Source organism: Macaca mulatta, chromosome 17 (assembly GCF_049350105.2).
Source record: "Macaca mulatta isolate MMU2019108-1 chromosome 17, T2T-MMU8v2.0, whole genome shotgun sequence".
Classification (NCBI taxonomy): Eukaryota; Metazoa; Chordata; class Mammalia; order Primates; family Cercopithecidae; genus Macaca; species Macaca mulatta.
The window spans coordinates 30,286,443-30,430,621 of NC_133422.1; the positions used below are offsets into that span (position 1 = coordinate 30,286,443).

Consider the following 144,179-nt stretch of genomic DNA (forward strand, 5'->3'; position numbering starts at 1 on the left):
ATATTCACTATATTTTTAGAATTTCCCACAGATATTCTCATATGATCTTTTGGAGGCTGAGTCCTCCAGGTGAAATGCTCTGACCAGATTGATTTCTAAGGGCCCTTCTGGCACTGAGGGGCTGTGGTTTCAGGAAGCTAGATGAACCAGCAAACACGTTTGTGGTCAGGAATGGCACAGAAGTGGGGAGACAGGCAACATTTTTGGATCAAAGTTAAAAATAAAAACTCTCTGCTTTCAGCTACTTTTTCACTAGACTTTATTTAAGGGGAAAAGTAGATAACATGGAGGGACAGGGGCTTTCAGTCTTGAAGAAGGGGTAAGAAACTTGGTGAGTCAATTGGATGGACAAGGGATAGCAGAAAAGGGAATGAATGAATTCTGACTTTTTCTGGCTCAATTCATTTTGCAATATACTGGGCTTGAAGGAATGCTTCTCAGGATGTTACCATGTTAACACCTTTTTTTTTTTTTTTTTTTGAGATGGAGTCTCACACTGTCGCCCAGGCTAGAGTGCAATGGAGCAATCTCGGCTCACTGCACCCTCCACCTCCCAGGTTCAGGTGATTCTCTGGCCTCGGCCTCCCAAATAGCCGGCATTACAGGCATCTGCCACCATACCCGGCTAATTTCTTTGTATTTTTAATAGAGATGGTGTTTCTCTATGTTGGCCAGGCCGGTCTCGAACTCCTGTCCTCATGACCCGCCCGCCCCTGCTTCCCAAAGTGCTGGGATTACAGGTATGAACCACTGTGCCCGACCAGCATTTCCTATTTAGGAAGAACAAAAATCCCAAGGATTCATAATCAGGGATCCTTGAATTTTTTTAGATTGTAGAGCTCTTAGAGATTCTGATGAAAACTATGAACACTCTCCCCAAAAAATACATGTAGTCATATGTACACAACATTTTAATAGATGATTTTGAAGGGTTCTCAGACCTTCCCAAGCCTATCCACGAACCTCTGGTTAAGAACCCATGACACAGAGAGAAGCCATGTAATCCCACCCACCTCTCTCCTAAATGGGTTGGTTTGGGCTTGGTAGTCAGTCATCCATCCACCTCTCATTCATTTATTCATCTTCCATTCATACACACATGAATCATCCAACCATTCATTCCTTTTTCATGTATTTATTTATACAGAGGAGAATATATGTCAGTCCTGATGGCTCTACCCATTACCTCTTCTTTGAGACCCCACCCTCCAAAGTCCCCACCCTCCAAAGTCCATCTGAAGGGGATACATATGGACTCCAGACCAAAGACCACCAAAGCCTCTTTCTCAGGCATCTGCAATTGAGGCACTGAGAAACTGAGCCAGTCTGATGATGGTGATCTCTTGAATCCAAAGGGCATATAGAAAAGCTTGGAAGAAATAGAAATTGAGTCCAGTCATGGTGGTATATACCTGTAATCCCAGCACTTTGAGAGGCTGAGGTGAGAGGATCACTTAAAGTCAGGAATTTGAGACCAACCTGGGCAACAAAGCAAAAGCCTGTCTCACCAAAAAATAAAATAAAATAACCAGGCACAGTGCCATGTGCCTCTTATCCTAGCTACTCAGGAAGCTGAGGCAGGAGGATCACTTGAACCCAGGATTTGAGGCTGCATTGACCTATGAACACGCCACTGAACTCCAGCCTGGGTGACAGGCTTAAAGATGCATTTCCAAAAAATAATAATAAAAAAAAAGGAACAGAAATTAAAGCTGTGCAGCTTTGGGTAAATTGCCTAACCTCTCTGAGCCCAATCTGCTCATGAGCGAAAGTGGAAATAATACCATTTGCTCTGTTGGAGGATGGTTGTTGGGGTTATAGAGGAACGTCCTTTCTGGAGTCAGACCATGAGGGCTCGTTGCTGACCCCAAGTCTTATTTGCTGTTTGACTCAGGCCAGATCTTACTCGCCTTCAGTTGTCTCATCTGGAAAATGGGGATGAGAATGGTCCCTTCCTCACAGGGTTTTAGTAAGGATTAAATGAGGTAATATGTGTGAGGTACTTAGCACATAGTAAGCGCTCAGGAAACTGTAGCCTCGTAGATAACAGGCATTTTGAACAATAGGTGCTCAACAAATGGAAGCAGAGGGAAAATCAGGGCCGAGGGTGCTGAGAGCTGCTCACCATGTTCCTGCCGCAGCTGCTCCTGGGGCCCCAGGGATTGAGATGCAGCGCCAAGTGCCCGCCCTTCCTGCCAGCCCCTAGTCGCTCAGGAGAGAATCCGCAGCGTCTCCAGAAGCCTGACTTGTAGAGGTCTGAGCAGTCCACAGGGAAATTAGGAGCTCATCACCAGTCTCCAAGCAAGGAGCACGCTGTTGGGTCCTCAGTCATCTGGGGGGTAAAGCGTAAGGCCACCCCCTCTGGTGAGCGAGTGGGACCTGCTGCCTGGCACCCCAAGTCGTGCACACTCTGGATGCTAAGCTCTCAGGAGTTCAGACAGAAACCTGAAGCTTCTCCCCAAGGTGCCAGCAGCACAGAACGCCTTTCTGCCAGCACAGAAAGGCATACACCCCTAAGCTCCTGTGGGAAGACTGCCTTGTAGATGAGGCTGGCTGTTGAGTGGTCTTTTTAGTCTATCTTTAATTAAACCACTTTGGATGCCATCCAAGAACGTCCTGCCTTGACCAACACTTGGCCCTACAGTGTCATAATGGGAAGTCCCCTGGTGCCTCGAGCCTTATCCTCCATCCTCATCACTGTTCCATTTCAGGCTCTGGCGGGCTGTTTGCCAGAGGTCTATTTCCTGAGTATTACTTGTGGTCAGAGGTGAGAAATCCAGCCACTAACCAGGTCCAACAAATGTTGCCTGTAGCTGTTCCAACACACATGCTAGCTTTGGTGTAAAAACAGAGAACAAATAAATAAATTCGGTAAAATCAAAGGCTGGGGTAAGCCCTCCAGGCTGCAGTGTGGAGGTGTGGGGCACTAGATGGATGTGACTCATGGTTAAGACAGCCTATCGGGAACCTAACAACGCCATAGACCAGGGCCATCTGCTGAAATGAATGTCCAGGCATCACACGCCCTCCTGAAAGACTTCAGCATCTTTCCCTTGGCATCCGAAGTGTGCTGGAAGATTCTTCCCTTCTCAGTAGGCACTCCTTCACTCTCCCCTGTCGGCGTCCCTCTCCCATCCTGCCTGCCCTTCTTTCTGTCACTCTCCTTAGAAAGACTTCCTGGTCCTCCTTCCACTCAGCCTTTCTGGCTGCCTCGCCTTTACCCTCCTGGCTTGACTCACGCCAGCTCCTCCATAGAAGGACTTGACACCCGGAGAGACTGGTTTCAGCTCCCCCTTCTTTCTGAAGTGGGGACTTCACTTATTCTCAAAAGCTGGACTCTATGTGCTGCTCCTCTGTGGCAGAACATGTGGTCAGGAGGAGAAAAAAAAAAGGCTCAGGAATAGATGATTTCCATAATTATGCTTCGCAAGCCCTTGCCTCCATTCAGCTGACACTCTTTCTTTCTGCCCTGCCAAGTGGGCTTGCTCTGGCGCTCTCTCACAAACCCCCTCCCCGCCCCCAACCCGCTTTTTCAAACACATACACCAGCACCCTCACATTTCACAATAAGTAAATGGTTTAAAAAAAAAAAAAAAAACTCCATTTTCTTTTTCATGCGGCAGATGGCAGTTCTCAGGAACTTAGTGGAAATTAGGCTTTCTGATTTTCTAATAAATTTCAACATCTCACACAAAAAGCACAAGCTCATTTTGATTCTGATGTTAAGTACCATATGGCATATCATCCATGGAACGTGGCAGCTTCATACCCAGGGTAACAAGGAGGGGAGGGGCTTTCCTGTAACAACGAGGCTGAGTGGGAACGAACCAATTGGATTCCTGGGTGAATACCATTTGATAATAATATTGTATATGACAGTGGAGTAATTATCCCTCTTTTATGGTATGTGTTAATTTTCACTGCCAGTTTCCCTAATTACAACTGCCACCCAACGGACTACTTTTTGTAAATACTCTGTAAACATTTGAAAAGACATAGACAGTGCTTGTACCAAAAAAAAAAAAAAAAAAAAAAAAAGTCCCTAGTTTTTGAAACTGTCTGGAAAATTGGCTGACGTTTTATATGTTTTTCAATTGCATAGACAGTCAGGGAGGAAATTTCACTATATGGAAATTCCCCTTCTCTCTTCCATGACATGATGGACCTCCTTGCCCATACTGTGATTGTTGTTTTGAGGGATATTTTTCACTGTTACCTTTTTCTATATTAAGTGAGCAGTTTCATGACCTTTGACAAATGTATACTATTGTGTAGCTCACACCCTAATGAAGATATAGAACATCTCTGTGGTCATAGAAAGTTCCCCCGTACCCCTTCTTAATCAACCCTACCACCCCCAGCTGCCCCTGTTCAGATTACTATCATATTATTGCCACAGACTAGTTTTGCTTGCTCTTGAACTTCATGTGAATACAGTATGTTCTCTGCGGTGCCTGGCTTAACTTGCTAACTCACGTTTGGTGCATTGAAGGGTTCAAACATCATTCCCCAAATTAGACACATGGATGTAAACACAGCCTCGCTTGATGCGTGTCCTGTGATACATGATGAGATCCAATAAACCACATCTCATCTCCTGTGTGCAATGAGAAACACACATCTTTTCTTTTTCATGGACTTGTGGGGAGGGCGGGATACCATTGAGAGGTCACTGGAGTAAACCTCTATCATTTAAGGAAAGAAACTAGAGGGAGAATACAAGGTAAGAGTGTCTGAGAAGAAAACAGAACGCTGATCTGGTTTTCGGTGTTTTGTTTGTGCATTTCTGGGAACGCAGCTGCCTCATTCCTGGTAGCAAGCCTTTCCTGTGGTTGATTTGTTGCCCCCAGTCTACCTCAGACTTCCTGGCTTCTGAGCCACTGCTGGCTTTCTTTCCAGGGTCTACATCAGCAGAGGAAAGTGTCCCCGGACACAAGACAGGGTGTGGCTGAAGCTGGGCTCCCAGAGGCCCGTCTGTTAAAAAATACACCCCCCAGCCCCACCCCCCAGACCTGCCAGGTCTCTGAAATTCTCATTCCTTTTAGCTATAACTTGGGAAACTTCTGACAGAATAAAAATACTATCCCTTTGGCCAAACAGATTAGCTAGTATTCACCTAAGAAGGAAAAGGACATAGAAGAGGTCAACTTTGATGTGTGTGCCTCAGAGGGACTGAGAGGATCAATTTCTACATCAGTCCAAGGCATAGAGCGCTCTCTGAGAGGCCGGCTCTGCAGAGGGAGGTCTCCATCACCTAGGGACCGTGCAGGCACAGAATGAAAGAGTTCAGCTTTCCTCGTGTGGCAGGTGGTACTGGGTTGGCCTTGAGTTTTCTCCCTTGGTGGGTTTAATATCTCACTGAAAGATGTCTTGAGGCTGGAATAACCTGGCTAAAGGTAGAGCTATGATAAACGGTCAGATTTCTTTCCACGTATTTGTGTATTATAAACTTTAGTATGCAGGAACAACTGAGTCATCGATCAGTAAGAATCTTCAGGAAAAAAATATCCAGAAGACAGGGCGGTTTGTTTTCTTAAATGTTCATAGTAAGTGCTTGTACTCTTTTCATGCCAGCTGTGATAATAATCACTCACTTTTACCAAGCCTCACCATATGCCTGGCACAAAGCACTTTCCATGTTTTAGAATGAGCCACATGAAATTGCCATTTTTTACAGGTCAAAGACTTTAGAATTGAACCAATTGAACCACTTTCATTTGGTTCTAGTTAATATTAATTCAGTCTTACCACAATCCTATCGTGTAGGTCGTATTATCGTGAACACGCTTGACTGATGGGAGCATTGAGGTGCAGAGGCATGAAGTAGCTTCCCTGAGGCTCCAAAACTAGTTATTGTCGGAGCCAGTATTCACGCCCAGGCCTGTGTCCTATATCACCTTCAAGAGAAGAATAAAACCAGCTGCCATTAACCCCTCTCTTTTTTCCGGAAGAGGTTTAGGCCTGTCTTGGAGTCAGGCAATATCTTAAGAAAAAATCTCTTTTTCCAGGAAAATCAAAACTCTGGCGTATGTGGGCCCATTTTATTTCATCTACCACACTGGAAAGTGAGGTTTGATTCACACATGTGGTCGAGTACAATGTTGTGAAAAACACCTGAAAATGGGCTCTGAATGTGGAATTCTGAATCCTTTGATTTCAAACAAGAGGTCCTTTGATTTCCCCTTAGGACGGATGAAACCAGCAAGAACTGAGGCATTTCCTACAGGGTGGTAACCAGCTAGTGAACCCAGTTCACCTCCTTCGTTGCTAACAGCCCCATACTCGTTGACAATACTATCTGTGTATTCTAAGAAGAACTAGAAGGCAGGGCTCTTTCCTTTTCAATTTGATTTTCAAATCTTCAATGGTGCGTAAGCGGACCAGCGGGATTGCTGGGCATAAAGCGCCACCGTGTGGCCAAAGCCCCACATGCCAACCGGCCGCTGTGTAAGTCATTCCCGAGGGAAGGGAGGCAGGAGGTGTGTGGCTCTGACCAGGTGGAGGATGGTGGCTCAGAGGAGTGGGCTCAAGTCAGTCTTCACCCTGGAACTGGTACTTGAGGTCTGGATTAATCATGAAAAAGTCCTCTGTCTTCCCCAAGTGATAGTGTCCCTCGGTGTAAAATAAGGCTACAACCTTCTCCAGGTGCAGTGGTCTCAGAACTGCAAAGTGAATATACATCTGACTTTGCACATTATGCGCAGAACCCAGGCAAGAAGGGAGGTGAGGTCTCACTACACTGGCACTCGAGGTAAGGGCTCCTTAAGACCAAAATCAACAATCTTCAAATCTAACCTAATCTATACTTCCATTTGATAAAGGAAAAGTTGCAAATAAACCAGGTGATCTGGGGACCATATATAAGGAGGCATGACAAAAAAAGGATGGTCACATTGTAACCAACTGAATGTAACTTGCAGATTTATGTATTTTGAGAACCCTGATAATAATAATAATAAATATTAACTGAATATTTATTGTACTTACTCTGCCGCCACAGGGCCAAGGGCTTTACGTGCATTATGCTATCGGGTGCTCATGAGGGTCCCATGAAGTAGGCACTTGACCCTTGTTCATTTTACAGTTAGGAAGCTGGGGCTGGGAGCAGGTGAGTAGCACATTCAAGGACATCCAACTGGTGGGTGGAGGAACCAAGATTCAAGCCAGACCTCCTGCCTACAGAGCCCAATCTTAGGCAGTGCTGTCTTCTTCAAAACAGCTTTCTCAGGAGACTATACTTCCTCCAATGGAAACATTTTGAGAATTTCTGTTTTACAGCTCTTTTCAGAGTGTGTGGCACAATTTTTGAATATCCTAAGTGATAGCAAATCAACATTCTTTCATTATGACAATAGTTAACACTATCTACCAGGCACTTTAACGGGTGTAAATTCATTTAACCGTCACCATGACACTGTGTTAAGAAATGTTATTATCGTGCCCAATTCCCATTTGAGAAAAAATAAGGCCTAGAGAGCCTAAATCATCTGCCCACTTTTACACAGCCAGGGCCTCAGGCCTGCGGCTTGGATGAGACCGTGTGAGATGGGGTGAGGTTGCGTAGTTTGTTCTTTGCATGAGGGGGTGCTCGGGACCCAGAGTCCATCCGCACTCCCACCCGGTGCAGGCCACCCAGTGAAAGGAGCACCTAAGTCATGACTGACACTTCAGCTGCCCATGGGCTCCTGCTACAGGCAATTGTCTCTCAGCAGGGCCTGAGTTTTAGAAACAGTCAGAAGTAGTGCAGACCGGGTCTCATGAGACAGGTTAGTGAGCTCTCTGGGCTGTGGATAGTTTGATTTTGAATTAAAATTGAGACTGCTTATCTCAGCTGGCTGTGGAGCCTGCTCCACCAACCTGGCTGGCCTCCCAAGCCACTTCCCTGTCGCCCTCTGGGCTCAGTCCACACCCTTTGAGCACTTCCTCCTCATTGGTCCACTCTTCCTCAAACCTTGCTTGCCCCTCCTCTGCTTACCTTCTGCAAGCTGGGGTACTCCAGGCCTCAGGTGTCCGCTTCCTCCCTCTTACATCTCCGCTCCGCACCTAGGTGACCTCACCTCCCTGTGGCTTCAAATTCCATCTCTGCAAGGATGGCCCCGGGATCACACCCTAGACCAAGCCACTCCCCTGAGCTCTACACAAAGGTATCTAATTTCCCGTTTTACGTCTCTACTTGGAGGTCTACAGAAAGCTCTAAGTGAACACACCTAAAATAGATCTCTTGATTTCCCTCGCCACCAAACACCCCTGCCCATCAACCCATCCTTCATTCAACTCAATAAAGCGAACCTCTATCACTGCCCTGTGTCTCCATATTGAATTCACGGCAAACCTAAATACTGGAAGGTTCTCCTTCAGAGTTGATCTGAAATCCAATCGTCTTTTACTTCCCTATCCCCACCCTGATCAAGCTACTCCATCTGGACCCCACAGAGCTGCTCAACAGCTGTCCCCACCCCGCCCCCATCCCCAGTCAAAACCTCACCCAACAGCCAGAATCATCTTTTAAAAACGTGATCAGATTGTGTTATTCGCTTGCTGAGAACCCTCGAGCACTCCTGGGCACCTTCCTTTCTTCTCCTCAAGATCCCTTGATGCTGTTCCACGTGGAGCCTTCCTTTGCCTGGGCAGTTCTCCTTCTGGTCTCCATTAATCCCCTATTTCCTTCCATTCAAGTGTCACCATCTCTGAGAGGCCTCCACTGACTGAACACCCCACCTTCTGCCTCTCTGTGCTCTGTGCCTTTCTCCACCAGTCTTCACAGCATTTCACCCTTGGCCCTTTGTTCTACATAAATATATATTCCTGTCAGAGATGACTGCTTATTGCCTGTACACCTCTGCCCCCAAATTTGAAAGCTCTGAAGGAAGGGATCTGGTCCTATTCTGCCTTCAGGGCCTAGAATAATGCTTGACAAATACGGGTGCTCAGTAATGCACTGCAGATCAATAAGGGACATCTTGGAGCAGCCTCACATGAGCCATACTCCCTCCAGCACAGATATTGCCATGGTATTCCCTCAGCCCGAGTCTCTCTCCATGGCCTATGGTCCTTGACATTTTTTTTTATTGTACTTTAAGTTCTAGGGTACATGTGCACAACGTGCAGGTTTGTTACATAGGTATACATGTGCCATGGTGGTTTGCTGTACCCATCAACTCATCATTTACATTAGGAATTTCTCATAACGCTATCCCTCCCCAAGCCTCCCACCCCTCAACAGACCCTGGTGTGTGGTGGTCCCCCTCCCTGACCATGTGTTCTCATTGTTCAACTCCCACTTATGAGTGAGAACATGCAGTGTTTGGTTTTCTGTCCTTGTGATATTTTGCTGAGAATGATGGTTTCCAGCTTCATCCATGTCCCTGCAAAGGACATGAACTCATCCTTTTTTATGACTGCATAGTATTCCATGGTGTATATGTGCCACATTTTCTTTATCCAGTCTATTATTGATGGACATTTGGGTTGGTTCCAAGTCTTTGCTATTTTGAGTAGTGCTGCAATAAACATACGTGTGCATGTGTCTCTATAGCAGCATGATTTATAATCCCTTGGGTATATACCCAGTAATGGGATTGCTGGGTCAAATGGTATTTCTAGTTCTAGATCCTTGAGGAATCACCACACTGTCTTCCACAATGGGTGAACTAATTTACACTCCCACCAACAGTGTAAAAGCTTTCCTATTTCTCCACATCCTCTCCAACATCTGTTGTTTGCTGACTTTTTAATGATTGCCATTCTAACTTGCATGAGATGGTATCTCATTATGGTTTTGATTTGCATTTCTCTAGTGACCAGTGATGATGAGCATTTTTTCATATGTCTGTTGGCTGCATAAATGTCTTCTTTTGAGAAGCACCTGTTCATACACTTTGCCCACTTTTTCATGAGGTTGTTTGATTTTTTCTTGTAAATTTGTTTAAGTTCTTTGTAGATTCTGGATATTAACCAGTTGTCAGATGGATAGATTGCAAAAATTTTCTCCCATTCTATAGGTTGCCTGTTCACTCTGATGATAGTTTCTTTTGCTGTGCAGAAGCTCTTTAGTTTAATTAGATCCCATTTGTCAATTTTGGCTTTTGTTGCCGTTGCTTTTGGTGTTTTAGTCATGAAGTCTTTGCCCACGCCTATGTCCTGAATGGTATGGCCTAGTTTTCTTCTAGGGTTTTTATGGTTTTAGGTCTTAAATTTAAGTCTTTAATCCATCTTGAGTTAATTTTGTATAAGGTGTAAGGAAGGGATCCAGTTTCAGCTTTCTACATATGGCTAGCCAGTTTTCCCAGCATCATTTATTAAATAAGGAATCCTTTCCCCATTGCTTGTTTTTGTCAGGTTTGTCAAAGATCAGATGGTTGTAGATGTGTAGTGTTATTTCTGAGGCCTCTGTTCTGTTCCATTGGTCTACGTATGTTTTGGTACCAGTACCATACTATTTTGGTAACTGTAGACTTGTAGTATAGTTTGAAGTCAGGTAGTGTGATGCCTCCAGCTTTGTTCTTTTTGCTTAGGATTATCTTGGCTATGAGGGCTCTTTTTGGGTTCCATATGAAATTTAATGTAGTTTCTTCCAATTCTGCGAAGAAAGTCAGTGGTAGCTTGATGGGTATAACATTGAATCTATAAATTACCTTGAGCAGTAGGGTCATTTTCACAATACTGATTCTTCCTATCCATGAGCATGGAATGTTCTTCCATTTGTTTGTGTCCTCTTTTATTTTGTTGAGGAGTGGTTTGTAGTTCTCCTTGAAGAGGTCCTTCACATCCCTTGTAAGTTGGATTCCTAGGTATTTTATTCTCTTTGTAGTAATTGCGAATGGGAGTTCACTCATGATTTGGCTCTCTGTCTGTTCTTGGTGTATAGGAATGCTTGTGATTTTTGCACACTGATTTTGTATCCAGAGACTTTGCTGAAGTTGCTTCTCCATTTAAGGAGATTTTGGGCTGAGATGATGGGGTTTTCTAAATATGTAATCATGTCATCTGCAAACAGAGACAATTTGACTTCCTCTTTTCCTAACTGGATACCCTTTATTTCTTTCTCTTGTCTGATTGCCCTGGCCAGAACTTCCAATACTGTGTTGAAGAGGAGTGGTGAGAGATGGCATCCTTGTCTTCTGCCAGTTTTCAAAGGGAATGCTTCCAGTTTTTGCCCATTCAGTATAATATTGGCTGTGCGTTTGCCATAAATAGCTCTTATTATTTTGAAATATGTTCCATCAATACCTAGTTCACTGAGAGTTTTTAGCATGAAAGGCTGTTGAATTTTGTTCAAGGCTTTTTCTGCATCTATTGAGATAATCATGTGGTTTTTATCATTGGTTCTGTTTATGTGATGGATTATGTTTATTGATTTGTGTATGTTGAACCAGCCTTACATCCAGGGATGAAGCCAACTTGATTGTGGTGGATAAGCTTTTTGATGTGCTGCTGGATTTGGTTTGCCAGTATTTTATTGAGGATTTTCACGTCAATGTTCATCAGGGATATTGGCCTAAAATTCTCTTTTTTTGTTGTTGTGTCTTTGCCAGGCTTTGGTATCAGGATGATGCTGGTCTCATAAAATGAGTTAGGGAAGATTCCCTCTTTTTCTATTGATTGGAATAGTTTCAGAAGGAATGGTACCAGCTGCTCTTTGTACCTCTGGTAGAATTCGACTGTGAATCCATCTGGTCCTGGACTTTTTTTGGTTGGTAGGCTATTAATTATTGTCTTTATTTCAGAACCTGTTATTGGTCTATTCAGAGATTTTACTTCTTCCTGGTTTATTCTTGGGAGGATGTATGTGTCCAGGAATTTATCCATTTCTTCTAGGTTTTCTAGTTTATTTGTGTAGAGGTGTTTATAGTATGCTCTGATGGTAGTTTGTTTTCCTTTAGGATCAGTGGTGATATCCCCTTTATCATTTTCTATTGCATTTATTTGATTCTTCTCTCTTTTCTTCTTTATTAGTCTTGCTAGAAGTTTATCTATTTCGTTGATCTTTTCAAAAAACCAGCTGCTGGATTCACTGATTTTTTTGAAGGGTTTTTTGTGTCTCTATCTCTTTCACTTCTGCTCTGATCTTAGTTATTTCTTTTCTTCTGCTAGCTTTTGAATTTGTTTGCTCTTGCTTCTCTAGTTCTTTTAATTGTGATGTTAGGGTGTCAGTTTTAGATCTTTCCTGCTTTCTCTTGTGGGCATTTAGTGCTATAAATTTCCCTCTACACACTGCTTTAAATGTGTCCCAGATATTCTGGTATGTTGTGTCTTTGTTCTCATTGGTTTCAAAGAACATCTTTATTTCTGCCTTCATTTCGTTATTTACCCAGTAATCATTCAGGAGCAAGTTGTTCAGTTTCCATGCAGTTGTGTGGTTTTGAGTGAGTTTCTTAATCCTGAGTTCTAATTTGATTGCACTATGGTTTGAGAGACAGTTTGTTGTGATTTCTGTTCTTTTACATTTGCTGAGGAGTTTTTACTTCCAATTATGTGGTGAATTTTAGAATAAGTGTGATGTGGTGCTGAGAATAATGTATATTCTATTGATTTGGGGTGGAGTGTTCTGTCTGTAGATGTCTATTAGGTCTGCTTAGTCCAGAGCTGAGTTCAAGTCCCAGATATGCTTGTTAATTTTCTGTCTTGTTGATCTGTCTAATATTGACAGTGGGTTGCTAAAGTATCCCATTATTGTTGTGTGGGAGTCCAAGTCTCTTTTAGGTCTCTAAGAACTTGCTTTATGAATGTGGGTGCTCCTGTATTGGGTTCATATATATTTAGGATAGTTAGCTCTTCTTGTTGAATTCATCCCTTTACCATTATGTAATGGCCTTCTTTGTCTCTTTTGGTCTTTGTTGGTTTGAAGTCTGTCTTATCAGAGACTAGAATTGCAACCCCTGTTTTGTTTTCTTTTGTTTTTTTGTTTTTTTGTTTTTTTGGGTTTTTTGGGTTTTTTTTTTTTTTTTTTTTTTTGCTTTCCTTTTGCTTTCCATTTGCTTGGTAGATCTTCCTCCATCCTTTCATTTTGAGCCTATGTGTGTCTCTGCATGTGAGATGGGTCTCCTGAATACAACACACTGATGGGTCTTGATTCTTTATCCAATTTGCCAGTCTGTGTCTTTTAATTGGGGCATTTAGCCCATTTACATTTAAGGCTAATGTTGTCATGTGCAAATTTGATCCTGTCATTATGATGTTAGCTGATTATTTTGCCCATTAGTTGACACAGTTTCTTCCTAGCATCGATGGTCTTTACAATTTTGCATGTTTTTGCAGTGGCTGGTACCGGTTGTTCCTTTCCATGTTTAGTGCTTCCTTCAGGAGCTCTTGTAAGGCAGGCCTGATGGTGGCAAAATCTCTCAGCATTTGCTTGTCTATAAAGGATTTTATTTCTCCTTCACTTATGAAGCTTAGTTTGGCTGGATATGAAATTCTGGGTTGAAAATTATTTTCTTTAAGAATTTTGAATATTGACCCCCACTCTCTTCTGGCTTGTAGAGTTTCTGCCAAGAGATCCGCTGTTAGTCTGATGGGCTTCCCTTTGTAAGTAATCTGACCTTTCTCTCTGGTTGCCCTTAACATTTTTTCCTTCATTCAATCTTGGTGAATCTGACAATTATTTGTCTTGGAGTTGCTCTTCTCGAGGAGTATCTTTTTGGCGTTCTCTGTATTTCCTGAATTTGAATGTTGGCCTGCCTTGCTAGGTTGGGGACGTTCTCCTGGAGAATATCCTGAAGAGTGTTTTCTATTTGGTTCCATTCTCCCCGTCACTTTCAGGAACACCAATCAGACATAAATTTGGTCTTTTCACATAGTCTCATATTTCTTGGAGGCCTTGTTCATTTCTTTTCACTCTTTTTTCTTTAATCTTGTCTTCTAGCTTTATTTCATTACTTTGATATTCAATCACTGATATCCTTTCTTCTGCTTGATCAAATCAGCTACTGAAGCTTGTATATGCTTTATGAAGTTCTCATACTGTGGTTTTCAGCTCCATCAGGTCACTTAAGCTCTTCTCAAGACTAGTTATTCTAGTTAGCCATTAGTCTAACCTTTTTTCAAGGTTTTTAGTTTGTTTGCAATGGGTTAGAATATGCTCCTTTAGCTCAGAGAAGTTTGTTATTACCGACCTTCTGAAGCCTACTTGTGTCAACTGGTCAAACTCATTCTCCATCCAGTTTTGTTCCCTTGCTGGCAAGGAGTTGTGTTCCTTTGGAGGAGAAGAGGCATTCTGGTGTCTGGAATTTTCAGCCTTTCTGCTCTGGTTTCTCCCCATCTTTGTGGTTTTATCTACCTTTGGTCTTTGATATTGGTGACCTACAGGTGGGGTTTTGTTGTAGATGACTTTTTTGTTGATGTTGATGCTATTCCTTTCTGTTTGTTAGTTTTACTTCTAACAGACAGGCTTCTCAGCTGCAGGTCTGTTGGAGTTTGCTGGAGGTCCGCTCCAGACCCTTTTTGCCTGGATATCACCAGCAGAGGCTGCGGAACAGCAAATATTGCTGCCTGATCCTTCCTCTGGAGGCTTCGTCCCAGAAGGGCACTCACCTGTATGAGGTGTCTGTCGGCCCCTACTGGGAGGTGTCTCCCAGTCAGGCTCCACAGGGGCCAGGGACCCTCTTGAGGAGGCAGTCTGTCCATTATCAGAGCTCAAACGCCATGCTGGGAGAACCACTGCTCTCTTCAGAGTTGACAGGCAGGGATGTTTAAGTCTGCAGAAGTTGTCTGCTGCCTTTTGCCCTGCCCCCAGAGGTGGAATCTAGAGAGGTGGTAGGCCTTGCTGAGTTGCAGTGGGCTCCACTCAGTTTAAGCTTCCCTGCCTCTTTGTTTATACTGTGAGCATAGAACTGCCTACTCAAGCCTCAACAATGGTGGATGCCCCTCCCCCCACCAAGCTCCAGTGTCCTAGGTTGATCTCAGACTGCTGCGTTAGCAGTGAGCAAGGCTCAATGGGTGTGGGACCTGCCATGCCAGGCACAGTAGGGAATCTCCTGGTCTGCTGGTTGCGAAGACCATGGGAAAAGCACAGTATTTGGGCAGGAGTGTACTGTTCCTCCAGGTACAGTCACTCATGGCTTCCCTTGGCTAGGAAAGGGAAATCCCCCAACCCCTTGTACTTCCTGGGTGAGGCAATGCCCTGCCCTGCTTCGCCTCACCCTCCATGGGCTGCACCCACTGTTTGACCAGTCCCAGTGAGATGAACCAGGTATCTCAGTTGGAAATGCAGAAATCACCCTTCTTCTGCGTCGATCTCACTGGGAACTGTAGACCAGAGCTGTTCCTATTTGGCCATCTTGGAAGTGACCTCCAGCCCTTGACATTTTGATGCTTCATGGTCTCCTGCCGGTCTCATCTCATGGTCATTTCATTCATTTACTCAATCTGTCAATCATTCAGTCAACACAGAGTTGGTGTAGTTCTAAGTCCCGGGGATACAGTGAGCAGAGCAGACTAAGCCCTTGCCCACATGGGGCTCACAGTCTAATGGGGACATAGACATGGGTGCATGCGTGTGTGTGTATGTGCACGTGCATTAGATCATGGTAAACACAACAAATAAAACTTCAGCATTGTAGGGATGAAGCAGTGATGCTTGAGATCCAGTGGATAGGAGAGGCCTCTCTGAGGAGGCAACTATTGAGTGCTGGAGCCTAAAAAATGAAACCATGTGGGATCTAGAATGTTCTCCCCAAGGCACCCTGCCCTGACTAGCTCAGATTTATCTGTTACACCTTTTTGGAGACACCCTGGGCCTCTGGCAGAGCACATACTACAATTCTGATTCATGTGTGTTGGTGCAATCCTTTGATTAACGTCTGTCTCTTCTGTGAGACTAGAAGCTCTGTGAGAGGCTCTGTTTATGATATATCCCCAGACACAGGGCTGGGACATAGCACATGCTCAATAGTATTTGTCAAATGACAGATGAAAGGATAAACAAACATAGGCAATTCTCCCAAGAGAATGTCCAGTAGGCTTTGGCATTCTCTGTGGCCTGTGAGATCATCCAAAATGGCTATGAATGACTATGTGAATTGATTTACAAAGTGTGCCTGCCCAAACCTCTACTCATCTCACCACACTCCCCCTCCTCCTTGCAAGGAGACCTGCATAGAACCAGGGTGTTGATGAAGAACTGGGGGGTGCTGAGCACCCAGTGTTTGATCAGGGATGCTGGAACGACTGGAGGAAGGCAGTCCCTGAGGATGCAGGCGAATGACATGGGACCATGGGTAAGATCTGCCATAAGAGTCTGATCCGGCCAGATCTGGGGAGTTTAGGGGCAAACACCACATCCTGGGGAGGAAAGAAGTCAAAGAGGATGGAGAAATCAAGGGAGGCAGGGGACAGTCAGGAGTGGGACAAGGGCTGGAGAGTCTCTCTTGCTGGGGACACGGGCAGCTTGGATTGGTTTAAGCCTGCAATGTTTCAGGGGACAGCCTTGGGGATCCTACTCCTCCCCCTAACTATACTGGGTTCTACTTCACCTCTCCACTCTCCAACTTGAGATGCAATAATGGTGCAATTCTTTATCCCTGTCTGCCCAACTCTGTGCCCCTCATTTGACTTCCTCCAACCTTTTCAGTCTGATTTTCCATGGCTGCTCAATAGAAACCCTGCCCTTCAGTCAAGGGCGCTTCTTTACTGTCCCCTACCCTTTCCATTACTGTTTCCATAGCTGTGCTTTTGCACGCTGTTCCCACCAGCAGTCTTCTGTTAAAGTCCAAATCCATCTTTCAAGGCTTCACCCCAGCCATGACATTCTCCCCTAACACCTCAAGCTCTGTGGGCTCTCTCCCTTCCCAGAGCTCCTTTTGTAGGTAGACAGTGACACTCAGTGAAGCAGAAGGAGCTCAGCACAGATTCTCTGTGTTCATCCTGTTTTCTCCCTTTGGATCACCAACTGCTGAAGGGCAGAAAGCAGATAAAGTGTTCTTTTGCTTGGCACATAGCAGTTGCTTAATAAAGACGTGATGGACTCATTGAAGGAAAACATCACTCTTGACCAGTAGCAATGTTTATCTAGAACCATTGCCCATTCCTCATCCTTATAGGGTTGAAATGACATGTTTTTTCCACTTGGGAATTCTGTATAATTGAAAAGTCTTTCTGAAATTGAAACCTGTCAGACAAGACAGAATTTCATCTTAACCAAATTACAAGGGAAGAGCTGGAACCAAAGGAGTTTGTAAATGAGAGAATGTAAATGTAAAGTCAGAATTAGTCACAGATATTGGGCTTTTATAATGAACCTTAAAAGGGAATTGGGCTGGGTCTGTAAGAAGGACTAGAACATCTTGTAATGCTGTATGGTTGGCTAAATAATGGCCTCCCAAAGATGTTTCCATCCGAATCCCCTGTGAATGTCGTTTTATATAGCAAAAGATATTTTGCAGAATTGATTAAAGTAAGGATTTGGAGATGGAGTGACTACCCTAGATTGCTCGGGTGAGAGTGATGTAATCACAAAGATCCTTATAAATGGGCTGGGCATGGGGGCTCACACCTGTAATCCCAGCACTTTGGGAGGCCAAGGCAGGCAGATCACCTGAGGTTGAGAGTTTGTGACCAGCCTGACCAACATGGAGAAACCCTGTCTCTACTAAAAATACAAAATTAGCTGGGTGTGGTGGCACATGCCTGTAATCACAGCTGCTCAGGAGGCTGAGGCAAGAGAGCCGCTTGAACCTGGGAGGTGGGGGTTGCAGTGAGCCGAGATTGAGCCCACTGCACTCCAGCCTGGGCAACAAGACCAAAACTCTGTCTCAAAAAAGAAAAAAAATCCCTTATAAATGGGAAGCAGGAACACAGACTGAGCAGGTGGAGAGGTGATGATGGAATCAACGGGTTGGAGTGGCGCAAGGATGGGGTCACCAGCCAAGGAATGTAGGAAGCCCCTGGAAACTGAAAAAGGCAAGGAAATGGATTCTCCTCTAAAGCTGCCAGAAGAAACATAGCCCTGCCAACACCTTGACCTAATCTGGTGAAACTGGTTTTGGTTCTTCTGACTTCCAGACTGTAAGAGCATACATATATATTGTTTTAAGCGTTAAAATCTGTGGTCATTTATTACAGCAGCAACAGGAAACACATCCTCTATGCAAAGGCGATCAATGGTAAGAGGAACACAGTGTCCTGTTAGACACACTTTGGGCTCTGTGTCTGAGAATCGGCACCAGGAAGGTCAGTCTTAGCAGCATGCTCTCAGTTGCATGGCACGTGGCTGGGTACACATGATACAAATTGAACTAGCAGCTCCATGCATCTTGCCCCATGAGGCAGAAGACAGTCTGTAGCAGGAGCTAGAAACCAGGGGCTACTAAAAAACAAGCCAGATGCCAGGGATGCACATCCTCTCTTTTTGACATTCTGTCTAGGGATAGGTAGATTTTCATGTATCAAAACAGAATCCTGGGAAAGCCAGAGATGCTAACATAGTCCCAGTGACCAGCTTGATTCCATTGAATAACTGGCCAATCCAAGAAAGAAAAGAATCCGTCGACTCAGCTGGGTTTTCTGAATTGACTTTTATTGTTTCAGATTTGATTTATCTCAAACCCCACCGGACACCATCTCAAGATTCCCCAGGCAGAGCCCAGATCCTTGGGTTTATCACCAACTTCAAACACCTAAAAATTATCCCCAAAGACGAGACAACCTTCTGTTTCCCGATCATGGAATGTTTTCAGGTTGTCTGTGTATAGTCTAGTTAAAAACAAAAACATACAAAACAAAGCAAAATAAGATGGCACAGCTTCATGTCCCATAAGCAATAAATGCTTTAAAAAAAAAAAAAAAAAAAAAACCAGGACTCCAAATATCCTCTCAGCCATGTTTATTTTTTCTTATCTTTGAAAACAAAATGTACACAGTATCTTCATTACATAATTTCAGGGTAGATCTGTGACAAACTGTAGTTTGATAAGAGGCAGAGTAAAGACACCTTTATCCTGAGTTTATCCCCAACAATGAACTTTTATAGATGAGGTTTCAAACAAGGCCACATTTAGAGAAAAGAAAAGATCCGTGGTGATAAATGGCAGTGCTTTAATGCAGTTTATAAAACAAATCTCCTAAACATTTATTTTCCAGACAAGCTTCTGGCTATAGTTGGGTCAGTACAAGCAACAAAATGAAAGAATCCTTCCAAACATTGACATTGGCACTCGAAAAATAATAAAGAGAAGTATTAAAACATTTCCAGTATGGTTTCATTCTGAAAACATGTTGAGATGAAATTTCTAAGAATGCAATATAATTACTAGCTGTCTTTTATTTGTAAGAGTTACATATTCTTAGATGCATATGATCAGGTTCACATAAACAAAAGGTTCTTCCTAAAAAATGGAACAATAAGAATATCATCCCACAGTCATGGCAGAAAGGAAGCTTCTGTTCAGTTCTTAGCCTGACCTTAGCCTAGAACATCCTTGGCTTAATTTAAGTGATTGTTTTTTATTTTTGTTTTTGTGTTTGTTTTTTAGTCTCTCTCCCTTCCTTCTGCCCAAAGGCCCTTATACATGCACAGACTGGTTTACAAGAAAATGCCAAAAAAAGAAGTGAGAATGGATAAAGTTCAGTATATTCTCCAAACCAGTGGTTCTCAAGCTTGAATGGGCACAACTATTGCAAAAATGCAAAAAGTATTTAGAAATACAAAGAATATATTTTAAATGTAATTCTGATTCAGATACTTCCTAAAATACAGAAATCCTTTCTATACCAAAAGAACATAATGATTCTGATTGTTCTCTTAACTGGGGAAAGGGAAAGGCATGGCCTGTCATAAACTGATTCCATGGATATTTAAAGAGATTTTTCTGGGTAAGAATTAGAAGAAAAAGAAAAAGAATCACCCCATCTTCCTTCTTCTCTAGTCAATTGCCTACGGGAAGGGGGGCTAAGTTTTTGGGCCTGAGGAAACAGTGTGGCCCCCAGGCAGGCCCCTGACATACCCCTTCCCTCACCCCATTGCCAGGGCATTAGCCTCATCTTAGCCTAATGCAGCAGGAGTTTCTGGAAAACTCTGAAAAGAGAGCAAAGGGAGCTGCTTTCTCAACTGCATTCTGCACACAAGAAGACAACCCCTGTGCAGATCCAGCGGGTCTCTGAGCCTCATAGAAAGAGGAGCTACCTCTCTGAAGCTTTGGCCCAGAAATCTACGGGTGAGTTCATCTCTGGTACTGAGCACATCGCTAGCAGCCACCTGGACAGACACGTGGAGAATGAGAAACAGGCCGGGTGAGGTCAGGGGAGTGAGCCCAGACACTCCACTCAACACCTTCCATTCCTTCAGCTCTTGAAGACCAGCCAGGCTGTAAGTCTCTGCTCATCAGCCCATGCAGAGAAACTCAAGCTCTGAGGGTGTCCTGAGACCCGTCCCCTGGGAAGCCACAGGTCTGTTTGGCACTAGCACAGCACCAGCAGGCAGTGTGCCCAGGGGGTTGACTGTGTTACAATTTGCATTTTCAACTCTACCAAACACCTCATGCTGCTCTGAAAGTGGACAGCTTCTCAGGGACCCAGCCTGAGACACATCAAGGAATCCAGATGGGGTCAGGGCACTGTCCGTTCCCAAAGTCTTTCTCGAAGCAGCCACTGTCCTTTGGGGTTCTCTGTCTCATAGTAGTCCTCCCCAGGAGACATCTGGGGCTCCAACGCAAAGAGCTCTGCATCCCACTCCATGTCTTCTCCTGAGAAGTTGAAAAGGATCTGTCTGGAGCTCCCCAGGCTAGAAGGAAGGAATGAGGCAGGAGGTTAAGTTCGGCTTGGCTGGCCACACAGAGGGAAGGGATGCTCAATTACCACCATTCTCATGGAGACCCTCAGATTGCTGCCCTAGTCCTGGGTCTTGGGGAGGACCAAATGGTGTCACCATGGGGGCCATGGGTAGACATCAGCTGGACCTTGGCCTGGCCTTGAAGGCGAAGGATGGGTGGTGAGGGCTGGGTTGTGATTTTAATATGTCCAGTGCGTGGTCTTACTGTGGGAGGAAAATGCTATCTAGAAAACCCCTAAATCCAACAGGGTTTAGTGGCTTTTGTAGAAGCAAAGAAAGACAGCTGGTGAGGCTTGACAGGCCCTTCCATTGTGACAGGCAAAGCCCTGCAGCATGGCCTGGGTTGCCCAAACCCAGAAAGAACTTACCTCTCTGAGTGGGTAGATAACAGGAATTTGATGGTTAGTAATGGTAACTAGGCCTGAAGGAAGAGGATCTAAAAGGAAAGAGGCCAGAGGAGATGGTGGTAAGATGGTCCAAGAGGGGCCTGGCCAGCAAGAAGTTCTACATCTCGGAGCCTGCCCGGTGCCTTTTAGAGAGGGGCATCTGATTCATTTGATGTTGGTTTCCTTTTGGTGCTATGCTCTGTTCAACCTCAAACTCATTATAAGTCTGTAGCACGCAATGTGTCAATGGCACTGGAGGGAATCTATGAAGGTGGATGGCACAGTGCATGGGCTAAGTGGGCCAGAAACAAAGGGAGGCAGACCCAGGAAGAAGCAAGTTAGGAGCAGGCAACAGCAGTGCACCAGGCTAGAGTGCAGACTACCAAAAAAAATGTTGAAACTAAGACCTCCCCAACACTATATACATACATATATATATAAAAATAATATTTGGCATGTAAGATGGGGCTCGACGCACCTTAAGGATCACCCCAAGCATCTGGAGGCCATGAGAACATCTTGGTCATGCTATTTAGCCCAAGCACTTACTCTTTTTTGCAGGCTTTGGGCTTAAATTTCCAGGTGTTGAAGGCCCCTTCCACAGCCTTGGGCAAATAAATGGGGTGCCTCTCAAGTCTCCTCTGAGTGCCCACGGTCCTGCGCTCAGTGCTCCTTCGAAACTGGCCGTCCACAGTATGCACAGTGTGAGCAGCGATATCCTCAGAGTGTCTGCGCGGCGCCCGCAGGATCCAGTTAGAATGCAAGCTGTGCTCCCGGGAGCTGGTGGCCACTGGAAGAGAAAAGCATGTGACCCGGGAAGGAAGGACTTGCCATTGGGAGGCATATAAGGCAAAGGAGAGGGCGGATTGGACTGAACACTCACAGGAAATGGGTATAGGCAACCATGATCCTAATAGCGAATTCTTAGAAAGGCCTGATAGCCAAGCAAAGCAGATTTGACTCTGCAGTTGCGGTGCAGGAGGAATGCAATGGAATATATGTCCATTAAAACTGAGGACATAGGCCGGGTGCGGGGGCTCACGCCTGTAATCCCAGCACTCTGGGAGTCTGAAGCAGGCAGATCACCTGAGGCCATGAGTTGAGACCAGCCTGGCCAACATGGAGAAACCCCATCTCTATTAAAAACACAAAAATTAACCGGGGGCGTGGTGGCAGGTGCTTATAATCACAGCCACCCGAGAGGCAGAGGTAGCAGTGAGCCGAGACCACATCACTGCACTCCAGCCTGGATGACAGAGCGAGACTCCATCTCAAAAAAAAGCAGAAAAAAAAAAAAAAACCATGAAGACACAGATCTATATTTATTGACTTGGAAAGTAGCCCAAGATGTATTGTAAATTGTTAAATGAAAGGAGATCCTAGTTTTATTTCAAAAAAATTAAAATGAGTCTGTGAGATTGTGTGTGTGTGAGTGTGTGTGTGTGTGTTAAAACCACACTCAGAAGGACATATCCCCAAATGTTAACGGCGATGATGATCTCTGGGTGGTTGTTTTACAGGTCATATTTTTTGCTCTCTTCTTTATGCTTTGGTATGTTTTTTGTTATCAGAGGAGAAAAGTGGCCATTTCATGAACTGAATAAAAATGACTTGGTCACACTCATTTTTATTAAAAATCATAACTCTGAAAATGACCCTTGCATCCTTAGTGGATTTTGTCATCCCTTCACCGATATCGTGAATTTCCAAGGCCTCCTCACTCCCGGGGCAGGGCTGCTGTCTGTCAGGGACTGGAGGGGCTGCGTGGGAGAGGAGGAGGATAAGAATAAGCTTGGGGAGCAGGGTTAACCTTCTGTGAAACTGCAAAGAACCCAATTTGAAACCCCAAATCCCACAGACATACATCTATCAAGGCCAGAACAACAACAATAAATCACAAGCTTCTTTCAAGCATTAGAGAAAATACTCATGAATTATTTAATATTGGTACCAAAAGCTTTGACCTTAGTATAAGGGGCCAGTGAGCCCCCTGAATAAAACCATCATTAATTTACACCATGGGGGGCAAGTCAAAGATTAAACAAACTGTCTGACAGTCGCATGACGGAATATAAAGGGGGCTCAGCTGATGTGTTTGGATTTTTTGCTCTCCATCAGGAGGGATGCCCCAGGACACGCCTCAGTGAGGAGGGAAGCATGGCCTCAGGCCTCACCGCACTCCAGCTCTAGCAGTCCAGGCTGGGTCTGGGCAGCCACGGTGGGCCTCTCCTGCCCTACATCACCCTACTACCTAACCTAGGTATGGTCGGAAGCTGGATTCTCAAATACAGTTTGTCCATTCCCTTTCTTTTTTTTCTTAAGTTGTGGTGAAGCGTACAGAACACAAAATTTACCATCATCACCATTTTTTCAGTGTGCCGTTTAGTAGCGTTCAGTATATTCACATTGTGCAAGCGATCTCTGGAACTCTTTCATCTCAAAAAACTGAAACTGTACCCTTTAAATGACACACCTCATTGATTCTCCTTCCTTCATCATTTCCCTATTGCTGTCCTTCTTGGAGTCTTAGGAAAGTCTCAACTTTCTCAGCCATGGTAAGTGGACCGCAGAGAAAACATTGTCCAAACATGGCGCCAGAGTGTTGGAGGGACAGGCTGGAGCAGTGGCCGCAGAGACAACGGAAGTAAGAGATCCCCACAGAGGATGGGCTCAGGGCCTGGCTCCAGCTTGGAGGTGCAGGGTTTCCCTTCAATCAGGGAGGTGGGATTCCTGGTGGCCTATCCTATAAGTCCATCGCAGAGCCCCCAGCCCGTCCTCACAGCATCGCAGCCCCACCCGCCTTCAGACACCATCTTCCCACTGCCTTCCTGGAACTCACCATCAAAGTCCACGTCTTCATTTGGTGGGGTGGCCTCGGCAGCCCGGGGCCGTCTCTCTGTATCCAGCTCTGCAATGATGGAGTCAAAGAAGGCAATGGCCTCGGCCACATCGGCACTGAACTGCGAGTATTTCTTTGGGGTTGCTTTCTGCTAGAGGTGAAGGGGAGGAGAGAGAGTTGCCTGAGGCAGTAAGCCAGAGACTCAGAAAAGGGTGAAATGTTGTTAAAACGAAATGCGCATGGCGTTAGGGATTTGCGAGGTTTCAAAGGTAACTATGAATAAGTGCCCTGTGAAAGGAGGGTAGATACTCCAGGTCCACAATTGCTGTAGGTCAATGGATTTCTAATTATCTCAAGAAGGGAGAGTGAAAGGACAACAAGATCTACTTCTTTCTGGGTCACAAATTTGCTGTCAGACATTAGGCAAAATAATTAGTCTTTTTTTAGCCTTGTTCCTTGCTGATAAACACCCAATTAGGAGATTGTACAGTTCCTTAGGTAGGTGGTGAGATGCTCACAGCAGAAAAGAAATGATAGATCTCCAGATATGTTGAAAATGCTCTAAGAGTTGTCAGTTTCTATAATAACTCAATTGTACCATTTAAAATAACTAAAGGAGTATAATTGGATTTTTTGAAACACAAAGGACAAATGCTTGAGGGGATGGATATCGCGTTTTCCATGATGTGATTATTTCACATTGCATGCCTGTCTCAAAACACCTCATGTACCCTGTAAATATATACCCCATAAATATATACCTACCATGTACCCACAAAAATCAAAAATAAACTTTTTTTAAAAATAAAGATGTTTTCAGTTTCTAAAGGAACCAAATTTACACTCAAATCATGGAATAAATTAAAATTAGTATGGTTGTTTGAAAAGTACAAGGAATAATAAAATAGAGAGTTTCAAGAATCTGTTCAGTAGCTAACCAGGTTCCAGGCTTTTACCTGACCGTTCCCTTCATGATCTTCACAACAGTCCTGTCATGAGTGACTGACATCATGGAAGTTCACGATCCAAGATGGGTTTCAGTGGAGAACTCATGGTCTCTAGAACTGACCAAATCAATATGTGTACTAATAAAAAACTCTCTGAGGAATTTAGGAAATAAGAGGACTTGGGGAGAGATGTGTTAACATGGGCACTTTTGATCCAATGTAGAGTTATTTTAATATGGGCATTTTGAGAATAGGATGGTATTAAAAGTGAATATGATTTAGTTATAGACAGGTGTGTCAGGAAAGAAAACAACAGCATCTCTATGTGTACAAGATGTTTTTTAAGTGTATGCATTTTGTACTACTAAAAATTTTTAAATAGAGAGGTTTTTTCCTTTTATACTTGCAAAATATCAAAGGAAAGCTCTAAGAGCTTTCTTAGAGGAAGATGTTGAAGGACCACAATATATACCTTGATATGATTTGGCTCCGTGTCCCTACCCAAATTTCATCCTGAATTGTAATCCCCACATGTCGAGGGAGAGACCTGGTGGGAGGTGATTGGATCATGGGGGCAGTTTCCTCCTTACTGTTCTAGTGATAGTGAGTGAGTTCTCTTGAGATCTGATGGTTTAAAAGTGTGGCACCTCGCCTTTGCTCACCCTCTCTTTCCTGCTGCCTTGTGAAGAAGTTACCTACTCTCCCTTCACCTTCCACTATAATTGTAAGTTTCCTGAGGCCTCCCCAGCCATGTGGAACTGTGAGTCAATTAAACCTCTTTTATTTACAAAGTACCCAGTCTTGGGGTAGGATCTTTATAGCCGTGTCTCCTGGTCCTTCTGCTCCATCACACTGGCCAGCTCTCCACCTGCTTTCTGGTTGGCAGAAGCTTTTGGAAATCTCTCTTCCACAGATGGCCTTTCTCTTTTAAAATGAAACTGAGGAGAAGAAAAGTAGAAACTTCAAGAATATAGAGAACAAGAGAAAGGCCATCCATGGAAGAGAAATTTCCAAAAGCTTCTGCCAGTCAGAAAGCAGGTGGAGAGGTGACCAATGTGATGGAGCAGAAGGACCAGGTCCCAGAACATCATGGGTGGGGTGGCAGCTGAGAAGAGGGACAATTCAACCTTCAGGAAGTGGAGACGCTCTAGACTGGGTGACACCAGGCGCAACAAGGGCTGGGCATGGGATGAGACTAAAAAACCAGGAGGCCCAGTCTCTGAGTGCAGCAGGCCCAGCTGCCAGGCATCCTTCTTACAGGCAAGTGACAGAAGGCTCATGCCTGGAGGTAGGTCCACACTTGTTCATTCTCCCTGCATTTTCTCTTGCTGCTTCCTTTGCCTTGGATATTCTCATTGGCTGACTTCCAATTCATCCACTGAATCTTGGCTGAGACTGCTCCTTCTCCAGGAAGCCTACCCCTCTCCTGGGCTAAGTTTCCATCCTCTAGGTTCCCATGGGCTTCAGTACCTAACCTAAGTCTATGATGATGGATATCATTTTAGAGATTTTGGCAAAGTGGAGAAGAGAGAAACAAAGAGTGGATAAAGTCATTCTTTGGCTGACCCCTGAGGAAGGATGAATATTATTTAATAGTAATGCAATGCAAGGTCCATGGTGGTTTTGCACCTCAAAACCTCCACATGGAGGGGACATCTCCAAGGCTTCAGAAGGCAACTGTCATCAGTGTTTAGCTTAATGCAAAGGTCTCAGTCTTGTTTGTGTCCATCATATTGTTTTATCTGGGTTACCCTGTTATTCAATTTAAGTGATTCAGTCCTAAGTGTCTCTGGAGGGAGGGTTTGACTAGCAGCTCAAAGCAGCGTGAGTCAGTTGCTGTCAATTGTTAAAGAGTTAGGAAAAGAGTCAATGTTGGTGTCTTAGCTATTAAAGGCTAAGAAAGCATCCTACCATTGGCTAGCTTAACATGAATGTTGTCTTGTTGTGAATCTCCTGAATCTCCTCAAGTATTATCCTCTGAGGATAACATTTATAAACTAGAAAAAGAAAACACTAGCATAGAAATCACCATCTCAGCCGCTGAACTCTCTGTCATCCAAGCTAGTAGACAATAGCCCTTTAAGCTTCACCTTTGCTGGAAGTGAGATTCCAAATATTCAAACACATCACCTATTTCAAAAACTTCAGCTTTAGGATTCAAGACTTGGGTCAGTTTCCCACACCTTGTCATTTCTGCTTAAGCTCAGCAGCAATCACCATCCCAGGATCACTCAGAAACACTGACAAGTGAGCTCCTTGGGCGACACTGAAGAGCCTGTTCTTCCAGGTCCCACTTCTCGGGCTCTGCTGGCACAGTCAATCCACAGTCATTATAAACTGGTTTCTGTTGAAAGAGCTTTTGGATCCTGCTGTGGCTGGGGAGTGAGTCAGTGGTGGCACACTGGTGACATTATTTGTGACTGACCCATATGTGCTTGTGTGACTAACTCTCGTCACACAAGAGGGCTTTCCTCCACTTGTCTGATTATCTTCATTAGTCTCCCTACTGCCTTGCCCCAAATCCTTTATGGGATAAGGCAGGGGCATAAACACATGTAAGTGAATAAACAAATTGTTTTATTCTCCTACTTAGCCCCTGCCTGGCTTCCCTGCCTGCTTTCCCTGTCCCTTGACTCAGTCTGAGATCCCAGTCCTGAGAGTGATAATGCTATCCCCCATCAGTGTCAGGGTGACTCTGTAACAGTGGTACCTAATCCCAGTGGTTGTTAGACTCTCCTGGGGTGCTTTTAAAGAATATCTATGCTTGCCCTTTTCCTAAAGCAATGAATTTAGACAATTAAGTGATTCTAATACACATCACTCTACAGGGACCTGAACATAGGGGAAACAGCAAAGGGGCCCACGATCTCCACCTCAATGTCTGGTTTACAGTGGAAAAACCTCAAATCTTGGTTCTACTCCCTGGGTTTGCAAGAGCAGACAGGAGTGTCTCCTCGATGACAAGAACACAAGGGACATGACCCAAGGGGACAGGATACAGGTCATTGAGGGATGAGAACAAAACTCTGGGTTAAGAGGCCCAGACTCTTCATGTCTTTGTGTCCTTCCTATGGCTTAGCACACAGAGAGGCCTGGGTAATGGGACTCCATCCATCCCCTGCTGCTCTCTCCTATTGGCCCGAACTATGAGAACATCTCACCCATAGGGGCGCACTTTCCCATTCCCAAACTTTACCTAAGCCACCTCCTGGGCAGATATTTCCTCTGCTTATATTCATGCAGTTTTGTTTGCTTCCTGAATTTAATGTTTGGCATTCATCCCTGCCAGACTTCATTCTGGCTAGAAACAACTGCTGCTCTAATGAGTTACAAACGGCTTGGGATTCTGATCCTATCTCTTATTGTCCAGGGGACCAAACATCCTGGTGTGCTCAGGAATCATCCCAGTTTATGCCTGTTATCTCAGTGGGATTATGCATAGTACCTCTTTTCACTCTTCCAACATGTCCCTAGTTGGGGGATAAATCACCTGGTCCTTTATCATGTAAACCACAAGTTGTGCCGCCTCCTCACTCCCCCAAGTCTGTTACCACCTGCAATAAGCTGCATTTTATTATCAAGTTACTGTAAATATGCATAACATTTTCCTAAATTCTTCACTTTAATCCATGTTTTTTGATCACCAATCTTTTGAATAGGATTTATTCATTTGAATTATTCATTTGTTTTCACCTAAATCTTATCCACAATATCTCATCTAAAATTTCCGGATTTGGTTTATTTAAAGTGATCTAGGCACCTGAGAAAAAAACTTGAGTGTAAAATCCTAGCTCTTTATAATTTATATATTTTTTTCAAGTCTGTCACATTTGCTTTGTCCAAACCTCACTTTGTTGCTTTTTAAAAAGCAACTCTCTATTAGTGAATCTTTCTAAAACACTCAACTTAGTTTCCATAAAAGAAATTAGATTTTATCGTTCATATTTTATAATATTTAATTAAAATAAATGATTATAAATTATAATAAGTCCAAATTATATAAACCAGTTTGGGAACAAATATAACTTAATTTTAATAAGCACGTCATTCAACTTGTGAAGCTGAGAAGTACATAGACATATCCTAGTTTTAAAAATGTTTTATTACCAACAATTTTTCAATACAAAAACTGTAGAAAATAGAACCATGAACCCCATATACTCATCATCAGCAACAACCATCACCTTTCTGCCATTCTTGTTCATCTATCAACCTCTCACTTTTTTTTCTGGAAGCTAATCCTAAAGACAATTTTACTCATAAATACTTCAAAATGTATCTTTAACAGATAAGAGTTTTTGGCAACATTATCCACAATATTATTATACTCAACAAAACTGATAATTTCTTAATATCAGCAAGCACTTAATATCAGCAAGCACCTAGTTCTATTTTTCTTGACTGACTCAAAAATGTCTCGTGCAAGTTGGTTTGTTCAAGTTAGGATCCAGACAAGGTCCACATTTAGTTGCTACCTGTTTAAGTCTCTTTAATGATTTATGCAGGTCATTTAATTGAAGAATCTGCGTCTTTTGTTCTACAGACTTTCTCACATTCTAGATTTGACAGACTCCTTCTTCTGGGTATTGGTTCACATGTTTCTCTATTCCTCAAATTCCCTATATCTGGTACTCAGATCTGGAGCAGGGCTGTCCAGTAGTACTTTCTGTAGTGCTGGGAATGTTCTACATCTGCACTGTCCAACATGGTAGCCACTAGCCACGTGTGGCTATTGAGTACTTGAAAAGTGGCTACCGTGATTGAGGAACTGAACTTTTAATTCTTAAATTTAAATTTAAATAGCCATATGTGACTGGTGGCTACTGAATTGCAAAGTTCAGATTTAAAGGTTAATTCAATTCAGACTTAATTTTTTAATAATAAGGTTAGTGGTTTTGTGTATCACACACCAGGAGGCACACGGCACATGTTTTCCTGTTTTATGCAATGTTGACATTGATTGGGGGTTTATGTGATGTTGCTTGGATCCATCTACTAGAAAATTTGCTATCTACCTTTTACTTAATGCTTTTAGCAATCATTGTCTAGATTCATTATTTTACTACCAGTTGCAAAATATTGCTTTTCCAGTTCTTCAACCTTCCCGCATTTATTAACTGTGCTTTTGGTATGAAGAACTTTCCCGCATCAACCACATGGTCTGTTTAGGAATGGCAGAATACTTGCTCTTTTCCTCTCATATAATAAATTGATACCCTAGAAAGTTTTCGAGGTAACCAATAAGGTTCACTTGCTTGTTTGGTTGGAGGGGGGTATTATTTAAAATTCACATATTTTTAACATATTTGATGTCTTTTCATCAGTTGTAATTATCCTTTTTGATGCTCACACTGTCCTGTATTTTGACAGCAAGAACTCTTTCAAGGTGGATCCTGAGTCTCTTTGACACAATCCTAGTATCTTTGAGAACCTCCGAACTTTTAGACATAAATGCCCAATATTCATCTTGTACGTTTTCCACTGCAGACCTAGATTCTGTTACTTCTCCAAAAAAACCTTAATTTTTAGTTGGAAGTGGTATTTAGACAGCACAGCATACATGTTAGGGATTTTATTGCTACAGGGTTGTCATTACTTCTGGCCTTTTCAGTGCAAAAAATGAGGAAATACTAGTTTTTTAGAAATAAAAAATCTTGAGTTCATACGGATATTTGCAACTCAAATTAAAATAGTGTGTTCACGGTTCCTCTTCCCACACTTTGTATTATTGCTACAATACATTTCACTTTTAATTATGCTGTAAATACACAATATATTGCTACTCGCTTTAGACAATTTGTTATAATTTAGAGAATTTTAAAATGTTTTAAACCCACAAATTGTATTTTTACCTTTTTCCAGTCCTCCTCACCTCTTTGTGTGGATCTAAGCTTCTATCTGGTACCACATTTACTCTTCAAAAAAATATCCTTACTATTTATTGTACTACAGGTCTGCTGAAAAATGAATTCTCACAGTTTTTGCTTGTCTAAGAAATATTTCTTTTGCTTTCATGTTTTAAAAGATATTTCCACTGAGTATAGAACTCTGTTGACAAGTATTTTTTTTCTTCCTCTCAGCACTTTAAAGATACCACTTTGAATATGGTTAGGCTGTGTCCCCACCCAAACCTCATCTTGAATTGTAGCTCCCATAATTCCCATGTGTCACGGGAGGGACGCTGTGGGAAATAATGGAATCATGGGGGTGGGTCTTTCCTGTGCTGTTCTCATGATAGTGATTCTCTTGAGATCTGATGGTTTTATAAAGGAGAGTTCCCATGAAAAGCCCTCTTGACTGCTGTCATGTAAGATGTGCCTTTGTTTCTCCTTTGCCTTCCACCATGATTGTGAGGCCTCCCCAGCCAGGTGGAACTGTGAGTCCATTAATCCTCTTTCTTTTATAAATTACCCAGTCTTGGGTATGTCTTTATTAGCAGTGTGAGAACAGACTAATACAACTCTATTGTTTCCTGGCTTGCATCATCTCTGATGAGAAATTTGTTGTAATTTTTATCTTAGTTATACTGTGTAATGTGTCTTTTTTCTCTTTGTCTTTTCAGTAATTTTATTATGATATATGTCGGTTTTATCATTGTTGTTGCTGTTGTTGTTGTTATTGATCCTGTTTGGTGTTTTTTCTTAACTTCTTAGATCTGTGGTTCAAAGTATGTCATTAATTTGGGGGAAATTGTCAGCCATTGTTCCCTCAAATATTTCTTATACCCCCTTCTCTCTTTCTTCTTCTCTGGGATTCTAACTACACTTATATTAGACTCCCTGATGTCATCCCATAGTTCTTGGATGCTCTGTTCTTCTTTTTTTTTTTTTTTAACTATGTCTTCTTTTTGTGTTAGTTTTGCTCATCTCTTTGGACCCATATTCAAGTCTACTGATGTTTTCCATAGCTGTGTCAAATCTATTGATAAGCTCAGCAAAAGCATTCTTCATCTCTGTTCTGTGCTGCTCATTTCTACTCTTTTCATTTGGTTCTTTCTTATGGTTTCCATCTTTCTGCTGAAATTATCCATCTGATCTTGTGTGTTTTCCACCTGTTCCATTAGGACTTTTAACATATTATAGTTTTTAAAAATTTTCCTGTCTGATGGTTCCAATGTTCATGTCATGTCTGAGTCTGGTTCTATCAGTTGCTTTGTAGCTTGCCACTGCATTGTTCTTTTCTTGCTTTTTCATATAATTCATAATTTTTTGTTGAAAGCCAGGCATTTTATGTAGGTCAGTAGACACTGAAGTTTTTATGTCTGCAAATGGTCTTTCCTTTGGCTAGGCCTTTAGTTTGGCTTTGAGTCAATCTAGATAGGATTTTAGCTGAGACTGGGCCTGTTGTTGCTATGGTTACTCCAAGTACATCACAGACTTTAAGTCTCTCCAGAAATACCTTGTGTTTAAAGTACAGGCTAATTTTCCAGAGAGTTGGTCCTCAATGTCTGCTGCATCCTCAGCTTTAGGTCTTTCCTTTGTGCTTTCCTAAAGAAAGGGTCTCCCTCCACACCTTTGCCCCTCTGTTAGCAGTATTCTACTGTCAGTTTCTACCTGATGCTTGTTAGGATGGTGGTGAGAGGCAGGAGGGCATTCACTGTTTTCTGATAAAGCCCCGGCCTCAGGCAGGTGCTGTGTCCCTGGGGATGCGGCCTTCTCCATGGCCTTGAAAGGCTGAGAGTGATATTCTTTCCCATTGTACACATCCTGAGCAGAAACTGACAGTCTCTCTAATTCAAATTGAATAGTGGAGATTTCATATTTAACTTATTTAATTCATATTTGTATCTCTATTAAACTGAATATCTTGGTTCCATGCAACATTCATGATATTATTTATTTGTTTTACCCTACTATATATAATCATTTCAAAATAGTTACACCAACATTACCAATAGTAAGCCCACTGAATGCAGTCTAAGATGTGTGTGTGCATCTGTGTGCGTGTGTGTGTGTTATGTGTTTTGTATTTGAACTGAAAAACGAAAATTCTGTTTTAAAGTCTCTTGAAATAACGTCTTGCTGTGTAATTATGCTTTTGACTTGGTAATTTGTTAGATTCCTATGCTTCAGTTGGGTTTCATGTTTTAAGGGTTGCTTTTTCTTTTTGCTTTAATATTTTAAAACTATGTAAATAATATGCATGGCTCCAAAACCAAACTATAACTAACACTCAAGAGAGGGCTTGCTTTCATGTCAGTCCCTTCTCTTCATTTCCTCTATCTTTGCTTTAGTATTTTGTTTATCTTTCTATCATTTCTTCAAAAATATAAGCAAGCAAGTAAATTTGTATTTACTGCTTTTAAAAAAACAAAAAGGAGCATACCATGTATACCTGTGAATACTGCTTTCTTCACTCAATGTATCCTGAGGATCACTCTAGCAGTAAATAGAAATCCTCCTCATCCCTCTTAATAGCTGCATAGTTCTCCATTGTACAGACAGGCATAGATACAAACAACAGTCCCCTATTGATACATCTTTGGGTAGTTTGCAATCTTTTGCTATTACTGCAGCAATGAAAAGTCTTGTCATATGTCATTTTGTACTTTGCCTGTAATACTATAGTTAGAGACAGGCTTCCATTTATAAATACCCAGCTTGCTCTGGATGTCTTAACTAGAGAATGGTGAGCATCAAGTAATCTGGCAAGTTAATTAAGTATGGCTTATTAATAGAGCTTCTATTGTCCTTTTATAAATTACACTTTTAAAGGTCATCAAATGGATTCTATGATGATTTTCTAAGTACCAAGTCTAAACTACAAGTCAGGGCTGAGCCTTTTCTATTCCTGGATTGAACTCAGGCTGAGCTCAGCTTTTTCTGCCTTCTCACAATTTCCATGGGGCTTTCTAACCTACACTATGACATTCCCGCAGCGATTCCTTCAGGGCTCAGGCTATTGTCACAGGAAAATCTACTTTACAAAGAGGTGGTTGTACAAAATGAGACTTCAGTCATCAACACCCCTAGATGAAACTCAAAATAGTCTTCCCTCCCTGAACTCACAACTCCAAGCAAAAGTGGATTGCTTCCCTCCCAATCTTGATTTTTTTTTTTTTCCTAGCCCAGACCTTTTGGTCTTTGGAAATGCCAAATGCAATGCAAGATGTTTCCTGCTGCAGCCTTCCTTGAGTTTCACAGGGTCCACCTTTGCCATCAGCCCTGAAGTAGCCCAGGGAGAAGCTTTCTCTAAGAGCATCCGTATCACATTGCCAGCTCCACTCCAGTTTGCCTTTCACATTTAACCCTCCATGGCCTTAGGGTTATCATTTTCCATGTCTTCCCTGCTCCATCTCCCCACCCCAGGCCTGGGCCTCAGATTACTTTTCTCAGATGGAATCCTTTGCATTTTCCAAACAAAACTCGTTTGTATTTCTCATTTCAATTTCTAATTCCTTGAGGGCAGTTTCTAATTTTTTATATATATATTTTTTTGCATTTCATATCAGTTTGCCATCCTGTTTGGCTTCACCACCCTCTGGGTACCTGGGCTGCCCGCTTCTTCAGTCTATTCATTTTCTTCTGGGCTCTGTCAGTATTTTTGTGCAAGAGATCTAAATTCTACAAAATAAACTTCCAGTTGTAAACAGCAACATTCTGTCAGAAAGGAGAACTCAGCCAATGCCAAGGAGACCACCGCTAAGCATCCAGCCCCCTCTCACCTCTTCTACTTGGCAATTCCCCTCATCTCCTCAGAAGTCAGCTCATGTGTCATCTCCTCCCTGAAGCTTTCACCAATTGCCGCAGACAGACCTGGGCACATCTTTTCTATGCTCATTTTCTATATCATTGGATAGATCCACATTGCACACTGTATTAATTCACACTGGACCAATGATCCTCAACCTCTTCTGTGAGATGACTTTAGCAAACAACACTCACGAATATGACATACCCCTACTGATAAATGTACACTGCCAGCTGCAAACATGAGACAGGTTGTAGGATATTCACAACTCCCAGTGGTCTGGTTGTAATTCTACCTGTTTCTCATCCAAGGCACCTCAACACACCAGTGTGGCTCAAATAATGACACTGGGAGTTGCTTCCTCAGGCTATGGGCTGCATTAGGGCAAATATATTGTCTTTATATATGAACATCGAGCATCTATTTCAGTGCCTGATGTGGAGTAATAACTATTTGTTGAGTGAAGGAATATACACCATTATATACATGCCATTACCTAATTATATTTTCAAACCAGTTAATATGTTGCTAATTTATACTTTGGGACTTAATTTGGCAAATTTTTAGGAACTCTATACTTCTGATTTCTATAAAGTACTAATAATACTTCCTTGGGATAATCATACCTAGGAATCTGAATGTCAATATTGGTGATGAAATTTCCAGGGTCAAATGTAGAATTGATCCTGATTGAGAAGGTCATTTTACACTTGGATCATTCAGCTGGGTGAAATTAAATGCAAAACAAGTCAAATTTACCCACAAGCAATTTAATATTGCCAAATAAGGTTTTTCTGGTTTTAAACCTTAAAAGTTCCATCTAGTGCATCTTTTTTGCCTCTTGCTATCCTTGGGATGGAGATACAGGACCAAGTCAAAAGTGATACTTATCCATTCCTTTTATACTACAGCACCCAAGGAAATGTATGCTCATAATTGAATAGGGTTTTACGGAAAAAGAGTGGGAGTTTATGAAACAAGAACTGTAAACTGAGAAGAAAAAATCTTAGAAAAAAGTATCATCACTGAAATTTAAATACATAAGCACACATAGCCACATACAAATTTTCAATAGATGAGCTAAACAGTCAACTTGCCAGGACTGAAGAAAAAATCAGTGAAATAGACAACTGAGCTGAGAAAATTATCACAAAGAGATAAAAATAAGAAGTTTGTCAGAAACTCTAGTATAACTGAACTATGGTATTATCTATTATAGCTAAACATTAAAACAGTTTTGGGAGACCAGCTGCATATCTTTTGTTTCTGGTAATAGAGGTTGTAGACTCACTGGATCCAACCGACAGTTTTAGGCTTACTTTTTCCCCAGCTTTGTAATATTTGTTTTTGTTTGTTTAGAGGAAGACTATCTCTCTGTCACTCAGTCTAGAGTGCAGTGCTGTGACCATCGCTCACAGCAGCCTCGAACTCCTGGCCTCAAGCAATCCTCCTACCTCAGTTTCCCAAAGTGCTGGGATTATACAGATGAGCCATCTCACCTGGCCCAGCTTTATAATCTTAAAGCCATTACTTATTTTGCCAGCCCCTTGTAACTCCTGGCCTTATATGTCATCTAAATGATCATTTGGCTTTAACAAAACACTAAGTTAATAAAATGTTGCTCATATATATCAAACTGTTAGAAGCCTAACTGATAGAATGAATTAGTAGACTTAAAGCATAGTGTAAAATCTTCACAGACAGTAAGTGAAATGTCACAATCCATTAAGAGAAGGAATGTACACCACCCTTGTATACATGCCAGTTGTCAATAAATAGTGTTGGAAAACTGCTATTTGGGAAAAATTCAAGTTGTGTTCTCAGTTCCTACTATATATCCAAATAAATTGCTGATAGACAAAGCGATTGGTTTAAAAAAAAAGAAAAAAGGAAAACAGAACCATTATAAAAAGGATAATATGGCAAATATGCACTTGACCTTGAAACATGGAAGGACATTCTTAGCATGAAAGCAATGTAAGAAATCACAGATGAAAATTGACGACAAAAAAATAAGTAGCATCTGCACATCAGAAAATGTCAAATAAATGAAAAGATGCATAATAACTTGCAGAAAATATTTTAACACACATGGAAGACAATGCACTAATATCCTTAAAAATCCCTGTAAATAACAAAACATAAGAAGAGTCCCTATAAATGAATAACAAAACTTTAATACAGCCAAAAGAAAATGTATAAAGACAGGAATGAACAATCCACTAAATAAGAAGTATGCATTTTTATAACGATAAAAAAGGTCATTCTTCAATGACCCTTTGCAAAGGTAATTATGCAAGCAGTAATAAAAGTACCTTAAGATACTGTAATTTATCTATCAAATTGGCAAACTTTTAAAATTAACGACAGTACTTGATGCTGATAAAATGCAGTAAGAAGAGTTTATTAGAAACCTACTGTTGATGAAAAGCATAAATTGGTAAAATGTTTCTGGAAAGTAATATGTAAAAGAATCCCTAAAAAATAATGACCTTTGGCCTTCAATCCATTAATCACACTTTAGGAATCTCTGCTAAATGCCTTATAGACATAGAGTAAAATGTGTTTATTTATAATGTTTAGCAATTGTTTAAAGAAGGCAAGCTGTTAAATTTGCCTTTTAAGCTTTTGTTTACAAAAAGTAGTTAATGAGATGGAAAAGAACCCATAATATATAACATTAACTGAGAAGAGAATACAAAGATGTATATATGTTATGAACCAAATTTAGTACATTTATACATATATGGACATTAGGTTTGCCAGGTTTAACAAATGAAAATAAAGCTTGGCAGTTGAAGGACTAATTTCAGGTAAACAATGAATAATTTTTCATATAAATACATGCCAAATATTACATGGGACATCCTTATACTAAAAAATTCAATTTTTGCTAGATACTCATTTTATCTTACAACCTCAATGCACATATGTGCAAATACACAGAAAAAAAATGACTATAAGAAAATACACCTAAAAATTATATAGTAAATATCTCTATCTAGATGGTAGGATTCTAAGATATTTTTATTTTCTTCCCTATACTTTTCTGTGTGTTATGAATTTCATCTTATAAGCAAATATAACTTTATTATCAGAAAAAATGTATATCATGTGTTTTTGATGGTGGGCTCTAATCAATTACATAGTGGCTATTTTAATTATCAGGATATGATTCCACACGAATATACTCAAACTATATTCTATTCCACTAAAAAAAAGAAAAGGCAAACCTCTACTCATCAAAACCATACATCTATGACTTTTCCAGATCTTCCATCAAAGTTTATAACAGTTTCCTTCCTAAATTACAATTTACCTGGAGTTTCTCAGGTAATTGGTTTACTGAGCATCTGCCATGTGCCTAAAACCATGCTAGAGGTTGGAGTTAAAAAGATAAATAAGATGCAATGCCTCTGCTCAATGAGCTCACAGTTGGTGGCACAGATAAGCAAAAGAACAGACAATTACAGTGTGCTGAGTGCTAAAACAAGGCTCAGACATAGGGAGGAGGGAAATCCATTGTGTTGAATTGTGGATGTGAGAAAAGGCTTCCCAGGAAGTACTGTCTCTGCTGTCCCAAAGGACAAGAAGTTAGCCAGGTGAACAAGGTGGTGTAGGGGGGAGAAAAAAGGGAGGAGGAAGTATTGTTTCTAGGCAGAGCAAACAGCTTGTGCTCAGAGGATAGATTAGGAATATAATTACATGTCTTGCAGCTTGACTGAGAGGGACTGCAGGAATCATATGCACGGTTATCAATCATTATTATACTATCTGCCATCTTGCAGAGAGCTCTGCCAAGCATAATAGGAAATTTTTTGCAATTCATATTGAATTTTTACTGCCTTTCAACTATGTAAACCAGACACTGGCCAAGTGATAGAGACAGCTCCCCAGCCTCCGCCAGTAACTGATGCTCACAGAAAACCTGCATTTTAATATCACTGTGTTTGCAGAAATTCTCAACAGATCTGAAAAATAATTCTCAATGGTGTAAAACAGATCCAGAACCTGCTTCCTATCGCATATGCAATTAATATACGGACGACTTGGAGTCTTTTTAGATGAACTGGATTCAGACCCTCCTGCCATAGAGGAGAAAGAGCTTCTACAGGCTGTTGATATGGTCTCATTCTATGAACCAAGCTGAGTGGCCTTAATAGAAAATTAATTCTGAAAGCTAACTATTTTCAGAATAAAACTATTTTCACTAAAAATCAATCACTTTTGACAGGTATTCTTCAGAATTCAACAGGCTCTTTTTAAACCATTCTTATAACAGGTGAGTTTCATTAGTTGAGGGTCAGGGAGGGGTGTATATTTTGCAACTAGTTCATCCAGGCAGACATATCAGAAATCCAAGCTACTCAGGGATCCATGAGAGAATTAATGAGGTTTCTTCTGACTGTGGTGGGTGACCAGCATATTAGTCCGTGTTCACACTGCTATAAAGAAATACCTGAGACTGGGTAATTTATCAAGGAAAGAGGTTTAATTGACTCACAGTTCCGCATGGCTGGGGAAGCCTCAGGAAACTTACAATCATGGCAGAAGGTGAAGGAGAAGCAAGTACCTTCTTCATAAGGCATCAGGAAAGAGAAGACCAAGCAAGAGAGGAAGTGCCACACTTTTAAAACCACCTGATCCCATGAGAACTCCCTTGCTATCATGAGAACAGCCTGGGGTAAACTGCCCCCGTGATCCAGTCACCTCCCTCCCTTGACACGTGGGAATTACAATTTGAGATGAGATTTGGGTGGAGACACAGAGCCAAGCCATGTCAACAAGTAACCCCCGCCTGAGAAAATGTCCAATGTGAACCATCTGGACTGTGTGAGAGCCATGGGGTTCCATAGGACTCTGCTGCCAACCCCAGAACAGCAGCCTGGCTCTGTCGCCAGCCTCCCGAGCCTCTTCTCTGTGATCTAGCCAGGCCTGGGTTCACTTAGGTGGTCCATTTCTCAAAGTGGCCTGTGGTTGTTGCTGTTTCTCTGGCCCTAAAAGTGTGGGGAGCTGTCCTCAGGGAGGACCCCAAATACCAGCAAGCACGCTGGCCAGATGCAGAGCACAGGCTTCAACTTTTCCTCTTCACCTCCCATTGAAACCAAGACTGATCAGTCATAGAAAGAAAGGAAGTTCTGGGCCGAGCGCAGTGGCTCACACCTGTAATCCCAGCACTATGGGAGGCCGAGGTGGGTGGATCATGAGGCCAGGAGTTAGAGACCAACCTGGCCACCGTAGTGAAACCCCGTCTCTACTAAAAATACAAAAATTAGTCGGGCGTGGTGGCACGTGCCTGTAGTCTCAGCTACTCAGGAGGCTGAGGCAGGAGAATCACTTGAACCCGGGACCCAGAGGTTGCAGCGAGCCAAGATCGCGCCACTGCATACCAGCCTGGGCCACAGTGCAAGACTCCATCTCAAAAAAAAAAAAGAAAGAAAGAAAGAAAGAATGGAAGGAAGCTCTGACACATGCGACCACATAGACAAGCCTTGAAGACGTTGTGCTAAGTGCCATAAGCCAGACACAGAAGAACGAGTATGATTCCGTTTATGTCGGGTGCTAAAATGGGCAAATTCACAGAGACAGAAAGTAGAACAGAGACCACCATGGACTGGGGAAAGGGGGAAATGAGGAGTTCGTGTTTGATGGGTGTAGTTTCTGTTTGGAATGAAAAAGTTGTGGAGATGGATGGTAGTGATCACTACACAACATCGTGAATGTACTAAGTGCCACTGCATTGTACCTTTTAAAATAGTTAAAATGGTAGTTTAAAAATAGTTTACTTTAAAAGGCTGTTTCATATTTAAAGAAATAATTGTCAAACCTTTTATAAAAACAGTCTCCTGATTTCTAAATGAGGTACTTTGAGAGGGTCCACGATCTTTTAAGGAATTCATTTTCTAGGGTACTACTAACAATACTTTCATAAAGTGTTCTAAAAATACGTTAATTAGGGCTTAATAGTCCTTTGGATGAATTACTATGCATTTATATAAATGACAATTTGGAAAAGCTCATGGGAGACTAGTGTGAAAGACCCTGATTATTGTCTGGCTATTAACATTTTGAAAGATATCTAGTAGTATGCACTTTTGCTTTTTAAAAAATTGATACAAAGTCATTCAAAGAAAAGCATTTAGTATGTGGGGCGCAGTGGCTCACACCTGTAATCCCAGCACTCTGGGAGGCTGAGGTGGGCGGATTGCCTGAGTCCAGGAGTTTGAGAAAAGTATTTAATTTCTTAAGAATTTGTTAACTGTAATAGACTTCATTACCCATAATCTGAGGACACTAAAAAGCACTCATTTCAGGAACCATGAAGTGCTGTGTGAAAATGGTAAAAGTTATTTACATTTGTTGTACCACACCAAAATAAAGCTTAAATTTGTAATGAAAATGTTTTCAAGTTAGATGGTGGTGAAGATTACACAATACTGAATAGACTAAAAACCACTGACTTGTACACTCCGAAAGAGTGAGTTTTAGGTATGTGAATTAAAGCTATTATTAAAAAAAAAAAAAAAAAAAGCCAAGCTAAGAAAAGTGATGTTCATGAGTAGGTGAGAAAAGAGAGAAGTAAAATAACCCAGGGCTCGTCATAGCAGGAGAAGGCTGCAGCTTGAAGAAATGAACAAGAACAAGAAAGTGAGGACAGGCACACACACAGGCTGAAGCCAGTCACATCCCATACGTAACCCTGGAACAAACTGCGCAGGGAGCAATCGGCTGTCTAACATGCTAGGATGCAGGGTGGAGTGGGAAGAGCAAAAATCATGCAGGACAACTTGTTACTTTTCACAGACATTTTTCTCTCCTGGGGTGGACCAATTCTTCGAAGGATTTTGACAAAGGCCATTGGAAGGGTGTGTGATCTATCCATACCTCTGGCATTAGAATTCTTCCCTGGGCTCAGAAGGAACTGGCAGAAGCTCCTGAGCTCAGCTAAGCTGCCAATCCATAGTCTCCCACTAAGATGCAGTTCAGGACAACATCCTGTGTTGTTACAGCTGGGGCTCTGAGAAATCACCGTAGGAACTCTGGTCTTGCTGTCTGACAAGACTGACTCCCGCCATGAGGACAGGGACTTTGTCTTCTTCACCAGCATCTAGAACAGCTCCTGACATATAGTATGTGCTCAATAAATATATGTTAAGGGACAAGTGAGTGATATATTAATAAACTGTTACTAAAATATTATTAAGGGCATCACTAACCACATCACACAAGACTCCCTTAGTCAAGTGCCACATGAGATATTTTGAAATTCAAAGCCAGAAGAAAAATCTCACTCCCCTAAGCAATGGGTATGGTTCTTCTCAGATCATCAGAATTTTGAAACAAGTCCAGCTCTTTTTATCTTAGCTTCCAGCAAGGACAGAGCCAAATCTAAGGCTCATCTATGGCAGCTGAATTAGCTTCTATGATCTGCATATTATTTTGAGTGGTCTTGATTTTCTATGATTTTTTTCTCTCCCGATTTTCCAATTTCTGTTGCTACTTAACAATTCTGTATGCTCTTGAATCTTGTATGTTATACAAGATCAAAATATGTTTTCCAGTCAAAAGATGCTGTAGATATATTGATAGTGTGAGTTCTGATATGATACAGAAGCTAATTCAACTACGCAGAAGCTAATCCAACTGCCATAGATACTTCATATCAGATACTTTAGGATCTGATGAGCTGAGAGATATGAAAGTATTTTGTTGAAAAATGATTTCAGGACATAATCCCTACCCATCATGAAGTTCTGATTGTAGCTGTGCTTGCACTGTTTCCTCAGCTCTTTTCCTAGTGTGTATTGAGAAGTGCAAAAGTAGATGATATACAAACTCAGTATTTCAGTGCTATGGAGACCTAGAGTAAAACTGGAATCATGTAGCCATGTGAAGAGAAGTCAAGATGGAGATAAATTTCATCCATGGATTGTGGAAAGAAAACAATTTAAAGCGTACCTTCTGGCCACTCCCTTTCAGCCAGGTTTCTCTTGAACAAAAGAAGCCCAGTCTCTCCCACTTTGGGAGGGCTTCATTCTACACAGAATCCATGTGCAGTGTGACGCAGCTGCCTCCCTAATGACTCTCCCTGGACCAGGTGTGCAGGATAAAGCAGCCTCTGCACTGCATCCTAAGGTGCACACTCTTGCATCTTGTATGTTATACAAGATCAAAACATGTTTTCCAGTCAAAAGATGCTGTGGATACATTGACTAGAGTGTGAGTTCTGACACGATACAGATTGGGATCAAATCCTGGCTTTCTCTTCATCAACTGCATAGCCTTACACGAATCTCTTAATGCCCCCAGGCCCCAGTTTTCTCCTTTGTAGAATGGGGCTAATAGCCAACGTGTCAGGTTTGGAGGGTGATTAGAAGTCATGAATAACAGCTGATTGTTCCTGACTGTGCCTGGGCTATGGCACGGGAGCAGGGGAAGTGGGTGTAGAGGAGAACATCACTGCTCCTCCTCACTGGCAAGAAACACCCAAGGTGCCCAGAGCAGGAGGAGGCTTGTCCTGTTGGTTCAGCGACTACATTCCTTGACAAGACACACTTCAACCATGCCATCCTTCCGCCACACACATTATGCCCTGAGTTGGAAGTTCTAACCTTTTCGCACCCAAACAATGAGTCCCAAACTGCAGCTCATTCCCAACACTGACACAAAATCCTCAGATATGGATTTTTGTTGTTGTTTTGATTTTTAAATGTTGCAAAAAGTGTATTTCATTCATTTTTATAATGACCTATTGTGAGGGAGGAGTACATTGCCAGAGGGCCTGGTAGAGACCCCCACCATGCAGGGTCCCAGGAGGAGCTCCCAGACCCACCCGAGGCTCACCTCGCTTCTAGCGTGTCCTGACTTCCTCCTCCCATCGACCCACATGGGTGGTCTTCCAGGCTCTGGGTATCTCCAGGGGGCTGGGATAACAGACCATTTGGTACCCTGGACTTGGATGCCATTCACATGTCAATGGGACCTGTTAGACAGCCCCACTGCAGAGTATGAAAGCCATTTTTCTTGATCCAGTAATGGCTTGTGAAATCAAGTTATTGTGTCATGACAATGCTTTTAAAAAAAAAAAAAATTAGAATAGCATAGAATGCTTTAGAAACCATCAGAGTGCTAAGCAAGGAACAGGAGTAAGTCTATTTCATAAAACTTTTGTTTTGTTTGTGTGTTTGGGTAAACTGGGTCAATATCCAAAATATGTTTCTTACTGCAATGGATCCTAATCACAATAGTTTAAAAGCCACTATCTTACCACAAAAGAGGGACAGACAAGGGAACTTAGGTCCTGTGGCCAGGCCAGGGGCTTGCATCTGGATGGAGGGAGGGCAGAAGAGAGGCCCTGGCATGGTGCCCTGGAGCCACAGAGAACACTGCTCCCTCCCTATATGGAGGCCGGCTCTCCCCTCTGTATGGCACAAAAGACATCAGACTTTTAAAGGCTATAAAGCATCTACAAATAACTGATAGTATTCACTCCTATGCTCTGGAGATAGAAAAATGAGCCAGATACTGTTTCAGCTTCAAGCTCACCAAGTTCACTGCAGTCCACCAGGGGAGACACACATTTTAACAGACCGCAGTAGAACATGATGAAAGCTAAAATAGAGGTGCGATCAGACCAATGCTGGAGAAGAGAAGAGGCTAATTCTATAGAGGGGTATATTCACTTCTTAGGGCCACTGTAACAAAGCACCACAGGCTGGGTGGCTTCTGTAGCTTAGAGCTACAGATCTCACAGTTCTGGAGGCCTGAAGGTGTCCGCAAGCACGGCCATGCTCCCTCTGAAGGTGCTGGTGAAGGGTCTGTTCCAGGCCTTTCTCCTGGCTTCTGGTAGGTCCTTGGCTTTTGTCCGTGGCATTCTCCCTGCATCTCTGTGTCCTCACGTGGCCATCTTCTCATGCAAACACCAGTCCTATGAGATTAGGGGCCCACCCTACTCCAGCATGACCTCATCTTAACTAATTGCATCTGCAATCACCTAGTTTCTAACTGAGGTCGCCTTCTGTGGTACTGGGGGTTAGCACTTCCACATACACATTTTGAGGGGATACAGTTCAACTCACAGTAGGTAGTCAGGGGAAAGAATGGTGTTTTCCCTAAATCTGGAATGTCAGCAGAGCTTTCTCCCAAAGCATGGGGTAACGGCATTCCAGGGTGAAGGAGTCCTCCTGGTCCCCTGTCCTGGCAATGCACAGAGACCCAGGCAGCCATGGGCCACCCCTCCAGCCATGAAGCCGGAACCCATCATTTCACAGGCAGGCCCAGCATACAGCTGTTTCTGTCAGAGCCATGGGGAAAGAGAGCAGTTGAAAAGACTGCTAAGAGCCTCCTGTACCCAACATTTCAGGGTCAGTAAACACTGGAGTAAGTGCCTGGTATATGCTAGGAAAAATTACGTGCAGGAGCCTACTCCTCACATTATCATTTCCATTACTACCCGACAGAAAAACAGACCCAGAGAGGTGAACTTCCCTTAACAAAGGCACACAGCTGGTAAATAGCAGAACTAAAATTCAAATCTTGGTCTGATTGACTTCAGTGTCCTTTCAAAACTCTTTCCTGATTGCGTTGTGGTGAGAGGCATCTCTGAAGGAGATCCCTACATTATAGCAGGCCCATGTGCCTCTGCACAGCCATTCAAAGGGCTAGAGCTGGTCATTCTGCTTCTATTCCCTCCCTCTATCTTTGGATAGCTCAACAAGGAAGGGAGGCAGGTCCTATAAGAGAGAGCTCCATTTGCAGGGAAATGTAGTACCTAGAGGAAATCTAGCCAGTGCCTAGAACCCCAGAATATCCAAGCTGGAAAAGAATTCAGAAACCACTGCAACCCCCTCTGTCATCAGAGGCGGCTGGCCCACAAATCTACAGCTCACCAGCCACAGAGTCAGCACCAGGACCCACGATTAGGACCCTTTTGTATGGGCCTCCAACACTGACATACTCTTAGAGTTAAAATGATGATTTAAACTGCTCCCACCTGGTATAACATGCAGACAGTTGAAACCAATTGGGTTAGGCCAAGCCCTAGAGATTTGATAGTGGGCCAATCAGTCATTCAACATTAATGGAGCTTGCACGGCCTACAAGACACTCTGGGGAGAAAGCAAGGAAGCGGGAGACAGGCCTGCTGCTTCAGACATCTCATCCAGTCATCAAGAAAATGACTGATGGAAGCATACAACAAAACAGCCTCAACCTACGGGCATTAGAAATTAATAAAAGCAGGCTGAGTTTGGCGTCCCACACCTGTAACCCCAGCACTTTGGGAGACCAAGGTGGGAGGACTGCTTGAGGTCAGGAGTTTGAGACCAGCCTGAGCAACAAAGCAAGACTGCCGTCTCTACAAAAATTTTTTTTAAATTGTGGTGGCAGGTGCCTGTAGCCCCAGCTACTCGAGAAGCTGAGGTGGGAGGATCACTTGAATCCAGGAGGTTGAAGTTGCAGTAAGCTATGATCATGCCACTGCACTCCAGCCTGAGCAACAGAGGAGACTCTGTAAATACAGACAAGTCTGAGGAAATGAAGGAAAGAGTAACGGAATGAAATGCTGGCTCATAATTAAAATGAGGTGACCTAGCATGTAGAGGTGGGTCACCGAGCCTCAGTTTGCCCTTCTGTGATACTGAAGGAGTTCCTCCCCACCTAAGGTACTGGCTTTATTGGGATGCTCAAGAAAAGATGATATATACAAAACACTGCAATAAGCATAAACAAAGAGATAAATGCAAATTATTTCTTTCACTCATTTCATGCTTGTGACTGTCTGGAGACCTCCAGTGCCCAAAGCCATCCCAGAATCTCCCAAGAGACACAGACTCTCTCTGTGGCTATACCTGAGCCACCACATGCCTGCGTCTGAGGTACAGATGGAGGAATCGTCCAGTTGTTTGGCTTGCATGGGGCTAAGCACCTCAATATTTGAAAACATCTAGTCATATGATGATTTTACTTTTCACCAGGATTTTTAGATGTGACAACAATAATTTTTTAAAAACCAATAATTTGTTGAAAAACGATTTGCTGTCATACAAATGCCATGCAAGCATTATCTCGCCTATAACACTGGGCAGTAAATGACAGATGTGCAACACAAATACGGTGCCGCCTGACACCAAAACCCGTGTCTTCCCCACCGAGCTGCTCTGTGGACACTGTTACCTGCTCCTTCTTGCTTCTTGGGTATTAAAAATAAACATGGATCAAGAAACTACCAATCAGGCACTATGCTTATTACCTGGGTGACAAAATAATCTGTACACCAAAACCTTGTGACACATAATTTACCTATATCGCAAACCTGCATGCGTACCCCTGAACCTAAAATAAAGTTAATAATAAATAAATGAGTAATAAACATGAGCTTAGCCACCCTTCCCCAGGCTGGGGAGATGGCCACATAAAGCATCTGAGGACTATTGCACCGTGGCTCAGAATGTGTCAGATTAATTTAGCCATGCAGAGGTGGGAAGAAGCTTTCAAACAGTTGTCCAAGGCTCTTGGAAGAACCCTCATCTAAATTGTACTGCTCAGCAGCACTTACCTTTATTTCTTTGGGAGTAGACCCGACAGGGGTCTTTTTCCCTCCCTTGGAGGATTTGGAGGAGGTTGAGGAAATGCCCTGGGTGCGGTGGGGCTTCAGATCACTGAAGCTGCTGAGATATTTTTTGCGCAAGGCCAGCAGCTCCTGCAGGTACTGCAGGCAGTCCTGGGTGCGCGAATACATCCACGCCCGGTCCTCCTCCTGCCGCAGGTAGTACAGGCTGGTGTCCATGCTACTGGTGCTTTTGTACTTCTTTAAGGACTCGCTGAATTTCTCCCCGTGGTCCCCGACCACATACATGGAGCTGCTTCGAATCAGCTTCACTGCGGGGCTGGCTCCTTCGTAGAAGGGGCTCTCGGCCGCCGTCTTTCTCTGCGGGCTGGAGTTAAAGATGGAGTGGATCTTTCTGAACATAGCGTTCGATTTCTTTCTGTGGGTACCTTCCAGCTGCCTGTGCTGCCGCCACTTGATCTAGATGCGGGGAGAGAAGCCGACATCCAGGCCTCGCACCATCTGCCTTCCAGGAGGCCTCTGATCTCTGGGATCCCAGGGAGCACCGGCTTGATCAGGTGGGTGACCTGCACATCTCCAATGGGGGATGTTTACATCCTATGACCAAGATGCCATAAACAACCCGAAGATAGAAGGTAGTGCACTGTGAGCTTAAAAACGAGTGCCCTGGCTGGCTTTATGAAGCATTTGGTGCAAATACCTTCTATGCTCTCCCGTGGAAGGCCCCAGCTGGATGGAGAAAGTGGGACAGAGCTTTGCCTGCTCAGTTATTTTCTTTCCTTTTCACTTTCCATCGCTGGCCATGGTTTCACTCAGTTTGAGTTCATCTTGGTGTGGATTTTTACATTTCCACCTGGGCTGAGCTGGCTCCAGTTCTGAATTCTCTGAATCCAAAATGAAATCCTACTTAGCAGGGAGAGCCCTTACCCAAAAATCATGTGTTGCTCAGGGTAAAATCTAGTCCCCCGAGATAGGGTGGACACACCAGGGCGTTGGCAGGAGCTCGCAGATCCCCCGATAAGCCGGGCTCTGAGCAGGCATCTGAGCGTCCTGGAGGAGCCTCACCCTGCGGTAATGGGACCTCGCAGCCGTTACCGGATAGCAGCCCATTGTGGAGGCAGGAGGAGGATTCAGATATCCGGACCACGACTTTTTGCACAAAAGCATCAGTGAGCTGAAGGGTGGTCACATTTGTGGGGTAGACCCTTTCTTTAGCCTGAGCACGTTTTTAACTTCGACTAGTTAAGATCAGACATAAACTATTTTTTCAAGGGGGTTGTATGAATCTATTAGAATTCCAGAGATGTTCTCTGCAGCATTTTTCTCGGGCAGGTGCTAAACATTGTTATTTTTGTTCATTCTTCTATGCAGTCTGTTTCTCTCCTAGACTACAGTCAGAGAGTGGAAGCCTGCACCAGTCTCTAGGTCAGGCATTTTTTTAAGCTATGAGCTAAGAGAAACTATGAGCCCCCAGAAATTGTACGTAAAGCATTACTGAATGAATGTATTAGCATGGTTTATTTTTGCTGTTTGCTCTGTGTGTGGGGTGTGTGTGTGTTTTAAGAGAATGAAAAGATTCATGGTTTTTTCAGATATTCAGAGGTCTGTGATGCAAATAAAAACATTTTTAAATGTTTCTATCCTGCATCAGAACAATAACTATACTTTATATGACTGTAAAATATCATTATAAATGTTCTCCTGTTGAGGGCATCCTCTGCCTGTGGCATTCTTCTAAGCACTGGAGTGGCACAGCCCCTCACATGTGGAGCATTTCAGCTTTACAGTTGCAGGATGCTTTAGCGGTGATAATGCAGTCCCACACATATTAACTTATTGAATATTTGTAGCTTCCTTGGCAGAGAAGCATTATTCCCATTACCATCTTTAGTAGTCATCAATTCACAGATGAAGAAGGGGTGCCCTGGAGAGGTTATGAGACTTGTCTGTGGTCTCAATCAGGCGACTGCAGAACCATTCCCCAGACCCAACTGTCCGGCTTCCAACCTATTATGCTGGTCCCAATGCCCCCTCACTGCAATGAACTCATAAAGTCACCGAGTTCCCAGGTATCCAGGGGTAATCTCTCTCCGACCCACTTCTCTACCTGGACTCATGCATAGTATCAAAGCACCCGGGATGGATAAGTGCTGACTGAACTTCTTCTCAGAGGTATCCACAGGCTATGACTACACATTCTTTCTCAGTAGCTCGTGCCAGTGGGTTTATGATTACGCTTATTCTACATGGATTTAGAGAGTTTAAATCAATAAAGATGAAGTCTCCCTCCATATCCAGAATGCCACAAGCGACCTAACCTCTTGATCACAAAGGGAATAAAACTGTCTTCCTCTACATTCTCCTTTCTTCACTCCTACCTCCTGCTGGATTCTTCCCAAGGGTCAGACCCAGAAAGAAAATTGAGAGAAAATTCTACTGACATCAACCCTGCAGAACATTTCGTGAACACGAAATGGACAGGACATTAAGCAGCAGCCATGGCCCAGCAGCTGACTCCCGTCAGTCACCTCTGATGCCAGTCCTGTCCTGAAGCCGCCTCCCTCCTGGGGCTCCTACTGAGTCAGGTGACGGGAAAGAATGCTTTCTCCCTACAAAATACTCATCACCTCTGCTGGTGGAGGAAATTCATCCAGAATAGTGACTGCCTCTAACGTATTTTCCTTAGATTTTCTCATGGCCTTAGCTGTAAAAAATGAGTGTGAAATCACCTTGTGGCTTTTCAAAGTGTATTTTGTGTGTGTGTGTATGTGTGTGTGTATACATGTGTGTGTGTGTTTTAAGTAGAGATAGGGTCTTGCTATGTTGCCCAGGCTAGTCTTGAACTCCTGGCCTCAGCAATCCTCCTGACTTGGCCTCCCAAAGTGCCTGGATTATAGGAGTGAGCAACCATACCTTGCCACAAAGTGTATCACAAGGAAACTACAAATGCCCATCAAACCCCAAATCAGGCCCCCCAGGCTTGACTCTTTTTATACATCGTGGAATGTGGACAAACATGTAAGCAGGGAGAGAGAAGAGCCTGCATCCTCTCTCCCAGCCTAGCCCCTCCACATCAGCCCCACTGCCTATGTGCTCCTCACTGGGCTCAGACCAGACTTCCTCTTCCTGATGGTGTCAGAACCTTGAGGCTTGGCCAGAGAATCTGCATAAAGTGGCTTGTGTAACAAAACTTGCTTTATTCCAGAATTTCTTAAATGTAAAGTACAGAACCCCAGCGTGACGGCTGAGCAGTCCAGAGGATTTGCTGTATAGCAGTGCTGGGCGGGGTCAGCTATAGGCAGCAGGTGTAGAAGAGCTGACTGAGCCTCTGCCTGCTCCTAGATGAGCCTGGTCTCGTGGTGTTGCTCATGACTGGAAGGGCAGGCCAGGGTAGCAAGACAGAATGAGAGTATAGGCCTTATTCAGAGTTCGAATCATAGCTCGACTACCTACCAGCTTAAGAAAGTTATTTAAAACCTCTGAATTCTGGATCTATCACCACCAAAACTAGATACCACCTTTTTCATAGAGCTGGTGTAATGATTAAATGAGATACTGTATCCTTTGACCTACATCTTCTCCTTCCTCCCCGCACCCCCACCCTGCCTCTGGTAAATACCATTTTATTCTCTATCGGTGTGTATTTGACTTTTTTTTAAGATTCCACATACAGTGAGATCATACAGAATATTTATTTCTGGGTCTGGCTTATTTCACTTATAATGTCCACCAGGTTCACCCGTGTTGTGGTGAGTGGCAGAATCTTCTTTTTTAAAGCTAAATAAGATTCCACTACAGATAGATGATTGATAGACAGACAGATAGATAGATAGATAGATAGATAGATAGATAGATAGACAGACAGACAGATAGATACACAGCTTCTTTATCTATTCATCCATCAGCGAACACTTTGGTTGTTTCCGTATCTTGGCTATTGTGAATAACGCTGCAATGTGCAGATATGTAGCATGAACAAGTCTAGGACTCTAACGTACAACATGAGGAGTACATCGAATAATAATGTGTTGTATTTGAGATTTCTGCCAAAAGAATAGGTTTTAGGTGTTCTTGTCAAAAAAGGAGGGAGATGGATAACCCGGTGGGATGACAGATACGTTAAGTTGCTTCACTGTAGTACCCATATCACTTTGTATATCAAAAGATCATGTCATCTACCTTAAATATATACAACTAAAAAACAACGAAAATAAATGAGATAATAGAGAACACTTAATAGGCATATTTGCTCAATCATAGTAATTTTTACTTATAGGAATATGAAAATATAATTTCTACTTCACAGTTCCCAGCATATAGTTGCCAAGCTATTATTCCAGGCAAATATTTGGAATCCAATTATAATTCAAAGGGCCTTTCATTCTGCAATATTTGTAGAGATCACAGGCTCAAATGGGCCTTAATAACAATCAGCTAGAAACTGCTAGTTTCACCCGCTATTCTGAATAGTGCTAAGTTTCCCTAAGATGTTCATTGGTTCCCCCTATCGTGAACAGTACACCTGCTTACAGGGCATTTGACCAGGCACCCTGTCCCTTTCTGGCATGGATTCAGGTGAGCACCTCATCATTTTCCTCCCTATAGTTGGGGACGTTGCCTCGTATCATGGTGTAACCGGGGATAGTCTCTGGCACACACCTCTCAAGATCATGGCTCCTTTAATCCCACTAGCCTGCAACTGTGCTTCATCTAGAGTTCCGAGTCAAAGGAAACAATCAATACCTTGGTCCCTAATGCACATCTAGAAATCCCCTCAACCACTCCCCTGACAGGAAGGTGACTCTGAGTCAGCCCTTCCCAGAGGCAGGGAGGTGGGGGTGGGGGGAATGAAGGAAGAGTGCAGAAGAAGAAGGGGACGCTGAGAAAAGGAAGAGATCAAATAAATGTGTTGAATATTGAATGAAGGGTAAGATTACAAAGTTCGACAACGTGTATCCCATGTCACGAAGTCCATTTGCACAGTGTATTGGAACATTTAGCTTTCTGGTTGCACTATGAATTCTGAGGAAAGAATTTTCCCTGGAGACCAGTTTCCCTGGCTCAGACAGCGAAGCCCTGTCTGTGCTTTAGAGCTTTGACAGATGAAGCACAGTTCTCCGGGGAAAGAGCAGCTCCAAAGCCCTCCACATATGAAGACCAAAAGCAGAATAACACATTGCTACACCATCCCCTCTTAATTTAACGTGTTTGGAAACCTCTAAAAAAAAAAAAAAAGTACCTGTAAGCCATTAGATCCTCTGAGGTTTACAAGACTGAAAATGTCCTGGTGCCTGAGTACACAAAGGGCTGGTGGTGGAACTATATCCTCCTTTAGAACGCATGGCCCTAATTTGGGAGGATCGTGTACCTTGCTGCCTGTCAGGCAGAATGGGCACATCTGACAGTGGGGGGTAGAGTAACCCAGCTAAGCCAAGCTTGGAGATGAGTAATGAGAGGCTGGATTGGAGAAAGTTGGAAGGGAAGGGCAAAGGTGGCAGCAGGCAGTTAAAGGAGGGTCTTAAAGGCCAGTTCAACAACTTTGGATTCAATTCTACACAGTGCCTGTTATCAGACTTCTGGGAGCCATAAAACATTTCCTTCAATTTAGAAAAAGTGCCCTCTCCAGGTGAAGGCTAGCTAAGCAGTCCCCACTGGCTCCCTTGGCAGGTGCCCTGGTACAGTGTACAATCCACACAACAGTATATGGCGACCCTGGCTGGTTAAAAACTTAGAACAGAAGATGATGTGGCAAATGGAATTGTGAGAAAATTCCATTTAGGAAACTTAAGTAGGAGCTCCATATGATTCAAGAAAGGCTAATGATTTGTTTATCTATTACTATGTACAAACCATCCCAAGACTTTCCTGGCTTGAAACAACGATCATTATATTTGCTTACAAATCTGCAGTTTAGCTGGGCTTCTGTTGGGTGTGCCAGTGGCACTTGTGTGACTGCAATCAGTAGTGGGTTGTCTGGGTCTAGGCGCAAATGGGGAGCCTCTTCCTCTCCACATGGTCTCTCCAGTGAAGTGGCTGGAATACTTAAATGGCTACTCAGGGCATCCAACAGTTCAAAGGTGGACACGGCCAAGCCTTCAGGCTGAAACTGGGAACTAGCGCCCTAGTTTTCCTACCCAATTCTATTGATTTAGTCAAATCACAGGACTAGCTCAGATTAAGGGGAGGGGACTACACAAGGGTGTGAGAATGGCTTATTGGGGCCACAGGTATAGTAGACTGCCACAGTTCCTTAGGAAGCTAAGATGGCCATCCAGGTGGAAGTGGGGAGGACTTCACTGGAGAGCAGCCACTGAACAGATTTGTCTAAGAATAAGCTCCAAATTATTTGTAGTTGACTTTGAGAATACTATATATCCTAGTCAGTTTATTTTTCTAAATGTATTCAGCAAAGATTAATAGCAAAATAGATTATAGTACCCAAAATCGAGTTTCATAAATCATTGTAGGAATAGGTCTCATTTTCTGAAAATGTAAAAGGAAAGTGAATAATTATGAGTGGATTATATAATACTTTGGAAAGACAAATTCAGGGACTCAGCCTTATCCTCAATCATTTTAAAGTGATATACTGCAGCATTTTATTGGAACTTGTAGAAAAAAGATATAGTCTTCTCATGAATGCTTATGCTTCTTTATCAAACATTTACATGACAATCAACAGAAAAATTGAGTGTGATTTTCCAAACCCAAGGTAGAAGGCTGAGACTGACGGTACTTTTGGGGTTGGAATAAATGAAATATCTGCTGTCCGGTATTTTTTTCACCTCCTGCACCTACCTCCTACCTACCTCTCTTCCCAGACCTTCCTCTCTCCTCCTATTTTTTTTCTTTTTTCTCTAATTTAAGGCTATTATATTAGAATATCAGTTTGGCTTCCATAACTCAGATAAGAATATACATATTTATTTTTCTCTTGTGTAACAGTGCAGAGGAAGCTAATCCAGGGGAGATGTCTCTGCTCCACGTGAACACTCAGGGACCCAGGCTCCTTCCATGTCATTGCTTCCTCACTCCCTAAGTATGTTGCTCTTGCCTACATGGTCAAAAGTGGCTCAGAAGGAAGTATCCTTGTTTCAGCCAACAGAAAAATGGGAAAGAAAAGGCTTTGCACATTCCTTTCACTTGTAATCACCTCCCATTGACCAGAATCTACTCACAAGGTACCCAGAGCTGCATGGGGAGCTAAGACATATGGTCTTTTGTGGGATGATCTTGTGTCCAGTTCCAACTTCTGTTGCTATAGCAGCTCTGGGGTTGAGGGGAGGCAACCAGCAATCTCTGATAGATCGTTCAGTTTCATTTGTGGAGTTAAGAAAGAGAAGGGAAAGAAGATGAAGAAGACATTTTCTTCATCTGGACCTCGAGTAGTGACATCGAGGGAAAAACAACTTTTTAACTTTTCACAAGATCAAAGTCTTCCTATTTATCCCCTGACAGGGAACTGGTCTGGCTGCCTCCTCCACAACAGTCCTCCAGAAGACACCTGGAGAGGGGCACGGAAGGCCTCCTACCTCACTTCCTCACGTCTTCACCTTCTCAATTGATGGAGGGACCCTGATTGCTTTGTGGGGCTCCAAGTGTTGGGCCACCAGGCATTTGCTGATGGATTAGCCTTAGTGAGTCTTCCCTAGAATCAGGTGTGAGCAACACTGGGGCAGAGAGTGAAGCTGCCCGGATGGGGGCATTCAAGGTGGTGATTTTTTACACAGGCAGCCTTGGCTATCTGCTTTCATCGATGAGAAATGGTGACTCTTCTTCAGGCAGCAGCAAGAACTCAAAACATATTTAGGTGAAACAATCCCTGCACATAGAGTGACCATATATCCAGTTTGTCTACTACTTGTCTATGGCATAATTAGGAATAGCACCCCAAAGAGATGATCTTGTAACCTAGGGTACTAGTGACACAGCCAGCCTGGCCTTATTTGTGTACTTGGGCATACAGTATGCCCAGGGGTATAGTATGCCCAAGCATACAGCATGCCCAGGTGTACGGCATGCCCAAGGGTACAGTATGCCCAGGTGTACAGTGTGCCCAGGCACATGGCATGCCCTGGTTATGGTGTGCCCAGGTGTACGGCATGCCTAGGTGTACAGTATCCCCAGGTGTATGGCGGGCCCAGATGTATGGCATGTCCAGGCATATGATAGGCCCAGGTGTATGAAATGCCCATGTGTATGGAACGACTAGGTGTATGGCATGCCCTGTAGCTGCAAGCATGGAGTGAGCTGCAGATCCTCAAGTCATCAAGAGGAAGCGAGAGGTCTCAGAACTGGGTCAATAGCACCGGGGTACACTGGGAAAGGAGTGTTTGTTCGGAATTTAGTAACCTTCACTAAACCTGGTGAATTCACAGGTGACATCAGTGGGTGCGAAATGCTCAAAAAGAGTCCTCATTTGTCTGATGAGCTTGTCTCTAGCAGAGCCAGAAAAGCATTGAATGCTTTCCTGCTGCCATGGTGTATAGAGTGAGATGGGAAATCACCAAGAGGTGGAAGCAACCCAAATGCCCACCAACAGATGCATAGATAACCAAATGCGGTCTATACATGCCATGGAATAGCATCCAGCCTTAAAAGGGAAGGAAATTCTGACACACCCTACAACATGGATGAGCCTTGAAGAAATGATGCGAAGTGAAATAAGACAGACACGAAAAGAGAAATACTGTATGATTCCACTTATATGAGGTGCCCAGAGTAATGAAATTCATGGAGACAGAAAGAATGGTGGTTGCCAAGGGCTGAGGGGAGGGGAAAGTGGGAAGTTAGTGTTTGATGTGGAGAGAGTTTCAGTTTGGGAAGATGAAAAGAGTTCTGGAGGCGGATGGTGGTGACTGCACCGTGTGACTGTACTTAATGCCACGGAATTGTACACTTAAAAATGGCTAAAATGATAAATTTAAAAACAAATAGATTCCCAAGGCCCTCTAGAGGAACTCCCAACTCTAGGAGATTGGAGAAGCTGGGAATTTTTCCTTTAAAAAAAAAAAAAAAAGTATCTCAGAGGATTATTACCATCAAGGAAGTTTAGGAAAGTATTGAAGTCCACGCTGATTTATAGGCACTCAATAAATGGTCGCTCAATAATAGTTGCCATTGTTATGAATAATGTAAATGGTTTCGTCCGTAGAGGTTCCACTTGAGAATTACAGTAGTAATCATGGTTAATATTTGCAAGCACTGACTACATAAGCTGGGCTTTTACATGTGTCATCTCACTTAATCCTATAACTTGACCTGTCAGGTATGATTACTGTCCCCACCACAAAGATGGGGACATTTAGAAGCAGACATTTTTAAGTAACGTGCCCAGCATCCTATATCTATTGTGTGATAGAGCCGAGGTGTGAACGCAGAAGCTGTGTCACTGGAAGCGGGTATCCTTGCCGCATTATGAGAAGCTCCACCAGGGCAGGAATTGTGGGTGCTCTTGCTCCCTGCTGTATCCACATTGCCTTTCTAGATATGTAGTAGGAGCTTTATAAACATGTGTTAAATGAGATTCAACCTTTTTGTGGTCATAGAAAATTGTTATCTGAATATTTGTCAAAGGAGAAATGCCTTGAGACTGTTTTCACCACTTCCCAGCTTCTTTCATTTGTCTCTAACTTCAGAGGTCCTGAAAAGGCACCAGATGTGGAGTTAGAAGACCTGCGTTCTATTATCGGATCTGGCAATTATTGCTGTGTGACTTTGGCAAAGCCTTTGGTTTCTTCTTCAGTAAAATGCCCGTCATAGGCGAAGTGGCTCACACCTGTAATCCCAGCACTTTGGGAGGCTGAGGCAGGCACATCACTTGAGGTCAGGAGTTCAAGACCAGCCTGACCAACATGGTGAAACCCTGTCTCTACTAAAAATACAAAAATTAGCCAGGCGTGGTGACACAGGCCTGTAATCCCAGCTACTCTAGAGGCTGAGGCAGGAGAATCTCTTGAACCTAGGAGGCAGAGGTTGCAGTGAGCTGAGATTGCACCACTGCACTCCAGTCTGAGCGACCGAGCGAGACTCCATCTCAATAAACAAATAAATGCTCATCATAATAAACCCTGCCCTCTTCTGCCCCCTGTTGGTTGGGTTTTAAGGATTCTCGAGCCACACAAGCTATAGTGGTTGGTAGCTGAGCCCAGGGTTGAGAGCGGGATGGAGTTGCCCTCCTGCACTCAGAAGGGCCGGGAGCTGTCCTGAGGAACACTGTGAAGGATTCACCAAGCAGATCAGGGCCCAGAGACCTAGAACAGTGCCACGGGAAGTGTGGAATGATTCCAAACTGCATACCTCACTGGCGACCAAAGACATTTAAATTAAAATAAAACAACATTTAATACTGGTTAGACCAGACTTTGAGAAAAATGATACCCGGGGTTGCAAGGGTGGGGAAAGTTTCAGGGGAAAGTTAATATGCTGCTAGTGAAGTGACAGCATCTATTGGAATAACTTTTGTTTGGGGTATTTTGGAAATACATATCAAAATCCTTAAAATTGTGCATTCACTTTGATTTGGCTATTCCAATTTTAGTAATCTGGCCTGAAAAAAAATTTTTTTTTTTTTTTTTTTTGAGACAGAGTCTCACTCTGTTGCCCAGGCTGGAGTACAGTGGTGCAGTCTCGGCTCACTGCAGCCTCCACCTTCTGGGTTCAAGCAATTCTCCTGCCTCAGGCTCCCGAGTAGATGGATTACATGCATGTGCCACCATGCCAGGCTAATTTTTTGTATTTTTAGTAGAGACTGGGTTTCACTATGTTGGCCAGGCTAGTCTCAAACTCCTGACCTCGTGAGCCACCTGCTTCGGCATCGCAAAGTGCTGTAATTACAGGCCTGAACCACCACATCTGGCCTCATAAATTTTCTACAACTGAGAATTAGCTAAATAAATTACACTCATATAATGGAACACATCATTTACTAAAAATGATGTCTTGGAGCAATAATTAATAATGTAAAAAGATATTCACAATGTAATAAGTGGAAAAAGTTCAATGTAAAACAGTATATACAATACATTCCCTTTTATGTGTCTGTATAATAAATATTTCATGTATTGTTTTTAAGTAGACAAATGTGTTGTTTTGAAGTCATGTAGAAAAAGAATATTTAAATACACAAATTTTAGTATATTAAGAGAAAAAGGAAAGTTGAAAAATATATAAATAGTAATTACAGTATAATGTAAATGCTGAAAATATTATTTACATATATAAAGAATATATATCAGAAATATATATGACCAGAATATATGATTAGAAAATAAAACATTGGGCTGGGCACAGAGGCTCATGCCTGTAATCCCAGCACTTTGGGAGGCCGAGGCAGGTGGATCACTTGAGGTCAGGAGTTTGAGACCACCCTGGCCAACATGGTGAAACCCAGTCTCTACCAAAAATACAAAAACTAGCCAGGCATCATGGTGCACACCTGCAATCCCAGCTACTCAGGAGGCTGAAGCAGGAGAATTGCTTGAACCCAGGAGGCAGAGGTTGCAGTGAACCAAGATTGCGCCACTGCACTCCAGCCTGGGCAACAGAGCAAGAACTGTTCCAAAAAGAAAAAGAAAAATAAAAAAAGAAAAGAAAAAGAAAAGAAAGCATGTATAAGCTTAAAAAACTTTTTTTTAAACCATCATCTTGTTATAAAGTGCTAGCTCAGCTGTTTTGTGCTTGAATTCCTGCCCACTACAAGTAGGTTTGACTGATACACCAAGCTAGAGCCTTATCAATTCCCCTGAAATAACCTGTGACCAGTCTAAAAATTGGATAGTAAATCCTTAGGGCCTTGTGGATCTCTATTCTGATCATTTCTTTTCTTCAGTTCTGTTCTTGTTTCTGATTATCATGTTAGAAACAATTTTTAAAACACCCACCCACTGTTATTCTATCCTCACCAATCTTGTGGTGATCAGTTCACCGTCATCTAAAGTTAAACTAAGAGGCGGGGGCAGTGCATGCTGAAAACAATGGCGGGGAAAGGAGATGTTCTGATAGCATTAGAAAGATGGATTGATACTTGTGGTCTGTTTTGCCCACTGCTGTATCTCCCTAGCTTATCTGTTTTCTTTGATCTTCTCCAGAGAGCAAGCTAAGCCAAAGCCACACGTGGTGAATGATTAACCAGTGTACAAGGCAATCTGGAAACAGTTCCTCCCCTCCCCCAGGGACCCCAGCACTGCACATTGTTCTCACTCTTGTTATAGGTCAGTCAGGATGGGCTACTTTTGCTATGACAACAAATAACTCCAAACTCTTATTGGCTTGTTACACAGATTTCTTTCCCAATCATATTGCATATCTATCGCAGGTCAGCTGGGGGCTCTGCTTATCCTCTTGGGACTAAGGCTGACCCAAGCTTCATCTCAACAGATTGATCATGGCAGGGGGAAGATAGCATGGTGAATCATGGATCATTCCTAAACCTTCCAAATGTAAATTACACATATCACTTCTGCCCACACTTTGTGGACCAAAGCAAGTCATATGGTCTCTTCGAATTTCAAAGTAGGTGGGGAAGTACAATCTTAGCATGTGCCTGGAGGAGAGCCAGAATATTTGTGAACAGCCCTAAAAATGCCTGCCATCATCACGGTTTGTGTATTCAAACCATTTCCCCCTTTCAGTTCAATGTCAGCTCACATTGGGGAGGAATAAAGTCTTCTACACAGTTAAATCTGCCCGTATCACCTAACCCAATTCCTGACACACCGCAAGTACTATTTATTGAGTGCATGAAGGAATAATGTGTCCCACATAATTGAAACTGCCTTTGCAAAATTATAACTGAGAAAATTATGACAGTGAAAGATATCAGACTTAACTGACCCCATCTTGCTTCTAACCTCTAAACAGTCTTTGTTCATTCCTGGGCGTAGTCTCAACTAGCCTTGGGAAGGAATTTAGTTTATAGTTTAAAGCTAAACTGTCCCTGTAAAACAAATGAAAAGCTACCAGCCACCAAGTTAGAACAAGAGGGGCTGGAATTCTAAATATTACCAGCCATTATTCTGGAGGTTATAAGATTTGCAACTTCCCAACTTACTCTTGAAGGTGACATCACTATTGTGAACCTAGGATCTGCCTTTTGAGATGTCTTTTCCAGTTTTTCATTTCTAACAACTGAATGGCCCCACCTGGACCTGCCAACCAGTTCTGTGGCCCCACCCAGGAACTGACTCAGCATAAGAGAATAGCTTTGACCTCCCTACAGTTTCATCCCTGGGCCAACCAATCAGCACTCCGGATTCACTGGCCTACCCACCAAATTATCCTTAAAAACCCTGATCCCCAAGTTTCTGGGGAGACTGATTTGAGTAATAATAAAACTCAGGTCTCCTGCACAGTCAGCTCTGTGTGAATTACTATTTCTCTATTACAATTCCCCTGTCTTGATAAATCAGCTCTGTCTAGGTTGCGGACAAGGTGAACCCATTGGGCGGTTACATAATGAGGAGGCAAATGTAGGAATTTAGGTGCTTTGAGGTTGTGCTATGTTGTTAGTTGTCAGCTTTGCATCACTTTCATCTCCTTCTCACTGGATCTTCCTTTCCTAGAATCTCCTGCCTTTTACAGGTTGAGTCCAATTTTCCAATGAGAGAAACTTGCCTGAGCTTGGGAAGAGAGTGGAGAGAGGCAATTCTCCTCAGGTCATGGGGGCCACAGCATACAGAAGGTTCACAGTGGCTTCTAGGCTTCTTGTCAAGCGCCAGGTTTGGTAGGAGTTTTTCCAGAGTTTCTTGAAAATTGAAAATTGCAGCAGTTTCCTGGCAAATGTTAGAGAACCACCCGCTTAGGTGTTCAATCTGACCTTCCAGCTGTTTCCATGACCTTCCAGCTGGTTTCACTCCCCCAGCTCTTGTTCCTTCATATAAACCCTAATTCTTATATTAAACCTCGTTGTCCCCATAACACACAGAGTGGCTTTAATGCAGGGTCTTCCTTTATTTTTTGAGAGTTAAACGAAATTTTTTTCCTTTTGGTCACACTCCAAAGAAATTTGTTACATTTACTCTGTAGGCAAGCCCTCTATGTAAGGTTTACTAGTGTGTTTCTTCTCAAGTCTTAACTGGAAAAAGGGCCTAAAGATTGTTTCAGAGCTCTAAAGGTGCAGTACCTGCTAGCAGCCTGCCTTGCTTCTCCATTCATTAACAGCCTCTCTGCTGGGCAAAGGTGCCAGTCTTATTTGTGACAAGTAAATTAGGAACAGGTATATCTAGAGGTCGTAAATCTTTCAAGCTTTGCAGGAAGATTGGCAAACGTGTCTATCCTGACCTATAATTGCATTATCTTCCCACTAAATTCTCAGCTCCCTGGTTTGCCCCTTTCAGCAAAGCATGTTATTTTCTTCATCTTGGAAGGAACCTGAGTGAAACTGCTACTTCGCATCAAATATTGATGCCTAGTTCAATCGAGGTTTTTAGGGCATAGATTGTGCTTGTCGAGAATGTATATTTTATCCCTACACTTTTCAACTCCCTTCGAGTGGAAAATGGCTGGCCCTTTCAATGCTGTAACTCAAAAAGCTGATGGAGAGAAGCCACACACCTCTCTAACAGTGCTGGGTGGATTAATCCATTACTGAAAGTGAATATTTAAAAAATTCAAGACTCAGCAGGATTCTCGGTGTTTGTGAAGAATCACTCAGTTCACTGTGTATGCCAGCACCAAGCTCCACCCCCCAGTGTCTGTGAAACAACATCTACAGCACCTAAGCTTATCCTTTTCATCAATCGGCAAATATTTGCTGGGAGCTACTCTGTGCTCATCACTGCCCTAGGCTCTGTGAGGGTTTTCCTCGGGCTGTTCCTTCTCCGTCTCCTTCATAGTTTTCTTTTCATCTATCAGGTCATTAAATAAATGCAATGACGACAGCTAACTGAGCTCTTAACATGGTGACTGTTTTCTTTCATTTGGCTGACCATGCAAGTCTTCTTATTTCCACTAGGGGGCAGCACGTCCGCAGGATCAGCCCTGGTCCTGCTCCGTGTGAACAGCAAAGCAAGGACCATCCAGGCCATTACAATAACGTGTGCACCTAGATGGAGAGGAAGCCTGTCAGAATTAGCGAATGTGTGCAAATTTTATGTGCCTGTGTACCTACGTGTGTGGCCGGGTGGATGTATATTCACATCTTAAAAGCTGTGGCAAAGGCATTGTCACTATTTTGTTCAACATGCATTGGGCACCTACCATATGCCAAAACTGGTGCCACTTGCCTTAGTTTTTGTCTTTAATATGAATTTATTTATAATTAGCATTTTATATGAAGAGCAGTGCCAGTGAAACGCATTGAGGTGTATTTGTTTTGACACTTAAGTAAAATAAGCATTTCCCTCTAATCTGTTGACTGCCATTTAATTGGCTTATAAAGCACCTTTTCTATTAAGAATAACATTTTTAAATTAATTACATTCAGGCAAAACTCTATCTTTAATGAGCTGGGGATGAGAGAGAAATGCAGGAGGGCATATTAAAATTATTTCCTTGAAGTTAAAACATTCCAGAATTTACCTACAAATTTAAAAAGCATTACCTTCAGCTCCATTTGTTAAATTGTCCACATGCACCCAGGGTTCTGTGATGCTTTATTTGCATACAGTGATGTATTTACAAATGGAAGGTGCCAGGCAAAAAGAAGCCCCTCACCAGGTCCAAAATAAGAACTTCTGAGAGTGCTGCCTATGTTGTCCTGGGCTGGGAAGTGGCTACCCAGGTACCGAGGGCCAGGGATGAGGGGAGTGAATTACCAAGGCGGGTTCCTGCCCAAGACTGGGGGAGATGGTTGGCATTTCTTTTAAATGGACCAAGGCCAATGTCGCACCTCATTATTTCTGACAAATGAAGAACTCAATAGTGGTCAAGGGCCAGGTGTCTGAGGAATTTTAAAAGATGAGAGAAGGGCCTGGTGCGGTGGCTCACGCCTATAACCCCAGCACTCTGGGATGCCAAGGTGGGTGGATTCTTTGAGCCAAGGAGTTCAAGACTAGTCTGTGTGACATGACGAAACCCTTCTCTACAGAAGAGAAATACAAAAAGACAGCTGGGCAGGCGGCAGGCGCCTATAGTCCCAGCTACTTGGGAAGCTCAGGCAGGAGGATCACTTGAGCCAGGGAGAACAAGGCTAGAGTGAGCTGTGATAGCATCACTGCACTCCAGCCTGGGCCACAGAGCAAGACTGTGTCTTAAAAAAATAAAAATAAAAAATATGAGACAAGGGGGAAGAAATGGAAAGGGCCACAGAGAAATTGTAGCCACATCTTGAAGGAATAACAACCAGCCTCAGTCTAGGCAATTTACTGACTCACTCAATCCTGGCGATAGCAACGAGGAGGTAGATATTAGTATGACCATCCCCATTTTTCAGAAGGGAAGTGGATTCACAGAAAGACTGTGTAACTTGTTCATAGCACACAGCTAGTAAGGGAGCTGGATCCGAATTCAGACAGGCAGCTCAGGGTCTCTTATTATCCTCTCTACAACCCTGCTTTTCTGTGTGTGAACCACAAGGAAGACTGGTTTATCAGTCAGTGAAACCTGACTCATGAAAACTTTATGAAAATAATTATGAGGCAAACACTGCAAAGTGTTACCTTCCATGAAATCCAGGTGGTGGGGGTCTTGGGTGTTTGATATATAACTTCCTCAAATTTTGAAATATGCTAATAATTTAAATAATTTATATGCTGATAAGACAATGTAATATAAAATTTACACTTTCAAAAAACTATACATATTGAAAACATTACACTAAGTGAAATAAGCCAGGCACAAAAGAACAAATGCTGTATTATTCCAGTCATTCTAGGTACTTATGTCAGAGGCATACGAACCAGAGCAATTCCATCTTGAATAGGGACTGGGTAAAATGAGGCTGAGACCTAATGGGCTGCATTCCCAGACAGTTAGTCATTCTAAGTCACAGGAAGAGACAGGAGGTTGGCACACGACACAGGTCATGAAGACCTTGCTGATAAAACAGCTTGCAGTAAAAAGCCAGCCAAAACCTACCAAAACCAAGATGGCAACAAGAGTCACCTCTGGTCGTCCTCACTGCTACACTCCCACCAGCACCAAGAGAGTTTACAAATGCCATGCAACGTCAGGAAGTTACCCTATATGGTCTAAAAAGGAGAGGCATAAAAAATCCACCCCTTGTTTAGCACATCATCAAGAAATAATCATAAAAATGGGCAACTCGCAGCCCTTGGGGCTGCTCTGCCTGTGGAGTAGCCATTCTTTATTTCTTTACTTTCTTAATAAGCTTGCATTCACTTTACTCTATGAACTTGCACTGAATTCTCTCTTGTGCGAGATCCAAGAACCTTCTCTTGGGGTCTGGATTGAGACTCCATTCCGGTAATATCTTTCTGTTGAGCCATGCAAGGGACAACACTGAGAACCCCAACCCAAAGGAAATAGACTGCAGCACTGATTGGGAACTTTGGGTAAGTAGGGTGCACATACCTGGGTAAAGAATGGGATTGGGTTACAGGCCCAACTTAAGAAAGTTAGTCTCTCCTAAGACAAGTGGGCTAAAGGCCCCGCTCAATAAAAGGCAAGGACGCTTGACTGAACATGGGTTTGAGGCTCAACATAGGAAGGTCAGAGTCCTTCCTAAGATTTAGGGGGTTAGAGGCCCCTCTCAGTGAAGTCCCTCTCAGCTAAGAATGGATTTGGCACTATGGGATGTTAACTGCTATTCTCTTTGGATTAATCTGCCTTGCACTCTTTGCCAATGTCGGGATTCACTCAGGATGGTGGCAGAAATATTAAAGGTAAATATTAGGGAAAGTTATAGGGAATAGTCACAAACGTGTTGGAAGGCCAAAAGATTACACAGCTTGCAATAATTGAACAGACTGAAGGCAGCCGGTTCTTACCTTGGAATATTAGGTCATAGGGTAAGTACTAGGGACAACAGAGGCTTCCCAGTTAAGTCTGTTTACCCTACCTCCATTAACTAACCTTTGAGCTAGATGGCCCTCTCAGGTGGCGGTTGACCAGGGATATTGCCCCCAGTGGTATTTACTTTAAACCGGGGTACCTGAGCTTTAATCATTCCTAGAACTACTCTCTTAACCATGTTAATTATCCGCAAGTGTGTTTACTCAAAGCTTCTGTTGTTAATTGTATACCAAATAAATGCCTGGACAAGCAGCAGTGACAAACCTCTCTTGGTGTGCAGGCAGTCGGACACTCAGCTGGACGGGCAAAACAGAATATCTGTGTGTCAGTGTACATTTTATTGGTCCATCGTTTGGGTCGCGGTCTGCAGGCAGACCCCTGCAGCTGATGCCCTCAAGTGTGAGGAGCAATACTTCATGCTGGCAGCTGGGGGTGACAGAATTAGGCATGTATAGGATCGTGGGACTTAGGGAGCTTTTTCCTCCCTAAAAAAGGAAACTTGAGAGCTGATGGGATGGCTGGAAAAGATCCCTTCATGATTGACAAGGGACCACCTGAAATTTTGATTCAGTGTCGGCTGCAATGGGCATGTCTTTCTCTGGCCTCCCTTGCCTTCCCCACCCTGCCACAGACAATGCTTTTCTCCCTTCCCTTTCCTTTCTTTCTCTGTGCAAATCAGTTGAACCCATGCCAAAAATCATTGTTTATCTCGTCTGTAAAGTTTTAATAGAAAAAAGGATTTGTGAGCCTAGTCTTAAGCTGTAGTGAATCTAGTGTGCTCTCTGTGTCTTTCTGTATTGTTCTGTCATAAAGAGGGGTACCTTAGGATAGAACATGGCCTTAGAACCCATAAGCCTACTGTTCAACATGGCCTGGCAAACTGGTCAGTTATAAACTTTGCTGCAGATGCCTGAAAAAAAAAAAAACTGGATGGGGTTTCCCTCCTGTCTTCTATAACAGCTTGCAGTAAAGAAGCCGGCTAAAACCCACCAAAACCAAGATGATGATGAGTGACCACTGGTCATGCTCACTACTACACCCCCACCCGCCCCATGACAGTTTACAAATGCCATGGCAATGTCAGAAAGTTATACTATATGGTCTAAAAAGGGGAGGCATGAATAATCCACCCCTTGTTTAGCATGTCATCAAAAATAACCATAAAAATGGGCACCAGCAGCCCTCGGGGCTGCTCTGTCTGTGGAGTAGCCATTCTTTTATTCCTCTACTTTCTTAATAAACCTACTTTCACTTTACTGTATGGACTCACCCTGAATTCTTCCTTGCACAAGATCCAAGAACCCTCTCTTGAGATCTGGATTGGTACCCCTTTCCAGTAACACCTAGAGTGGTCAGATTCATAGAGAAAGGAAGTAGAATGTGGTTACCAAGAGCTGGGAGAGGGGAGGATGGGGAGTTGCTGTTTAATGAGCACAGAGTTTCTGTTTGGGGGAATGGGAAAGTTCTAGAGATGGGTAGTGATGTTTGCACAATATTGTGAATGTACTTAATGCCACTCATTGTACATCTAAAGATGGTTAAAATTTTGAATTTTAGTTATGTATATTTTACCACAATTTTAAAATCTATACAAAGAGAAATTTTCTCTACTGAACATTTACTATTTTCAATTTGTTAAACATATATTTTTAAATTAAATTTGGCAATTTCAGAAACACTCTGGGAGCCCTGGGACTAGGTCAGGCTGCCCTGCAGCACAGCCCCGATGGGCCCCAGGAAACGTGTGGGTACCCAAGTGCCTTCACTTGGTCTGAGCACTATTCTGTGTGCACTGAGGTCTGATGCACATGGGCCTCCCCAGTGGTTGTCAACCTTTTGCTCCTGCATCTCGAACTCTGTGCCACTGTGTGTCCAAGAGAAAAATGAGACAGAAGAGGGGGCTTTGTGATACCAGACATCTGGAAACTCTGACTCCAAAGGGCCTGTGCTGAGCAACATGGAGTTTTACAAAGGACAGAAGCTATCTTGAGGACAGGGAACAAAAGCCAGGGAAGTCTTCCTGGGGTCCTCTACACCAGTCCTCGGGAGAACAGGAGCAGTCCACACGCCGGCAGCATCCTATGCACACTCACACCATGGTCCTTCCAGCCACCAGCCACCAACACCGCTGCTCCCAGAAACTCCCTTGGGAAGATGGCCCATAGGTAATTTATGGTTTCTTTGAAGAATTTCCTGAAAATCTAGTCCATTTACTCCCCTTCTCAGGACCAACAATAGCAGCAATCTAGCCCAAATCCTCACCTCCCTGTGTCCCCTGACCCTAATATGTCCCCAGCTTTCCCAATGCTAATCCACCCCCACATCAAAAACTCACTCACTCAGGAGTCAACACACTTAATGACCACCACATTTGCCCTCTTTTCCGAGGCACTCCTAAGTCTCAGAATCCCCTTTACTGGGGTATGTAATGAACTTGGCTTTGCCTCAACACCAAGCTGTTTTGGTGGGGTTTGGGGAGCCACCATCCCATCTGATACTCAACTGCTGTGGATAGACACCTCTCAGCAAAGGGGCCGTTACAGGGTGTAGAGTCAGTGATCTTCCTCCAAACTCTAAATCCTTTGGGATTTATGATGGTTAATAGGCAAGAATGAACATATACTCATTTCTCCAACTTAACTATTTTCCAATTCTTGTTCCTTTATTAAACAAACAAGCAAGACAGGAAATTCTTCCTGTCTGAGGTTAATTTGATCACCAGCATCAAAAACCTGCTGGTCCCAGCTCCAGGTGAGAAGGTGTGAGCACATTCTCTGTCCCAGAGCAATTTCTGTGACTGCTTAGGGTGTTTGCCTCCCTTTTCTTATGAATAGGCCCAAATCCACCTAGAAAGAGGGAAGGGGTTGTTTGTAGTGCCACCTCAAGGGGACAAGAAACTCTTTCAGCACATCAGGTTACAAATCTGATGGTCTCAGAGATTGGTTTGCCTGCAAATGACACCTCACAGTCTTCTCTCCTGATCTGGGTGGAGCCACCAGCCACAGGGGGGTAGGAGTCCAAGAGCCCTCAGCCTTGTGAATGACTGACTCCATGCCACGTACACATCACCTCTGCCCTGGGCACTCAGCTCATACGATTTTAAGAGTGTAAGGATAAGAGAGTGACGACTGCTGAAAGCATCACACTCCATAGATGCAGTTGATGAGGCTGAGGCTTGCAGGAAAGGAGCAAGGAAGCCCAGGAGCTGGTGCATGTATCATTTGAACAGACAAAATAAAGACATACTGAAAAGACCAAGGTGGGAGAGAAAAAAGCCCCATTATACCCAGCTAAGCAACTCACTCACCCCTCTAGAGCTTCATTTTCCTCGTTTGTAAAATGAGGGAAATTGAACACCCCAAGGCCCTTTCTAATTATAAAATTTAAATCCATTGATCTATCTCCAGGCACAGAGTTCACCTCTGAAAAAAACAGCAGGAATATCCATACTCCTGACAACAGGAGCTAAGATGGCCTCTTCTCTATGCTCATGATGGGGGAGCAAAGAGAAGAATGCAAAGAAAATCACTGGGGCGAGTCCTGCCTGTGAAGAGAACACCTCCAGCATGATCCTGGAAGCCTCCTCCTCCAATGCTTGCTGGGCTCGTGAGGCTGCAGAGGAAAGGGCCGGGCACTGCCCAGCGCCCTGGTAGCAGGCAGGGATTTCTACATGGTGAAATAATAGTAACAGGAAAACAGAAGTGGAATTGCTCAGTTGTATTCCACACTTACTACTTTCTAGGCACCACACAGTTTTATACCCAGCTCATGTAGTTCTTGGCATTTTACCCATGGGAAAGTTGACAGCCAGAAAGGTAAGTGAGTTGTTCAGGATCTCAGAGTTAGTCAGGCTGGAGCAGGTGCCAGCGGACTTCTCTCGGTTTTGGAAACTGTTGATCTTTCCACTCTCCTACCTCGGCTCCTTGGTAGCTATGTGACCTTGAGCAAGTTACAAAATCTCTCTGTGCCTCAACTTCTTCATCAATGAGGGCAAAAATACCCACTTTGTTAGGATTGTTGGAGGGATTAAATGAAGTACTGAACACATTGATGCCATTATTTTTAATATATTGCCATCATTCTGATTACAGGCACTAGCAGAGCTAAAGAGCATTCAGGGAGGGAAGACCTGCTGGAGGGTCTTGCAGGGAGAGATGGGCCCTGCTACGTGGCTCATAGATGGTCAGCAGGGCCAGAGTTCAATGTGGTGTCACATGGTGTGGCCTCAGGGGGTTCTAGAAGTCCTACCTGGCTCCTATTAAGCACCCCAAGGACCACGCCCCACCTCTGTTAAAATGTACAACCTCAAGGTCGATCTGCTCTGCAGACCCAGCCTCCTTTCATTCCCCACTCAGCCCCAGTAAAACCTCCACCTGACACCCAGGAAGGACTCGGTAAATTTTCTTTAAGGTGAAACTGGTCGCTTTCTTGCTGAAAACTCTTCACTGACTCCACGTTGCCTTTCAGACATAGCCTGGGCTCTTCAAAGGCCATTGAGTGGCCTCCCCAATTTGAATCCAACCTGCTTTGCCAGCCTTAGTCTTCATCCAGGAAACCAGAAGACCTTCTGTCTTGGCCCACATCCTCCAGGCAGTGAGAAAGGAGGAAGAAAGACAGAGACAGGCACCATGGGACGCAGAGACCAGGGACACGTGACCGTTCCAGCCACTGCCTTGCCACAGCTGGGCACTTTGCAGGCTTGAGAATAAATCTCACCGCCCGGCAGTTATCAGAGCACTGAAGGTGCTGCCCTCATCTCCCACCCCTTGCCTGCCCTGGGCAAAGCTCACCCAACCTCTTGACCCCTCTGGAGGCCTCTTGGGAGCCAGTTTTCAGGGCCTGCTCTGGAGCTGCACCTGTGGCTGTCAGAGGAGGGAGGAACCAGACTGACAGTGGAACTGTGAGGGTACGAGAGGCTCTTGGTGCAGCTGTGGCTGCAACTGAGGTGAAGTAGAGCAGCCAAGAGCCCTGGAAAGAGGCCAGGTGGAGAGAACCAGAGAAGGTGCTGAGATGAATCTCATACTCCCTGGGCAGCCACAGACCTCTGAGCCTTTGCTTAAATCCCTACCCCCTTGGCAGGGCACAGTGACTCATGGCTATAATCCCAGTGCTTTGGGAGTCCTAGATGGGAGGATCTGGGAGGACTGCTTGAGGCCAGGAGTTTGAGAACAGCCTGGGCAACATAGAGAGATCCCGTCTTTTTTTTTTTTTTTTTTTTTCATGTTTTTAATTGACCAGTCATGGTGGTAGGCACCTGTGGTCCTAGCTACTCAGTAGACTGAAGCAAGAAGATTGCTTGAGTCCAGTAATTTGAGGCTGCAATGAGCTATGATCACACTACTGCACTCCAGCCTGGGCAACAGAACAAGACCTTGTCCCTTAAAAAAAACAAACAAACAAAAGAAAACTCCTCTAGTGATCCTTAACCCAACAATTTTCTTCTTCCTAGATTCCTCCCCTCTCCTTGACTTGGCAAGATTCCAAGAGGTATCTGCCTTCAATCTGCCTTCGTCTCCTACCCTGGCCTGGTCAGAGGCAGTTCCTCTCACTTCTTTCATTCTGTGGCATTTCCTCTCCGTATCAGTCAGGATCTAACCAAAAAAATAGAAACGACTCGTATATTGAAAACTGTAGACTGTAATTTAGGGCACTGGTCACACAGTTGATGGAAGAGTACAGCAGGCAAGCGGCTGATGAGGGTAAACCCGGGATTAGCATTTGCAGGGAGTGACCTCCACCCCTAGGGGCCAAGGTCACGGTGAGAGTGAAGAGTCCCATCCATCCGCAAACTCCCCACTTCCCCTTGCCCACCCTCTGGTCTCCCCCAGGCCTCCCACCGGGCGACCGCAGACCCCAGGTTGTGGGATCAACCCCCCTGCCCCACCACACTGTGCTCCCATTGCTGAGCTGGTCGGTGCTAGGCACTTCGCTTAGGTCATCTCTGTAATCTTCACAACCACCCTGCATGTTTGAGTTTTCATTCCACTGATAGGAAGACACAGATAACAACCCAACCCACCCCCAAAATAAGAAGCAAGGTGAACCCAGGTCAACTTGAATCTAAAACCCAGGCTGGCTGAGTCCTCCAGAGAACCCCAGTGACTCTGACTTGTCTTTGTCAAGACAGAACCGTAAGGCTTAACGAATGGCTATGAAGCAAATCAGATTCTGAGTCTTTTAGTCATGGCAGAGAAGGATTTGGACAGCTCCCATCTAAGTGCTATCCAAAAAAAGTAAAGTTGTAAAGTGCAGCCCCCATGGGAGGGGCTGTATACTTCAGAGCCACCTCACTATAAAGCAGGTCCCAGGGCTCACCGGGGTGGGGGACAAACTCCCCGAATGATTCTTAGGCATGCTGGAGTTTGGAATCCACAAAGGAAGAGGACCACTCCTAGTGGGAAAAGAGCACACAAAGACAGTTCTTCCCCAGTCCTGAAGGAGGAAAAAGTGACACCAGGTGGGTAACCCACCCAGAGCCGGGACCCCCAGAGTCCTGGAGCAAGGCCCTGAGAAGCCAGGGGTGCTGAGGATGCATTCATGCATTGGGTCATTCACCAGCAAAGATTCAACAAGCACCAAGATGCCAGGCACCGGGAATACGGCTGTGAGCAACGCTGTGGCCCAGCCCTCATAAAACTTGCTGTCCAGTTTCTGCTGCCCCTGCTCCTCCTTTGAGGGCTTCTTGGGGACAAGGTGACCCCTCAGGGACATGATGTGACAGCTGGAAAGGGGAGGAATGGGAGTAGCAAAAGTCAAGCACCTGGCCCCATAAGGGAGAAGAGCTGTGTGTGTGTGTGTGTGTGTGTGTGTGTGTGTATATGTGTGTGTGTGTATGTGTGTATGTATGTGTGTGAGTGTGTGTGTGTGTGTGCGCGCATGTGTGTGTATGTGTATGTGTGTATGTGTGTGTGTGTGTGTGTGTATTGCACAGCTATGTGTCTGTGCAACTCTTTGTTATCCTGAAAACTGAAGAGAGTGCATGTGGAAATTAAAAAGTTATTTATATTATAAACAGTACATGTGTTTATATAAACTAACTAAAATTGCACACTATGACACATTTCTAGACAATGCTTTATAACTAATAACCAGAGTTGGAGATATTCAGCGAGGGAGTTGAACCCTGCACAGCCTCTGAGATGTGGGGTCTGTGCAACCCTGGGATGCCCGGCAGTCACTCCCAAGTCACAGCCTGCATCTGTCTGTGGGTTCCCAGGTCCTGCCACTCTTGAACAGGGCTGTGACGAGGCCACTGGGAGTACAGACTGTCCCAGTCTATACTGTCCCTCCCTGAAGGGGCTGTCGGAGGACTCTATATATCCCACTCTGTCCCCCTGCTGGCTCCAGGCCCAGCACCACTCCCTGACTCTCGGTCCTTTTGTCTCCCACTCTCTGGAGCCCCCAGGACAGATGGAAACCAGCCAACCAAGCACAACAGAAAGGGGGCCCTTCCCTTTCTCTTTCCTCCCCTTTTTTCTCCCTCCTCCTTTCCTCTTTCTTGCATATTAGCATTTTAAAATAAAATACTTTTCTCTGACTACAAAAGTAGTATGTATTCATCGTAAAAACTCTGGAAGTTTTAAGAAAGCCAGAAAACTAAAAATCACATAATCCCACAGTGGGTTCATGGATTTTTCATCTCGATTTTGTGTTCTGGCATATGTATATATACCTTCTCCAAAAAGACCCACAATGCACAGAGTTTGGTTTTGAAACTGGCTTTTGTTACTTACAAATGTGGCATGGATGTGCTTTATTTCAGATTACTGTCTACTGTTCTTCAGCTTCTCTCTAAATGGTTACATGGTGTTCTATGATGTAGAGGCAGGAGGGGTTGTGTCATCAGCGCTGTCCTCAGCACCCTCGCACTTCCAGGGCCCTCCTTTCCATGCTACTTTCTGTCCACCATTCTTCTAGAATGTCCATGAGCTGAGGGCAGGCCCTGGTGAGGAGGAGGGGCAGAGGATCCCCAAATACAAGGATTCACTCACAGAGCTACACCTACAAAATGGAAAGATGCTTACTACACGACTTTAAATTTGTGGCCTGTTATCAGCCCCCACTGCTGTGGCATATTATGACTTCACAGTTTTAGAAATCCTGTGATTATCTGTGAACACTACAGTGATTTTGTACTGCACATTTGCATGTAGGTTAAAAGCTTTCATTTCTTACAACTCAATAGCCAAAAACAACAACAACAAAAAAACCTAATAACCTAATTTTAAAATGGGCAAAGAACCTGAATAGACATTAGTCAAAAGAAGACATACATATGACCAACGGGTATCTGAAAATATGTCACTAATCATCAGAAAAATACAAATCAAGGCCAGAATGAGGTACCACCTCACACCTCTCAGGATGGCTTTTATCAAAAAAAAAAAAAAAAACAAAAGACGATCGTTGTTGGCAAGGTTGTGGAGAAATTGGAACCCTGTACACTGTTGATGGAAATGCAAAATGGTATAGCTCCTGTGGAAAAAGTATGGAGATTCCTCAAAAAATTAAAAATAGGACAACCATAAGAATTGAAATCAGAATCTTGAAGAGATTTGTACATTCCCATGTTTCCTGCAGCACTATTCACAACAGCCAAAATGTGGAAACAACCTAAATGTCCATTGGCAGATGAATGGATAATGAACATATCTACGTATATATACATATGTATATATACACGTCAAATATATATACATAAGGAAATCATTCAACATGCAACAACTTGGATGAACCTGAAAGACATTATGCTAAGAGGAATAAACCAGTCACAGAAGGACAAATACGGTGTGATTTCCCTTCTATGATGTGGCTAAAATAGTCAAACTCTGGCCGGGTGCAGTGGCTCACACCTGTAATCCCGACACTTTGGGAGGCCGAGGCAGTTGGGTCGCTTGAGGTCAGGAGTTTGAGACTAGTCTGACCAACATGGTGAAACCTTGTCTCTACTAAAAATACAAATTAGCCGGGCATAGTAGCACACACCTGTAGTCCCAGCTACTCAGGAGGCTGAGGCAGGAGAATTGCTTTAACCTGGGAGGTGGAGGTTGCAGTGAGCCAAGATCATGCCACTGTATTCCAGCCTGGGCGATGAGTGAGATTCCATCTCAAATAAAATAAAATAAAATAAAATAGTCAAACTCATGGAAGCAAAGGATAGGATCATGGCTGCCAGGGGCTGAGGAGATGAGGAAAAGAGGAATTGCTAATCAACAGGTAAAAAATTTTAGTTATACTGTCAGAGGCATTTGGACCAGAGCAACTCCGTCTTGAATAGCAGCTGGGTCAAATGAGGCTGAGACCTGCTGGGCTGCATTCCCAGGAAGTGAGACATTTAAGTCACAGGATGAGATAGAAGGTTGGCACAAGATACAGGTCATAAAGACCTTGCTGATAAAACCGTTTGCAGCAAAGAGGTCGGCCAAAACCCAGCAAAACCAAGATGGCGACAAGAATGACCTCTGGTCGTCCTCACTGCTACACTCCCACCTGTGCCATGGCAGTTTACAAATACCATGGCAAAGTCAGGAAGTTACCCTATATGGTCTACAAAGGGGAAACATGAATGATCCACTCCTTGTTTAGCATATAATCAAGAAATAACCATAAAAATGGGCAACCTTGGGGCTACTCTTACTTTCCTTAAAAAATTTCCTTTCACTTTACTGTATGGACTCACGTCAAATTCCTTCTTGTGTGAGATCCAAGAACCCTTTCTTGGGGTCTGGATTGGGACCTCTTTCTGGTAACATCTTTCTGGTGACCATGGAAGGGACAAGGCTAACGTTGGGTAAGGGGTGGGGCCTGGTAACATCTTTCTGGTGCGCCACAGAAGGACAATACTGAGGAGAACCCCAACCCAAAGGAAACAGACAGCAGCACTGATCGGCCAACTGTGGGTTAGTCGGGGGGTTACCCAGGTAAAGGATGGGACTAAGTCAGAAGTCCAACTTAGGAGAGTTACAGTCTCTCCTAAGACAGAGTAGGTTAAAGGCTCCTCTTAATAAAAGGCAAAGATGCTTGACTGAACTTGGGTTTGAGGCCCAACACAGGAAGGTTAGGGTCCTTCCTAAGATTTAGGGAATCAGAAGCCCCTCTCAGTAAAGTCCCTCTCGGCTAAGAATGGGTTTGGCACTATGGGATGTTACCTGCTCTTCTCTTTGGATTAATCTGCCTTGCACTCCTTGCTGACAGCTGGGGGTGACAGAATTAGGCATGTACAGGATCATGGGACTTAGGGAGTTTTTCCTCCCTAAAAGGAGAAACTTGAGAGCTGATGGGACTGCTGGAAAAGATCCCTTCATGACCGACAAGTGACGGCCTGAACTTTTCAGTGTCACTTCAATGGGTGGGTCTTCCTCTGGCCTCCCTGAGCTCTTTGCCTTCCCCACCCTTCCACAGGCAAAGCTTTTCTTTCTCTCATTTCCCTTTCTTATCTTTTCTATTACTCAGGGCAACAATCTTGCCCAGAGACCACATGTTGAAACGCCTGGTTGGAGGTTGGGTTCACAATGTCAGGGCCCAACCAGGGGCAAGTTTAAGCCTTGCCAGTGTGATATTGGGTACTAAACAGAGTGGCTAATGTCTATGTTTGGTCACACATATTTTTCTCTGGCCAGAACAGAAAAAGATAATTTTCCTCTGTGTTGCAGCTTGGCCCCTAGGGCTGTGGTACAGCTAGCCGGGTCACTGGTTGTGTTCAGGGAAAGGAAACCCAGAAGCTTGGCATGCTGGTGAAAGAGTAAGAATTTTTTTACTGGACAGACTTCTGTTCTCTCTCTCTTTCTGTGCAAATTTGTTGAATGAATGGTAAAAATCACTGTTTATCTCTCTGTAAAGTTTTGATTAATAGGAAAAAGGATTCATAAGGCTACTCTTAAGCTGTAGTGAATCTGGTGTGCTTTGTGAGTCTTTCTGTATTGTCCTGTCACAAAGAGGGGTACCTTAGGGAACGTTAGGATAGAATGCGGGTCTCAGAAGCCATAAGCCTGCTTTTCAAGATGGCCCAGCAAACTAGTCAATAATAAACTTTGTGGCAGGTCCCTGAAAAAAACCTGGATGAGGTTTCCTTCTTGTCTTGCATGTCCTTGGGAGCTTGACCTTGTAACCACATGGCAGTACTTTCTCTTGGTCTCTGCCATCACAATAGTAGCCTGGGTTCAGGATTCAATTCCTGGCTTAGGGAGTGAGTTCTTCCTGGTTTAATATCTGTTTGACCTTTACCGTTTGTTGATTTCCTTTCCTTCCATAAACCGTCTTAAATTTTCCTTTCACTAAGCACAGAAATATCAGCCATCTGGCCTGGCTAAAGTTGGGTAATAAAAGATTGAAAAGACTTTTTAAAAAGAGTGCTATGGTTAAAAATCAGCAGCCGGGCATGGTGGCTCATGCCTGTAATCCCAGCACTTTGGGAGGCTGAGGTGGGCAGATCACCTGAGGTCAGGAGTTTGAGACCAGCCTCACCAATATGGTGAATCCCCTGCTAAAAAATACAAAAATTAGCCAGCCGTGGTAGCAGGCACCTGTAATCCCAGCTACTTGAGAGGCTGAGGCAGGAAAACCGCTTGAACCTGGGAGGTGGAGGTTGCAGTGAGCTGAGATCATGCCATTTCACTCCAGCCTGGATGACAAGAGTGAGACTCTGTCTCAAAAAAAAAAAAAAAAAAAAAAAAGTCAGCTTAATTGAAAGTGGATATTCAAGCTCTCACAGCTTGGGACTCCTTGGGAAAAGCAGAGGAGGCACCACAGACCCTGTTTTGGGAAAAACCTCTGTTTTCCTCATGGAACCCCAGGAATTAAAAGTGTATAGATTCCTCTCAAAATCTAAGGATCTGTTTTGTTTTGCATTGTGTGATCTGACATTTTTTACTTTTGCGGGTATCAGAAATTACTTCACATTATGAGAGAAATTTGGTTTGTAATAATTAGGTAAGAAATACAGTTTTGGGGAGGGGCTGATTCCCTCTTTTTGGAATCAGGATTTGATACAAAAATGGGACCCTTAGTTTCTGGAGATTTGTTTTGCCTTCCAGCTGTTCCTGCTTATTAGGCCCTAGAAACTGCACGCTTTTTTTTTTTTTTTTTTTTTTTTTTTTTTTTTTTTTTTTTTGAGATGGAGTCTCGCTCTGTCACCCAGGCTAGAATGCAGTGGCATGGTCTTGGCTCACTGCAACCTCCACCTCCAGAGTTCAAGAGATTTTCCTGCCTCAGCGTCCCAAGTAGCTGGGATTACAGGTACCCACCACCACACCTGGCTAATTTTTGTATTTTTAATAGAGACGGGGTTTCACCATGTTGGCCAGGCTGGTCTCGAACTCCTGACCTCAGGTGATCTGCCTGCCTTGGCCTCCCAAAGTGCTGGGATTACGGGGATGAGTCACCATGACTGGCCTGCATTCTTTAAAGATAAACTTAAAAACTGGCAAATGAAAAATCTTACAACTACTGGATCTTCTTCTGTCTGTCTGTGTATTTATATGTGTTGTATGTGTGATATGAAAGAGCTTTGATTAATAGGTTTAATAACAATAAGAGCTTAAATTTTGTCAGAAAAGTAAAAAGTGTAATGCCTTTTAGTTCACATAACTTTAGTAATCTTTGGGAAATAAAAATAGCTTTAAAGATTATTGGTAAAATAAGGACATTTGGTCTTCTGTCTGGTATTCTAGACTCCATACCTAACACATAATTAAAATCCCTTACTTACCAAGGTTTTCACCAAAAGTAAAAGTCTCTAAGTGTTAACATTGTAACAGGTATCTGAGACTACTAAAAAAAACAGTTTTATATGCAAGGTATAGAAAGTGAAATATGTTTCTGGTAAAAGATTATAAGAAGGCATGGGAATGTGGATTTCTTGCCTAAGTTTAGAGGGTTAGAGGATTGTGTTATGTTAGATAAGATAAAGCTGAACATTTGAACAAATCATGAAAGATTTGTAAAAAATTAATCTTGTAAAAAAATTCTCTGTGTGAACATATTGGCTAAAGTTAAATGGGTGTTATTCAGTTCTTCTGTAAACATTGGAATTAAAAGCACAACAGGTTTTTCTTAAAGCAAAAACCTGCTTATAAGCTGCCCTTTAACAAAAATTTATAAACGTGTTATAAGGGTTTATGAGAATCTTACTTTATGGTCAAACATTAAAATTGAGTATATGTGTCTATAAGGTTTTATTAAGAATTGGGTTTAACATTAATAGTACACTAACATAAAGGTGAAATTTGGCTTATTTGAGACAAAAATCATACAGGAAGCATTGTCAAATGTGAACTAGTGCTTGGCTTTCTTTGGGATATATTTGTATAAATATGTTATTGGTATGCATTACAAAATTATGTGAAATTTCTGTAATTCTGATAGAACTTAGTGTACATTATCAGTAATAATTATAATTGTTACATAAAATCATTGTATGCCACAGAGGTAATCAAATTTCTTTATCAATCATGTTTTCAACGGTGGCTGCCCTAAAACATTTTGTCATCCACAGACAATTGTTTTCTTGTTTTAATCTTCTTCAAAAGATGGCTTATAATCAATCAGCTAGAACTCTACTGGGTATTTTTGAATGCAGGTTTCTGATAACTTTGGAAATTATTGGAAATTATGACGTTGGAATAGAGAAAAAAACGTTCAGAACTTTCATGGGAAGCTGAAATGTTCATGAATATCAAGCAGAACAGGAGTTAACTGAATGGACTAAACTAATAGAAGTCTGAAGTAATCTTTTTGACTTGCTTAAAATGTTGCTGATCCTTTGTTTTGTTTTGCAGAGTCAAGGAAACTTATTTTGAGCTATTTACAGCATGTATCAATTAAGGAAAGTATACTCCTTTGAACAACATTTGGAGCATATTTGTTTTTCTCTGATTTCTCCAAAATTTGGAAACTATTTGTGAGTATTCTTAACTTATGGCAATATACTTACTTGCATAAGTGCAATAAAATCTGTTTGGTTTTGTAACAGAACACAACTGAAGAAATTGGTTCTTTTACCAAGGTTTTAACTGGAAAGGTGTGTTTTCTTTAAGGAATCAAACTTGACTTGTAAAGCCAATAAAAACTCCTTTGGAAAACTGGCCTCATGCCTTGTCCACACAGCCTGTGGATAGGGTTCCTGACCTGCTGTAAGTAAAGAATGTCACTTTATGACAGGCCCAGGAGTCCCAAGTTATCTTGAGACTTCAAGAGGAAAGGCATTTGCCCAACTTGTAGATATTTGAGGTTACAAACCCATGGCTGGTCTTGGCTTTAAAAAGAAAATTCTTATCTGAGATTCCTTATGGAACAGAATTCCATCAAAGACAATTTTAAAAGTCAATATGAAAAAGAATTATTTTGCTGTACTTTATACAAATAATCAGGCCAAGTATAATACAGCAAATTAGTCTTATCATGATTTGTTTTTAGTATAAATGGGAAACCAAAGAGAGAAATTATATTTTAAGAACTATGGTACACTTGTTATTAAATTCTAGTCTCATCCTGTTTGTTTGTTTGTTTGAGTTTTTTCCCACAATTTAGGCTAACCCTGCTTATCCCTGTAAACCAACCAATAATCTCTGGCTGCTGCTGAAAAGAAACAAAAAGGATGGGTAATGTAAAAATCTGGAGTCAATATTCTAATTCTGGGCACATGGGCAACCCCATATCATCCTGGTTCCAACAGTTGCCCAGTTCATGGAAAGCCTTCTGATTTAGTTTACTTAGGATAATTTTAATTATTTTGCTTTACTCTTGTGGAATATATTCCAGTTGTACTCTTTGTGTAGGAATGCAGAATAAGCTTACTCAATGTTTTCTTAAATTGAACACTTTTTAATCTTCCACATATCACCTTTTGTTGGAACTTAAGAGTTATGAATGGCCCTCAGCATACTAATGCTTTCTGACTGAGCTCCTCTCTACCCTGAATACAAGACACCCTCATAGTTACCCAGGGAATATCATCACCGCTATTCAACCTGAAGAAGTTACAGAAGATGGACCTTTGTCCCTCTGCAATCCTTAGGGGTTCTCTTATAAAAGAGAAGGGGGGATGTCAAAGACATTTGTTTTCTTTCTTTCTTTCTTTCTTTCTTTCTTTCTTTCTTTTTTTTTGCGATGGAGTCTCACTCTGTCATACAGGCTGGAGTGCAGTGGCGTGACCTCAGCTCCCTGCAACCTTCACCTCCTGGATTCAAGTGATTCTCCTGTCTCCATCTCCCAAGTAGCTGGGATTACAGGTGCCTGCCACCATGCTCGCTAATTTTTGTATTTTTAGTAGAGATGGGGTTTTGCATGTTGGACAGGCTGGTCTCGAACTTCTGACATCAAGTGACGCCCACCTCTGCCTCCCAAAGGTCAGAGGTGTTTGAACCAGAGTAACTCCATCTTCAATACAAGCTGAGTAAAATGAGGCTGAGACCTGCTGGGCTGCATTCCCAATAAGTTAAGACATTATTAGTCACAGGATGAGATAGGAAGTCAGCACAAAATACAAGTCATAAAGACCTTGCTGATAAAACAGGATGCAGTAAAGAAGTCAGCCAATACACACCAAGACCAAGATGGCAATGAGAATGACCTCTGGTTGTCCTCACTGGTACACTCCCACCAGCACCATGACAGTTTACAAATGCCATGGCAACATCAGGAAGTCATCATATATGGTCTAAAAAGGGGAGGCATGAATAATCCACCCCTGTTTACCATATAATGAAGAAATCACCATAAAAATGAGCAACCAGAATCCCTCAGGGCTGCTCTGCCTATGGAGTAGCCACTTTGTTATTCCTTTACTTTCCTAATAAACTTGTTTTCACTTTACTGTATCGATTCACTTTGATTTCTTTCTTGTGTGAGATCCAAGAACCCTCTCTTGGGGTCTGGATTAAGGCCTTTTTTTGGTAACAAGTGTGAAAGAAAGTATCTTGGGCCCCCAAAATCCTTAAGGAAAACTCAAGCTGGGAACTGCTTAGGGCAAACCTGCCTCCCATTCTATTCAAAGTCACTCCTCCGCTCACTGAGATAGGTGCATATATGATTTGCCTCCTTTGGAAAGACTAATCAGAAACTCAAAAGAATGTAACCATTTGTGTATCACCCATCTGTAACCTAGAAGCTCCCTCCCTGCTTCCAGTCTTCCTGCATTTGCTTCAAGTTGTCCCAGATTTCCAGACCAAACCAATGTACTTCTTACATATATTGATTGATGTCTCATGTCTCCCTCAATGTATAAAACCAAGCTGTGCCCTGACCACCTTCAGCACATGTCGTCAGGACTTCCTGAGGCTGTGTCACGAGTGCATCCTCAACCTTGGCAAAATAAACATTCTAAATTAACTGAGACCTGTCTCAAATTTTCGGGATTCAAATTTTGGTAACCATGGGGGGATTCTGAGTGGAGGTGCCCCTGACCTTTGACAAATCTCCTATCAATGCTTGGTACCAGCATGAGCTAACTTTATGGCTCAAACCAATAGGACAATTTGCTGAGGTCTGAGGGCACCCCCTCCAGAGAATCCCTGTTCTCCCAAAATTAGGTTGAGATCTAAAGTTTATTTTGCTGTAAAACTCCTCTTATGATTATTATTATTTTGGAGTTTTACTTGCTTCCAACAGGAAAGTAAGTTTTCCTGCTTCTATGACGATGGAAGGGAGGTTACTCCTTTATGGAGTTTGCGCTTGCTTCCAACAGGGAAGATGAAGGTTTTTTCTGGCTTCTAGAATGGTGGAGACAATCTACAACTGAGACCCATCACTAGGTAAAAAACTGGTTTGGGATTCTGTCTTGCAAATTCTTTTTAAACGACTCAAGTTAGCATTAAGAACCAGCTGGTGTTCATTTCTGCTTACACTTAGAGTGCTCAGAAATAATAAAATTTGTGTGACTATTGTTAGTTTAGCAGCATTTTGTCCTAGCTGAAATATGGTAATAAGATTTAAAAAAAATTTTTTTTTGGTTAAAGGAGCTCAATAACTAAAAGTCAGCTTGATTAAAAGGCTAACATCGAAGGGGTGTGTGTGTGTGTGTGTGTGTGTGTGTGTGTGTGTGTGTGTGTGTGTGTGTGTGTATGCATGTTTGTATTTAAAAGGCCTTTGTATTTTGGGGGGATTTTTTGTTTTTCTCTCCTAAGACCTTGTCTTTTTTTTTTTTGAGCCAAAGTTTTATTTTTATTTTTTAATTTTTTCTCAGTTGAATGAATTCTGTTTCCACCTGATTTTTTGACTAAAACAGTACTGCAACAGAGGATACTCTTGGGTTTTTAAGGAAGAATGTAGTTTAGACACTCAGAAATGTCTGTTTAAAAAAAGTGGGGGTCTCCATGAATCTATAAAATGTACTTCCATCAGCAGGCCTAATACATTTTTATATGTATTCATGTGTTGGGTACAGAATGTTTCACTACTAAATATATATATAAGAGCTCTAATTAATTGGCTTAAAGAAAAATAAAAGGCTAGATGCAGTGGCTCACACTTGTAATTTCAGTACTTTGGGAGGCTGAGGTGGGCAGATCACGAGGTCAGCAGTTCGAGACCAGCCTGGCCAACATGGTGAAACCCCATCTCTACTAAAAATACAAAAATTAGCTGGGTGTGATGGCACACACCTGTAATCCCAGCTACTTGGGAGGCTGAAGCAGGAGAATTGCTTGCACCTGGGAGGCAGAGGTTGCAGTGAACCGAGATCACGCCACTGCACGCCAGCCTGGGTGACAAAGCAAGACTTCATCTCAAAAACAAACAAACAAACAAACAAAAAAACACTTAAATTAGATACTAAAAAAAAAGATTATTCAAATGCTTTTTCAAGTTTATGTAACTTAAGTAAAATCTTTAATAAATAAGCCAGCTTTAAAATTATTGGTAAAGTAATATTAGAAATGTCTTAAGAATTGCCAGCACACATTTTTGTTTGAGGTGTCAAAAATTGGCATAGGGGTTACAAAACTATAAACCCAGCCCAAATCAAAATGATCTTTGCTTGTGTAATTTAATAAATCAGACATTGATACGGGTTTAATGAAAATAGCTGCATCTTGAATCTAGTAAGATTACCATAGCTTCTAATCTTGTGACTTTAGGCAGCCTAGTCCACAGACAACAAGTAGGTTTGTTTTGGGAAAGGACTGTTACCACCTTTGTTTCAAAGCTAAACTATAAACTAAGTTCCTCCCAACGTTAATTCAGCTTATGCCCAGAAATGAATAAGGATAGGTTGGAAGTTATGAGAAACATGAAGCCGATTAGGTGAAATCTTTTTTTTCACTGTCTTAGTTATAATTTTGCAATGGCAGTTTTAGAACTTTAAATCACAACTATCACAGTTTTCATAAATAATCTACATAAACAACTAAAATAAAATAAGTAAACGAAATGGGACAAATACTTGTAGACAAACTGGTCATAATTTAGAATAGAAAGTTATATTAAATTAAATAATAGATATTTCATTATTTGGGTGTTTTCCAATAAATATATATTGTAGGGAAACATTTCTGCTAAAAAAGAAAAAGAAAGAAAGAAAAACAAGAAGTGTGTCCTTTTTTATATATAAAAAAAAAGTGAACAAGTTTTGCCTAATGCAAAGCTTATTTAAGAGTTATGTATAAAACAAGGTAAAAGGAACCACGAAATAAAACATATAAAGAAAGTAATAAAAATAAAGAGCTAATTTTTTTAAGTAAAAAAGCTTAAAGAAAAATAATTTTATATAAGAAAGAATCTTCTATGGTAAATTTAGTTCTAAAATAAAGTAACTGATTATTTAAAAAGGAGGGATGTTCAGAACAAATCAGAAAGTCTGACAATGTCATGAACGGTCAGTGTAAGTCACAATAAGAGGATCTATATATTAAAAAAATAAAAATAAAAACCTGAAGCTTTTATATAATCAAGCTGTCATATTGTTATTAAGTTTTGGTTTTCTTAGGAAAAAAAATTGAGATTAAAAAATTTTTTAAATTAAGGTCATTACATCCATGTATCTTCCTGCATATGCTTTTAAAGTATTTGTAACATTGAGTTACAGAGCTTTTAACTCCTGGGTCTAAAAAGGACACCAAGTCCTGCTAAATCTTAAACAGTGACAGCAATTAAAGCCTTATCTTCAGGCCCCATAGAAGATGTCAATCAAAATAAGCTGCATTCCTGAGACACAGGGCAAGAAATGAAAGCTATTCAACTCCTCAAGACTCAGGGACTAATGGGAAAGAGGTGGGTGCATAAGACTGTCAGGGCCGATTTTGAAAGATAAAATAAGTTCAGTTTCTCTATAGATTAATTATTAATATCAAAGGCACATTGACGCAAAACCAGTATATGGAGCCCTGTGTCAGATTAACAAGATTTTCTTGAAGCATTAATCAACTCCTTAATAAAGGTTATAAAGTTATAAACGACTTATGGAAGTTATATAATGAAGATTGTTTATAAAATTTAAAAAAACTAATGTAATTGGCTTCATGCTGTTTATACTAGGGCTTCTTGTTTAGGAAATTAAGTCTCCTCTCTCAAAGAATGAAGCTTTTTGCTTTTTTGAAATCCTTGAATTATCACTTTGGTTAAATAAATGACTCTACAATGACCTGTAATCCTATTTTGTAATATAAAGTGTTTTAAACCTTTTATATTTGACCAACTGTCCAAAATCAAATTGTGAATTATGTCTTTTTCTAACCTAATTAATCCTTTAAGACATTAGGTTCTATAAAGTTCAAAAATGACATAATTTGACTTATTTGATATAAAAAATTATATAGGAAGCATTGTCAAATACAAAATGGTGTTTGGTTTTCTTTGGGCTGTATTTGTATAAATATATTATTGTTATGTGTTCCAAAATTATGGGAAACTCCTGTAATTCTGATATAACTTAGTGTATATTTTCAATAATAATCATAATTGTTATATTAAAATTGTGTACCATAGAGGTAACTAATTTCCTTGTCAATTGTGTTTTTTAACTATGGCTGCCTTAAAACTGTTTTTCATCAATGGACAATTGCTGTCTTGTTTTGGTCCTCTTTAGAAGGTGATTTTATAATCAACTATAAATCTCCAACAGGTGCTCTTGAATACAGGTTTCTGATAACTTTGGAGACTGTGACATCAAAATAGAGGAAAAACTTTCAGGATTCATGGAGAGCTAAAACTTTCATGAGTATCAAGCAGAACAGGAATTAACTGCATGGAGTTAACCAATCTTTTTTACTTTTTGCTGAATATGTTTGCTGATCCTTTGTTTTGTTTTTCAGAGTCTTAAAACTTTTCTTTTGAGCTATTGACAGCTTTTAACAATTTAGTGTACTCTTATGAACAAAATTTAGAGCATATTTGTTTCTCTCTACCCGATTTCTCCAGAATTGGAAACTACTTGTGAGTATTCTTAACTTATGGCAATACAGTTATTTGCATAAGTACAATAAGAATCTGTTTTCATTTGTAACAGGACCCAACTGGAGAAACTGGTTATTTTGCCAAGGCTTTGACTGGAATGGTGTCCTTTCCTTTAAGGAATCAAACTTGATTTATGGAGCCAATAAAGCCGTTGGAAAAACTGGCCTCATATTTTGTGTACACAGTCCCTATACAGGGTTTCTGACCTGTGGTAAGTAAAGAATGTCACTTTCTGACAGGTGTAGAAGCCCCAGGTTTATCTTGGAACCTCAAGAGGAGAAGAAATTTCACCCAACTCATGGGTATTCGATGGCACAACCCATGGCTGGGCCTGGCTTTAGGAAAGTCTTTTCTGAGATTCCTCCTACAGAACAAAGTTCCATCAAAGCCAATTTAAAAGCTTATGTAAAAACTAATTATTCTTGCTGCACTGTATACAAATAATTAGGCCAAGCATAATAAGCAAACCAGTCCTACCATGATTTGTCTTCAGTAAAATGGGAAACTGGACAGAGAAAAAAAATTGTTTCAAAATGATTGTACACCTGTTGTTAGATTCTAGTCTTGCCTAATGTTTTTTCCAATTTTCATTATTTTCTACAGTTTGGACCAAATTCTAATTTTTCTTGGCTACGAGTCTTCAAAATAATGTTTTCAATTTTTTTCCTTCTCTTTTTCATTTTTCCTAATTTGGAGTCACTGAAAACTAAGCTGTGCTTTTTTGAAGTTTAAGTTCTGTGAACTGAAGCCAGAGAATTTAACTTCAGCAGAAAATAACAGTAACCTATTTACATACATAAACCACTTTCATACCTGCCTATTAATGTATGGACTTCCGAGTAATGTGATCTATATCGATTTTTTTTCCAGGATTATTCTTTTGTTTTTGTTTTTTCTCCCTTTCTCTCTTCCTATTTTCTCTTCACAGGACATGAGACTTCATAACCTGCTAAAAATAAGCTTTCCAGACCTACCCATCTAGAAATAAACCGTGCTAGCAATGAGAGATCAGATGAAACCTGAGACCAGAGATTCATTTTCTTGTAAAATGCTTTCTCCAAAAGATTTTTAAAAAGACAAGGGGGGAAACGTGAAACGAAAATATCTTGGGCCCCCAGAATCACTAAGGAAAACTCAAGTTGGGAACTGCTTAGGGCAAACCTGCCTCCCATTCTGTTCAAAGTCATTCCTCTGCTCACTGAGACAGGTGCATATCTGATTGCCTCCTTTGGAAAGACTAATCAGAAACTCAAAAGAATATAACCATTTGTGTACCACCTATTGGTGAGCTGGAAGCTCCCTCTCCGCTTCCAGTCTTCCTGCCTTTGCTTCAAGTTGTCCTACCTTTCCAGACCGAACCAATGTACTTCTAACATATATTGATTGATGTTTTATGTCTCCTTCAATGTATAAAACCAAGCTGTGCCCTGACCACCTTGGGCACATGTCTCAGGACTTCCTGAGGCTGTGTCACGAGCATGTCCTCAACCTTGGCAAAATAAACTTTCTAAATTAACTGAGACCTGTCTCAACTTTTTGGGGTTCAGAGAAGACAAATAAAAGGTAATGTAAATATATAAAAGGCACCCTAATTTGTTAACCTATTTTGGAACACCCAAAGCTTTGATACCCAAAGCCTCTGATAAATGGACATCTGAGATCCCTATCTCAATCAGAGATAACACAGGAAACTAATTTTTGTGTTGACGGATTTCTTACCCCTTTCTTCATCTTCATCAATCACGTTCCATATGGAACAAAACAAGCCTATTGTGTCCCCTGAAATGCAAATAAAATCTCTTCTTGCTATGAACCTCGAATATCTGAGACAGTTGTCAATCAGTTTAAGAAGTTTATTTTGCCAAAGTTAAGGATGCACGCCCATGACACAGCCTCAGGAAGTCTTGATGACATGTGCCCAAGGTGGTCTGAGCACAGCTTGGTTTTATACAATTTAGGGAGACAGGAGACATCAACCAATATATGTAAGATGAACATTGGTTTGATCTGGAAAGGCAGGACAACTTGAAGCAAAGGACTCACAGGGGAGGGGGCTTCCAGGTCTTCGTTAGATAAGAGACAAATGGTTGCATTCTTTTCAGTTTCTGATTAGTTGTTCCAAAGGAGGCAATCAAATACACATTTATCTCAGTGAGCAGAGGGATAACTTTGAATAGAACGGGAGTCAGGTTTGCCCTAAGCAGTTCCCAGCTTGACTTTTCCTTTTAGCTTAGTGATTTGGGGAACCTGAGATGTATTTTCCTTTCGCATTGCCGAGAGCTCTGGGTTGCTGTATCTCAGGGTCTATCTGGCCTGCACCCATCACCACACCAGGTTCCTCAGCCTGCAGTGGCCCGCTTTGGTCCCCTGGCCAGTATCAAAGCTCACAGTACTTCCCTAGGCTTCTATCAACCTTAGAATCGCCCACCCTTGCTGGAAGCAGTAAAACAGCTGCAGCTGCAAAAGGTGGGGGCAGGCCAGGGGAGGGGCGGCATCCCAGGGAAGTCCCAGGTACTGACCATGTGTCCCCCTCCCAGGTACTCTGCTCGGGTGTGGATGCTGCACCATTTCCTGTTCTGCACCTGCAGAGCATCTATACACTGCTCTCAGACCTTGGACTAGGTGTGGTGGGGACCCCCTTTCTTATCTCTTACACAGGAGAACAGTCTCTGTGAGAGTCAGTCCTGCGATAGGACAAATCCCTCTGCAGTGTCTGTGGCCTGGCTCCCTCCATGCCTGTGAGAGAAGGGGCAGGGGCCTGGGTCCCAGTCATGGCTCTGCTGACTGTGGGACAGTGGCTGCTGTGATCCTCCAGGGCTCTGTGGACTCATTTTAAATGCAAGGGGTGAGGCCAGGAGTGGTGGCTCATGCCTGTAATCCCAGTACTTTGTGAGGCCCAGGTGGGTGGATCACCTGAGGTCAGGAGTTTGAGGCCAGCCTGGCCAACATGGTGAAACCCCATCTCTACAAAAATACAAAAATTAGCCGGGCATGATGGCGGGCCCTGTAATGCCAGCCACTCGGGAGGCTGAGACAGGAGAATTGCTTGAACCCAGGAGGCAGAGGTTGCAGTGAGCTGAGATCGCACCATTGCACTCCAGCCTGGGCAACAGAGCAGGACTGTGTCTCAAAAAACAAACAAACAAACAACAACAACAACAACAACAAAAAACCAAGGGGTGGATTTGGTCCAGGTCTTCAACCCTAGTTGCACATTAGAATCAATCACCTGAGAGCTATTTAAAAATACCCATGCCTGAGCCTCCTCACAGACCAATTAAATCAGAACCTCCAGCAGGGAGGCCTGGGTCTGTGGCTAAAAAAACGGCTCAGTTGATTCTCACATAGGGACAGTCTTGAGAAGCCCCAGATTAGGGGATCTGCAAGGGCCTCCTATCTCTGACTTTTGCCACTCTGTGTATGACACAAAATCATAGGGTCCCTGGGCTCTGGGTGCTGGTGGACCCTCCCCCAACTCATGCCTCTTCTTCCCTAATAAAGGGATCTGGGAGAGCAGAAGCACTTACAGTAAATGGAACCAAGCAAATGGAAATGAAACAGCATTGGATGACACTTTGCATCTGCATAGCACTTTGACCCACGTGATTTCCTTAAAAACCCGTGGCAAATTGGACCCCTATAATTACTTCTAGTGGAGAGGAAGGAAAAGCAACAAGGGCCAGCCAGGGAGAGGTCTCCCCAGGCCTTGCCAGCAGCCTGCCTCCCAGTCCTTGGGCTCAGTCAAGCCTCTTCATTTCTTTACAGAGACAAGGGAGCGCCTGCCCCGCGCCAGGCACTGCAGCAGGAAAGACTACGTCAGCAACACGGCACACACGCATGGCCCCTGCCCTCAGCAGGGGAGGAGAGCGACGCACAGGAAAACATCTTAAACGGTGTGATAGGCATCATGAAGGACGCCCACAGGGTGCCATGCAGAGAACAATGGTGGTGGCAGGAAGTCCCACAGTGAGGTGACATTTCAGTGGAGAGCTGTAAGGTAAAAGCTGGCAGCCCCCTGCAGAGCCAGGAGGCTCACGAAGGAAGAGCACAGCTCCTGCAATTTCATGGGGCCCCCCTGGGGAGTCCAATGACACCTGGGTATGAGAACGAAAGACATGCTTTCCCTCCACCACATGGTGGGGCTTCTGGCTTATGGACAGGAACCCACTCCCACAGGGCAGCGACATGCCTTAGGAAAAGGCAGAACAAACCCCCTAACTGGCTGAGGGCCCAAATGCCCCGCTGGCCTCAGGAGCCAGGGTTCCGTGAGAGTACCCTCCACCACCAGGCTCCAGCTGGGCCAGTATTGAGCGTTTGGGCTCGCTGCCGCCTCCACGCCCTGGCTGCCCACCTCGCAGGCTCCCAGGACTCTACGGCTCAGGCTCCCTCTGCAGGCAGCTGCTCCTTCCTGGGGCCAGGCTTCCCTTTAGTCTGCACAGGGGAATGGGGGCTGTTTTCCTTCCCTCACAAAGCGTCTTTCTGACTGCCCACCTCCCGCCCCATACAGTTAGAAAGGCCGACAGTTTCGAGATTCTCAGTGAGGCTTCTGCAAAGGCCTTCTTGTGCTCCACAAGAAGGGCTGGGCCGGAATTTCAACCACGCTGCTAATTTCAGTCCGTCACTGCGGTGGCAGCTTCATATTTTCCCACTAGATGGGGTGCTTGATCTCTGCAGCTAAAGATCAGCTAGTTAGAGACAATTCCAAATCATTTAATTTGGCTCTGAAGGCTGCTCAGAAATTTTATTCAAAGCAGAGGGAAATCTTTTATACGAAGTGGCCAAAGGCTGAAATTGGAAAAAAAAAAAAAAAATCCCTAAAAATCTGGTTTCTGTATCTTCCTTAATTAGCAAAGGTGATAAAGGGTAATAAGTGAAAATGTTTGCACAGGAAACCTAGCACATCTGAAATACAGATGCAAATGGAGTGAGCTAGAAAATGATTTCTCTAAAGAGCCATTTTGAACAATGCTCTAACTGCTTCTTCCCTCCGAGACAGCCAGAAGCATTGACCCTGGACATTCAAGCTGAAAAAAATATCCTTTGGTCTGGTCATTATCACCATTCTGCTTGATCAATGGTAGCCTGGTTCTCATTGATCCACTCCAGCCCCCAGATGCACAAGACAAGTAGCACAAGGGTGGCGAAGTGAAGCCACCATGAGCCAAAAGCAATTATGTTTTTCCAATGCAAACTCATTTTGCTCAGTTCGGGAAACAGTTATATTCTTTGAAGTCATTTAGCATGAATATTTCTCTTCATCATCAATAATAAACACCCATAGAGCACCTCTCTTGTCCTTTCCTCTGTAGGAAGGCTTTCTCTGACATTTTTAGGCAGAGTTGAGATGGTGCTAGATATAGCAAGAACAAAAAGATACTAACACTAACCCTGTCTTCAAGAGTCTATATCTTCGCCCAAGAAATAGCACTCTTCCCAGAAAACAGTAGAAGATACACATTATTTACATCGTCTTAGAACTTCGCATGGATAAATGAAATCTTTGATGAATAAACTCAGACTGTTGTATTTTGAACTTAGAATTTTCTGTAGATACAAAACCAGTTTTAAAGAAGCTTCCCTTTTGAAGTGCCGTAACAGAATTGCTCAAGAATCATGGACAAAATTGTGTAGACAAAAACACATGATCAGCTTTTACTGCTGACATTTTCATTTACTGTGGTGTCCTGTTTGTGGGACCCCCACATTTCTCCAGGATTGGGGATATATTTTAACAGGCAGCCCTTGGTCACTTGGTCACAGTGAAAACAAGCATCTTTGAGCACTTGGTCATTGTATGTCACAATTTTCACTCAGATTTACGGCCACCAGCGTATCCTACTGGGACAGTTGGGGGAATCGATACAGGGCTTTATTGTCATTATATACTGGGAACAGGTTCAGTGTAGTCCCTTAGGAAGTAAAATTAGAACTTCAATCACATGGGAAGGGAGGCTTTAAGAAAGTTGCTTCTGTTAACACACTCCTCTGTCCTGCTCGCAACCAAAACACATATATTCAGCCCAAATTTGGCATAAATTCTGCGTAAATTATATATGCTTTCAGCGGTTCTACAAACATTTTCCAAGAAGACTGGCTATATAACAGAACCTCTTTCTTTCCAGAAAGCGGCTTTGGCCATCCTAAAAAATACAGTGGACTAATCCAGATGAGTCCATCAATTTGCCTAGGGGTCACTGTTTGTGCCACCAGAAAGACACTCGCAGAGAGACCCTCAAAAACTGGGGCTATGTTGTTCCATCCCAGAATGGAAACTAAAACCAGAGCCGCATTAGTGCTTGCTGGGGTAAACTGAATTCCTTGGTTCTATGCAGATCTTGCCTGTGTATGGATGACTAGAATCAAGAGGCTACCGACGTCTTCTGAGATGCCAGAAGTCAGAAATAATCCCAGCTAAATGAAAAATACCAGAAATGCGACAAAATTGGCCACAGCAAGTACAGAGCTGTAGAATCTTCAGCTCTTCAGAATCCACCCCCGCCCCCCGGCCTGAGCTGTGTATGTAGGGCCAATCATAGGCAGAGATTCATTCTGTAGATACTAGTCAAACATTGTAGTAGACGGAATAACAGCCCCTAAAGACGTCTAACACATGAATCCCTGCAACCTGTGAATATGTTACAGTACATGGTAAAGGGAATTAAGGCTGCTAGTCAGGTTAAGATGGGGGGATTTTCCAGATTATCTTTCTTAAAAATGGAAGAGGGTGGCAGGAGAGGGCAGAAAAATGAAATGTGAGAGTCAGCACACCATTGCTGACCTGCAAGACAGAGGAAGGGGCCAGAAGCCAAGAAATGCAGGTAGCCCCCAAAAGCTGGAAAAGGAAAACAAAACAAAACTCAGATTCTTCCCTAGAGCATCTAGAAGGAACTGAACCTTGTGGACACCTTGATTTTCAGCCCAGTGAGACCCGTGTTGGACATCTAACCTAGAGAACTTCGTGTTGCTTTAAGCCACTAAGTTGGTGATGATTTGTTCAGCAGTAATAGAAAACTAATACAAGCACTTTCTATGACCAGGCACTGACCCTGCCAATAGGGATGCAGATATGCCCGGCATTCCATGGACACATAGTCCAGTAGGGAGGGAAAATTCTGCACATGCAGGTAAAGTAACATGCTATGCACTAAACATGCATGTACCAAGCCCTGAGGCAACACTGAGCTGATGGTGCTCCCCTCTGCCTGGGGGAGCCAAGGAAGGCTTCCTAGAGCAGGGGAGACATTTCAGCTTAACCTAGAAGCCTGATAGAAGGGTCTGTACTGTTCCGGACTTACATGGTCCCAGGGCCTTTTATTTAGACATGAATGTTGAAGGAGGAAGCAGCTTTTTATTGTCCAGGCTGGTCTGGACCCTTGATCCTTAAAGTGTGGTCCAGAAGTCACATGGGAGCTTGTCAGAAATGCAGAATCTCAGGCGCAGCCCAACCCTACCAAGTGAGATTCTTCATTCTAACAATACCCCAGGGGATTCATAGGTGCATGACAGTTTAAGAATCACTGCCCCAAATAACAATATTCTCATCCTCACCACAGTGTGGAAAGAAACAGGGTTCCAGAAATTGCTTATGTGTATAACCCTGATAGCATGGAGGTCCCTCAGAACATTCCTACTGCTATGTGGCCATGCTCAGAATGGTGCACTCTGGCTCTGTGTCGTTTCTCAGCATCTACATAGACATCGCATACACCATCAGGCGGTACATCTCCTGCAGAAACATTTGGCAGGCTTTATTTCATAAACACTTGGTTACAAACATCACCCAGTTCTTCTATTTACGTTTTAAGAGGTGGGGTCTCACTCTGTTGCCCAGGCTGAAGTGCAGTGGCATGAACCTGGCTCTGCAGCCCTGACCTCCTGGGCTCTAGTGATCCTCTCACCTCAGTTTCTCTGAATAGCTGGAACTACAGGTGCATGCAACCATACCTGGCTAATGTTTAAATATTTTTTAGAGATGGGGGTCTTGCTCTGTTGCCCAGGCTGGTCTCAAAATTCTGGCCTGAAATGATCCTCCTGCCTCAGCCTAACCCATTTCTTTTTTAGAAAACACAACTTCAGTTCTAGCATTCTGATGCTGCAAAACTTTTCTCTTGCTTGATGACCTCAATCCCAAAATAATTTACTCTAACGGCTAAATCTTCAAATCACTGAACCTCAATTTACTTCTACCATCAGTAAAAAGAGGTCAGGGTGGCTCTGGCAAACCTAAGCCCTAGTCCTGGGAAATCCACAGATAGCCCTTTACGGCTCACTGGCTTAGTGACTCGATCCCTCCAGCCTCTTTGCTGTGCTTGAGCCACATCTCTGCTGGCTGTGGATCCTACACACTCAGAGCTGCGTCCTGTCCGTGGGCACCCTGGGGACACTTGCTGCAGGGTTGATGTTTTGTTATATTTCTGCAGCACAACCAGGGCCGGCTTCTTGGGGGCTGTACACAGTGCACTTGTCTAGCCCCACACTCAGAAGGGATTGAGGTTTAGTGCTCTGCAGTGGCAATCTTAAAACTCTTAATGATTGTATCTTTGAATTAATGTTTTGTAAGTCAAGTTATGTGCCAAAGACTTGGAGCCTCAGCTCCCACCGTTGCATCTGCCGCCTCCCTAGCAAGGGTTCTTCAATACCCCCTCTGCTGTCCTGTTGAGTGACCACTGCCCCCTTTTCCTGCTCCCTCCATAGGGTCCTGCTGAGTGACCACTGCCCCCTTTTCCTGCCCCCCTAATAGTGTGGGAGCCAGGCATGCACCCCCTGCATGCCCAGGGCATCAGGATGAGGTCCTGGGCACCTATAAGTGTCTGCACTCACCCAATGCCTATGCTTGTGCCCAAGGGAGTATGACATTCAATACCAAAAAAAAAACATGACAGAGAGAAAGAGAGAGACAGAGAGAGAGACCATGAGAGAGAAGAAAGCTTTTCTCCTACTTTAAAAAAATTGTAGTAAAAATTACGTAACATAAAATGACTCTCTTAACCATTTTAAGTGTACTGCTCAGTTGTGTTAAATACATTCACGTTTGTTATCAACTCATTTTCTTTCTGTTTTTTTTTTTTGTTTTTTTTTTTTTTGGAGACAGGGTCTCGCTCTGTCACCTAGGCTGGAGTGCAGTGGTGCAGTCTCTCAGCTCACTGCAACCTCCGTCTCCTAGGCTCAAGTGATTCTCCCACCTCAGCCTCCCAAATAGCTGGGACTAGCGGTGCATTCCTAGCTAAGTTTTGTATGTTTAGTAGAGACAGGATTTTGCCATGTTGCCCAGGCTGGTCTCAAACTCCTGGGCTCAAGCAATCTACCACCTCGGCCTCCCAGAATGCTGAGATTACAGGAGTGAGCCACCATGCCTGACCCAACCCATTTTCAAAACCGTTTTCTTCTTGCAAAACTAAAATGTGATACCCATTATTCCCTATTTTCCCCTACCCCCAGCCCCTGACAACCACCATTCTACTTCCTATCTGTATGAATTTGACAATTCCAGGTACGTCATACAAATGAATCATACAGTTTTTGTCTTTTTGTGACTGGCTTATTTCACTTAGCATAATGTCCTTGGGGTTCTTTCATGCTGTAGCATGTGTCAGAATTTCCTTCCTTTTTTAAGCTGAATAATATTCCATTGTGTGTCTATATCACATTTTGTTTATCCATTCATCTGTAGATGGACATTTAAGTTCCACCTTTTGGCTATTGTAAGTAACGCAGCCATGAACATGGTATGCAACTATCTCTTTGAGTCCCTGCTTTCGATTCTGTTGGGTATGTTTGGAAGTGGAATTGCTGAGTCATAGGGACTCCTACTTTTTGAACACACATTTTCATTTTGAACTGGGCTGTTTAAATTATACTGCTGGCTCTGCACATGCCCAGTCAGGGTATGTATGAATCACAGTGTCTGAGGACTGTTCTCCTTCAGCCAATGGAACTAAGGACTAAAGACTTTCCATGCATGACCTGATAGTGTCACCACCAGAGTGGAGCAACTGAAAAAGTAAGAGACTGAGCAAGAGTGCTCACCCTCAAGTGTCCCCACCAGTCAGGAGCAGCATGTATTGACATTCATGGCTGTAGAACATTCTGGAACTGGTTTTCATTTATCAATGCATTATTTCTTCCAATGCATACGTATTAAACATCAGCTAGGTGCCAGACCTAGTTAAAGACACTGAGGATAAAGCAGTAAACAATGCATGGAAGGGTCTTCCAGGCAAGTCAGACAAGCAAACTAATTGCACATTCGACGGTTTCTTGTGAAAAGTTCTATAAAGGGGAAATGTTGGGCCCTGAGCCCAAGGGTAGAAAGCAGGCTGTGCATGAGTCACTGTCCTGCTTTTAAGGGGCTGGTAAGGTAAGGCAGGAGTTTCCAAAGTGGTACGTGAGATGATCTTAGGTGGTATGTTTTATATTTTCTTTTTAATAGGTACATATTCAGTTTAACATACGTTTGGAAGTATATATCTAATACCTCAAACCCTCAATTCTTCACTATTTCCTGGATGATGCTCAGTTTAAAAAGGAGTTCAAGTAAAATGAATAAACTAAATATTAAAGCCTATTATGTTGTTATTAAAATAAATAAATAATGCAGCAGCTACATGAATGAGACCTAAACATTTAAAGATTGCAACTAAAAAAACTACATTTTGGAAACTCCTTGTGGGTTTTAATTTTTTAAATATAGGCATATTTTTAGGAAGAGTATTACTAGGGCTAAGATACAGCTAATTCCATGGGGAAAGGGAAGCAGCTGTGTTTGAGAGGAGCTCCTAACTCAGTTTAGGGGATTCGAGAAAGGCTTCCAAGAAAATTGCTTCATGCAATGAATTCTGTTCCTTGAATTACTCAGTCCAGGTGTATTTGTGTGAAATCTTCACGTATGAGCGGTGGAAACCCACTACAGCCAGCTTAAGCAGGAGGAGTAATTTGCAGATGAGGATGCTGGGTGATCCCACAGTGTCTCAGGCCTCAGAGTGACCCACCTCGCTCAGTCTCTGCTCCTGGTGCCCACTCTTATCTGAGCCTCTACCTCTCACACTCACTGCACACTTCCTTTCTCAGTGTATTTCCAAGTAGACAAGGTGGAAAATGGCTACCACATTCTTCTGTTTATATCACTTCCATTCAAAGACCGTCTTGTCTGATGTTACCATTTCTTACTTCTAAGTCTTGACTTCTGGGGAAGAGACTCTGGTCAGGTCCATCATAGGTGACCTCAGAGGTGGGGGTCCTGTTCACACAAGGACCACTGTCACCATGTGGGTCAGGGAGGGGGCAATTCCCAGAATCCAAGTGGGAATGGGGTTGGAGATCCAGGCAGAAAATCTGATGGCACGACCTGGAAAAGTCCTCATTTCAACAGCTTCCAGGCTCCCCCGTGCCCAACATCAGTGTAGGTAGGAACTGCTAACAAGCCTGGAACAACATTTTCTCTTAGGCGACCTTGAGGACACGGGTGGCAGGAGAGAGCTGGAGTGACAGGGGACCTTGACCCCACCCCTGGCCTGTGACCCAGGGGTTCTCTTGGGGAAGAAGGAAAGCAGTCCCATGGGCCTGCCACGTGCCTAGGATTTGGGGCTATGTTAACCCACAGGAGGGAGGTAGGGAGGAAACCGTTTGGCTATGCCTATATTTCTACTTTATATCCCAGAAAATAATGGGATTTGGCCCTTCCACTTTGAAAGGCTGTGTCATTCAACAGAGTAATCGCTAACACATGTATAGCTCTTACTATGTACCAAGTGCATACCATGTTCTAAGTGTTTTACACAGATTAACTCAAATAACTCTGTGATACATAGCTGCCACTATCCCCTTTCCTGAAGGTAAGAAAATTAAGGCACAGAGAGGTCAAGGAACTTACCCACGTTTACACAGAAAGGAAATGCAGAGCTAGAACTCAAACCCAGGCAATCTGTCTTCAGAGCCTATGATCAAAAGGCCAGACAGACCAAGGTTAAAGTCTTGCTTCACCCCTTACTTGTTAGAAGTTCTCTTTAAACTATTGATTCAGTGATAAAATGGAACAAAAGACACCCACCATATAAGATTATTGTAAAGAACTAGTGGAAAAAATCTATAACTACAAAGCACTTAGAACTGAATAGGTACTTGATCAGGGTAGTTACTATTGTTAAGGAAGGATAAGGAATCTGAATATTGTTCAGCTCTCATGGGCACCTGGTGATGGGGTGTGTCCCCATTTTCCACACTTTAATTGTCTGCTTAGGCCAGCTCTCATTCAGGCCAGTCCACTCTGTTGCAAGGGAATAATCCATGCAATTGTTACCCAGTGCCATAGGTCGCTGAGTATAGCTTCTCATATTACGTATCTTCACATCCTGCTGAGCAATAGCACTAGTGGTGCTTTTTCTATGCTTATTTAAAATTTCAGTTCTCCTTAATTGAAGTAGAGCACACATAAAGGGCACAAATTGTAAATGCACGGCTCCAATGTTTTGTGTGCAGATGTCCAGATCCAGGCCTAGAACACGTCCAGCACCCCAGAGGCTCCCTCTGCCCTTTCCCCATCAATTCCCACACCAGCCAACCATGGAGGCTCTTGCCTGTAATCCCAGCACTTTGGGAGGCCGAGGCGGGCGCATCACTTGAGGTCAGGAGTTTGAGACCAGCCTGGTCAACATGGTGAAACCCCATCCCTACTAAAAATACAAAACTTAGCTGAGTGCAGTGGTGTGTGCCTGTAATCCCAGCTACTCTGGCAGCTGAGGCAGAAGAATCACCTGAACCTGGGAGGCGGAGGTTGCAGTGATCCGGGATTGCACCATGGCACTCCAGCCTAGGAGACAAAGCAAGACTCCATCTCAAAAGATAAGATAAGATTAAAATAAAATAAAATAAAATTCCCACACCAAAGAGCTGGCCAATGGGCTGACTTCTATTGCCTTAGGTTCATTTTGCCTGTTTGTGAACTTTGTAGATATGGCTGGATTTGTACTGCTAGCGTTTTTGTGGGCACTTCTTGCCTTCTTCTGCCATGCAGGTGAGTGAGCTATTTGTGGCCAGCGAGCCTTTGTTGAAACCCTCTTTGTTCCTTACTGCAACCCTACACACACTTGTACAGGAGTAGAGCATGCCAGCCTGAAGAGGCAACCAACTGTTTTTTTAATGTTAGATAAATAAAGCAGGGTCAATAGAAGCCTCATGTATTGTGAAGTAATAAACATTCATTAAAATTCATAACTTGACAATTAAATATTGACACCTGTGTTCTGGCTCTCACAAAAGATTTAAAATCTCTCAGAGGATTTGTAAGTGGCAAGAGCAAAAAAGGGGAAGGCATGCAGCCTTAAAGTGAGTTTAGGACAAGCTCAAGTCACCGCCCTTAGTGACAGTACCAAGAATAACATTTTTAAAAAGCAAACAAACAAAAAAAAAACAGGCCTTGCCACATTATTCCCAGGCCTTATACGGTGGACTTTGTGTGAATTCTTGTATTCATTCCTTCAATGACTAGATATTATTCCCATTTTGCAGATGGGAAAATTGAAACTGAAAACAGTTAAGTAAATTGCCAAACTTCCCACAATAAGTAGAGATGCCAGGATTTGAACCATCTTTGTCAGAACCTACAGTTCTCAGCCACTATGCTCTGCATGAATGAGGGGTGGGTGACATCCTGAAAAGAACGCTGGCTTTGGTAATGAACAGAGGTAGGTTCCTGGCTCCGCCTCTCCCTGATTCTTTTTGATCCTCAAGCAAGAAAAGAGCAGGGAGAGATAATTTCTACTTTGCTGGTTTGTTAAAACATAAGTAATAATATTTTAAAAGCACCTCTCTCTCATCAAAGGCACTCAGCCAGTGGTGGCTTGTTAAAACTATTCACCATCACACTCACTAGAGGTGAGCTGCCAGTAGCAATGACAGCTGCACCTTGCAGCAAGGATCTTCCCAGCAGAAGTGACACCCACTGGCCATAGGGAGCCTGCACCTCTCTATCTGTCACCTTGCACTTTGTAGGCCTTCCAGCAGGGGCTGTCTCTGGCCTGAAGGTCCCACACAACACCACAGACAAGGCAGCAACTGAACACACAAGTCAACCAATGGATCTGAACGACTCGCAGTCACCCATCAATTCAGTGAAACAACTACTATTGATTTCTGGGGGTTTTCCACCTCACTGGTTGTTTAACTGAATTGATGGGTGTTCTGTGGAATTGATTGCACCAGCCAGTTCTTTTAGTGTGATGGAGACAAAATGCTAGTATGTTTCCCAGAAAATGAATGAATCTGCTCGTTAAAGAGAATGGTCTGCCAAATAATTGTTTCCAGTGACAGTGGTTTTCCTTCTCCGCTGCTTCTGCGTAGGGATTGGGAAGTATGTAAGGGACTTTCATTGCATGTCAATATGCTGATAAGCTGGCCCCTTTCAATTTCCTCACAGTTCTCAGGGGCTGATTAGATGCCAGAATGAATCCACCAATCTCCCTCTCCCCACACACAGACTTGTGCCAGTTCTGAGTCATTGTGTTTCATATGTTCCCCACCACCACCACCAATCATGTGCATCAAAGCTGATTTTCCCCACTAAATGAAAATGCAGACTCTTAGGCAAGTCAACAGTATGCCAACTCTCAGGGCTGATGATTTACACACCTATGATTTATATTTTCTTCCCTGGAGGTTGTTTTTTGTGGATTTCAGACAGCACCACACTTGTTTTCAATGACAGTGATTAAAAAAACAGATGTCAGGATGAGGACTAGGGAACGGTGTGGGGGATAGAATGACAAGAAAATAAAAAGGCTGATTGAGAGAAGTCTGAAACCTTTCCTTGAGTCACTGAGCTCTTATGGTTCCCCCAGCCATGGGGAGAGACGGGTTTTTCCCTTTTAGGAAAATATAGATTATAGAAAATACATAGATTAAAGTTAATTTTTATTGACTTTCGGAAAAAAAAAATCTCTCTCTTTGGGCTGTTGCCACTGTCATTGTTATTTCACTGTTGTGCTGAGATCTCAGGGCTATTGAAATTGGTGATGCAAGTAAAATTCTCACATGCAATAAAAGAGAAAAAGATCCTAAGGACATGGAGTCTCACTCGCCATAAAGCTCCGTAAGTCAGTTGACTCCAAATATGCAATGTATATTTTGCATTTTTATGCATTTTATACAGCATGAAATGCCTCACTTCTGGCAATTCATATGTAAGACAGTATACTAGTTCATTTTCACATTGCTGTCTTTATAGACATACCTGAAACTGGGAACAAAAAGAGGTTTAATTGGACTTACAGTTCCACATGGCTGGGCAAGGTCTCACAATCATGGTGGAGGGTGAAAGGTACTTCTTACATGGCAGCAGCAAGAGAGAATGAGAGAAGAAGCAAAAGCAGAAACCCCTGATAAACCCATTAAATCTCATAAGCTTATTCACTATCGTGAGAATAGCATGGGAAAGACTGGCTCCCATTATTCAATTACCTCCCTCTGGGTCCCACCCACAACATGTGGGACTTATGTGAGATACAATGCAAGTTGAGATTTGGGTGGGGACACAGCCAAACCATCTCAGATGGTGTTGACATTAAGGGTCACACAGTGTGGGGTGACACAATGCCAATGTTTAAAAATGTGATTTGTGGGACAGGCATGGTGGCTCACACCTGTAATCCCAGCACTTTAGGAGGCCGAGGCAGGTGGATCACCTGAGGTCAGGAGTTCAAGACCTGGCTAACATGGTGAAAACCAATTTCTACTAAAAATACAAATAATTAGCCGCACATGGTGGTACACGCCTATAGTCCCAGCCACTTGGGAGGCTGAGGCAGGAGAATCACTTGACCCTGGGAGGTGGAGGATGCAGTGAGCCAAGATCATGCCATTGCACTCCAGCTTGAGCAACAAGAGCAAAACTCTGTCTCAGAAATAAATAAATAAATTTGATTTGCTTCTGGATATTGACATACTTTATGGTACACAAAAGATGAGCCAGGAAGCAAGTCTCCCTCATTGAAAACAAATGAGGAATTGTGAATTTGACTATGAGGCACTAGAAAGTAGACAATTTCTCAGTGGTACTAGAAGAGCATCCCTCAAAGTGGCAGGTATAAAATAAGTGGGAACACCTATAAATGATTAAAAACTCTTAGCAAACTAGAAATAGAAAGGAAATTCCTTAATCTGACTTTTTAAAATATCTATTAAAATCCTACAGCAAATGCTATTTCTAATGGCAATCGCTGAAAGTATTCTCTCTGAAATAAGAAACAGGGCAAGGAAACCTGTGACCAGCACTTCTAGCCAACATTGTATTGGAGATCCTGCCAGCATAGTAAGAAAAAGAAAGAAAACCTACAAAGATTGGAAGCAAGAAAAAAAAAAAAAAAAAAACAGAAACTGCTAGTTGTTGCATTGTCCAAAAAGGAAAACTCGAGAGATATCTGTAAGAAGAATTAATAAGAGTGTTCCACACTACTGTGGAATCTTCAGGATTTTTTTTATTTTGTTTTTTTTTTTTCCAGTTGTGCCTAACCCACATATATTTAAAAGTGTTTTTTTTCATCAAGACTTTCCTATTTAGTTTTCAAAGAAATAACAACTTTTGGTCACTAATTCATATAATATTTCCCTAAATCATAATTTTATTGTTAAATGTAACTGTCATTAACAGGTTTTGGTCCAAACACAACTAAACCCTACTAAGTATGCTGCTCAAGTGATAGAAGCAGAAATGCATGGATGTATGAGTCTCAACTATTGCTTATATCAAGCATGTCTTTTTAGGCTAATGGGGCCTTACCCACCTTGGAGAAACTGGCTTCCTAGGGCTAGTCAATTCCCAGAGATGGTACTATAAGTGCCCTTTCATACACAAACCAACCAATCCAGAGCCCACTCCTCTCCCACTTCCTCTATCAGGCTGTTACACTCGAGGCCAATATTCCCTTGCCTAATCATCTCAGGACCAAGTACCAGACAATTCAGGGCAGCCCCTACATCCCAGGGCCTGCTGAAATTATTCTAACTAGTCGATCCTAAGCTTGCTTACCTTGCCTCATCCATTCCCTCCCATGGAAACTACAGTAAAGGTTCTTGCCTTGTAAGCATCTTCCATTAGGTAATGCACGTTGCAGAATCTGCAACATTCTGACCTGTAATGTGCTTCTGATGCTCTTCGGCATTAAATTCCTTGCTTTCAGAACCATAACCAGGAATCGTTAGGCACTGTGAGGAATACACAAGCTTCCATCCACAGGGCTTTCAGAGCCCCCAAAACTTTATTGCCAGCGGTGGTTCTGGCAAGACCTGCACCCAAATAGCAGGTAAAGGCACCCGGCTGACCATCAATGCTTCCCACATTGTATTTATCTCTGGTCACCTCCACTTGGCCTTCATAGATCTTGTCCATGCCAAACCTACTGAGAAGCCTGTATGCCACCAGCAGGCCAGTACAACATGCTGCAGCATCATTTGTCAGGCCAACCTTTACACCGTATTTTGGCAGTTCGTGTGCATAAGCTGCACAGACTATCATGTCCCAATCTATATGGGCATAAGCCATCTGACAAATGGTATGTCTATTTATCACACAATCATTCTGTATTTGTGTGTGTTAGACTTATTTTTATCCTGTACCACCAAGTGTTTCCAAGCATAATAATCAGTTTTACCTTCTCACTATCTTCTAAATGTCACTTGGTATCTCTTAAAGTAGGCCTTATACTTGACAACTTTAACAAACCCCACCCTGCGGAACAGACCCGTGTCCACAGCTCAGCACTGACTCCTAGAACTGGAATTTACTCAAATTCTCCATCTTGTCATATACTTTTGACATTCTCCATCTTGTCATATGCTTTTTTGAATATCAGTCACTTAATTTGAAGTCTATGTCGATAACTCCAACATTAGAGAAAACTGTGAGTGTTTTTAGTTTGTTTTTAGTTTGTCTATTTTATTTTTTCCCTTGGTCTTGTTTATTAGTATCCCTGGTAATTTTTGTTGGATGCTGGACATCATCTTTGAAAAGTTACAGGCCGGGCGCAGTGGCTCAAGCCTGTAATCCCAGCACTTTGGGAGGCCGAGACGGGCGGATCATGAGGTCAGGAGATCAAGACCATCCTGGCTAATACGGTGAAACCCCGTCTCTACTAAAAAATACAAAAAACTAGCCGGGTGAAGTGGCGGGTGCCTGTAGTCCCAGCTACTCGGGAGGCTGAGGCAGGAGAATGGTGTGAACCCGAGAGGAGGAGCTTGCAGTGAGCTGAGATCCGGCCACTGCACTCCAGCCTGGGTGACAGAGCAAGACTCCGTCTCAAAAAAAAAAAAAAAGAAAAGAAAAGTTACAGAGGTTCTGGGTGATATCCCTCTCCCTTTTGAATACCTTTGTTCATTACTGGTTCAAAAGAGGATTCGCTCTGTCCTCTGGAAGCTGGCAAAGAGGGAGATCACCTAAATGAAATCAGGCTGTGAGCAAGCCGAGGCTCAATGCAGTCTTTGAATACCTTGATCCATTCCTGGTTCACACCTTCTCCTGAAGCACAGCACTGCAGAAGTTCTGACTTAATGCCTGGAGTGCTTCCCAGGGCCTCTCCCCTTGGATAGATCCCACACTTTAATATTCTGCTTCTCTAGCACCGTGAGTCTACCAGAAACCCTGCTCCACTGCAGCTGCCTTGCACTTGGCTTTGTGGCTCTCCTCCATGAACAGCTTAAGTAACATATGTTGAGGGAAAACTGATATTAAGCAAGGCTACTCCTTCACACGTCCTTTCTCTCTGAAATCTTCACCCCTCAAGTACTGGCTGTAAGTCCTTACCAGCCCCAAACTCCAATTTCTGTCTCCCAAACCCCTTGAGGTTGAGGAAAGCTCAGCTGACTTCACCCCTGCTCAAGGGTCAGTAAATGCCCCCAAGGTAAGCAGCATGCAGAACCTGGTCTAATCTCAAAGAACATTTCTGCCCCCTATGATCTTACCCTTCAAACATAGGCAGCCTCCATCATTCACATATGCCTTTAATTTTATATTTTACTTTCTCCAGCTTCTCTAGTGTCTCTCAGAAGAAGCATTAGGCTGTTACATGATATTCCATCATAGTCAGAAGGTGAGGTCTGTTGTGCCAGACCCCTACTGACTCCAGCAGGGATGGCACGATGTCCCAGAGGCCAAAGAAGAGACCCAGGGCCAACAAAGGAGACCCTGGGTGTATTGAGGACTTACATACAGGGCAGTTCAGGAGCAGCGAGTGGACAGAAAAACCACTATTGTTTGTAAAAAAGATACAGTTTATATAGTATTTTCACTTAGCAAACTCCACCTACCAACCCACACCTAGCACCCTCCCTTTAACCCAAAACAATGGGCCTCAATCCCCTGTATGACCTGCATTCCAAGGAATGGGCCAGGGATTCAGATGTCCTTCCCTTCAGAGATAAGGAGTGAATCTCCAGGCTGGCCACTCCTGGGTTCCTTAGCTCCAAACTCTGAACACACATTCTTCTTAGACCATAGGATTATTCTTAGGGTATGCTTGAGTTATTGCTGTCAGATGTGTCTGCCGTACAAAGTCCCACTGAGGACACATAGAAGGATGGCTACTAAGCAGTGAGGGTAAAACTAAAATGAAACACCACAAGTTTTTAGTGGAAAGAGTGATAAGAACAGGAGAATGAGGGAATTCAGAATAGCAATAAAAAATGGAGGAGAGATGAGTCATGGGATATAGAATGTCTAGAAAGTGTTGAGGGCAGAAAAGAGTTGAAAGAAAAACAGGAGCAAAGAGTTGTAAGCCAATAATGATTCTGACCTTTCTCTAAACTGCCCTGTGTAATATACTCATCCACCAAATCGCCACACAGGCAGCATATGGCTAGCGCTCAACTCAATGGATTACATTCCAAAACTTCAAAATTGAAGTCATGTCTACTGATATGAAGTGTGGCTAGAAAGTATCTTAGACATGTGATCATGACATGCTTCCCTACTGGACTGTAAGCTCCACTAAGGGAGAAGCCTTGTGTGGCTTGTTTACCATTGCCTCATCTGCCCCTAGCCTAATGTTCTGCACAAGTAGGCATGTTCAAAGTCAATTTACTGAATAATGCACCATTAAAAACATAAATAACAGTCAGGCACGGTGGCTCATGCCTGCAACCACAGCACTTTGGGGAGTTGATGTGGGAGGATCACTGGACGCCAGGAGTTCAAGACCAGCCTACATAGTGAGACCCCATCTCTACAAAAAAAAAAATTAAAAATTAGCCAGGAGTGGTGGCACATGCCTATAGTCCTAGCTATTCAGGAGGCCGAAGTAGGAGGATTCCTTGAACCTAGGAGTTCAAGGCTGTAATAAGCTGTGATTGCACCACTGCACTCCAGCCTGGGTGACAATGCGAGACCCTGTCTCTAAAAATATGTAAATAAATAAAAACCTGAATAACAATTTTTGAAACCATGAAATTATTTAGAGCCTAGATGTACATTGAAAGTGGAGACAGTGAAGCAAAATTTCATGCTACGGGATGTGAGGGAAAAAGATGGATTGAGGATGACATTAGCCTGAGCAATTGAAAGAATGGATTTGACACGGGCTGAGATGAGGAAAGATGTGGGTGTTGAAGAGGGTTTGAAGAGGGTCCAGGTAAGAGATTGGCTCTACATATGCTGACTTGGAGATATCCATTAGGGATCCAAGTTGAGATGTCCATAGGCAGAGAGATGAGTCCACAATCTTTAGCATATGATGGTGCTGAAAGCCTTGGAACTGGGTAAGATCACTATGGGGTGTGCTGACTATCCTCCCTTTGCCTCCCTATTGCCATGTTCCATCCTCCTATCCTCCTTTATCCTGGCTCATTTGGACTTTGTCAGTCAGATTTTTGGCTTCTATTGGGGTTCAGCCAATAGGAGCATGAGCAAGAGATCAAAGACCCAGACCCTCCTGGCTGAACTGTCTTATGCTGACTCTGTCCCTGCATCAAAGGCTATAGCTCCCACCAGCCAGCTCACACTTTCTATTACCCTTTTTCAGTTCCCGTAGCCACTCCTCTTCTAGCCCCTTCAGGCTCTTCACTGTTTCTAGCTCCAGATACTGCATTATCTATTGTTAGTGTGTCTAAATTGTACTCACATCTATAAAATGTCCCATTATCATACTCTCCTCAAATTACCCAGGTATTGCCTACTGGGGCCCTAATACAGGAAGAAGACAAGATATAAACCCAAGGACTAGGACCTGGGCAGTCAACTTAAGAGTTTGGGAAGAAGAGCAGGAGCAAGTAAAGGAGAACAAGAGGAAGCAACCAAGGATGTAAGAGACAAAAATATGCAGACCCCAGGTGAAGAAAGCATCTCCAGAGGGATGAGCAGCAGTGTTGATGGTATAGATAGTTCATGTGAGATAAGGACCCACTGAGAATATGCCATTGGCTCAGCAACATGGGAGTACTGATCACCTTGACAAGAGCAATTTTGGTGGGATGCTAATGCAATGTTTCCACGTACAGTGATTACAGATAGAAAATGAGGGGAGATTCTGCTGATCTCTTCCCAATGATAATAAGTAATCATAGTTTCCGGAAAATGAGATATAAAACTATATTTAAGGTATATTTTTAATCGGCATAGCACTATGCAAATGTAGAGACTCCCAAATAATAATGACAGCCACCATTAAACAAGTACTAAGAGCCAGGCTCAGGGCCAGACGCTTTGCATATATTGTCTTACTTAATCTTCATAGACATCCCATGAGACAGAATTATTATTCCCATTTAATTGATTCATTTGACAGCTATTTATTGAATACCTACTATGGACTAAGTACTGCTCTAACTTATGTAACATCAGTTATCCAAAGGGAAAAATGAATCTGCTTTAATGAACTTACTTTCTGGTGGTAAGGTTCAAATAAGGAACTGCAACACAGAGAAGTCACATAATTTTTTCCAAGTTCAAAAAGCCAGGAAGTAGAGGACCTAGAATTTGAACAAAACACTGTTCTTTCCGGTACATTTTCGACTTTGAAATAGCATACCAACAAATTTACAATCTAAAGGTTGTTCTAAAAAATCAGAGATGACTTTAAGCTTTCTGTAGAATAAACATGATTTCTGGGGCAAGTCTCAATTCCATATTCAAATATGAAACATCTAGGCTGGTGCAGTGGTTCATGCCTGTAATCCAAGCACTTTGGGAGGCTAAGGTGGGTGCACCGCCTGAGGTCAGGAGTTCGAGACCAGCCTGGCCAACATAGTGAAACCCTGTCTCTACTAAAAATATAAAAATTAGCTAGGTGTGGTGGTGCACACCTATAGTCCCAGCTACTCAGGAGGCTGAGGCAGGAGAATCACTTGAACCTGGGAGGCTGAGGTTGCCGAGATCGTGCCACTGCACTCCAGCCTAGGTGACAGAGTGAGACTCCATCTCAAAAAAAAAAAAAAAAAAAAAAAAAAAAAAAAAAACCAACAAATATGCAACATCTGATGGCCCAATATCTGTCAAGGACTAAGATTAAAAAACTCAAATATTGAGTAATTTTGTCCAGGAAACCCATCAGTAGTTCACTGCATTTGAACTCCAAAGGAAGCATAAACACATACACAATACACACACACTCAGACACTCTCTCTCTCTTACACATACACATGCTTTTATATAAACCTATCTGGGAGGGGAAGAGGAAGGGAGAGTGACCCTGGCATTGCGTGTCTTGGGCAAGTCAGAAGACAGGGGGATTTCTAGAAGAAAGCACACAGAAGCATCTTCTAAAGCTGAAAAGCCCTGTTTAGATATTTGTCTAACAACAATAGGTACAAAGCCCACGACTCGAGGATTCCCCAAATCCCTCCGGAAAACAGAGCCTAAGGAGTTAGCCACTGAAAACCTGTACCTTACCTTCCAGCAATGGCACGGGACCCCTGGTGGTGGCAGGGGGAGTGCTGGGTGCACGGGAGGGAGAAATACCCTTGCTCACAGAGACTGCAAATCTCTTTGTGATACAAAATGACAGGAAAGTGACAAATAGCCTTTAACTCCACTTTCATGATTTAAGTCTTAGGGTTCCATTTGTTTATTTTTAATCTTCTGGGTGGGTGTCTCTTTTCTAGTCTATCGGCATAAATGCCTGATTGGGCCTCAGCTAATCAACTCTAGCGGTTTCTGATTCCACCCAGATAGGATGGAAGATAACACATGTGTCTAACTTGATTGCCAGGCGTTGGTTGTACTGTACATCCTGCTGCCTTGTGGCTTTTACCTTTTATCTCTGTGAGCTCTGTATGCTCAGAGAATCTTTCAAAATCATTTATCTTAAGCTATCCAGCTGCTGCCTCTCAGTGTGTATGTCCAGCCAGAAGATGAAATTCCCATGGGTAAATCTGGGCTCTAAACCCTCAGTGGCTATACAACAGTCTTCCTGATAGACTCTCCAGAGTTTCATATTTTCTAGAAAGGGGAAGAAAAAAGGGACACTTCATTGTTGACCACCTACTAAGTACCAGATGATCCAACAGACACCTTATAAGCATTACTCCCAATTTATGGTCTCTTTTTCATAGACAAGAAAATGCGCCAAAAGAAAGCCCAGTTTGCAAGAAGCAAAGCCAAGAATTAAACCTAGTTTAGATTGTCAGTTGCATAAATCAGAGGTACAGTTTCTCACTGTCTTGTAAAGTCTTATGTGTCAGAGATTGCTAGCTCTCCCCTAGTGACTGTTGCCCCTTCTCTCTCAATTTCAGCTGAGCAGTTTCTCCAAATAAAGGCTATATTTTCCAGCCTCCTTTGCAACATGGTGTTGCCATGCAGCAAAGTTCTGACAAGTGGGAAGTAGTTGGAAGTGGTGAGCTTCTTCTAAGTTGCTCCATTAAAAAGAAAGGGCTTCCTTCCCCTGTCCACTGGCATCTTAGGCAAAAATGATGAGTTATTTCAGACTACGTGGATAAGGGCAACTCCCTACAGAGAGGAAGCAATAATGCAGAATGGGTACCCATCACCAACGCCATGAAGCCATCCTACCAATCCTGGCTGCTTACACACCAACTAACATAGTTTGAATTTGTGTACCCACCCAAATCCCATGTCAAATGGTAATCACCAGTATTGGAGGAGGAGTCAGGTGGGAGGTGATTGGACCATGGGGGCAGACTTTCCCCTTGCTGTTCTCATGATAGTGAGTTCTCATGAGATCTAATTATTGAAAAGTGTGACACCTCCCCGCTCTCTCTCTTCCTACTTCTCTTGCCATCTAAGATGAGCCTCTTTCCTCTTTGCCTTCCGCCATAATTGTAAGTTTCCTGAGGCCTCCCCAGCCATGCTTCCTGTACAGCCTATGGAACTGTGAGCCAATTAAACCTCTTTGCTTTATAAATAACCCAGTTTCAGGTGGTTCTTTACAGCCAAGCAAGAACAGACTAATATAGAAAATTGGTACTTAGGAGTGGGGCACTGCTGTAAGATATTTGCAAATGTGGAAGCAACATTGGAACCTGGTTTAACAGGCAGAGATTAGAACAGTTTAGAGGGCTCAGAAGAAGACAGGAAGATGAGGGAAAGTTTGGAACTTCCTAGAGACTTGTTAAATTGTTGTGCCCAAAATACTGATAGTGATATGGACAATGAAGTCCAGGCTGAGGAGGTCTCAGATGGAGATGAGGAATTTATCGAGAACCAGAGCCAAAGTCACTTTTGTTATGCATGAGCAAACAGATGATCTGAAACTGGAAGCAGAGTGTAAAAGTTTGGAAAATTTGTAGCCCAGCTATGTGGTAGAAAAGAAAAACCCATTTTCTGGGGAGGAATTCAAGCCAGCTACAGAAATTTGCATATGTAAAGAGGAGCCAAATGTTAATAGCCAAGATAATAGGCAAAATACCTCAAAGGCATTTTGGAGGTCTTTGCAGCAGCCCCTCCCATCACAGGCCTGGAGGCCCAGGAGGAAAGAATGGTTTTGTGGACTAGGATAGAGTCTAGCTACTCTATGCAGACTAGGATAGAGTCTAGCTACTCTATGCAGCCTGAGGACGTGGTGCCCTGAATCCTGGCTGCTCCAGCTTCAGCCATGGCTAAAAGGGGCCAAGGTGCTGCTCAGGCAGAGGGTGCCAGCCATAAGCCTTGGCAGCTTCCATGTGGTGTTAAGCCTGCAAGTACACAGAGTGTGAGAGTTGAAGCTTGGAAGCCTCTGCCTAGATTTCAGAGGATGTATGGAAATCCTTGAATGTCCAGGAAGACTGTTGCAGGGGTGGAATCCTCATGGAGAACCTCTACTAGGGAAAAGTGAAGGGGAAATGCAGGCTTGGAGTCCCCCACACAGAATCCCCACTGGGGCACTGCCTAGTGGAACTGTGAGAAGAGGGCCACTGTCTTCCAGACCCCAGAATTGTATATCTACTGACAGCTTGCACTGTACTTCTGGAAAAGCCACAGGCACTCAATGCCAGCCAGTGAAAGCAGTCAAGGGGGCTGTATCCTGCAGAACTGCAGGGGTGGAGCTTCCCAAGGCCTTGAGAGCCCACCCATTGCATCAGTGTAGCCTGGATGTGAGACATGGAGTCAAAGGAGATTATTTTGGAGCTTTAAGATTCAATGGCTACCCTGTTGGGTTTTGAACTTGCACGGGGCCTGTAGCCTCTTTGTTTTGACTGATTTCTCCCTTTTGGAATGGGAGTGTTTAGCCAATGCCTTTACCCCTATTGTATCTTGGAAGTAACTGACTTGTTTTTTTATTTAACCGACTCATAGGCAGAAGGGACTTGCCTTTTCTCAGATGAGACTTTGGACTGTGGACTTGTGAGTTAATGCTGAAATGAGTTAAAACTTAGGGGACTGTTGAGAAGAGATTATTGTATTTTGTAATGTGAGAAGGACATGATATTTGGGAGGGGTTGGGGTGGAATTACATGGTTTAAATTTGGGTCCTCATAACCAATGCCATGAAGCCTTCCTACAAATCCTGGGCTGCTTACACACCAATTAATATGGTTTCAATTTGTGTCCCTGTCCAAATTTCATGTTGAACTGTAATCCCCAATGTTGAAGGAGAGGTCTGGTGGGAGGTTATTGGATCAGGGTGGCAGACATCCCCCTTGCTGTTCTCATGATGGTGAATGAGTTCTCATGAGAGGTGGTTGTTAAAAAGTATGTAATACCTCTCCTCTTCTCTATTCCTCCTGCTCTAGCCATGTAAAATGTACCTCCTTCCTCTTTGCCTTCTGCCATGATTGTAAGTTTCCTGAGGCCTCCCAACCATGCTTCCTGTACAGCCTGTGGAACTGTTAGCTAATTAAACCTCTTTTCTTTATAAATTACCCAGTTTCAAGTATTTCTTTATAGCAATGTGAGAACAAACTAATACACCAACTATGACATGAAAGAGAAAGAAATCTCTATTTTGTTTAATCAACTATCATTTCAGATCTCTGCCACCATGACCAAGGCTATAGCCTAACTAAAATCCCTTTTTTCAGAAGATTTTCTCACCTTATCCCTCTTTAGGAACAAGTATTCTCTCAAAGGAATTTAGGTAAACACAAGAATAACACATTTTGGTGGGAAACCCTGATTGTTTACAGAACACCTTCAAAAGCTAATAATTTTGCATTCAAAGAAATATATAAAGTCAAGAGATTTTGAAAATAAAAAACCTTAGCAATATCCAAGGGCCTATTAGGGTACATATTATGTTTCTGAGATGCACTGATGAAGTAATGTGTGTTAGAGAAACACATGCTACATTCATTTAATGTTTAACCTTTTGGGTAAATGTCCCTTTTTAAGGAACGTCCTGAAAATATGGATATGAACATAGTGACTTTGAAATCAAAGAGAATCAAGGCCAGGTGCCAGCTCAGCCACTTAGTAGCACAAGTAAAGTCTTTAATTTTTCTAAGCATTAACAACTACTCAGCTAACAGTAACTCAGACCTCATACTATAGGAAAAGAAGTAAAAGCAATGATGAACAAATTCACAGACAAATAAATATAAAAGACCAATAAGCATATGGGAAAAAGTCAGCTCAATAGATATCAGAGAAGATTAAAAATGTGAAAGAATTATACAACTCAAAGAACTGTCCCAGAATATTTGGAACCATATTAGAGTACCTTACATATAGTAGAAGCCTGGCAAGTGTCCATGGTTGGTCCAACCTGCTCTGAATTTTGTTTGCATTTCACAGCAACTAATTCCTTTAATTTCAGGGAAAGTGGCTGTGCCTGCTGCTTTATGTCTGTCTTATAGAAAAACTAGTTCAATAAAACTTGAAGACTAGAGGGGGTAGTTATAATAATAGACAGTTCTGTTTGGTTTACATTTAGATGCTGGTGGGCAGATATACTCTTGGACACAGAAAAGGTCACAAAACATGAAGTCAGGAGCCACTAGTTTCAGTCTGAGTTCTACCATCTACTTTCTCCATCAAATTTTGATCAGTCTCAGTTTTCCCATATGAATCTATGGCATTACATGTCTGTTTTTTTGTTTTTAATTAATGGACAGATACTCCAATTAGTATAAACATAGATACCAAGCAATGAAATAAACCCCGAAGAAGTGAAATGACAATGTGTAGCAAACAACCAACTATGACTCAATGAGCAAGAGGAAGTGACCTGTCCTCCAGGATGCAGACAGTGAAAACCCTCACACTCTCCACATTCCCAACTGTCCTGAATAGCCAAATCCATGTGCCATTATTTCAGACTGCAGCTCCCACCACACACACACATAAACACTCACAAACCCTTTCTACAGATCGCTAACCCATCTTTGTCCCCTGCACTAGATTTCAAAGATTAACATTTTCAATCCAGTGTCTACCTCTACACATGCTGTAGTCATGTGTCTGTTGCATTCTCCAAACTCTCTGGAACTAAACTGAATGTCTCAAGCCTCCATGACCTGGGCCTGAAATCCTATTGTTTTTTCTACTTGGTGGAGAGGTCTTGGAGTCTTTTTCCCAACTCAGATGCCCCTGCTACAAAGTAATATCTAAAAAGCCCATTGAAAAAATAAAAATAGCCAGGTGTGATGGCTCACGCCTGTAATCCCAGCACTTTGGGAGGCTGAGGTGGAAGGATCACCTGAGGTCAGGAGTTCAAGACCAGCCTGACTAACATGGAGAAACTCCATCTCTACTAAAAATACAAGATTTTTGCAAAATACAAGATATAAAAGATTTTTACAGAAATACAAAAAGATTGTGCCAAACCCATCTATCTGGGTCCTTTCCCATTGCAAAATTAGCCAGGCTTGGTGGCACATGCCTGTAATCCCAGCTACTCAGGAGGCTTAGGCAGGAGAATTGTTTGAACCCGGGAGGCAGAGGTTGTGGTGAGCCAAGATCACGCCATTGCACTCCAGCCTGGGCAACAAGAGCAAAACTGCGTCTCAAAAGAAAAATAAGAGAAAAGAAAAAGAAAACTGAAAAGCTTATTGAATCAAGAGCTCCCAGCCTCACAATGACACCCATCACTAGGCCACATCTCTCTTCTACTCTTATCCTGAACTTTGAGCAGAGTCTGCCCCTTTGGACTGTGGAAATCCTAGAACTCCCACAAACAACACTCAATGGCTTATTATTTAACTTCCAAGTGACAAGCTGAGTAGCAGTGGTCTCCAGTCCCCTGCTTGCCCCCTTGCTGAACAGCAAGTAATGAAAGGGCAGCCACAAGGTTCAGAGTTCTTTCAGTGCTTATTGAAAAAGAGGCAATATGTTTAGGAAAATGTCCTCCTCTCACAAAGTTGCCTCTGCTCTCAGGGGTCTATTTTACCTTCTCTTTGTCCTGAGTTAATCACCTCTTCATGGTGTAATTAGAATGTCCACTCGTTATTCCTAGGTAGAAACGGGTACCTCTGGGGAAGTAAGTCAGGCTTCCCACACAGCAGTTGATTGACGAAGTGCCCACACCTGGACAAGCAGTGCAGCGATCAACCCAAGGACCATCCTACAGGGTCGTTATTAAATAGAATATAGGACACACGCCAACATCCTGAAACCAGAGCTACATGTTGTTTTTGAAAGTATCTTCTCCATCACTCCTCCAAACGTTCCCTTTATACGTTGTGAAATTCAGCTCCTAGATTGACTTCCCATGCCTTCAATAATGCTAGGCTTTCAAAATTCCTTGCACTCCAGTGCCTCACCAGGCCAGCCAGCTGTCTTGGCTGATAAATTCTGCATTAGCAAGAGAGACATTAAACTTGAAGTATTTCATTTCCAAGAGATGTGCTATATGTTTTTCTTTTATATGAATTTTCATGGAAAAATAAAATTGACATTAAGTTCCAGGTTCATCTGGAAGACCAGGAAAACTCTCCCTTCAGTGAACACACTTCTCTTAATACCCAGGAGTGCCCATGGGAAGTCACTGTACCTCGGTGAGAAAGGATGGGTCTTGGAGTACACAGTCCTGACGTTGAATCCAAATTTTCCAAATCACCAGCTATGTGACCTTGAACAAATTATAAATCCTTTCTGGCCCTTTGTTTCACCATCTATGAATGGTGATGGTGGTAATATTACTTTGCCAAATTAGCAAAGAAATGCATGTATAATATCTGGCACCTGATACTAATTCAATGGATAGAGGCTAGTATATATCCTACCAGAAGGCTATATCCCTAATCAGAAGTATATATCCCTTAGTATTTATCCCTAATCAGAAGGGATTAGGAACTTGAGCTTTCATTCCAGACAAACCTGGCTTAGTATGCACGTCAGTACTCTGATTTGGGAAAATTTATTTAACCTCCTGAGTTTGTTTCTCTCTGTATAGTATTAGTGAAAACTAATATATTTCTTGTTGGAAGGATTAAAGGCAATTTTTGTAAGCACTTAGCACGTGGTATATGTTTAATAAATGGTAGCTGTTATCACCCTTGATGTTGCTACTACAGTTGTCACTTGGTATTAATGAGGGGATTGGTTCCAGGACCCCCTCGGATACCAAAATCTGCAAAGGCATAAGTCCCTGCTTAAAGTGGCATAGTATTTGCATGTAACCTACATACATCCTCCTGTTTACTTTAAATCATCTCTAGATTACTTATAAAACCTAAAACAATGTAAATGTTATGTAAATAATTGTTCTATTATATTGTTTTTAATTGCTTTTTTAATTATTGTGTATTTTATTATTTTTTCCCCGAATATTTTTGAGACATGGTTGGCTGAATTTGCAGATGCAGAACCCATGGACGGGGAGGGCTGAATGTACTATTATTGGGCACCTTCCCTAACACTGGCTCAGAATGTTCCCTCTCAGCAGCATTATCTACCAAGTACGTTTAAGAGGCAACTTGGAGGCCACGTGTCCATTTTGCCCATGTTGCAGCTGAATGGCAGGTAGGAGAACAAGTGAAGGTTTTCATTTCTTGATTTTAAAATTCATTAAGGACCTTTGTGGCCTCCTTGAAAAATGTCTGTTACCCAGTCTTCAGAGTGATTAGGAAAGCTAACAGACATGATTAAGATTTCCTCTTCACAGGTGGAAGAGTGGTCCAGGGAACTACGAACCCAGGGTTATCAAGCCTTATGGGGCTGAAAGCCCCGAATGACTCAGTGCTATATATTTTAAGGGAACCAATGAAGATCATTATTGTTACTCAGCAATGACATCCCTGCCACACGATGCAGGCTCTCTACATTTCTATTTACAATCTTCATGTTAAGTCCCAAGTAATATTTAGATTGTTGTGTAAAACCCTAAATCCTGCTCCAAAAGAAGATTGTGCCAAACCCATCTATCTGAGTCCTTCCCACTGAACTCCTCATCTTCTTGCCCAAAGGTAGTCCTTCAATCAATTCCTCTGGAAATCTTACTAAACAAAGAAGAGCTGACTGCATTTGAATGCTCAAGACCTAAACTGAATGGCGAAGGAGTTATACAAAAAAAAACACACCAGCCAACTGGCTTCAACTCACTTGAAATATGAGAGATTCTAAGACACCTTTCATGAATAAGGTTGGAAAGGACTATACTCAGTTAAATTCTTTGAATACTCATGACAAAAGCCAATTCTATATTCAACAGAAGTTGAGTATAAATGGGGAGAGACTGCACTGAAAAAATTGAAAAGTAAATTATTATATGCAAAGCATGTACCTTTGCATGAAAACAGAATTTTATGACTGCACCATCTCTGTCTATTAGCCAATAAAGTTTTAAATGATATTTTTGATCATGTCTCAAGAACCTTAAGTGCTGGAGTTTCCACAACAGAGCACTCACATGAGAAAGAGACAAAAAACAAGCAGATGGCTCTCTGGGCATGACCATCTCTATGGTAATCATAAGGGTGGGAACCTCCCTAACAGGTATCCAGGGTTCAAGGATCAATGGCCCAGGGGTGATTGTGAATGTGATAATTAGTTCACAACATTTGTACTCATGCATGGTGAATCTGTAAACCAGAATAATCATCATTCAAGTATATGTAATAATATAAATATATATACATAGATATCTACAGCTATCAATGTGGCTATCTAGCTATCTATATCTATCATACATAATTGTGTAGCCAGGGCAAATCCTCCTTAGCACTGACATCCTTGACTGGCAGCATAATTAATAATCAGCACTTTTATTAGGCTATTGTGATTTCATATTGTCATTATCTGTTTCACTCTTCAAATTTCCATATGAAATATCCATTAAAATATATTTAAAATAACAATACTAGAAACTTTTGTTATTTTTAATTTGATGTACAGTACACTGAATTTATCTATATTATACATATATCCATCTTTTAAATTATTTTACTTGAATCATTAATCCTGTGCTTGCTTTGTCAGAGACTGAATGTAGTATCTAGCGATCTCTTAACTTCAGCATCCTGACCTTAGCCCTCCCCACTCCACTCCCACCAGCCCAAACAAATCTATTAATAATCTGGAACTAGTTTCCAGCATTCTCAACTAAGCTTCATGACAAAAAATAATTCTGATCGAATAATCCAGTGATAGCAGTTGCTAAAGATGCTTACAATAACTAATTGTATAATAACTTACAATAACTGATTGTTGAGAAATGAATTATCACTCCAGATATCTCTGAAAAGTGTCTTGAAACACGCTTGAAAATTGATCATATCATAGGCCACAAGGAAAATCACAATAAATTCCTCAGTAAGCTCTGGTGGCATTGGGACCAGGTTTCCCATGGGGGTGGCCAATAGTTAAGCACCCTTCTTTAGATTTTCCTCGTTTACTTCACTAGCACCACTCTCCTACTCTTTGGATCCCATCCCAAATAAACCATCTGCCCATAATCCCTTATTTCAGCTTTGTCTTCCTTGAAAACAAAATCTAGGATATGTTCTTTCTTTTGCACTTATTGTCTGCATCCTGCTCAATTTGGATTCTATGTCCAGCAGTTTCTCCTCAGTGCATGTTTTGTCCTACAAGGGGGCTGTACTTTCTTAGTTTTGACAGTCCATGGGGTCCAATCCACTCTAACACTCAACCATAAATTGGAGGTTGCAAAGTGCTCCCGAAGTTCTGTTCTCAGACCAGCCAGCTGCACTTTCCTATGAAAACCCGTTAGCAATTTCGAGACTTTTCACCCTTGATCTGTCAGAAATTCTTCTGCTTTCCCTTCTTTCTCATCTGTAGGTAGGTGCTGATATTAAGCAGATTTGGTTACTATGCCTAGTTCACTTGTATTTGAGTGTTCATATGAATACCTTCTCATACACTTCTATGTGGGGGTTCATATGACTACCTTCTCATGGGGCTTTTGTTGCAGATTTCTCTATTCATTTGGGTTTGCTCTCCTAGTGGCATTCTATTCCATTTCATTCCACAACCACACATGAGTAAAAGATATTTTCTGTAAATGATCTGCAAACTCAGTGATTGAAAAAAACAGTGGTCATCACTTTACAACACATACTAAAGCTGCAAATGAATTGAGATAAATCTTAAAATGAAAACATAACAAGAAGAAATAATAGGCAAATATGTATCTTATTTGTGAAGAGGAAACTGTTTTTCTAAGCTTAAAGTTCTAAAATGAAAAGAGAAAAACAATAGACTCATCTATACTAAAATTTCAAAAACTTGATATAAAATAGTTAAACAGTAAGTTTAATGTAAGTTAAATATTAAGCAACAAAAATACTGGCGTTAATATGGCAAAGGATTAATTTTTAATATATAAATGCTCTGAAATATATCAGTATGAATGACACTAAAGTCTAGATAGAAAAATGAGCATAAGGCATGAACACAGAATTTGTAATAAAAGCAACAGAAATGACTAGTAAATGTGAGACTAACTTGCAAGCTCTTTAGCAAGCAAAACAAAGTGTAAATTAAAACAACAGTATAATATCATTTTTCTCCAAATTGCCAATCTTTAAAAATCAGGTAAGTCCTGATGAATTTACTTAAATTATTCATAGTTTTATAATTTCATAAGTATTTCATATTTCATCATTTAAGTAAATTAATTAGAATGTTGCTTGGTAAAATAGAGAATCAGAGCAAAAGGAGGTAGTATATGAAGGTATGTCAAACTTGCTAAGCATTGGTGACTTCAATACATCATCCTTCTCCATTACAAGGATGAATCCAGTCCACAGATTAGGTTTGTCTATTTGCTGTGGCATCCCCTACCCAGAAAATATATGAGAAAATAGTTATTCTGTAATTCACCTTTTCCTAAACTCGTCTAGGACTATAGTCTTTCTCTTTTCTCTTGTTAGGTCACCCTTCTTTATTTTCAAATCTTGGTTAATGGCCTCACCATCTAATTAGTCAACCTAGCTGGATCCTAAGATGTCTTTAACTTCTTCCTGTATCTTGTTCCTCTCCCTGACAAGCAGAACCTTGGTGTGCCAATCTAGATGTAACATCCAGGAAACTTAAATGGACCCCAAATATGGGGTATTATTTGTGGTGGCATTCACAAGGGAGTGGTCCAAGAAACAGTGAATCAGAGAGCTGGGTAAATTTCCAAAGGAAGTATCATATGAGGGGGCTAGATGAGTGACGTTCATACCATCTGTGAAATGTTGTAAAATACAGTTGCCTAAATCTCCCCACAAGAGATGTTCATTAAAAAATGCTTCCACCACCACAAGGTCAGGAGATCGAGACCATCCTGGCTAACACGGTGAAACTGCGTCTCTACTAGAAAATACAAAAAACTAGCCAGGCAAGGTGGCAGGCGCCTGTAGTCTCGGCTACTCGGAAGTCTGAGGCAGGAGAATGGCGTAAACCCGGAAGGCGGAGCTTGCAGTGAGCTGAGATCCGGCCACTGCACTCCAGCCTGGGCGACAGAGCGAGACTCCGTCTCAAAAAAAAAAAAAAAATGCTTCCACCACATTCATCAGTGACGTCCTTATCACTAGATCCAATGGGCATTTTTTAAACCTCATCTTGACTGAACTCTCAACAGAATTTGACACTCAGAGGAAGAGCTCTGCTGTTCCCTTCTTCCTCTCCGGCCAAGACTTCCAGTCTCCTTTTTCAGCTTTTACACTGTTTAGTCTTCAAATGTTGATGTTCCTTGAAACTTGCTTCTTGTCTCTTCTTGCTCCACAAACTCTCTCTGACAATATCATATCTTCACTTACTGTATACATGCCCAAGACTTCTACAAATATATCTTCAGATTTAATATGCTCTTCTGAGCATATTGAGGTTAATAAATGCTCATTGAATTCATAAACAAATGACAAACATTTCAAAAATGCATAATTACTTTCTCTTCGATCTCAAATTTTTAGATTAGTACATTCTTGGTGACATGGAAATCACCCTTATCTCATAATCAATATCTTCAATTCTTTATTTCTATAATCAGTAAATTGCATACAGAGTTTGAAAACTGGTATAAACTTTAATACAAAGAGTTTCTCTTCAATGATCCGTCTTCATTTTGACTTGCAAATTAGTCATCTCACATTTTGTTGTTTATCCCGTTGCATCTAGTATAATAGTTTACACATGGAGTTCATTGAAAATGTATTGTATGTTTGATTTTGTTTATTCCTTAATTTCCCTAGAGGAGGCCAAAGTAAAATTTGAGGTATTTCTATTTGATATAATCTGATGTAATTTTGTATGGATTGATCCCACATAACAACATCTTCCAATTTGTACCTTTTTGCTTTGGACTATTCAACTTTGGGCTATATTCTCTCTAGAAACTAAAAATATCACAAGTGATTTTTGTAGAAAAATAGTATATGGCTTTGACAAGCATAATAACTGAAATCAAGCAATTAGAGACTGTCATAAGTGCACAGAAACTGTATAGAAAATAAACTACTTATAAATATCCACATAGTCAATGTTTTTAAATAAATATTTCAGTACGAAAGTGTTTATCTTATTATGTATCTTACTCTGCTTATCTTGTCTTATTTCTTCTAGTCATAATCCTCCCTTTGTACTTTTACAGAGTAATTCAGAAAAGAGATATCCTTTCTTTTAATAATTTTGGACAATAAAGGGTCTCCCCATAACTACCTCTAATGCATAATCATTTCTGTTTTAGAACATCTTGTTTACCCACAGTCAGGAGAGGCAGAATTCCAAAATAAAAGATTTTTTAAAAAAATAAATTGACTGGTATAATAAGAGTGAACTCAAACTATTTCAGAATTCTACTCTGTCTCTTTATGCTCAGTGCAGATGTTGGGACTGGAGTGTTAACAAACAGCTATGTATAAATTCCTCCTTCAATTTTTTTTCCAGAATAGGGACTGCCCTAGATCAGTAGGGTTAAAATTATACAGAAAATTAGTCAGGTGTGAAAGGATACATAGCCTTGGTTTATCTACCTCCTGAGCTCCTACTCAGTGGAGAAATATAGGGGAAGATGAGATGGGTGAATGACATGGGGACCTGAATCAGTTATTGTAATATGCGCTTACCTGTTTTAAGTAAGTCCCTTTCAATATTTTTTTCCTTTGAGATAATCCATTTTATTTCCAACTGTCTTCTCAAAATGACATCTTGGTGCAATATATTTCTAGCTGTAAGAGTCAATAAGTACACCCTTCACCTCAGAAATGAGGTAATAGAACTCAGGGGGGAAAAAATTAGAAAAATCATTCCAGAAATGAAGACTAAACTAGAAGCATCACAGAGCATCACAACAGTGATGGTGTAAGAGAAATGGAAGGACAACAATAATACGTTTTTTAAATTGAAAATAAATTTAGAGATAAAAATAATTTAAAAACCATAACAAATATTAAAAATAGGCAAAGGATCCATTTTACAGGTAATAGGAATCCCAGAAGAAGAAACCCAAAATAAGAAAACACAATAAGTACTAAAAAATATAATTCATGAAAACTTTCTTAAAATTAAAAGAACCGTTTGAAACTACACACTGAAGGAGCACACCATGTACTTGAGAATAATGACCCACAGTGGCCAACATCAACTCATGTTTCACTAAAATTACTAGACTTTAAAGAGAAAGAAAAAACCCTGCAGTCATCTGGATAAAACCAGTACATTTCTGATGGTAAGTAAATTGCCATCAGAATTACAGAATTTTTAACAGCAATACATGTGCCAGAGAAAGTAGAATAACAGATTTTAGATACTCAAGGAAAACTGAACCAATTATTATATAACCAGCTAAACTGACTTTCAGATATAAGGGCAATAAACTATTTGACATGACAACAACTTAGGAAATACTATTTGCATGAGCTCTTACTGAAGAATATACTAAAGAATGAACTTCAAATTTGATTGAGAAACATCAAAATAAGGACTGGTGAATATTAAATACACATTGTAGAGCTAAATTATATTTAGGATAAAAAGGAAAGTGAACAATATACAATGTCTACACGTTCAGGCAGCATAGATTTTATATAATTGCAAAGAGTAGAGGATGATAGGGAGCACATCTGCAAAAACAATTTTAACTAGCAATGGTAGAACAGTATTACTGTGGATATTCTTATCTTAGACTATGTATGCAATGAGGAAAAAAGAAAATAAATGCTTATGAAATTTTCTAATTTGATTATTCCTCAAGTCCTTGAGAACCAGGATTCTCAGATTCTCAATATAGAAAAACAAGATACAGAAGTAATATAACAGATTAAGAAAAAACCTTACATCTCTGAATTTTAATTAAAAGTATCGATATCAATTCACAAGATTACATAGCATAGAGTTGTCGGAGGTATATGTATTAACTCTGCCTACTAAGAGCCTAGAAACACCCAGATTATGGTTTTAGAATACCGTTTCTACCCAAAGACGCTTGAATATCTTTGAGGAAGTGACTGATTCCAAGTCTGAGGCAGAAAATGAACAAGATGCACCTAGAACACTTTGTTATACCAGATAGCAAGGAGGCTATCAAAGACTACTAGGGCCATGTCAAAAATACTCAGAAACTGACTTGAAGAGGCTCCCACTAGCCAAAGAAGGAAAAAGTAAGCTTCAAATGGATAATTGCAATCATAGACCCATTAAATCAATGAGTTTATAATAACATTTTTAGACCAAATTGTTGTTCACCTTCAGAGAATGACAGAAAAACAATTCATCTTGAAAACTAGTAAATAAATGGAAAGAAAAAAGTATCATCCTGTCTTTCTGTATGAACTAGACCACTCCATAACCAAATTGCAGATGTGTGAAATGTCTCCTTATAAAGAATTTTACATTAAATAAACTGCAAGAAATAACAGAATTACAATTTCACTATTTCCAAATCCCAGGGAAGTAATGAATCAAGGCATTGAGCATCAACAGCTGCAACCACAGGAAGAAATGACCAGACATTATGTGCCTCTTCACCACAGAACACACCATGGCCTACAGCCTTGAAGAAAGGATTAAGCATGAATCTGATCAAGACTTTGGATCCAACTACCAATCTGCGGGAAATACACAGGATGGAGGAAGATGTTGACTCACACTATGATTATGTAATTTAAAAATCCACACTGTAGATAATTGTTCAGGTCAAATGCAACAGATAAATTTTAAGAGAAAGGGATGGAGGGAAAACTAGAGATTAAGAGACTTAACAGCTGTAATTTTTTAAATGGACAAGATTATAGTGTCTATTGATGTACATTTAGATAATAAAAATATTTAAATATCACAAATGATTGATTGCCAGGTTAGCTTATTTTACTATATAAACATAGTGGTGTACTACTGGGGAGGCAGAGATTAAGACTGGGGTAGACCTTATGGAGGGGCTTCTGGAGTGACTGGCGAAATTCTATTTCTTGACCTGATTGTTTGCCTTATAAGTCATTAAGCAAACATTTGTTTTGTAGCTTCTTTTGCATCTGGTTTACTTTTAAATATAAAAGTTTTTTTTAAAGTTTATGTGAGTATTCACTATTTTTCACTGCTTCTTTATTGTGCTATTAAGACAGACATGGCGACTTTATAGAAAAGGTAAAACTGAAAAATTTTTTTACATTAAAAATTTGAGGCCAAAACCAACTGAACAAGTAGGCATAAAGAAGATGTAAAGTTTTCACGAAAAGAACTTGGAAGTTTTCTTTTATAGTAAGGTTAAGGTGTATTAGTATTTAGATAAGAAATTTCCCAGACACTAACGTGGTCTTGGCACATTAATAAAAATATAAAATCTGAAACAACAGAATAATCATTGCTGTCTCCACTCTGAATGGTTGTAGGCTATATGCCTTCACAAGGACTCTGACAGGCAAGGGTGCTCAGAGACAGATGAGGGTGGGAAGGGTCTCAAACCATATTATACAAGGAACAATGAGGCAATGAAAAATATTTATTCTGCAAAGACTAGACTGAAAGATGTGACCATTAACTTCAAACATCTGAAGAAAGCCTGTTGAGAAAGGCATAATAGTTGTTCTCAGTGGTCCCAAGTTCAGTTGGTGGAAGAAACACGGAGATAAATTTTGTGTCATAAAGAATTTTCTAGCTGGGCATGGTGGCTCATACCTGTAATCCCAGCACTTTGGGAGCTGAGGTGGGTGGATCACTTGAGGTCAGGAGTTCGAAACCAGCCTGGCCAACATGGTGAAACCCTGTCTCTACTAAAAATACAAAATTTAGCCAGGCGTGGAGGTGTGCACCTGTAATCCCAGTTACTCGGGAGGCTGTGGCAGGAGATTCTCTTGAATCCCTGAGGCAGAGGATGAAGTGAGCCGAGATCATGCCACTGCACTCCAGCCTGGCCGACACAGCGAGATTTCATCCCTAAAATAAATAAATAAATAAATATTTAAAAAAAAATTTCTGAGTGAGAAAATGTAGTGAATTGCTTTAGAAAGTACAAAGTTCTGTTTGAAGGTTTGAAGTCCACTATCAACAGACATAAACCTTACTATACACACATACATGGACATGTTAATTTAAGACACCTTTATTGCTTCTGTGCCTTTTCCATTAAACTTCCCTGAACCCATTTCAGATACTTCTCTCTTCTTGTCCTTGGCAGCATTTCCATGAGTTGCATCTATCTTACCTACCATTCGAACTAGGCCATAATGGAGTGGAAATACACCATCAGTCTGCATATCACCCTTTTTTTCTGGGAAACATCTACTTTCATTCAAGGTGGTCAATGTGAGGATGATGCTGACCACACATTAGTCCCAGAGACAGGTATGTGACCCAAGATAGGCCAATGACAGGGCTCCAGCCCTATGCCCATAATGATGGTTTACCGAGATGGCCCTGTAATCCTAACTGAGGCACAGTCTTCCTAAGGAATTTTCTGTCTGGGTTTTTTCTTCTGGGATTTTGAGTCCTAAAGTCAACAAGTTTAAGCTGCTTTGAAACACTTTCCTTGATTAGAAAAAGCTATCCGCTATAGCAATTAAATGGACCAACAGTTAAAAGAAACAGAAGAAAATAAAGAGATTGAAAAATTAATTCTTTAGGTCCAAATGTACCTTAAGTATAGCTAAATTTTGTAGTTACATAAATCAGTAAGTTTCTTTCTCTTTTCCTTTAAATCATTGTGAGTTCAGTTTGTCACTTGCAACCAAAAGAATTCAGATTAATATGTAGAGCATATCACAGTTGTACATTTGTTTAATGCTTTCTTGGATAATTGTGTTAATGAAACAAGATCTGACAATAAAACTTTAAAGTGCAGACAGTAGCATTCAATTAACTCGGCCACATATTCGTATGTTCAATTGTTATTATGGAGAGTAAGATTTGGTTGAGGAATTAGAAATCGTTTATAGCATAAAGCTCTGATATCTGGATTGCAAAATTCTAATCTCTGTAAGATGAATAAAATATAGTTCTTTCTGCTTGAGAAATAACTGGCTTCTGCCTAATTTTGAATTTTTGCCTCATTATGTGCTCTGAATCAGTACTTTGACAAATGGAAAATATTAATTCTCATTAGAACCCATTTGAATTCTGACAATAGCTGTGATTTGTATTTGCATCTAATTACACTCTACTAAAGGGAGCAAATTGGATGCAGCAGAGATGAAATCTGTTGAGTCCTGAAGAGTAAGGGAGTCTACAACAATGAGAGGGAGAGTCTGGTGAAACTGAAAGTGGGTAGGTGCCTGAACGCTGTCATATTTTCACCACCCGAATATATTACAAGAAATGTCAGCCTTTCTGGGCCCTGGATTCCCAGTGAAAGTAGGGCTTCTCTAACACATACACACACACACACACACACACACACACACACACACACACTGATTGTAGCTCCTTAAATATCTGGAAGTCACTGGCCACATTTATTACTCAAATAATTTAAAGTATGATTCAAGAAGTGACAAAAGTGTCACTGTGTCTACAGATTTACTCATTTCATCTATCCTTTTTAGTTACTCCAGGACTTCAACATCTTTAAAACAGGCACTCTATGGTTTATTAAAAACATTACATCCCAAATTTCTGATGGCTGTTTGAGGTATTTCATACAGACGTCTATAATATGTTTTTCCACATGCTGCTGGAAATAAAACGTTTTGCTTGAAGAAGCTTCAATACTATCCTGATTCCTCTGGTTCTTGCATTAATTAATCTTCAACGAGGTTTTCAATAGCTCCAGTTCCAAAATCCTGCTGCATATCGGAGTTAACTAAGGGGCTTTCTTATGAATTCAGTCATGGAAATCCCTGCTCTAGAGCCTTGCCACCCAAAGCAGCATTGATGTCACCTGGGAGATAATGAGAAATGCAGACTCTCTGACTCCATCCCAGACATACTGAATCAAAATCCTCATTCAACAAGTTCCCCGGGTGACTCTATGCACGTTAGTGTCCGAGACGTCCTTATCTGCAGAGCGTGGTCAACAGAACTGGTCCCCTTTCCCTCCGTTCCTATTATACAAAATTCTGACTTCTCCTTAATTAAGAACATTACATTGTAGACAAGTTTCATTTGTTCTTCATCTGTACCTTATTCCAACCAGATTTTAAATCCTGTCTTAGACCACAGGATAAAAAATAAGACTTCAAACTTTTAAAAACTCCTCTTTATGTCTCATTCCATGCCTGTTCCCCATAGGCCACTGAAGCCTCCTAAACACCATCTCCCCTTCCATATTTCACCTGTAGGTTTTACTTCGAAGGCTGTTTGATCTTAGCTGTGACATCGCCATTCCCTTCCTGCTACCTAAATATAAAAATCCTCCCTTTAAAAGACTTCCCAGGCTCTTGCCAGCCTTTCATTTCTGTATGGGCCAGCTTTACTTTTAGATTACATGGAGGCCTATTTTCCGGAGGCTCTCAAGTTGGACGCCATGATCTAGTCCAACTTCTAGATTTCATTTCTAGAAAATGGCCCACCAATCTCCACTTTCTGTCAGTTCCTACCTGACTTCAAAACATCTGAATAAAAAAGGGAAATTCATCAATCACCTTGACATTGATCTTCCCACTGCTGGAGGCTTAGTGTTGCCCGAACCGCCTTCTTGAGGATCCTCATTTTTTCCCTTTTCCAACTGGATATTTTGACATTACACATGATAAAAGAAAAACTTCAACCGAATTAAATTTAAAGGAGTTTCATCAAGCAATGAAAGATGCACAACTTGGGTGGCCTCCCAAGCCAGAGTAGGCTCGGAGACTCCAGGGCAGCCACAGCAGTGCAAGATCTAAGGAGAGAAAAGGGGAAGTGACGCACAGAAAATGGAAGTAAGGTAAAGAAACAGTGGATTGGTTACAGGTTAACATTTGCCTTATTTGAACGTGATTCAAACAGTTGGCTACATTTGATTGGGCAAAACTCGGTGACAGCCACAAGTGTAAGCTACCGTCTGTTCCCATCTCCACTTGTTATAGTTCATGATGTACAGAAAAACCTCTAGGCTGAATTTAAAGTAGGTAAGGAGTCAGCTTTAGGCTAAACTTGATTTAACACACAGATGCGGTAAATAGCAACTCAAAAGCAATGGTTGGCTTGTTCTAGTGACAGCAGTAATGAGTAAGCACTGATAATCAGAGCATGAGGGTTGTTAGGAATGAATTCTGCCTAGTTTCTTCAATTTCTCAGTTCCTAAAACTTTCAATGCCCCTCCCTTTCAGTCACCTCTCCCATGATCAGCCCCAAGGCCAGGTCATCATGGGGAATTACCGACTTCCAACACCCTGAACACCAATTTCCCACTGTTCTATCAAAAACATTTTACCTGTGACACTCATATTCCCACATTCATGCCTGTTGACCCTAATTCAGGCTGAATCAACCAGAACATGAACTCAGCCTTTCAGCAGTTTCCACAGGAAATGAAGTGACCTAAGAATGCCATCATTTCTGAAGTCATTACTGAAGACTTGTGGAATCATAGAGAAAAGTTACTCCACACATAGGACAGTGTTATGAAGGTGTTTTCTCTCCACACATCTGGCACTTAGCCCACAGACTCCACTCTCTGATAGCCCCTCCACCCCTACTCAACATTTCACTCAATTCTCCCATCCCTTGTGCAGGAGTAATTCACTCTACACCCAGCTCCTACCCCAAAAAAGCCAGAGAACCTACCAAAACCAAAATTGTGCCTGATATGCAGCAAGATTCCAGGAACGCAAAAAACAAACAAACAAACAAAACATTGGTAGAAGATGAGACCAAACAGCAAAGAACATGGAGCAACAGAGGAGGAGCTCAAAAAAAGAGTTTGCAAATAAATCCACTTGAAATCGAGGTGCATGAGCACCCTCTATGCTTCATGTTGACCTAGATTTTTGCATCACTGGTGCTCCATGTATGAAAATTATATTAACTCATTAGAAGATGGTATCCATCTATCAGGCCTGACAGTATAGAGGCTAGATGCAAGGGCTCTGAAGTCTGGCTGCCTCTTACCAGTTGTTAACAAGTTATTTAGTTCCTCTGTCCCTCTTTTGTAAAATGGGAATAATAAAAGCATCTGCCTCCAAGAACAAGTTACTTAGTTCCTCTGTCCCTCTTTTATAAAATGGGAATAATAAAAGCATCTGCCTCCAAGGGTTATGATGAGGGTTATATGAAAGATTGTATGCACACTGCTTAGCACACAGCCTGCCCAAAGTAAGCACTAAATGTATTTTGGCTATAGTAAGAATCAGCATTGACCATAAACCTTCTTTCTAAAGGGCTCACATTAAAAAGAGCTTTTTATTTGATAACTCATATTCATCTGTTATCTGGACATAGCATCTGTGTAGACAAAAAGATAAGATAAATAAAGATATAGAGCGAAAGGGAGGTAGGATGGAATGCTGGATTTTAAACAAACACAAAAGTGATGAAAAGGAAAATGACTCCTCTACCCTATTGAATTATTACAAAAATAGACTCAAAAATCAAGTCAACAATGCCATGGAAAATGAAAGGTCAGCGACTTTCCTCTCTCACCTTCATTCAGGACCACATCCAACTCATCACTGGGAGAATACATTTTATTTCCAAAGGCCTCTTAGCAGAGACTGGGCATTCTGCTTGAGTAACCAACTCCTTTCTTCTGACTGTCAGATTAGAAAATGCATGCCTTTAGGCCGGGCGCGGTGGCTCAAGCCTGTAATCCCAGCACTTTGGGAGGCCGAGGCGGGCGGATCACAAGGTCAGGAGATCGAGACCACAGTGAAACCCCGTCTCTACTAAAAATACAAAACATTAGCCGGGCGCGGTGGCGGGCGCCTGTAGTCCCAGCTACTCAGGAGGCTGAGGCAGGAGAATGGCGGGAACCCGGGAGGCGGAGCTTGCAGTGAGCCGAGATCGCGCCACTGCACTCCAGCCTGGGCAACAGCGTGAGACTCCGTCTCAAAAAAAAAAAAAAAAAAAAAGAAAAAGAAAATGCATGCCTTTATATTCAGAAATTGATGTATGTATGGAAATAAAATTGAGTGGCCAGTGGGCACAGAATTGGGAAATGTCTCTGTCCCTTATTTAGAGTTGTTTTCTAGTTATCAAACATAATTTGCAATAAATAAGAAACAATTACCAAAAATACTATACTCAGATATTCTCAGAAAATCTTGCATTGTTTCCTCAGTTTTTAAAACCCTTGTCACTAGCATAGCCTTGTCCATCTAAATTTGCAAAAGTGATCTTAATACATTTCAAACAATGATTGCCACTTCGAGAACAGGTCTTCAGCAATCATCCTTGGGTTTTAACCTCTAGATTTAACCTCTTCCCTGAACTCCAAGCTTATATACCCAGCTACCTACTCAACTTCTTAACTGGCATAGCTATTAGGTTGGTGCAAAGTAACTGTGGTTTTTGCCATTACTTTTAAATCAACCTACAATAGGCCTCGTAACATGCCCCAAAGTAAATTCCTGATCCTTCCCATAGCCTGTTTCCCTGTCTGCTCCCCTCACTCTTAGTTGCACAGGTCAAAAGTCTTATAATCTTCCTGACTCCTTGCTTTCCCATGCTCCTTCCAGTCCATCAGAAAGTCTCAGGTTTGCCTTCAAAATACATCTAAGAGCATTCCTTAATTCCAGTAACAATGAGCTAAATTATTCAAGACAAACCAACCTTGGCAACGAAAAACTCTGGACAAAATATTTTAAAACACGTAAGAGCTGACAAAATGATAATGAAATACAAAAATGAAGAAAAAATTATAATCCAAGGGGAAGAAAATATCTGTCTTTGCTCTGAGGACATGTGTACATCCCAAAACAGTTTTCTTGAGGACCTAAACATTATAGGGATATAACAAAAAAACTATTTCTAGTTTGAGAACTTAAAGGATTGGGACCTTAAAGGGCCTAGAAGGTGAGGCTAGTTCAGGAATAGATGACCTCACATAGAATTACACCTAAACCTTATTCCTGGGTCATCTAGCGTAGTGATCCCCAACCTTCTTGGCACTAGGGACTGGCTTCATGGAAGACAATTTTTCCACAGACTGGAGTAGGGGGATGGTTTCAGGACGATTCAAGTGCATTACATTTATTTTGTACTTTATTTCTATTATTATTACATTGTAATATATAATGGAATAAGTATACAACTTGCCATAATGTAGAACCAATGGGAGCCCTGAGCTTGTTTTCCTGCAACTAGACAGTCCCATCTGGAAGTGATGGGAGACAGTGACAGATCATCAGACACTGACAGATTCTCATAAGGACCACGTAACCTAGATCCCTCATATGTACAGTTCACAATGGGGTTTGCACTCCTATGAGAATCTAATGCTGCCCTGATCTGACAGGAGGTGGAACTCAGGTGGTAATGTGAGTGATGGGGAGTGGCTGTAAATACCGATGAAGCTCCCTCGCCCGCCGCTCCTCTTCTGCTCTGTGGCCCAGTTTCTAATAGGTCACAGGCCTATCTAGGTAGGTTTGTGGCCTGGGGACTGGGGACCCCTGATCTAGTGAATCCCAAGCCTTGAATTTATTTTAAGGTCGTCCCAAACTGGTAGCATCTCCATGCCTGGCAGAAACAATTAGAAATCCTATCTGAATGAAGTTTTCCTTAATTATAGGCTTCAAATTACCCCTGTGATTTTTTTTTTCAAATACAACATCTAATATCCAGTCAAAGATAACTAGGCAGGTAGGAAGCTAGACTCCATGAGAAAGAACCAGCAGAAGCAACAGATAACAGAAATAGATTCACAAGGCTTACATAGGAATTATCAGTATATAAAATAATCATGCTTACTATGTTTGAATCCATAAAAGATAAAACTTGTGGATCTCTGCAGAAACAGAAAAAGATAAAAAATGACAAAGCAGATTTTAAAACAGAATTTCATAGAAATAAAAACAATAAAATTTAAAACAACATGGATGGGTTAAACAGCAGATTCTGTGTGATTGAAGAGAATTAGTAAACTGAAGCATAAATCATAAGAAATTATACAGAATGCAGCATGAAGAAAAAAATGATTAAATAGTATATAGGTAGCCAGTAGGGGTGGGAGGGAGCAGGTGTCACTTCTTTGCCTTATGCCCCCTGTCACTACCTGCATGCCACCAGCACCATGAAGATCTGGACTTCAGAGCATATCTTTGACCACCCATGGGGCACTGTTACAACAGCTGCAATGCAGAAATATCCAAACCCTAGGAACCCAAGAACTGTTGGATTTGATGTACTGAACAAAAATACAGGTCCCTCTGGAAAGTTGTACAGCCACAGACTTTTCTACAGAGAGTGGGAACTGCCTTCCATTACGAATTCTCAAATATGGTTTATTCCAAAAGTGAAAGGGTGATTTGACATTAGACAATGGAATGTACCACATAAATAGCATAAGGGAGAAAAACTATATGATTATCTCAAGAGAGCCAGAAAAAGGTTTTGATAAAATTCAACATCTGTTATTACAAAAACTCTTGATGAACTATGAGTAGAAGAGAACGTCCCTCATCTGATGAAAAGTATCTATAAACATCATACCTGAAACACTGAAGTGCTGGAAGCTTATGCTGTGAAACAAAGAACAACATGAGGATGTCTGCCAGTATCACTTCTTTACTGTATTTTGCTGGAGGTTTCAGCAAGTAGAGAAAAGCAAAAAAAAAAAAAAAAAAAAAAAAAAAAGAGTGGGGAGATTATAAATTATACAGATTAGATGCAAAGAATGAAAACTATCATTATTTGATAATGCTATGACTTGTATGTATAGAAAGTCCCAAATACTCTACAGACAAATTATCAGAATTAGTAAGTGAGCTTAACATAAGTGATCTTGTTGATGAAAACAAGGCCAATGTGCAAAAATCAATTGCATTTGGACATCTTACTGTGTGGGAAAGCAATGAAGCACTTAAAGACTAATGGGAGCAAGTCAAATGGACATAGGAGGCAGCTTGAAGAGGCTTCCACTGGCTGAAATTTGAGAGAATTTAAACATTGAAGAGAATAATGATGGTAATTAACTGTAAAGTAATAAATAAAAATTCATGAGTACAGTGAGAGGAGAGAGACTTAATAATAAAGCTGCCTCTGAGACTACCCAGGAAGCTGCTGGGGCACTGGTGAAACTTACTAGGGAGCCCTTATGTAGATGTTGCTAAAGTCACTGGAAAGTTGCCCTCAGGGATGCTGCTGAAACTTGCTAGGATGTGAAAACACCTGGGTGCCCCGCATGCCAGTGAGCACCACAGGAGCAAGAAGAAAAGAAAGCACTGGAAATAAGAAGAGAAGCCCCTGGCTTGTACAATGTCCTACCAGTGTCCCCCACTGACAAAGCCTAGCATCCTATCATCTGGCAAATTAGAAAAGTGTACAGGGTCCAGCTACAGTATCATAAAGCAGAGCTGAGAGGCAGTTAATCAATAAACACATACATATATATGTAACATGTATATTACATGTATTACATGTTTATGGTTTATTCCAAGAACAAAAGGTTGACTCGACATTAGACAATGGAATGCACCATTGTAATTACATTACAATTAATTGTAATGTACATTACAAATACATGACAAAAAATACATTACAAAAAATTGTAATGTATATTACAGTTTTTATTTAATATGCTGATAAAGTTAACTCTGGTTAAGCCAAAGTTGAAAGCTTTAAATTTAATTTACATTTGTATATGTGTGTATTTGGAGACATGGATATATAAAGATGTATTAAAATTATATTTAATTTTCTAAAGTAAACTTTTCAATAGGTCAGAAAAAGAGAAATCTTTGAGTATATTTTCTTTGGGCATCACCATTGTAACTCACTTTAGCAAAAGTCCCTTATTTATCAAAAAAGCTCAAAGTTTTTAATAACTATGTCTTATTGCTGTACCCCTTCAAAATAGTACCTGTGACTATTTCTTGCCTTTAAATAACTATAACTTATATTCATATCTGACAGCTCTTGATGCCTATATTATAAACTATCTTTTGTTTTTTTTAGAATAGCTACCATGTAATTCAAAGATTTGCTCCATCCCCTTACAAAAGAATGAATCATAGAAATACTGAGATTTGCTGACTCTCTTTTCGGACTCAGCCCGCCTGCACCCAGGTGATTAAAAAGCTTTATTGCTCACACAAAGCCTGTTTGGTGGTCTCTTCATACGGACACGCATGACATTTTGCTGCTGTGACTCAGATCGGGGGACCTCCCTTGGGAGATCAATCCCCTGTCCTTCTGCTCTTTGCTCCATGAGAAAGATCCACCTACGACCTCAGGTCCTCAGACCCACCAGCCCAAGGAACATCTCGCAAACATCTCACCAATTTTAAATTGGGTGAGCGGCCTGTTTTTACTCTCGTCAACCTCCCTCTCTCACTATCCCTCAACCTCTTTCTCCTCAAGAACTTAAAACCTCTTCAACTCACACCTGACCTAAAACCTAAATGCTTTATTTTCTTCTACAATGGCACTTGACCCCAATACAAACTCAACAGTAGTTCCAAATAGCCAGAAAACGGCACTTTCCATTTTTCCATCCTACAAGATCTAAATAATAATTGTCGTAAAACGGGCAAACGGTCTGAGGTGCCTGACGTCCAAGCATTCTTTTACACATCGGTCCCTCCCTAGTCTCTGTTCCCAATGCAACTCGTCCCAAATCTTCCTTCTTTTCCTCCTGCCTGTCCCCTCAGTCCCAACCCCAAGCGTCGCTGAGTCTTTCTAATCTTCCTTTTCTACAGACCCATCTGACCTTTCCCCTCCTCACCAGGCTGAGCTAGGTCCCAACTTTTCCTCAGACTCCGCTCCCCTACCCTGTAATCCTTTTATCACCTCCCCTCCTCACACCCGGTCTGGCTTACAGTTTCGTTCCTCGACTAGCCCTCCCCCACCTGCCCAGCAATTTCCTCTTTAAAAAGTGGCTAGAGAGCTAAAGGCATAGTCAAGGTTAATGCTCCTTTTTCTTTATCCAACCTCTCCCAAATCAGTTAGTGTTAGGCTTTTTCATCAAATATGAAAAACCCAGCCCAGTTCATGGCCCGTTTAGCAGCAACCCTGAGATACTTTACAGCCGTATACCCTGAAAGGTCAGAAGGCCGTCTTATTCTCAATATGCATTGTATTTTATTACCCAATCTGCTCCCGACATTTAATAAAAGCTCCAACAATTAAATTCCGGCCCTCAAACCCCACAACAGGACTTAATGAACCTCACCTTCAAGGTGTACAATAATAGAGTAGAGGCAGCCAAGTAGCAACTTATTTCTAAGTTGCAATTCCTTGCCTCCACTGTGAGACGAAACCCAGCCACATCTCCAGCACACAAGAACTTCCAAATGCCCGAACCACAGCTGCCAGGGGTTCCTCCAGAACCTCCTCCCCCAGGAGCTTGCTACAAGTGCCAGAAATCTGGCCACTGGGCCAAGGAATGCCCGCAGCCCGGGATTCTTCCTAAGCCATGTCCCATCTGTGCAGGACCCCACTGGAAACTGGACTGTCCAACTCGCCCACTCCCAGAACCCCTGGAGCTCTGGTCCAAGGCTCTCTGACTCCTTCCCAGACCTTCTCGGCTTAGCGGCTGAAGACTGACACTACCCCATTGCCTCAGAAGCTTCCCAGGCCATCACAGACGCTTTGGGTAACTCTTACAGTGGAGGGTAAGTCCGTCCCCTTCTTAATCAATACTGAGGCTACCCACTCCACATTACCTTCTTTTCAAGGGCCTGTTTCCCTTGCCGCCATAACTATTGTAGGTCTTGACAGCCAGGCTTCTAAACCTCTTAAAACTCCCCAACTCTGGTGCCAATTTGGATGACATTCTTTTATACACTCCTTTTTAATTATCCCCACCTGCCCAGCTCCCTTATTAGGTCGAGACATTTTAACTAAATTATCTGCTTCCCTGACTATTCCTAGGCTACAGCCGCACCTCATTGCCACCTTTTCCCCAGTTCAAAGCCTCCTTTGCATCTTCTTTTGATATTCCCCCACCTTAACCCACAAGTATGGGACATCTCTACTCCCTACCATCCCATTAAAACCTAATCACCCTTACCCCAATCAATGCCAATATCCCATCCCACAGCACGCTTTAAAAGGATTAAAGCCTGTTATCACTTGCCTGCTACAGCATGGCCTTTTAAAGCCTCTAAACTCCCCTGACAATTCCCCCATTTTACCTGTCCTAAAACCAGACAAGGCTTACAGGTTAGTTCAATATCTGCACCTTATCAACCAAATTGTTTGCCTATCCACCCTGTGGTGCCAAACCCATATCCTCTCCTATCCTCAATACCTCCCTCCACAACCCGTTATTCTGTTCTGGATCTCAAACATACTTTCTTTACTATTCCTTTGCACCCTTCATCCCAGCCTCTCTTCGCTTTCACTTAGACTGACCCTGACACCCATCAGGCTCAGCAAATTACCTGGGCTCTACAGCCGCAGGGCTTCACAGACAGCCCCCGTTATTTCAATCAAGCCCAAATTTTCTCCCCATCTGTTATCTATCTCGGCATAATTCTCATAAAAATACATGTGCTCTCCCTGCTGATCGTGTCCGGCTAATCTCCCAAACCCCAATCCCTTCTACAAAACAACAACTCCTTTCCTTCCTCGGCATGGTTAGTGCGGTCAGAATTCTTACACAAAAGCCAGGACTGCATCCTGTAGCCTTTCTGTCCGAACAACTTGACCTAACTCTCTAGCCCTCCTGTCTGCGTGCAGCAGCTGCCACTGCTTTAATACTGTTAGAGGCCCTAAAAATCGCAAATTATGCTCAACTCTCTACAGTTCTCATAACTTCCAAAATCTATATTCTTCCCCCAACCATCACTCAAGACAACGCTTATGCTGATAAGTTAGCGAAAAATGCAGCTAGCGTTCCAACTTCTATCCCTCACGGCAGTTTTCCTCCTTCACATCGGCCACTCCCACATACTCCCCCGCTGAAACTTTCACCTATCAATCTCTTCCCACACAAGGCAAATGGTTCTTCGACCAAGGAAAATATCTCCTTCCAGCCTCATAGGCCCATTCTATTCTGTCATCGTTTCATAACCTCTTCCATCTAGGTTACAGGCCGCTAGCCAACCTCTTAGAACCTCTCATTTCCTTTCCATCATGGAAATCTATCCTCAAGATCACTTCTCAGTGTTCCATCTGCTATTCTACTATTCCTCAGGAATTTCTCAGGCCCCCTCCCTTCCCTACACATCAAACTCGAGGTTTTTGCCCCCACCCAGGATGGGCAAATTGACTTTACTCACATGCCTCCAGTCAGGAAACTAAAATACCTCTTGGTCTGGGTAGACACTTTCACTGGATAAGCAGAGGCCTTTCCCACAAGGTCTGAGAAGGCCACCATGGTCTTTTCTTCCCTGCTATCAGACATAATTCCTCGGTTTGGCCTTCCCACCTCTATACAGTCTGATAATGGACCAGCCTTTACTAGTCAAATCACCCAAGCAGTTTCTCAGGCTCTTGGTATTCAGTGAAATTTTTATATCCTTTACCGTCCTCAATCTTCAGGAAAGGTAGAACGGACTAATCGTCTTTTAAAAACACACCTCACCAAGCTCAGTCACCAACTTAAAAAGGATTGGACAATACTTTTACCACTTTCCCTTCTCAGAATTCGGGCCTGTCCTCAGAATGCTACAGGTTCCAGCCCATTTGAGCTCCTGTATGGACGCTCCTTTTTATTAGGTCCCAGTCTCATTCCAGACACCAGACCAACTTGGACTGCACCCCAAAAAACTTGTCATCCCTACTATCTTCTGTCTAGTCATACTCCTATTCACCGTTCTCAACTACTCATAAATGCCCTGCTCATGTTTACACTGCCGGTTTACACTGTTTCTCCAAGCCATCACAGCTGATATCTCCTGGTGCTATCCCAAACCACCACTCTAAATTCCCTCTTAAAGTAAATAAATAATCTTTGCTGGCAGGGCTATGCTGAACCTCCTTGGGCACTCTCTAATTAGATGTCCTAGGTCCTCCCAATTCTTAGTCCTTTAATACCTGTTTTTTCTCCTTCTTTTATTTGGACCTTGTATCTTCCATTTAGTTTCTCAATTCATCCAAAACCATATCCAGGCCATCACCAATCATTCTATACGACAAATGTTTCTTCTAACAACCCCACAATATCACCCCTTACCACAAGATCTCCCTTCAGCTTAATCTCTCCCACTCTAGGTTCCCACACCACCCCTAATCCCGCTTGAAGCAGCCCTGAGAAACATCGCCCATTCTCTCTCCATGCCACCCCCCCAAAAATGTTTACCGCCCCAGCACTTCACCACTATTTTGTTTTATTTTTCTTATTAATATAAGAAGGCAGGAATATCAGGCCTCTGAGCCCAAACCAAGCCATCGCATCCCCTGTGACTTGCATGTATACGCCCAGATGGCCTGAAGTAACTGAAGAATCACAAAAGAAGTGCAAATGCCCTGCCCCGCCTTAACTGATGACATGCCACCACAAAAGAAGTGAAAATGGCCGGTCCTTGCCTTAAGTGATGACATTACCTTGTGAAAGTCCTTTTCCTGGCTCATCCTGGCTCAAAAACTCTCCCACTGAGCACCTTGTGACCCCCACTCCTGCCGACCAGAGAACAACCCCCCTTTGACTGTAATTTTCCTTTACCTACCCAAATCCTATAAAACAGGCCCACCTTTATCTCCCCTTCGCTGACTCTCTTTCGGACTCAGCCCGCCTGCACCCAGGTGATTGAAAAGCTTTATTGCTCACAAAAAAAAAAAAAGAAATACTGAGATTTGCTTTACATTCTCCAAATTTTAGATAATGCCTAACTTTAGATAAATGTGTTTCAGTGACTATGAAATTCTTTTTTCGAGTTAAAGTAATACACTCTTGCTCAATCACAATTATTGGTACAATAACAGTCTAAAAATTGAGAGAAGACCTTTTTAGTAAATCATTCAGAAACAGTTGGATATCCGTAGGGAAAAAAATTAACTTGTCCCCACTTCACAAACATATACAAAAATCAATTTTATATCTAAATATGAAAATTAAACTATAGAACTCTAGTAGATAATACTAGATAATTTTTCCATGATCTCGGACATGTCAAGGAAAAAAATGGGTAAATTGGAGTACATTGAAATTACAAGCTTCAGTTCATAGAAGACACCATGAAGAGAATGAAAAAGGAAGCTATAGAATAGGAGAAGAAATTAACAATAAAAATAATTGACATAGGGCTTATTTACAGGCTAAAGAACTTCCACAAAGCAGTGAGAAAAAACAACCCAATAGAAGAAGGGCAAATGACTTAAACAGGTACTTCACAATATGGGAAATGCAAATACTAAATAAATATATATATGTAAAGCGTACAACCTTATTAATAATCAGGTAAATGCAAATCAGGCGTTAGATTCTCATAAGGCGCACGTAACCTAGATCCCTCACAAATTAATTAATGCAAATTAATGCAAATTAAAACAACACCAAAGGCCTGGCACACTGGCTCACACCTGTAATCCCAGCACTTTGGGAGGCCAAGATGGGTGAATCACAAGGTCAGGAGATCGAGACCATCCTGGCTAACACCGTGAAACCCCGTCTCTACTAATAATACAAAAATGTAGCCAGGCATGGCAGTGTGTGCTTGTAGTCCCAGCTGCTGGGGAGGCTGAGGCAGGAGAATGGTGTGAACCCAGGAGGTGGAACTTGCAGTGAGCCAAGATTGTGCCACTGCACTCCAGCCTGGGTGACAGAGCGAGACACCATCTCAAAAAAAAAAAAAAAAAAAAAAAAAAAGCCGGGCGCGGTGGCTCACGCCTGTAATCCCAGCACTTTGGGGGGCCGAGGCGGGCGGATCACAAGGTCAGGAGATCGAGACCACAGTGAAACCCCGTCTCTACTAAAAATACAAAAAATTAGCCGGGCGCGGTTGTGGGCGCCGGTAGTCCCAGCTACTCGGGAGGCTGAGGCAGGAGAATGGCGTGAACCCGGGAGGCGGAGCTTGCAGTGAGCCGAGATCGCGCCACTGCACTCCAGCCTGGGCGACAGAGCAAGACTCCGTCTCAAAAAAAAAAAAAAAAAAAAAAAAAAAAAAAAAAAAAACCACACCAAAATATTACTATATAAGCACCAGAACACATAAAATGTAAAAGACTGACAATAACAACTGTTGGCAAAGATGTGAAACAACAGGATCTTTCATACATTGCTAGTGGGAATGTAGCCTGGACAGCCACTTTCAAAAATAGTTTCAGATTAGCTACTAAAGTTGAAAATACCCATATCACAGCCAGAAAGGTATATATCCTGATACAAACATACATGCATACATATATACACATACACACACACACACACATATCCAAATGTTATGTGTCCAAGAGTAATGTATATACCAATAGATATATAAAAGAATGTTCAGAGTAGCACTATTAGAAGCAGCTAAAAAATGGGGACAACCCCCAAATCCTCAATATGCACCTGTTTGAAATAATTTTGATCTATTCATGCAATTTTATATTGCACAAACGTAACATTGAATACAAGAAGTCAAACATAAAATACATACTATACGACGTCATTTTCTTACAGCTCAAAAAAACGGGCAACAGCAAACTTTATGCATAGGTGTAAAAAAAATAAAAAGAAAAGCGAGAAAGTGATTATTCTAAAAGTTAGGAGGGTGGTTACCCTTGGGGAACATGGTAGACTTTCTGAGGAGGTGAATGCTTGTGCTTTGACCTGGTAAGTACTCACACTTAGACCACGAGTTGCTACATTTCTGTTTACACTTTTCTGAATGTACCCTCTATTTCACGACACAAATGGATTGTGTTGGGTGTGGTGACTTAATGCCTATAATCTCAGCACTTTGGGAGGCTGAGGCGGGCGGATCACCTGAGGTTGGGAGTTTGAGACCAGCCTGACTAACATGGAAAACCCCGTATCTACTAAAAATATATATATATACACAAAAATTAGCCAGGCGTGGTGGCACCTGACTGTAATCCCAGGTACTGTGGAGGCTGAGGCAGGAGAATCACTTGAACCCAGGAGGCAGAGGTTGTGGTGAGCCAAGATTGCACCATTGCACTCCAACCTGGGCAACAAGAGTGAAACTCCGTCTCAAAAAAAAAAAAGAAAAAAAAAAAAAAGTCAAAGTTCAAAGTCCTTTTAAAAAGTCTTGTGTATATTATCTAACTTCTCTGAACTTCAGTTTCACCATCATCTTTAAAATAATATCTGTGGTATTATATACAATAATATAATATCTGTGGTATTGTAAGAGCTAAAGATTCAGAATATCATGATACCTCAATACAAAGTTTCTTTGTTTCCCCCCAACATCCAAACAGCCGACTCTCCCACATGAGCAGTAGGGGCAGATTTCTTGAGGGGTTCACAGGAGCAAAAGATTTTGGGCACCATCTTTCCCCTACTTGCCTGGGCCCTGGTGACCATTGGTTGAAGGGAAGAATATTTTTTCTCTCTCTCTCAAGTAGAGACCTATGCCCACCTCTACTCCTGTTCTCTGAGGCCCTCAGGCATGTGGAGCTAGTTAGTGGCAGACTGAGAGAGTGTAGGAGAAGAAAACAAACAGAACAAATGCCCAAACCCAAAGTTCTTGAAACAAAGGAATGTTTCAGACAGAAAACATGGTAGACAGTGTGAGATGGAGCAGACAAGTCTCAGGCAGACTGCAAGAGCCAATTTACTCCTACGTGAAGAAGCAACAAGTGAAGGAAGGGTCAGCAGGAGCATAGGAATGTTACTTACCCAGTGCACTGTTGTGTCTGGAGTTGGTTCCTTCCAGTGGGTTCATGGTCTCACTGACTTCAAGAATGAAGCCGCTGACCTTTGCAGTGAGTGTTACAGCTCTTAAAGGTGGTATGGACCCAAAAAGTGAGCAACAGCAAGATTTATTGTGAAGAGCAAAAGAACAAAGCTTCCACAGCATGGAAGGGAATCCGAGTGGGTTGCCACTGCTGGCTAGGGTGGCCAGCTTTTATTCCCATATTTGTCCCCGCCCATGTCCTGCTGATTGGTCCATTTTACAGAGCTCTGATTGGTCCATTTTACAAACCTCTAGCTAGCTACAGAGCGCTGATTGGTGCATTTTACAAAACTTTTGCTAGCCACAGAGTGCTGATTGGTGCGTTTTTACAGAGGCTGATTGGTGCATTTTACAATCCTCTTCTAAGACAGAAGAGTTCTCCAAGTCCCCACTCGACCCAGGAAGTCCAGCTGGCTTTACCTCTCAATCCCCGCTCTAAACAGTACACCCTAACTGCTCTTTGGAACTGGGCAATGACCACTCTAGTTACTTCCTGCTGGATAGGGGTGAAGAAGGGGCCCTGCAGTGGTAGTGTCCTCCAGAGAGGAACTCTCTAGGCCAGCCAGAGGACCAGAGGGTTGATTAAAGGGTCCTCGGTAGAAGTTGAGTGTTGAGCTCATTTGGGGTTCCATTTGTAAGACCATCTGTAGCTTGATGGCCTTGATCCTGGAGGAAACAAATTTGACAAGGAGCTTAAAAATTCAGATCCCAAAGGTGAGTAATAGCAAGATGGCTGTCACGGGACCTATAAAGGGGAAAAGCCATGTCGTCCAGCTCCAGAGGCTGGTATAAGAGTTTGAAAGGCATTGTCAGATTTCAGAAACCTTTTCCCATAAACGTCGGGTAGCATTTCGTACTATCCCTGACTGGTTAGTGCAAAAATAACACTCTTCCCCTAAGAAGGTGCAAAGTCCTGCTTTTTCAGCAGTGAGGAGGTCTAGGCCTCAGAGGTTTTGGAGAGTCACTGCTGCCAAAGAGTCTATTTGGGACTGTAGAGTAAGGATAGATTTTGTTATTTCTTGCAAACTGTCTGAGAAATTATTTGACAGTGTGTGGTAGTAGGATAATGAAGTAGATAAACCTGCTATTCCGGTTCCTGTAGCAGTGGCCATTCCTAAACCTATAAGAAGAGGTATTAGTTGTATGGTCCTGAGCTGACTGGACTTGAGCTTTGAGGGGCACTGATAGGATCTGATTTCCATAAGATTAGAAGTTAGGATAATACATGTTACACTGTTAACTTTTAGCAAACTTTACTTTTGTTGAAAACCTTGTAAGTTTGGGATTTCAATTATTCTTTGCTCTTAATAAGACCTCGTTCAGTCCATATTAACTTAGAATTGGTAGAGATAGCTCCTTCCTGATTCTGTAAGTACTTTAAGGTTTAGCTAAGTGCAAACAGCTAGCAAGTTTGAGCAGACAAATTATTAGGCAATTTTCCTAACTCTGCTTCTGCAAGAGTTTGCTTATCACTTACTGAATACCCATTTTGTCTTTTTCCCTTAACCACCCAGGAGGAGCCATCTATAGTTCTGTCCTGAAGGGAATTCCTCCTAGGTCTGGTTGGACCTTTGTATGGTAATTAAGATTTAGATCCCCTGTTAGGAAACCTGCTGGGTTAAGGATTTTTGATAGGAAGTCGACGGTTTGCCAGTGGCCTCAGTGCTGGCTGCACCCTTGTTTACACTGACAACAAGGTGGTATTGGAGTGTTGCAGGGTCACACGGAGAAGACCTTCAATTATCAATTATAGGTTTTAAATTTACCCTGGATTTTAAAGAAATAGGGTACATTGTTTTTTCTTTACTACTTTTACCTCTCTCTCTTTCTCTCTTTCCTTCTCTCTTTGACTTTCTCTTTCTCTCTCTGACTGTCTCTCTGTCTCTTCCTCTCTATCCTTCTCTCTGACTTTCTGTCTGTGTGACTCACACAGAGGTTCTTGGTTCTCACCTCTGCCTCCACCAGAAGCCCCACCTGTAACAGGTAGGAGCAAAGGTTTACCCTCCCACCCCCAGAGGACCAACCTAAGAGAGAGGTACAAATGAACTCCAGTTCTATTATGGGTTAAGGGATCTCGTAGTAGAAACTAACTACTGTGTTTAACATGATTTATAAGGAAAATACTTTCCAACCTCCAAACATGCAGGACTAATTTGTAAATTCCTCTATGCACTTATTTATTTAAAATTAATATAATTTATGATTATGCCTTCTGAAAATATCTGGAGCTCTTAACTAAAACCCAAGTAAAGAGGTAAAGCATACTCATTAAAAACAACCAGAAAAACAATAATTTTAAGAGACTGTAGTAAAGGTTATCAGGCAACTAGGAAAAATTGATTACTGTCGTTGAGGACAAGATCTACTACCAAGACTCCTGGCAGTTCAGTGTGGTGAAACAAATGTCCTCTATGGTTTCCCTACAGGACGGTGACCCAAGGACTGACTGGGAAGAGGGAGCTTGCTGCTAAAGAATCCAGGGCATATGCAGGTGCTTTAACATCGCTGGGCCTGTTTCTCTCCTCTGTAAAAATGACGGGATTCACCAGATGACATTTAAGGTCATTTTTAGTTCTAGAAAGTTGTGATTCATTCTTGATTCATT

At 42.2% G+C, this 144,179-nt stretch overlaps 1 protein-coding gene, 1 long non-coding RNA gene and 1 pseudogene across 3 annotated transcripts; 1 reads left to right on the top strand and 2 right to left on the bottom strand.

Moving 5' to 3' along the window:
* Window positions 1-18,893: 18,893 nt before the first annotated feature.
* On the bottom strand, window positions 18,894-47,593 carry C17H13orf42 (chromosome 17 C13orf42 homolog). Its single transcript, XM_028837486.2, has 4 exons — window positions 47,180-47,593; window positions 23,987-24,134; window positions 21,697-21,937; window positions 18,894-20,713 (listed from the first exon to the last, which is right to left on the bottom strand). Exons 1-4 carry the CDS (start codon window positions 47,591-47,593, stop codon window positions 20,539-20,541), a joined length of 978 nt encoding a protein of 325 aa, XP_028693319.2. The 3' UTR covers window positions 18,894-20,538.
* Window positions 47,594-75,484: 27,891 nt separating this feature from the next.
* On the top strand, window positions 75,485-91,022 carry LOC144336343 (uncharacterized). Of its 2 annotated transcripts, none has more exons than XR_013408009.1 (4): window positions 75,485-75,845; window positions 78,880-79,001; window positions 85,542-85,700; window positions 89,255-91,022. It is a non-coding gene; the product is annotated as an uncharacterized LOC144336343 (long non-coding RNA). The 2 variants fall into 2 exon arrangements; XR_013408010.1 differs by lacking the exon at window positions 89,255-91,022 and adding an exon at window positions 86,418-87,009.
* An 11,490-nt stretch (window positions 91,023-102,512) lies between these two features.
* LOC114673499 (large ribosomal subunit protein uL18 pseudogene) lies at window positions 102,513-106,554 on the bottom strand (annotated as a pseudogene).
* Between the last annotated feature and the right edge of the window lie 37,625 nt (window positions 106,555-144,179).

Excerpts from the sequence above, each read along its gene's own strand:
- C17H13orf42 (XM_028837486.2), bottom strand. The coding sequence starts at position 47,593 with ATGTTCAGAAAGATCCACTCCATCTTTAACTCCAGCCCGCAGAGAAAG. Across the intron at positions 21,938-23,986 it reads TGAAGACGTGGACTTTGATG|TGGCCACCAGCTCCCGGGAG; the intron begins GTGAGTTCCAGG and ends TTTCTCTTCCAG. Across the intron at positions 20,714-21,696 it reads CCCAAAGCCTGCAAAAAAGA|CCTGGGGAGCTCCAGACAGA; the intron begins GTAAGTGCTTGG and ends CCTTCCTTCTAG.